Source organism: Podarcis pityusensis, assembly GCF_964106645.2.
Source record: "Podarcis pityusensis genome assembly, chromosome: 1".
Taxonomy (NCBI): Eukaryota; Metazoa; Chordata; class Lepidosauria; order Squamata; family Lacertidae; genus Podarcis; species Podarcis pityusensis.
This window is the reverse complement of record NC_138028.1, coordinates 27,401,174-27,545,352: the sequence shown is the minus strand read 5'-3', so window position 1 is coordinate 27,545,352 and position 144,179 is coordinate 27,401,174. Positions and strand designations below refer to the sequence as shown.

Genomic DNA, 144,179 nt, shown 5'->3' with positions numbered 1-144,179 from the left:
CAGCTGTCAACAGCAATAAATGAATCTCCCTAACAGATGAGATATACATAGATGCTAGACTCAGATAAATCTCCTGTCCAGCCAGTTTTGACTACTGCAGCCTAGTCTTGCAGAGATGTCACTCTTGCAATCAGGAATCACTGGCTTAGATGCTACCCTGGGAGGACAACTAGTCCAATCCTTTCTCCCACAGGTATATGAACCTAATTTATATCAGTGGAACTTAGTTTGGCCTAGATTGTACAGTCATTGTTTTAAAGGCATATCTGCACTAACTAACTATCTTAAATCTTTTGCAACCTTACAGTATACCACATGGAGCTATGCTGCTAAACAGAATATAAACTGTTTAAATAAAATAATAATAAAATAATTAATAATAATAATAATAATAATAATAATAAGGATCTCTTCGGGTACATAGGCACACCATTTAATTCTCCTTCTCTCTTTCTGCTTTATTTCAGTGTGATCATGAACACTGGACTCAGAGTTTTCCCTGACCTCACGAAGATCAACTCAGTGACAGCAGATATGAACTTTTTGCTGCAAGTATCAGAGTTTCCCTTCTCCTTTGAGCAGCAGCCAATGAAGTTTATCAGGGCAGAGAAAAGTTGTAGTCCATTGTCTGTTGTGCACTGCTAGACTTCGTGAAGGATAGAGGAGGAGAGAATCACAAGTGTTGTTTCCAGTGGCACCCTTTTTTATCTGTTGTAATTTCTTCTTCCAGCCAGAGTTCACCAGAGAGCCTCTCTGTGTGTTACGGGTGCTCTAATTTGTTGCATAAATAGTACTGAAGAGGCCGCCCTTTGAAAACTGTAGAAAATCATAATGAAACTTCAGGAGGAGATGGTCTTCTTGACTGTTAAAGCACTTTGTTCCTCAAAACAAGTACCTTTAACTGGGTGAAGAAGACAATTTGGGGGGGGGGGGGCAGCAAAGCTGCTGAAGTGCTAGTATATTATTTTCTCCATTGTTTATCCTTGTTAGGATACTGCATCAGTTGAAATTTCCAGTTATCAAGGGCTGTCTCACATGCAGTACAGTGCAGTTGTCTAAATGTCTAAAGAAAAATTAAGCATGTATGTGTGTCTATAGCTATAGCTATACACTGGTACCTCAGGTTACACATGCTTCAGGTTACATACGCTTCAGGTTACAGACTCCGCTAACCCAGAAATAGTGCTTCAGGTTAAGAACTTTGCTTCAGGATGAGAACAGAAATCGTGCTCCGGCGGTGCGGCAGCAGCAGGAGGCCCCCATTAGCTAAAGTGGTGCTTCAGGTTAAGAACAGTTTCAGGTTAAGAACGGACCTCTGGAACGAATTAAGTACTTAACCTGAGGTACCACTGTATCTATCTATAATCACAGAGTTATATTAACATATAATTGTATTTTATTGCTATACTAAGCCTTTCCCCCTTTTTTTACAGTGAAATGGCTGATAATCCATACATGATTTCGGTGCCTGCAAACGCATTCCATGGGCTATGCAACGAATCCCTTAGCCTGTATGTTGATCAGGCACAAGTTGTTTTCTCTTCCTCCTTTTCATTTCAGTAGTTGTGAAGCAGTAGGTCACCCTTAATGAGTAATGCTAAATAAGATAATAGTTGTCAGTTGATGGGCAGAGGAATCCTCAGGCGATGGGAGGGGGGGGCTGTGTTTGGGAGATGGGACACTAAGCCCTACTGAGCTTGCCCCTGCCAAGGCAGTAAGTAGGCAGTTTGGAATTTCACCCCGAGTTGTTTATTTCTTAAATGTTACCTCCCTTTGGTTTCAGTGGGAAGAAAAATAAATAGGCCAAGATATAATGGAATTTCATATAATGCCATCAAAATCAAAAATATATAGGTGTTCAGATGCTAGTTAGGGGAAAGTATACCTTGGGAGTGGGGAGCAATGGGAACAAGCATTCCAGCGCCATAAGACTAAAGTAAGTTAGGACACAGTGTGAATGCAAAAAGTAAAAAAGCCTAGTTACAGTTGCGTCACATCAGCTAATAATCTATTTTTTGTTTGTTTACAGAAAGCTATACAACAATGGGTTCACAAAGGTTGACGCCCATGCCTTTAATGGAACAAAGCTAGATTCTGTGTAAGTAATCAATAATACTTACCAATTGCATCATGCTTTCAGGTATTTAAAGGTAGGTCAGTGCCATTATCCCCGTTATTTCTGATGGGGGAAATGAAACTGAGCAAGTTTGGCTTGCCAAAGACCAGGTAGTGAGTTCATAGCAGATGTGAAATTCAAAACTGGTACATCACGATTTATTGCTCAGTCTCTTAAACACTTTACCACACCAGGTTCAATTAAGCACCTAACGACTTTAAAAAGTTTTCAGTTTGGGTGAAACAGCATCTCATAGGGCTTGTGCACATTTAAGATGGGTCTGGCTTTGAAGCCATGTTTTCTCCATTCAGATTTTACCTCATTTGTTCACTCTGAAGGCAGACAGATGCCAACAACAGGCTTACACACATGCCCAGTTGCAGCTGAAGTTGAAATTAAATTTCTTATTACCATCCATACTGGTAAATGCTCTCTTTTGTCTTTGTCTTCCAGTTTGTTTATTTGAATGTGTTAATTGTGCACAAACAGGGCATGTGTGCAGGAGTCTGCTAAGGAGTACTCACATCTTAAAAAATGAAAAATATCAGCAAGCGAATTGCACAATAGCAAACACCTGGGAATGAACTCCCAATTCAACAAAAGCTTGCATGCACTTAATTTATGTTCAGTCCTGAAACTACAGGCATTTCCCATTCTAAAACAGAAAGATGGTTGTGCAGTAATTTACAGTGAATTCAATAGGAAATAAATTAAACAAGGAGATTTGGAGAAATTGTTTTTCATTTTTCCAGATTGTTTGGATTTTTTTAATTGCAAATTTATTAGGGGAAAACACACAGCACAAAAAATGAAGAGGGAAAGAGAACAAAACAAATAAATTTGTCAGCTCAACATTGTGTGTTTAGAAACAAAAGGACTGCAGTTGTGCAGTTGAACAAACTGACAATGCCTGGAAGGCCACAGTTCCCTCATCCCACTATACGGCATTGCAAAAAAAAAAAGAGGGGAAAAAGAGTTCTTTGTTCCCAAAAACACTTTCTCAAAAAGTCTTTAAACTATAAGGGCTGTTTAGAAAGTATGAGTTAAAAGCTACAAAATTTGATTGTTTCTTAATCAAATTACCATTGTCGAGTGAAATAAAAATAAAAATATAGATGCACATGAGGGTACCATGGTGGTGGTGATGATGAAAATAGCTCCCATTTCAAGCTTTTTCAGGGCCTTAGAAAATCCTCTGGCTGCAATGGAACTAAACCTCTTGGAACCTCCATTTCATACTATTTGAAACAAAACAGCCACACCTCATCAGAAAATCTGACTTTGTGCTCACCATGAGTAACTTGTGTTTTTGAAAAGGAACTCATGTTTTTACAAGCTGGTCATTTTCAGGCACCTGTAGAAACAAAGTATAAATCTCCTTTAACAGAATATTCAAGGCTAGCTTTAATCTAAGTGCTAACCTAAACACTCAGGCTAATTGTGCCGTAGTCTTAGCAGATCATGCCAAATGAATAAGCAAAAAATCACTGCTTGCTGTGCAGTTGATTCTATTCTATTATTTGTAGGTGTGGACACTTACATTTGCTTACTTCTTCATATGCACACACATACAAAACTGCGGCCAGTCAGTGTAGACAACATTAGACTAGATGGTCTGACTCATTATAAGGCAGCTTTCCTGCATTCCTAACCCTTTGCAGCACCGAACTACATGACAAATGTCCCACCTGGTTTAGCCTACGTAACTTTTCCTGGTTTGTCACCTGAATTGGCTTGCAAGCATTTTTGTAGTATCATTTTCATCCCTACTGTGGACCATACTTTATTTTATTCTTTTTAAAAAGAGCTCCCATTTGGAGCAGTTGAACTGTATGGTGCTTTAAAATATAACATAAACGTCAACTATAAATTGGTGTTGTAAAATTGAGCCCCACAAGTATCTTTCTCTTACCTTAAAATAAACTCTTGTATCACAGACTGGTGTGTCATCATGAGTGACAACTGCCTGGAAAAGGAGACAATTCACATACGTTGGAATCTAAAATGACCGTACAGGATTACCCCCCATCTTTCCTTTCAGAAATAATAAACTTCACTGGCACTTGATGCTCCTTAGCTTCAGTCAAACATATAAATGACAGTACTAATATAATTTTTTGGGGGGGTGGGTTTTTGTGGGGAGAGAGCAAGTGTTGCTTCTAGCCAAAAGCCACAAGGCATGCTTTTCAAGTTCTTTTTTTGGTGTCTCTTGATGTGCTAGAAATGTTTAAAAATATGGTAATGCTAGGTAATTCCAGCACGAATTCTGATTAGCTTCCTTGGCTCAGGAACTCGCAACTAAAACAAGCTGCTTTAGCATTTTAGTAATGGATTCTAAAATAATGAAGACATGCCCTGACAGCGAAATTTATTTTTGAAAGTGTAATTCTAGCAGCTTGGTTGGTTTGGTTGTTGCTTACACAAAGTGCTTTTAAAGTGAAGTGGAAAGAAGGAAGCTAAAGAGCTGAGGACTCTAAATTAGGTATAGCTTGGGGTGTAAGTGAGACACAGGTATGTGACTTGGACTTTTACATTGACAAACCAGTCTGAAAGCTTTCCCCATTCATCTGTTTGGCTGCATATATATTTAAAGCACGTCTCCCACCCCACATTCTGGGAACTGTAGCTTACCTTTATTGAGGCGCAATTCCCAGCACTCTTAACAAACTATAGTTCCTAGGATTGTTGGGGAAGGGGGGAATGTGTTTGAAATGTATAGTACCTATAGACAAATGCCTCTACTGAATACACATGCACTGTGCTCCTAAATTCATTGCGCCTCCCTCTCCTAAAAGAGATTTTGCCATCTGGTCCTCCTCTCCAGCCAGATGTTCATATATTACATACAGTTTTTTGTTATCATGGGAATGTTGCCTTAGCAAAAAGCTTTCTTCCTTTACCCCTGTTCCATTCTGCCATTGCTTCATAGTCTTAAACTGTGTTTCATTCTTGTTTGGAAGCCGAATTGGTCTGCACTCTGCTCTGGCTTCGACTTGTCTTCTCGTACAGCAAGAATTAGGAAAAATTCTGATGCTTCTTTGGTCTAGCCCAGGTCTGCTTTCGTTTTCGCAGTGTTCCAGCTCCGGTCTAAGACAACTGACCAAGTTTCAGGCTTTCTCAAGGCTTGGATTTTCAACATCTGATCATTGGCTCCTACCTGAGAGAGGCTGGAATGCCGATTTTGGATGGCCCTGTTATTTTGACTCATGCTACAGCAACCTGATGGGCGCCTGCTACCGTTTTATGCCCTTCCAGATAAGAAATAGGAGAAGAAAGACGGACTTGTTGCATTCCAAACACAACAGATTGAACATAGTTCCAGGTTCAGAAGGACCACTTGTGGAGCTCCAAAAAAGGAGCGGGGAGAAATTGCATTTCAATACTTGTGGATATGACCACAGAGCCACAAGTGTCTGGGGTTTTTTTTCGGTGAGGGGGGTTGGTCATTAGGTTATTGGTTTTGTGTAGCTTGATGGCCCAGATAGAGATTGCTGGAGAGACAGGCAGGGATTAATGGAGAGGTGGTTCAAGGATAAAGCTGTATGTGCCCCATGATTTGCCTTGTACCTTCTCCTAAGCTCTCCTGCTGCCTTAAATAATTAATAAGCCTCATGAAGGTTCAACTGGCAGTATAGTTGGCTTCTGTAAATGGGATTGGAATGGGGCACCATCTTGTCCTTCATCCCAGTCCTCAAAATGCCTCGAGTCAGCTTTTTAAGGAAATTCAAAATATCTGAACAGCCACATCAAATAAATAGTTGACACAGAAACTAAGCTCTTTTTGGCCTTTTTGAGCACTGATATGACCCCAGTGATGCCGGTCACCATTTACATATATCACTGAAGAAAAAGGTGTTGAGAAAAGAATAACAGAATGTTCTTTCTGTCATAGAGTTAGGCGGGGTTGGTTGACTGCCATCCATCTGTCTCGGGAGACAGTGGAGGAATGAGCCTTTGGGGATGAAGTCAAACTCTTGGAGGGTTGCAGAGCCTGCTGTGGCTGTAGATATGTTTTGTTGCAGATAGGACAGATGAAGGCGTCCAGCTGTGCTGCTACAGGTGCACCATGTGTTGGCTTTTTGCAGTATGGTAGCGCTGCAGAGAGCTTGCTGGGGAGACCATGCATTAAAAAGGGACTCAAAAATAGCTTAAACAAGGTTTTAATTACAAAAACAAAAACTCCTTATACACTAAATACATCAACAACAAACCAGACCCAACCACCAACCCATCCCCCAGGGTAATGGGAGAGCTAGGTGCTGCTCCTTATATACTACACCCAATTGCTGACACAGCTTAATCAATACAACTCAGCAGCACCTGCTATCTTCCACAGCTGTAAAGCTGGGTCTCGTTATTTTGCTCTGGCCCTTGCTCTGGCCCCTTAAAGACATACACATCGGGTGGAACAATGATGAACCTTTACATTTAAAGAAACCATTCAACACCATGGTGTTGCTTCTTTCTGCGCTCCTCTCAGTGGTCATTCTTCCTCTGGTCACTGCTGTGGATACACAACTGTGGATACACAACCTGTCTGTCTGTTTGTCTCCAGGCACTGTGGTTATCCGTAGGGGATTCCTGAACCGCAGGGTTGATGTTGCCAGCCTTCATGTCACCTTTGTAACGCAGAGGTGGTCTGCCAACAAAACCATTGTGAAAGATGTGGGCAGCTCCTAAGTAACAATGCTTCTCCAAAACCAATTCAGTTTGAACTTCTAACCCTCATATAAAAAGGCTTTTATCATAGAAGGCTTTTTTAAGCCAGTCAATCCCCGTAGAATAATAACATTAATAAATTCCTCGGATCAAAGAAACGAAACAAGGTCAGAGCCTTTTCAGAATATGTGTAAGATTTAGAAAGGCAGATAGACAGGATATTCTGTCTACCATTCAGATCTTTCCCACCCCCCACCCCCGATTTATTTTTGTACCTCCTTATGTGATGCTTGTGCTATAGGTAACTAGACAAAAGAGGCCAAGCTTGTGCGCACATGCACATATGCTTGCTTGCGCAGACAGAAGACTGTCTGCGCAGATCATCTTCCAAATCTTTACTCATAAATGTCCCTCCCTGCTGTAAATAGAAAGGCAAACTCCCCCCACAGGGAGCCCAGACAAGGGCCAAACTAGACAGTCCCTTAAACGTCTGTATGCCTTTTAGCATGTTTTGTCTTACTTTCTTTATTAATCACCTTTAACATTTATTAAAATAAGTTCTCTAGATGTTGTACCAACAAAAACATAACAATAAAATGAGTTAGCAAGAAAAATCCTTTTGGATACTATTAAAAGAAAAGGTTTAAGCAACTGAAATCCATTAACATCAGGAAATCCTACATTCTGGCTCTTAGATGTTGAAGTTGGCAGCTGTCATTGCAGCCCCTCCTTGCTAAGGCATCGTTATGAATGTGCCATTGGTTTGAAAGTCTGTATTGCCTTCTTGGTAGAACCAGATAGCTACGTTTCAGTTTTCCAACGAAGTCCTAAATATCAGAGAAAAAACTTGTAAAAACAACAACAACAGTTATTCATCTTCCATTGATTTTTAGTATTCAAGGCAGAAGAGTCTTCTCATACTTCATTCTAGCACACCAAACTTACCATCCATACGTCAGTTGTCTAATGTTTTTTGTTTAATGTTTTTAATTTGCAAGGACTGTTTGTTCGTTTGCGTGTGTGTGTGTGTGTGTGTGTGTGTTTTTAAAAACCAGCACCATGTTTAATCTTTCTAAGGCGCTTACTATCTTCAGGCACACTCCAGTTTTTGTATTGTTGGAAATTTTAAAATCCATAAAGCCACAGAAAAAAGCAATGCCACTGCAACTTTATATATGAAGAACTTTGGGTGCTTCCAGATAGAGTCCAGATTTTCTTAACATCTTGTTGCCCTTGTCTACATTGACTCCCCCCCCCCCATTCTCATCTCTTTCCTTAATCACAATAAAAAGCACCGCCACCCCCACCGTTCTATTAAAAATGCGAACATTTCTTGCACATTGTATACACGTTATGATGCACGTTATTATATTATATGCAGTTTTCCTAAGCGCTCAATACAAGTGGAACTAATTTTTATGGTTGATCAGGGATCTCATAATCCTGTTCACTGGTGTCCATTGCCATGCCATTTCTACATATCAAAAAGAGAGCCACAAGTTTCTCACCTTGACTGACAGATTATACATTCAATATTGCTGGAGATTATACATTCATTTTATTTCTGCAGCAGTGGGAGGACTGGGGCATCTGGATGCTTTGCTTGCTCCCCTGGGTTGCTGTTTCTTGAGATAGCTCAGGTCACTGGTTCATTGAATATTAGAATCAATGCCTATTGAAGACATTGCTCTTTTAATATGATTTTTCTAGTCTGAATATTTTCTGGATTTTTTTAAATAAGGTTTTTATTGTTTTTACACTTGTTTCCCACCCTGGGCTGCTTCGGGAGGAAGAGAAATGAGCATTCTGTCTGTATCAGAATTTTAGCTTGCTGGATGGAACGATCTCCCCTCCCCTCCTTCTGACCACTGTTCTGGGAGTTATCCTGACACACACACCCCAACCAATTTGGGGGGGCAAAGCGGGGTAGCTGCAGGTGAGGCTCCTTAGGGGAATCCTGTCCATAGGCTTCAGTGGATGTTCTGTTAGAAGCCCCTTGATGAAGAAAGTGGGCCTGATATTCAGCAACAGCTGACCTAGCTTCCCAGTCTGACTTTTTTACTATTCCCATACAATTAACTCTGTTAAAATATAAGCTATCAGCTAATTATTGGTGCTATCTTTCCCCCTTGCAGGTATCTGAATAAGAACAAATATCTGAGAGTTATTGATGAAGATGCTTTTTTGGGTGTGCAGAGCGGTCCAAGCCTACTGTGAGTAAGAGCAAGGAGAGATACCTTGAAATTATAGTATTGTTATTTAATGGTACTCTAAGCATCCTCTGATGGTTGTTTCACATAATGTGTCTTTTGTGTCAAGGGCACTTCACAGCCAAAGGAACAAGCACAGCAGATAGATAACTCTTGATTGTCAAAGATAACACTCAACAATCGCTTCTACAGCTTTGGATACTCTTGCGCAACAATCTATTCCCAGGTCCGCACTCAATGGTGCAGTTGCTGCACCAGGGGACCGCTTCTGCTCCACCAATTTATGGACTTGCTCCAACGAGCTTCGCGCATGCAAGCAGAGGCTACGCCGGCATAAGAGTTTCTTCTGCTCATCCCTTTTCAATCCCCTCCTGGTTCTGGGAGACAGTAGTGCAGGAGAAGGTGGGGAAGTATCTGGCCCTTCACTTGCCTGACTTGCCTCTTTTCCTCTTATTCCAACTCATCCTGTGCTCCACCCTCCATCTTTGACACTTCCCCTGCCTACGATTCTTGCCTCCTGGCTGGTACAGTTCCCCACAAATCACTGGTCTCATCTCCCATGTCAGACTTCATCCCTCCTTCCCCTGGTGCGCACTCGTCAGCTTCCCAACAGTCCCTGACATTTCGCTATTGATGATAGTGCCAAACTCATGAGCCAGCCTGTCTGTTCTAATCTGAGGCTGTACTTTGTGCCCTACTGACACTGAAAGTTGATTTAGCTGGAATATGGTACAGAACATAGCCTTTTTGGTTTTGACCCTGCTTTGTATAACTGCTTGCCTCGAAGCCTGGTTATTTTTTTTATTATTTTATTATTATTATTATTATTATTATGCATATACTGCCCTATACCCATAGATATCGGCTGTTCACAACATAAAAGCACAATATAAAAAACACATAATAAAAACAAGAACAGAGGCTACCCGATCATCCACCTTTCCACAACACATCCCTCTGTTGGCTTTTTGATGCTCCGTTAAGACTTTTCTTTTCACCAAACTTTTGTTCTGATAGCGTTGTATTCAGGTAAGCTCTACCTGTAGTGTTTTATATCCCGCCCCCCCAAAAAAGAGGGGCTTGACCCCTTACATGTATTCCCAGTTAGTTCTTGGTATGAGCTTTCGTGTGCAAGCACACTTCTTCAGATACACATGGACTTCCATTTCATGCGGCTCAATGTGGTGCCTTCCATGGTTCCAGTTACCGATAGGTAGCCGTGTTGGTCTGCCATAGTCAAAATAAAAAAAATCCTTCCAGTAGCACCTTTAAGACCAACCAAGTTAGTTCTTGGTATGAGCTTTCGTGTGCAAGCACACTTCTTCAGATACACAGTATTCCCAGTGTATTCCCAGTGTTCACACTCAAATAATCAGTGGGTTTCCATCATCCCTAACCATTTGCCAACCTGAGTAGGGTTGATGGGAGTTGGAGTCCAAAAAGCACACCCCTGTTACAGAAGATGTGAAACCAGTGTTTGCCTTGATAAGGGCAGACTTGCACACTTTGAGAGCTGCCTTCCAAACAGTTGTCCCAGAGGCTGTGTGTTAACGCAAGTTCATGGGAACTCAGGAAGTTGCCTTTTACCAAGTCAGACTGGTATCCCACCAAGGTAAGTATTGTCCGGCTGGCAGTAGCTGTCCAGGATTTCAAACAGGGGACATTCCCAGCCCTACCAGGAGGTGCTGGGAATTTAACCTGGGATCTCCTGCATGCAAAACAGTTGCTCTGCTAGTGACCTGTGGGCCTTACGCCACCCCTCTTTCTGTAGCTGAGGCAAGTGCCATTGATTACGTTGCTGTGTTTTTCAGTCACTGTGCTCCATCCTCAGAAATAAGCAAGAAACACAGCAGAAGGGACATAGTCAACAGTTCTCTTCCAGCCTCAGAGGAATGATTACGCAGTTGCTGCTCTTCGCATAATGAGATCTTGGCTAGGATTCAGAGGCCCAATTGGCATAATCTACCAACTGTGTCAGCCAGCACAGCTGCCTAAGTTCCAAACAAAAGAGCTCAAGTTCTGGACAAGTTGAGCAAAAACAAAATGAGGTTCATGATTTGATCACCTTTTGTAGCATGCACTGTTCCAAATTCAACCGAAATATTAACTCTTTGGGCACAAGGGAAACATTTCATCCAATGTTAAAAATAAACGGAGAGAGTTTGGAGTTAGCGATTTGCCAACTCCTGAGCCTTCCCTTCCCTGAGGAGGCTTCGCTTTCATCCTGAGGTTGGCTGTGAGAAATATGGAAAAACAAGGTATAATGAGTATTACAGACCTATTCTGACCCACGGACCCTTTCTGCTAATCAGATCATGACATATTTAATAGGATTAAAGGCATTTATTTTAAACAGTCTTACTCTATCTTTGCTGTATATCTTGCTGTGTTAAAATCACTTTACTGTCTATTTTGCTGTATTCAAACCTCCTGGTTTAAGATCAGACCTAAATCTGTCTCAGGTCAGCTCATGTTCCACAAAGCTGGGAAAACACAATCTAAGGCCTTAGCGGACAGGCTCTGTGATAAGCAATGATGTTGTGCAGTGTCACAAATTGTGTTTGTTTACCACTTGTTCTCCATGCTTCCATACTTTGGCTTGGCCTTTTGGACCCAAATCCAAATGGGGAGGAGAGAGGGTAGAATTTTGATCTCACTGCCCGCCACACTGCCATTTGCGCTCTCCCTTGCTATGGTGGCAAAGGAACAGGCCTCTTTTGCTGCCAAAATAATTTTTCCCCAGGAAACTGGACGGTGAGAGGACCCTGAGTCAACCACCAGGCATCTTGTTGGGTTCGCCAAGCCGAAAGTTAGCTGTAGACACTTTCCACTCAGTCGATTCCAATGGCCTCTCCTCTGTGTTCCCAGGCCTTGTGCCTATGCACTTCCCTCTGCTGCTAAGGATATGTCTGGGCCAGTTTTAGGGATTTGGGGAAGAAGGCGCAGAGTGAGTTATTCTGACCCCCTGCTATTTTCACAAATCTGAGGTCTCGACTTTCAGTGGGAATACGCCTTCCCCCATTTTAGTCCTGAGCATGTTTGCACAAGGTCTGGCTTAACATAAGAAGTGATCAGTGGTGGCTGTTAGAATTGGTAAGGTGGAAGGCAGGGAGACCAGCAAACTGAGGTTGGTGGGACCATGCCCTATTTGCCCAAATGAACCAGCCTCCACTGGGAGAGATAGAGGAAGTCTGCATTGCTCTTCAGTGTCATTCATAAACTGACCAGCGCTCAATACAAGATGTGTTTGCCATGCAGCACTTTCCAGATCCAATCCCTGATCTGGAAAACAACTTTAGGTAACAGGGTGGGAAAGTATAAGGCATTTTAACATGTTGGGATGTTATCTTCTTCATTGGCATTGATTAAATACATGCTGCTTAGTGGTTAATTTACAGTTATGTGTTCATTATCTACGTATTTTATGGCGCTTTTTTTTTAAGGTCAGCGCAGTGCTGGTGCTGGTGATTGTTTTGCAGGTGGCTGGTGTTCCTAAAGCAGCTTTCAAAGCTGCGCACCATGCCGACTCTTTTCCAAAGCAGCAACATGTAATTGTTTTCAGGTGTTGTTGGCCGAAATAGAGAATGCTGGAATGAATTCGTTTCTAGCATCCAATACATTGAGATCATAGATGGGCATTTATGAAAATATATTCATACCAAAATGGTTTCTTGACAATCTGCTTTGTGTTACTAAGTTGCTTCAGCACCAACTAGATTGGCTTTTGCAAGGAAAACACAGAGTACCAAACTTCAAAATATGAAAGCTGGCAAAACTTTAAATGTGCAGTCCATTTGAAATCCTTTTTTTTCCATGCTTGGCATTGAGAACGAAAGCAAACAGCCGTTTGTGGTCATGGTTATTATACTTTATTATGTTTTCTTCATATAAGTGATAGGGGGCTGCAGCATTGACAAAGCGTTCCTACCAGAGGGTTGGGGGACCTCTGACATTGGAGGGTCTGAGATAAGCTTAAGTCCTTCTTTGGGGCATCTCATGGGCATCTGACTGGTCACTGCGAGTCTAGGATGCTGGACTAGGTGGGCTTTAGGCCTGATCTAGCAGGCTCCTTTATGTACTTACCGTGTTTTTCCATGTATAAGGTACACCCCATGTATAAGAGGACCCCTAGTTTTTTGAAGCCAAAATTAAGAAATCAATATTTTAAACATCAAACAGAACAACTTTGAGCTTTCTGGGGGGTGGGGAGGAGGTCACACGAGCTTTTTTGATGAAAGTTGTTGAACTTTGTTAGGGTTAAAGGTAAAGGTACCCCTGCCCGTACGGGCCAGTCTTGACAGACTCTAGGGTTGTGCGCTCATCTCACTCTAGAGGCCAGGAGCCAGCGCTGTCCGCAGACACTTCCGGGTCACGTGGCCAGCGTGACAAGCTGCATCTGGCGAGCCAGCGCAGCACACGGAACGCCGTTTACCTTCCCGCTATAAAGCGGTACCTATTTATCTACTTGCACTTAAGGGTGCTTTCGAACTGCTAGGTGGGCAGGAGCTGGGACCGAATGCCGGGAGCTCACCCCGCCCCGGGGATTCGAACTGCCGACCATGCGATCGGCAAGTCCTAGGCGCTGCGGTTTTACCCACAGTGCCACCCGCGTCCCCTTGTTAGGGTTGCCATATTTCAAGAGCCCAAGCCCACGCCTAGGCTGCCAGAGCCCAGACTCGGACCCGAGCCTGAGCCTGAACCCCTGTGCATTCACCATCTGTGTTTAAGTCGACCCTCAATTTTTTACTTTAAAAAATTAGCAAAAAAACCATTGTCTTCTACACAGAAAAATATAGTCTATCACATGGGTAGGCAAACTAAGGCCCAGGGGCCGGATCTGGCCCAATCGCCTTCGGACGGTCCAGGAATCAGTGTGTTTTTACATAAGTAGAATGTGTCCTTTTATTTAAAATGCATCTCTGGGTTATTTGTGGGGCATAGGAATTCGTTCATATTTTTTTTCAAAATATAGTCCGGCCCTCCACAAGATCCGAGGGACTGGCCCACTGCTGAAAAAGTATGCTGACCCCTGGTCTATCCAAAGTCCTGCCTGGCATCAGGAAACAGCGTAGCAAGGTGGGAGGAATGCAATTTCTGTCCTCATTTTTTCCCCTTTCTGGATTTTTTAATTTATGTATGTATGTATATTTCTCCACAACTAATGAGTTCCTGCAGCTGCTCAGAGTGGCTGGGGCAACCGAGTCAGATGGGCAGGGTACAATTGTTGTTGTTGTTGTTGTTGTTGTAGCAGAAGCCCTGGAATGATCACCTTAGCATGAATTCCTCCCGCAGTATTAACCCTATACATGAATTTTTACAAAACCTTCAGGCTGAATCTTCAAAGAGGCATTCCCTCTTTCTCAAACACAATGTAAGCACTGCATCGTTGTAAGGTCTATTAATTTATTGTTATTTGATAAAAGTTCCTGAAATACACTAGATGCTATACAAAAGTAATACAAAGTTAAAATGAGCATTCCCTGCCCAAAGTCTGAGCTCACAATCTAAAACACACACACACACACACACACAAATGGAATAAGTGAAGAAACTGCATTGGGTGCTTCCCAATGGGGACCTTATATCACAAAGGCTTAGATCCAAATTTTCTGTGTGTGCTTTTGGCAATATTAACACACATTTCTGTTTTTCCATCCACACCACTGGATGGAGTTTGATAGGGTGCAAAATAAAAAAATAAACAGACAAACTAGGAAGTGCAAAAGAGCGCAGACATGTGTTTTACTTACTGCATGTGCATCAAAATGTCAGCAACAGTATATTACTGATATTTTATTTGGAGTGTTACATTTATACTATGTTGTAGTGGATTGTAGTTTTTATATATTTCGCTGCTTGTGTCTTCTAAGATTGCCCTAATAAAATGTTTACCTTTAAATATAGTATAACTCCCCCATGGATGGAGTTCTACCCCACTGGAGAAAGGTCAGAACCATTGCTCCCAACTCTCTGGGGTAGCTTTTATAGGGTGCAGGAACAGAAATGGGGACTCAACCAAAGTCACCTCCCTCATGATCTTTTATGGGATTGACTTCCTTCCATAAACAGGAGGGCATTTTTGAATCCAAGTCAGACACTGTATGTAGCAAAATTGAGCGTAGTATGTTAGGGAATAGTGAAAGGACAAAAACAAAATAATAAAAATTACATCACCAAGTTATGTAGGGCATCAGTTGCTTAAATAAGTAGATTCAATAACACAGTAGAAGAGTTCAGAGATTATTTAATAAGGCACATTGTTTTTATACTGGCTGAACTTCAGAATTTGTGAAAATTGTTACGGCCAAGGTTGTGCAGAAAAATAAAAATAATGTAAACCAGATGAAAACTCTGCAGCAAAAAAGGGGGAATTGAATTCTAATCTGTTTTATTAAACCTAAGTCTTTATAAATTTGATTTTGAGTTTGATATTTGTTTCTCCTTAATTATATAGTCACATGTCATTGTTCCTTTTAAACTTACAATCAGTTTTATTTACTTTGACTTTCTTCACATCCAGCAATCCTGCTTGGGGTTTCTTGGTTTTCCCCCATGAAGATTATCTTTTTGGGCTGTGATCCTTTACACACTTGTGAATAAGTCCCATTGAACTCACTGGGGCTTACTTCTGAGTAAACATGTATAGGATTTCACTGTCAATGTACTCTAAATCTATACAGATAAGATAGATAGAGAGAGAGAGAGAGAATATATTTTTGTTTAGCAGTAAGAGCTCTAATTAAATCACCCATCAGTAATCGTGGTTCATATAATTCAAATGCTGTTATCTTCTAGAGCATTATGACTGCCAGAACTTACTATATCAAACAGATATTAACCAAATGAAACTTTGAGGGGGCACAACCAAGCGCCCCAACGCAGGTGGGCAAGGAGTGAGTGCATATGCAGGGGCAGATCTACTATGAAATTAATGAAGTTTAAGTTTCATGGCCCCCAATCCAGGAGGAGACCCAGAAGCAACTTTAGTTCACACATTGCTTGAAAATTTTGAGTCTCGTAGACCCACTTTCAGTGGCATAACTCAAATTGATTAATTATTTGTTGTATACATTTCAACAATCCCAAAATTTGACAGTCAGTAGCACAGATGTATAAGAGACATATATAAGAGACATCACCTTGCCAACAAAGGTCTGGTTAAAGCTATGGTTTTCCCAGTAGTGATGTATGGAAGTGAGAGCTGGACCATAAAGAAGGCTGATCGCTGAAGAATTGATGTTTTTGAATTATGGTGCTGGAGGAGACTCTTGAGAGTCCCATGGACTGCAAGAAGATCAAACCTATCCATTCTGAAGGAAATCAGCCCTGAGTGCTCACTGGAAGGACAGATCCTGAAGCTGAGGCTCCAATACTTTGGCCACCTCATGAGAAGAGAAGACTCCCTGGAAAAGACCCTGATGCTGGGAAAGATGGAGGGCACAAGGAGAAGGGGACGACAGAGGATGAGATGGTTGGATAGTGTTCTCGAAGCTACCAGCATGAGTTTGACCAAACTGCGGGAGGCAGTGGAAGATAGAAGTGCCTGGTGTGTTCTGGTCCATGGGGTCACAAAGAATCAGACACAACTAAACGACTAAACAACAACAACACCAAGCACAGATGTTATAAAGATATGCTGATCTGTCATGGAACAACCCCACTGAAGAAGATAACAGTGGCTACCCAGCTCCCATTGTGGGCTGCGAAGGGACCCCCATGACTGTTCAAACTTCAAGGCCCCCAAAATGTAGGTCCGGGGCTGACCCAATGTTTCCAAAAGAAATGCCTGCATGCGGGGGGGGGGGGGGAGCGTGTATATAATGAAAGCTAAAACGCTAGAAGTTGCACCCCCTCACATTCCACCACCATGAAATCATGGAACTGAAAAGGAATTTCTGAAGTCCCATATTGAATTCTGCTTGACACCTGGCGTCCCTAGAGCCAGCCTTGCAGCCTTTGTAAAAGATACTTGAGAAAGCATCCTTTTTAATATTACATCACCTGGTTTGCTCATCTGATTAATCCTAGCAGGGTTATTCTTTTACTGGCTCTTGTATGAAAGCACCTTAAGAAAAGTGACTTGAGAACTTTGGGTCCTTCTGAACCCTGAAGAATCTTGCAGTGGTATTAGTTGAGTTCTGTTACAGAGCTTCCAAGAGGCACTCCACACTGGATTTAGCAGGATATTAATGTCATATTTTGAGGGACACGGGTGGCGCTGTGGGTAAAACCTCACCGCCTAGGACTTGCCGATCGCATGGTCGGCGGTTCGAATCCCCGCGGCGGGGTGCGCTCCCATCGTTTGGTCCCAGCGCCTGCCAACCTAGCAGTTCGAAAGCACCTCCGGGTGCAAGTAGATAAATAGGGACCGCTTACCAGCGGGAAGGTAAACGGCGTTCCGTGTGCTGCGCTGGCTCGCCAGATGCACCTTGTCACGCTGGCCACGTGACCTGGAAGTGTCTGCGGACAGCGCTGGCTCCCGGCCTCTAGAGTGAGATGAGCGCACAACCCTAGAGTCTGTCAAGACTGGCCCGTACGGGCAGGGGTACCTTTACCTTTTACCTAATGTCATATTATCTAGTAGCTTTTAGTATGTTGCCATAATAAAATGGAGCATTTACTCCATAGCTGGCTCACACACCAATATAAGTAATGCCTGTAGAGAGGAACTGTGCCATTCAGGTGAGTTACACAGTTGCTTTCCACACTGGCAAGTCCCCAAAAGTGATGGAGATGGCATGAGAAAGAACCTCATCATCTACCTGACAGAGGCCACATTCAGTTAAAGCACTGCGATACCACTTCAGACAGTCCATGGCTCCCCACAAGAATTCTCGGAGCTTTAGTTTCCCTCCCAGAGTGCAAGGCTTCTAAGGCACATCTTAAGGCCAAGGCAGGCTGATATGGGAGCAGGTGGTTCTTTATCCAATATCATTTAGGGCTTTTAAAGTCCAAACTTTCACTTGCAACTGAAGCAGGAGACAAATGGGTAAGTAGTGAAGGTGGAACAAGATCAGAGTTACACATTCCCCTGTCAGAGGCTGTCTTCTTTCCTTTCTTCTTTGGCGATCAATTGTAGCTGAGTAAGATTATCTTCCATGAACACAGTCTTGGCAGTGAGTCCGTAAGTGACTGTGGAGGCCAATTCTGGATCCACACATTCTTCCATAGTGGGGACATAGGTTTCCAGGAGGGATTTGATCATGGTGAGGGTTTGCCAAATGTGTCTTCCTTTTAGCTCGCTCGGCCTGAAGCGAGATGAGCACCGCACCCCATTGTAGCCTTTGACTGGACTTAACCGTTCAGGGGTCCTTTACCTTTGCCAGAGGCAGTATGCCTCTGCATACCAGTTGCTGGAAATCTCGTGTGAGGAGAGTGCCGTTGTGCTCAGGTCCTACATTCGAGCTTCCCATAGGTATCTGGTTGGCAACGTGGTGCTGGACCAAATGAGCCATTGGCCTGAACTAGTAGGTTCTTTTTAACTTTCGTACGGATGCCATAGACATTATCAGTCCTTCAGGTGTGACCTCCTCTGTGCAGGAAATAAATATTACCTGTGCTTTGTGCTGTGGCTAGCATATTTCTGATCCTAAATCACTAATTAACCTGGGTATCCAGAGGGCTACAGAAGCCCTGGTTTAGCAAGCACTAATCATAGATGAAGGAAAAGCTTGAGAGCCATATGTTTTCATCATTCTTCACCCAAGTGCAATCAGGGGCAGACTTTGGAAATCTTTCGGAATATGGCACCCCTGTGCAAGGCCAAAATTTGGTGCCCCCAAATGGATCTTTTCAATTTTGTGCCCCTTTAACTCACCACACTGTGCAGGAGAACCGCCTGAACTGCCCTAAATCCAGGACTGGCGCAATATCATTGTGAAGAATATGAAAGGACTGGAGGTAAATTGGGTCATGCCCTATGATATTACCCATTCTGTGAATGCTCAGAGATCCAAGACAAGAATGTAGTTTCTCTATAGTGGAGCTTTTAGAAACATCTCACAGCAACATCGCAAATAAGTGGTGCTAGACTGCTAACTTACTCAGAGATGTGACCTTTTTGTCTAAGTAACCTGTGGAGAAGTTGAGTCCAGTTTCTTCTATGGACACTTGTGTGAAGTGCTGGCAAATTGGAATGACAAGCACCATTCTTGAACTGCATTTGTGGTCATTGCATTATTGGGAGTTGCATACATCTCTTGTGGTGGCTAATGGCTTGGCCTCTGTATTCCCCCACCCTTAGATGCTCTTTGTAAGTGATTTTACACCAAGTTGGTTATGGTACTTTAATGCACAATTTTTCAAGACATGTTTTTTCAAGACATACTTTAGTTCATTGGCAAGAAAACCTTTCAGCATTAAATCAAGAAGCACTTTGAAGGAAATTTTATTTTGGTATAATGTTCCTCAGACCACCCCAAAGGTTAGATCCCCACCCCCGTAACCAGGTCACAAAAGGGACATGGAACCTTCTTCTTTTTTCAGTGAGCACTCAACACGGTATACATTTGGACTACCTTTTAAGTCTCTTGGTGAGCTATTGATTTTTAACTGTATATCTTTCCCCATGCAAATTGTGTGTGTCTTTATGGGTATTTCAAAAACAAATGAAATAAACTGGTTCATTAAAGCCAACAAATTAAGCCTGATGAGGGACGGTTGAAGGAGCTGGGTATGTTTAATCTGGGAAAGAGGAGTCTGAGAATAGATATGATAGCCCTCTTCAAATATCTAAAGGGTTCTTACGTGGAAGATGGCGCAAGCTCACTTCCTTCTGAAAATTCCCAGAGGGATTTTCCCAAATAAATGGCTTCAAGTTACAAGTAAGGAGATTCCGACTAAACATCCGGAATGACTTTCTGAAACTAAGAGCTGTTTGTCAGTGGAATGGACTTCCTTCATTGGAAGTTTTTAAGCAGAAGTTGGGTGGCCATCTGTCATGGATGCTTTAGTTGAGAGTCCTGCATTGCAGGGGGTTGGACTAGAGGACACTTGGGACACCGTCCAACTCTGCAGTTCTATGATTCTATAAAACTGGAATTCTACTGAGCAAAGCATTGAAAGTGCTTCATGTACAATGCTGCAGAAAGAGAAAAGAGGGGATGAGTTAATAAATTACTGACGGTAAATTTGCTTTTTATGTAAACTGTATTACTTTTATTATTGTTAGCCGCTCTGAGCCCGGTTTCGGCTGGGGAGGGTGGGATATAAATAAAATTTTATTATTATTATTTATTATTTTTATTATTTTTAGAGAGTCCAGGTTTCCAAAAAAAAAAAAAAAAAAACTTTCAGTGAAAACTTTGACAAATATTTCTTCTCTATCCCCCCTCACCCACACCCAAGTAGCATTTTTCTAATTAGCATACTGAGGTAAGAGATCCAATGGTCATTTTTGTTGCTAGGAGAACATATAACGCTTACTTATACTAAGGTAAAGGTAAAGGACCCCTGGACGGTTAGGTCCAGTCAAAGGGGACTCTGGGGTTGCGGCGCTCATCTCGCTTTCAGGCCGAGGGAGCCGACGTTTGTCCACAGACAGCTTTCTGGATCATGCGACCAGCATGACTAAACTGCTTCTGGCGCAACGGGACACAGTGATGGAAGCCAGAGTGCACGGAAACGCCGTTTACCTTCCCACTCCAGCGGTACCTATTTATCTATTTGCACTGGTATGCTTTCAAACTGCTAGGTTGGCAGGAGCTGGGACAGAGCAATGGGAGTTCACCCTGTTGCAGGGATTCAAACCACCAACCTTTGGATCAGCAAGCAGTGCCACCCACATCCCCTTACTTATACTAAGCCCTTTTAGCTCAGTATTGTCTACACTGACTGGCAGCAGCTTTCCAGGATTTCAGACCAGAATTCTCTCCCAGCCCTACTTTGAGATGGCCGGGATTTGAACCTGGGACTTTCTGCATGCAAAGCAGATGCTCTTCCCTGAGCTATGACCCCTCCTCAAGAATGCTTAGATTTCAAAACTCAGGCAGACATCAGAGGGGAAATTATATTGGGTAGCAGCAGGGATACAGACTGTGCTAATTACATTAAATTCACAAAGCAGTGTGAATTTGGCCTTCATAAGCTAACCAGCACCTGCAATGAGTTAAAATAAAACCCTTTCTGTTGACACAAGTCCCAAGTACAGGAGTTGAACTTAACGATGCTGCAATTCTGTAGCTTTAGCTTAGAGTCTCCCCTTGAAGGTCCTTTGTTCAAGAATGACCACTTTACGGTCAGCAACAGAGTGGGAAATTCTCTTTCAGACTGGGGTCCTGAGGCAAATGCTTGACCAATGTGAGAAGCAGCTACTGACAGTTTGAATGAATGAAGGCCCCATCTGCACAATACATTTAAAAGAGTATCATCCCAACTTAAACCAGTCATGGCTTCCCCTCCAAGAATCTGGGAGACCATAGTTCTTTAAGAGTGCTAAGAGTTGCTGGGAGACTATATTTCCCAGAGTAGTTTCACAGTCAAACCCTCTTCCCTGAAAACTCTGGGAATTGTAGCTCTCCAGGGAGAGAATGGGCCTTCTGCTATCTCTCAGCGCCCTTAACAAGCCACAGTTCCCAGGATGTCTATGGGGAAGTCATGCCTAAAGTTGCTTGATGCTGCTTTAAATATCTAGTGTAGATGGAGCCAGAGAGAGAGGTGACATTGGGGGGCAGTCATTAGGAGTTTTGCAGCACATTGTCATCAATATGTTGATTGTGTTATAAGAATTTTAAGGTCTCAAATATAAATTAAATGTTCATAAATGTACAAGGTAAACACATACATAAGTATACAAACCATGTGTCTGAAATAGTACAGGAGAGCAATCCTGAAGCCATTTTGACTCTCTCAAATTCTCCTCAGATATTTCTCTGCAAGGAGAGAGGAAATGGGAAAGCCTCCCCATTGTCTTCTTTGCTTACAAATCCTGTCTTAAGGGCTTATTTGTGTATGAATAGGGTGAGCCTGTGACCTGGATTCAGGAACTAAAGTATTAACCATCACAAGAATGGCCAGGCTGCCCAGGTAATGCAATCAGTGACCATTATTAGGTATCCTGGCAGACAGGCTTTCTGCTGTAGACCACCTCCTGTGATGTATGTATGATGTTTTAGTGGGGTGGTCTTGGGCTGCAGGGTGGGCAATTTCAAAAGTCTATATAATGTGCACCATTGTTCAGGGTTCTCCTCCCTCCTGCACGTGGTGAGTGGGGACCCTGTTGCAACAGTTTGATAAAAATCAGGCTTACTAGCCGCTTTGCTTCTCAGTATACCCTGGTTGGCCTCTGTTACTTTCTCCTACCAATAGGAAACCCACTTAAGGACTCTATATGGGCTCTTGGATACCCCATAAGGGAAAAGGAGCAGTTTTTCCTTAAAACGGTTGCACATAAATCTGTTTGTCTATAACATCTGAATCGGGAGAGGCTGTCCAAGCCCTGGATGAGGGCCTGAATGCAGTGGCGGACAGGATGAGGGCCAATAAACTGAGTCTGAATGGTGGGAAGATGGAGGTTTTATGGGTAGGTGATGGACCCCATCCGGAAAATAGAACAATTGCTTGTTTTGGATGGAGTTGCATTCCCACTCAAAGATCCGGTACATAGATCAGGTACATAGATCTGTGTTTCATTTTGACTGTGGTTTTTTCTTTTTCTTTTTTAATAAATATTTATTAAAGTTTTCACAATATTACATAATGAAAAAGGAAAAAGAAAAAAAGAAAAAATACAAAATAAAAAACAGTTAAAAACAATTCCATCTTTTTGTCACTTATCTTTCATTTGCTTGTTTCCCGGACCTCCTCATACCTCCCTTTTTTGTATTCCAGTTCAATTTATTAGTTCAGCAATTCCTTTCCCTCCTTATTTTATCCTGATCCTTAATCTTAATATATTATAGCATTAAATTTTTACCTGTTAAAATTGACTGTGGTTTTTTCTGCCATCCATGAGTTATGAAGCACTTAAAGAAAATATGATCTAATCTATTACCCCTCATTTTTCTCTATGCATATCCTCAGCGATGTCTCCCAGACAGGTATCACCACTCTTCCAGCAAGAGGACTGGAAAACCTTAAAGAACTGATGGCTAAAAATACCTGGGCCCTAAAGAAATTCCCCCCTATACAGACTTTTCCTTATCTTGCTAATGCTGAGCTGTCATACCAAAGTCACTGCTGTGCTTTCAAGAACTGGAAGAAAGCCAAGGGGTAAGTCTTAACAATTTGAATTAAATTATAAAACCATCTGGGGCAACGGTGTCTCCTTTCTCATGAACATGCCCGGCCACTGAGATAATTTTCCAAGGTCCATCTTCAGCTGTGCCCCACTTTCATAAGGCAGGTGACTTCTAGAGAAAGGGCCTTTTCTGGGGTGGCACCCAAATTCTGGAATTCCTTCTCCAAGGACTCTGCACTCTGCTGATCATCATTTAGGTGCCAGGCCAAATCCATTCTATTCACCCTAGCTTTTAATTATTAATACTATTATTAATTAAATTTCTATACTGCCCTTCATCCAAAGATCACAGGGCAGTTTACAATATAAAAACACAAAAATTACATACTGTAATAACAAACAAAAACAATAACCCTCTCACACACAGTTTAAAAGGCCAAAGATCAGAGCTGTCCAAACTTTTTTCAAGGAGGGCCAGATTTGATGAAGTGAACATGTGTGAGGGCCGACCAAAGAGTTATTGAGCTTTTTTTTAGGATTGAAGATGCTGAGATTTTTTTAGGATTTTACCCCAGGACATATACTGCCACAGGGGCCGAATTAGGCCCCCGAAATGGACTTTGGACATGGACTTGGGAGAAGAGGAGTATTTTTACCTGGTGCCGAAAGATATGCAATGAAGGCACCAGGCGAGTCTCCCTGAGGAGAGACGATTCCACAAGTGGGGAGCCACCACAGAAAAACCATCAGTATTCCTTTATTGCTTTTGTTTTGTTTTGTTGGGTTTTATCCTGAATTCTGGCTCTATTTCAAAATTATTAGAACTAGGATTTCCACCCATGCATCCACCTACTGATTTGTAATGTCTAATATAAGCAGCCTTGTAGACTTCTCATTGTAGGAAGACACTGTGGAAATTCCTTTTAATAAATGTAATTGAATAATAGTATAGCACCACTGCAGGAAAATTAAATAATACATAATAGCATGTTTAATGTGAAATGCTATTCAATTATGTATGTGTCATATTTAGAGAAGGTCTCAGGTAGTAGTTTGGGTCCAAAATCCCTTGAATAATATATTTCTTATGCCTAGAATACAATGAATAGCTTCCCATCACATCAGTTGCTGGGCTCAACATGAACTAAATACCTTAGTGACAATTCTTCTTCTCCTCTGTCCTTTTAGACTGCTGGAGTCACTGTTCTGCAACCATACTAATACTCACAACATCCGCAAGAGAAGATCTGCCACTGCCTTCAGGGGCCCCTTTTACCAAGACTACGCAGAAGATTATTCAGACCTCACCGAGGCTGTGTATGACGAGAACTCCAAATTCAGTAGAGATGTTCGTGGGAATTCTCATTACTTTGTCTTTCTTGAAGAGCACGACAACAAAGAGGTTGGGTTTGGCCAGGAGCTCAAGAACCCTCAAGAGGAGAGCATGCCAACATTTGACAGCCATTATGACTACATTATCTGTGCAGGCACAGACGACATCAGCTGCACGCCAGGACCTGACGAGTTCAACCCTTGCGAAGACATCATGGGCTACAAGTTTCTAAGGGTCGTGGTGTGGTTTGTGAACCTGCTAGCCATTGTGGGCAATGTTTTTGTTCTCTTCATTCTCCTCACCAGCCATTACAAGTTGACCGTCCCACGATTCCTGATGTGCAACTTGGCCTTTGCTGATTTCTGTATGGGATTATACCTTCTCCTGATTGCTTCGGTGGATCTTTACACTCGATCAGAATACTACAACCATGCTATCGACTGGCAGACTGGGCCCGGCTGCAGTACAGCGGGCTTCTTCACTGTCTTTGCTAGTGAGTTGTCTGTCTTCACCTTGACCGCAATCACCCTGGAACGCTGGTATGCCATCACCTTTGCAATGCGCTTGGACAAGAAAATCCGTCTCTTGCATGCTTCTGTTATCATGTTGGGGGGCTGGCTGGTGTGTTTCCTTCTTGCCCTTCTACCACTGGTTGGAGTCAGCAGCTACGGCAAAGTCAGTATCTGCCTTCCCATGGATACCGAAACGCCCTTGGGTCAAGCCTACGTCGTCATTGTTTTGATGCTGAACATCATTGCTTTCATCGTCATTTGTGCCTGCTACATAAAGATCTATATCACTGTGCGGAATCCCCAGTACAAATCAGGAGACAAGGACACCATCATTGCCAAAAGGATGGCCGTGCTGATTTTTACTGACTTCTTATGTGTGGCACCAATCTCATTCTATGCTTTATCTGCTATTATGAACAAACCTCTAATAACAGTCAGCAACTCGAAAATCCTGCTGGTCCTGTTCTATCCACTGAACTCTTGTGCCAACCCGTTCCTGTATGCTATCTTTACCAAAGCTTTCCGAAGGGATGTCTTCATCTTGCTCAGCAAGTTTGGATTATGTGAGCACCAGGCTCAAGTCTACAGGGGTCAAACAGTCTCCCCCAAGAACAGCAGCGGCTCTTGCAGCCAGAAGGGCAACAGGGGGATGGGCCAGAATCTCACAAACCTTCCTCATGGCTCACCTGAAGACTACCATCCTGCAATACTGCTGCAGTCTCGGGGAACCCTTGCTTAATCTGGATCACCTAATCGTCAGATCAGTAATAGTAAATTTCTTAACCCTGCGCTACATTCAGTACCATTTACTGTCCAATTATGCAGCTGCTTGACTGCTGTAAAATAATAATAATTTATTTATATCTCATTCTTCGACCTAAAGTACCCAGAGTGGCACGCAACATTTTCATAAAAACCATATAATCAATAAGAATGCAAGTGCCATTTCTAACAGCAGGAACAAGTTAAAAGCAGCACTTAACACAAAATGCAAACCTAGCGGCAGCAAGAGCAAAATATGTTACACATCAAAACGAGAGACAATAACATTAGGCGTCAAAAAATTAGGGGTTAAAACCTCATTTAAATTAATACCGTTCATGCTTGGCAGACAATACACAGAAAGGGAACCCAATGGATTTTGATTAGGAAGGCATTCCAGAGTGGACACACTCTCACAGAGAAGGGCTTGTCCCTTGTGCTCACTCCTAGGAACATAGGAAGCTGCCTTGTACTGAATTATTGGTCCATCTAGCCCATGGGTAGGCAAACTAAGGCCCGGGGGCTGGAACCCAATAGCCTTCTAAATCCGGCCCGCGGACGGTCCAGGAATCAGCATGTTTTTACATGAGTAGAATGTGTCCTTTTATTTAAAATGCAGCTCTGGGTTATATGTGGGGCAAAGGAATTCGTTCATTTTCCCCCCTTCAAAATACAGTCCAGCCCCCCACAAGGTCTGAGGGACAGTGGACCGGCCCCCTGCTGAAAAAGTTTGCTGATCCCTGATCTAACCCAATATTCCCATCACTAACTGGCAGCATCTCTCCAGAGTGCAAGGCAGGGTTCCATGCCAGGGACTGAACTAGAACTTTGTGCAAGCAAAGCATGTGCTCCAGCTCTGAGCTATATTCCTAAAATAGCACCAAGGTCCTTGAAGCTGATCTTCATTCCTAGACAAGCCCATAGGGGAGCAGGTGATCCTTAAACTAAGCCGGTCTTGAACCATTTATGTCTTCAAGGACTAAAACCAATGCTTTGAATTGAGCCTGGAGGGACATAGACAACCAACGGAGCTGCCCTAAGATAGGTGTTCTATTTGCTGGCCTGCAAGCACCAGAACAAAACATCTGGCTGCTACATTCTGGGACCAGTTGAAGCTTCTGAACTGTCATCAAATGCAGCCCCACATAGAGTTCATTGTAATCCTAGGCTCTTCTGGCAGAAAGGGCACTTAAACTATCAAGCACCTGTAGCATAGATGACTGAAGCCAAATCCGCTTCTCCAGATAAGATTGCTTATCCAGTGAAGCTGACAAAAGGCACTGCAAGAAACTGCTTCCACCTGAGCATCCAGGGAAATCAATGAATCAACCAGTGCCCCCAAAGCTTGTTCCTTCAAGGGAAGTCCAGCCCCACCTAAGACAGGATGAACAACTTCACCTAGATCGCCAGTGTCCACAACAAATAGTTGCCTCCATCTTGTCTAGATTAAATTACATCCTTTTAACTCCTTCTGTACGCACTTGTGAACTGCCTGGTTTATCACTTCTGCTGCTTCCCTGGAACTGGAAAATGGGGAATGAGCTGGATGTCATCTGCATACTGGTGGCAACTCAGAGGCCTGAGTCTTCAGATGACCTTACCCAGTAGTTTCATGTAAATATTAAAAAACACAGGAGACAAGATGGAGCCTTGTTGTTGCCCGCAGGCCAAAGCCCTGTTGGGATACTGCCAGGGAGACAAAGGCCATCATGCCCCCACGCCGTCTCCGGACGATCCATCGATCTCCCGTAGAAACGCAGTATCAGTCAATTAGCGACACAAGCCTCAGAAACAGTATTCCACATTCCAAGGACTGGTGCATGTCCTTTGCAGAGTTCGCACAACGAAAGATGCACTCAGGAGAGCATTATTTACAACTTTATTCAGCGTTGGTCAGAACAAAGGAAAAGACAAGACTGCCTGCCTGCGTGTCCAGGCACAGAGAGAGAAACAACAGCTATATACAAAACAGAAACATCCTGTGAACAGGAAATACGCAGGCTGTGACACAACAACCTGCTCCCTTCTTAAGGTGGAACGGAAATATCCTAACAAGCCCATCAGCTTAGAACAGCAGTCTCCCAGCATTACCTTTTGGGTTCAGCCTTCCAGGCAGGAATAAAACCACTGAGGAGAGCAGTATCACATAAGCCCATCCCAAACAGATGGCCCAGAAGAATCCCGTGATAGACAATACCAAAAGTGGCTGAGATATCCAGAAGAAACAGCAACATAGCACTCTTTGTGTCCATCTCCTTATGCAGCTCATCCACAAGTACAGCAGTGGGGAAATTCTGGGCCTGGCAGCCCAGATCTTTATCTGTCCCCACCCCTGTAGGTCAACTTTGACAAGTGGGTGGCACATTCCACCTGCCAATCACCTGGCAACATTACGATGTCAAAGGCTCAACAGATGGTTTGTCCTGCGCACCTGTCAAAGTCCCTTTCCCAAGCACCCGATATCTGGCTGGGTTTTTAGGCATGTGGGAGCCAAAGTAAAGGGGCTTTGCAAGCAGAGGCTGGCAGAGCTGCTTTCTGCAGGGATTGGCTGCACAATAGATTCCCCCACAGAGAACTCAGACACCCAGCCAATGCAGTTTTGTCTCTACCTGCCCCACGCTTGATGTCACATGTGATGCCCAGCATGGGGCAGGGACTGTGGACAGCATCATGGGTCAAATTTGCCATGCAGACTGAAGGATCCACACCCCTGCACTGTGGCTACCAAGTTGGATTTCATTCCAAAACAAGGTCTAAAACCAGACTGGAATGGATCCATATAATCTGTTTCTTTCAAAAAACCCTGGAGCTGAGATACAATCATGTGCATTAATACCTTAGATTACGGTATGGAAAACTGCAGGTAGTGTGATCCTCATAAATATTGCCAGGCTCAAGAGTGGATTTCTTTAGTAAGGGTTCCACCACAGCCACTTTCATCACTACTCCCTCTCTGAGGAATGCACGTACTACACAGATTAAACATGATCCATGTGCTTATGGCCTTGCTGCACACTAAGGCATGGACATTGGTGTGTGTGTGTGTGTGTGTGTGTGTGTAGTCCTTTGCATCCAACAACTGCTTATGACTATGATGCAGACAGCTACAAGAACAGAAGCAAACTGCTCGCACAAACAGCCATCCCTTCACTCTTGCTGTGTGACCTAGATCACATTTCTGCTTTCTCACCCCTTCCTTCTGATCATCCATGTCACAGGGCTAAAGATTTTCTGGTAAATACAAAGTAGAACCTGCACAGGAAAGGCTACTTGCACATTTTAAAATCTGATGTAAGGTTTGAAACCTATTTAAAAACAAAATCAAATACGAAGATTTATAATGGAAATAGTCCAAACATGGAATGGAATATGCCTGTCAATTTATTTAAAGAATGCCATCGAGTTAAAATCAACCAATTAAGAAGTGTCAGGGCTTTCTGGCCTGCCTTACATTACTGATGAAGTTGTACAAGAATTAGCACCTAAACAGAGTCACCATGGGGACATAATGGGATTCTAATGCTCAGTACATGTGATGGTCCAAGCGAATGATGCTCTAGGAAGTAAGCATAGCTACATTGGAAGATTTCTTCAGCCTCCGGATAACATATACTCAGCATTTGCTAACATCCAATCAAAGGAGGCAACAGCTAGCACAAAAGACAGTCCTACACCAATCAGCCAAGCTCTAGTGGCAGCCCTGAAAACTCTTCAATAAAAGTTCCACCATCTTGAATTAGAGACGTCACAGGCTGACGGTGACCTAAACTGCCTGTCCAGAGAAGCTGCCCAGTATAAAAAGGCTTTTCAGCACGACTCAAATGAGAAGGATGTAACTCACCAGGAAACGATGCAAGAAATGAAAATTGTAAGCATGCAGTTAGGGGCAGCACAGTCTTGCTACTGTTTGCTGGAGGAGCAACTTGATTACGTGAGAAAAATGACAGTCAGTGCAGAGTTGGAAAAGAAACTGGTTCTAGAACAGCAGACCCAGATTCCAAAGGAAAAAGGCCAGAATCAGTGCAAAAAATGGACAAGCTTGAAATTCTAGAAAAAGAATGCTGGAGACTTACTAGCACTCAGAAGACTGCACAAGTAAGTAAATACAAGAAGATCAGTAGTTGGATTTCCTAATAACATTTAACATTTGCAAGACTGAAGTGAAGCGAAGCTCCAGTTGTGGATCTTGATGCTCTAATGGCAAAGGGACATAGCAGCAGAAGTGAGTGCTGCTGTTACCTATACATGTATGCCTCTTGTCCCTGATGCCTTCTCCATATTCCTTAGCTCCACCGAAGACACTGTGTACTTTCATTCAAGGAGTGGCAAGTCTGTTCAGCCTGGCTCATCTCCATGCCAAGGCAAAAGTGTGGCGGGTCCTTATCCGAGAGATGTTGTTTGCGGATGATGCAACCTTCACAGCACACTTTGAGGAAGCTCTACAGAAATTCATCAACTGTTGGGCTTGACCATCAGCCTGACAAAGACCAACAGCCAGTGCTCCACGCATAATCACTGGTGACCACACGCTTGATGATTTTGTCTACCTGGGTTCAACCAAAACCAGCAACATCTGCACTGATGCTGAGCTGGACAAGTGTATTGGCAAGGCAGTCATGGCAATGGCTCACTTTCCAAAAAGGTATGGGAGAATGTGATGCTAACAACCAATACCAAGATGAAGGACTACCAGGCTTGCATGTTGAGCATGCTGTTTTATGGAAGTGAGCTGTGAGCAACTTAAGACCTCTCAGCCTTCCATACATGCTGTGTCAGGAAGATTTTGGGCATCACATGGCAGGACAGAATCTCAAACAAAGATGTGCTCTTCAAGCTCACATTCCCAGCATGTTCTCACTTCTGCCTCAATAACATCTGTTTTGGCTTGGTCATGTCCACAGAACAGAAGACGTCACAGTCCCCAAAGATGTACACTATGGGGAGCTGGCTTCAGGCACCAGACCTGTTGGCAGGCCAACTCTGTGTTACAAAGATGTCTGCAAACAAGACATGAAGACTGGCAACATTAACCCCGTCATATGCAGTGCCTGGAGACAGTCCGGTTGTTTATCCACAGCAGTGACCAGAGGAGGAATGACTGCTGGGAGGACTGCAGGGAGAAGAAATGCCATGGTGCATCTGCAGCAGCACAACCGGGCACCTTCATCTGCCCCAGCTGCAACAAAACATGTCTCTCCCACATCAGTCTCTACAGCCACAACGGACACTGTAACTCTCCAACAGGTTGACTTCACCTCTCCATTGTTTCCCAGGACCAATGGATGCCAACAGCAACAACATTTGGTGGGCAGGGCTACTTGTTTCTGTTGTATTTCTGTATTTTGGATCTACTAGTGATTAATATGGTCCCCGTATGCTTTGTTCTGCTTTAAAACGTGGGTTTTTAATTGTGATTTTTGCATTTATTTCTTTTGATGATGCTGATGATGATGTGAACCATTCAGAGATTTTGAAGTGGATATAAGTTACCTAAATAAAATAAAATTAAAAAAATTCTAAAACGCTTGTTAATACTCAAGTGCTCAAGATTGGGCTAAATTTTATGTTCTCATGTGTCCTTTTGGGGGGAAAACAATGGGGGGGACATTTTTTTAGAAAAAGAATTAGACTGAACCATGAATCTCCCTGTCAAAAGAGCAGGCAGTCATAAAAGAGAGCATGGCTGAATAGGAAAGAAAGAAATGGAAAAGGGAACAATGCTCTTCACTTTAGTTCTTATAAAATGAGAGTATGCATTTGAGGAGGAGGAGGAGAAACCAGTCATCTTATAGAAAGCATTTTGATTTTGCCTGTTTCATTGAAAAGGTTTAAGACGTTGTTATGGGAAGTCAGTGAAATTAAAAAGCTATTGAATGAAAATAAAGTACTATTCCCCTGCTTTGGGACTCAAGCTTTCTATTTATGGAGGTGAGACTACCTGCAATTTATCACCCCTGTACCAGCAATGTACGGTATATCTACCCTTGGAAGCAGACTTCCATTTGCACAGCAGATAAAGTGTTGAAGTGCCAGAAACATACTTTTGTCCTGTATAAAGTAGGATTGTAACCGTTGCCTTACAATGTTTTATATATATATATTTTTTTGCCTTACATTTTCTATTTGTGCGCATTGTAATTCAGTGGGTAGTATATGCAAAGTTTAGGGTGGCTGGTTTGGTGTGGGAGACCAGTCTTTTCAATAGCAAATAATAACTATTTCTATCTACAGACTGACTAAATATCTAAATGTGTAGGTTTAACTGCTGCCTTGTTTAAAAATCACTAATGTATATTCAGGCATATTTTCTGGCTTTGTCGTCTTGGTTTTTAATGTTAGGAAGAAATACTCATTTTCTGTAGTACTCAGACGGTACCTACATCTCTGCAGTTGTTCATTTCATGGACCTTATTGTCCGTATATGTTTTTTGGCATAAAGAGCTGCACTGTCTCTCTTCTCTTACTTGACTTTTTGAACCTCTCTCTCTCTCTCTTTTATTCCAACCATGAGAAGTAGCCCTTCAAGTGCTTTCTTACATGGTCTTGGGTAGTGGCAGATGTGCTTCTTTCAGGTTTGCTCTTCTCAGCACTCACCTGTTTACTTGCTTCCACTGTTCTCAGCACAAGAGTTACTAGCATGAACCTTCTCCCTCCCAAGCATTTTATTTTATTCATTGTATTTAAATTCATACACCTCTTTTTCTACTGCAAGAGCACAAAGCATCTTAGAAGCCCTTCTCAAGACAGCTAGCAACACAATAGCACGAGGCATGCTATAGTGAATTGAAACTAATTGGTGAATCAGAGCATATTGACACATCACAATCTGCACCAAGCAGGGAAAAACAAATTCAGGAAGGCTTGGGTTAGAGAGGTAAACCAGTTGTGTGATGTCATCATTGGAAGAGCCCCAAAGAATCAGATTCTGAAAGAATTATACAGCCCATTTCTGAGTAATGGGTGGAGACTTTCACTGCAAATACAGTGGTACCTTGGGTTACAGTAGCTTCAGGTTACAGATGCTTCAGGTTACAGACTCCACTAACCCAGAAATAGTACCTCGGGTTAAGAACTTTGCTTCAGGATGAGAACAGAAATTGCATGGTGGCGGCGCAGCGGCAGCGGGAGGCCCCATTAGCTAAAGTGGTACCTCAGGTTAAGAACAGTTTCAGGTTAAGAACAGACCTCCAGAATGAATTAAGTTCTTAACCTGAGGTACCACTGTAGTGGTAGCACCTGGAGCAACGTCTCACTAATTCACCTTGATGCAATCTAAAGGGGTTCTTCATTAGCAGGGGTGGAGATCATAGCTGCCAACGTTTCCCCTTTTTTAAGGGAAATTCCCTTATTCCGAATAGGATTTTCCCTTTAAAAAAGGGAAATGTTGACAGCTATGGTGGAGATCCTGTAGCTCTGTAGATTTTGCTGGGACTCCAAAGCCCATCACCCCCACCCCACCTCAAAGCCAGCATGGCCAGTGGTCAGGGATGATGGGCATTGTAGTCCAATAACAGCTGTAGGATCACAGGTTTCCCATCCCTGCTTCAACAGTGGCCTCATCTCCTCTGAAGCAAAGCTGCTCTCCTGGGAGCAACACACCACACCTGGTCCTTGCCACACCTCATGGTCCAGCAACTCTCTCCAGCCACAAGAACGCAGTGAGCCATAGGATGGTCTCTCAGTAACCTCTCAAAACAGCAACATGTCTGAAGGCTAGCAGAGGAGATAGGAGAGACTTCATTTAAAAAAAAAACATGGGAGATACCCCTCTTTGGGCTAAAGCTCTACACATAAAGAAGAGGGGGAAAGCATGCCACAAAGTGATATAAGCATTGTGAACAATGCCAGATTAGTAAACCAGATTGCACTTGCAATCTTTGATAGGCCTGTATTGTTGCTGATAAAGAACTTGAAGATCGGGTCCATTATCTGCCAACAGAACGGGGCAATATTTGGTGAAGTCCCCTCACCAGTTCTACCAATTATGAATTTTGGACACAACAGTGAATCTAGCTTTAAAGAAAAAGCACTTTGCTACCCACAGGCAACAGGTAGAAATTTAGGAGGCCATTTTATCTTGGATGTTAAATATGAACTGTGATTAATGTCTTAGTTTGTGCTGTAATAGCAGAGAAGTGTAGCTTCTCTGATTTTATACACCTGTGATGTTGGTGTGGTTTAGTCTGATTTTATACACCTGTGATGTTGGTGTGGTTTAGTCTGATTTTATACACCTGTGATGTTGGTGTGGTTTAGTCAAATGTGATGATTGATCCTAATTATCTGCAATGTATTTAAAATGTTTTGCCTCATTTGTTGCATACTTGCTGTGCCTGTGATCTTATATTCTTGTTGTATCCTGTTGAGTGTATAGGTAAGACACAACATGAGATGGCTTATGCGCATAGATTATTTATCTTTTCATCTATTGTGACTGGAATGTTGCTTTGTATTATTCAGTATTATGGACTGATGAAGCTGTTGCGAAACCTGCTTAACATCTGGAGTACAGGTCTTCTGATCTATTGTACTACTTTCACCATGGGACGGTGAGGAGGTGCCCGTCTGCGACTACTACTTACGTATGACCCCTGCCTCTACATATGCCCATGTGAATAACCCTTTCTTGCAACCGTTCCCACTTACAGGACTTTGCACTTCCAGTAGATAACTAACTGTAGAGCGATTTACTTGTTTCAACTGTGTATGACACTATTACTATATACATTATTGGCAGAGTTGTGCCACTGGTTCCAGGCTTTGATATGCACGTTGCACTTTAATTTGCTGAACTAAGTAAAATTGTCCTTTATATTTGGTGTTTTGATCTAATTTCTTTATGGCATTTACATCCCCCCGCCCAGTAGTTGATATGAGCATGATTGTTAAAAGAACAATAATTAACTTAGCATTTTGTACATCCTGCCTTTCCCCCACCATGAAACTAAAAACAGCGTACACAGACTCCCCTGGGCTGAACCTTCTAAAAATATTTTGCAATGCATCTGGAATTTTTGCTACACAATCTAGTGCGATTTGGAATACAGTTGCCCAATACAGGTAAACATTCACCTCAGCATTGGAGTTTTCTTTCTAGGGATGAAGATGAATGCTGAACAATATCCATAATAATTGTTCCTTACCAGTTTCCCAATGGAGTCCAGGATTCAGCTGTTCTGGTGCCATTCACATTTAAGGAGTTACTACCTGGTAGTGGTGCAGCTATTTCATTATTTTTTGATGCTGGGTTTTGTGCCAGAAAGAGATGTGGGGCAATATCATGGAGTGGTCATCATCAATGGCCTGGAACAGCAAACAGTCAAGTGGTTTCACTCAGGGTCACAGGGTTTCTAAATTACACAGATCAGTGTCGGTTTTAAATATTTTCAGAATAGAAGCTGCCATTTGTCCCCAGCCATGCAGTGAAAACTGGGGGGTGTCGGGGTGTGTGTGTGTCACATAGTTCTTGTGCTGCAGTGGAGAGGGATGATTGGGGAACAGCGTGTTCAAACTCTAAGGACACTTAACATACAAAAGGCCCCACTCTAAGGCCAAGGATCTAGCTAGACCAGCCTTCTTTTCCCAGTAACAGCCATCCAAGGTGTGCCTGGGAAACTTGTAAGTGGGGCATGTGAAGGCAGCCTGTGGCTTGTCTCCAGGATCAGGCATTCAGCGGGACAGTGCTCAGTTAATCAGGTCCATAGCAATTCTGCCTTGCACAGTTTGTGCATCTCCTTCCACAGAAATACATTTTAGAGTCAGCTCCTCCGTTTTAGGCTAAATATTTTCTTTGTGCGTGGACATGCTTGTTTGTGAATCTTTACGTTTTCTGAATAATTAAATGTGTATTCTAAGGCCCGCCCTCCCTCTTTAAAGGCAAGGTGGGGGTAAGGTCAGTCCTGGGCACCAAATGTGGCCCTCCAGACCTTTTTCATTCGGCCCTTAGGGAAGTCCCACCAGTCCACATCTTCTCCTCACCAGCCTCACCATCCATGTCCTGCCTGAGTGCTTTCGCCTGGCTGGAATGTGACAGAGGCTCTTGCTTGCTTGGAGGTAAGAGAAGAGAGCTGCGGAGGTATAGAAAACTCTGGGGTTTTTTGCAGGGAGGGAGGGAAGGAAGGAGGGTTACTGGTTTGGTTTGTTCTTGCTCTTATCTTGCATTTTTAGGCTGTGAACCACTCTAAGATCTACAGATGAAGGGTGGTATACATATTTAATGAATAACAACATCCTACTGTAGCTTGATAAAAATCACATCCATCGATCCACTCTCTTTTACATCTGCCAAGCATGGGCATTTGACTCTCTAGAAGGTTCTCTACAGTGGAAGGAATTCCTTAGGCTGAAAAGGTTTTCCCTTCCCTGCATTTAGGATACTGGGGGATTTAGAACTCTGGGAACCCCAGATTTTGGCTAGAGTAGGCCAAAGATTTGGGTGTGCAACAGTGAAAACACTGCTTTATACTAAAAAAAATTTCTTTTTAAAGTATCTGAACACTTTCCAATTTTCTTAGAAGAACCCATTACCAGAGCAGGTAGCTGTCTTATCTTGCTTGCAACTAATTAAAATGTTAAATTAAATGGTCACTTTATTCAACCATGCTTCAGCTAAGTAACTGGTGCTGTGAAAGGTAATTTTGCATATATTTAAACTCCAGTTGAATTTACTGTATTTTTAATCTCATCATCATTTAAATTGAACCAACCACATCACACCAGTCCATGGAATCATAGAATTATAGAGTTGGAATAATTATTATTCCAATAAAATATTAAAATACAATAGTTTGTTAAACATTAAAAGCTTCCCTAAACAGGGCTGCCTTCAGATGTCTTCTAAAAGTCTGGTACAGTGGTACCTCAGGTTAAGAACTTACTGGTAATTCATTCTGGAGGTCCGTTCTTAACCTGAAACTGTTCTTAACCTGACGTACCACTTTAGCTAATGGGGCCTCCCGCTGCCGCCATGCCGCCACCATGTGATTTCTATTCTCATCCTGAAGCAAAGTTCTTAACCCAATGTACTATTTCTGGGTTAGTGGAGTCTGTAACCTGAAGCGTCTGTAACCCGAGGTACCACTGTAGTTGAGGGCGTTCCACAGGGTGGGTGCCACCACCAAAATGCCCTCTGCCTGGTTCCCTGTAACTTGGCGTCTCGCAGTGAGGGAACTGCCAGAAGACCCTCGGCACTGGACCTCAGCGTCCGGGCAGAACGATGGGGGTGGAGACGCTCCTTTAGGTATACTGGAAGGGACCACAAGGGTCATATAATCCAACCCTGTGTAATGCAGGAACTTCTCTCTCTCTCTCTCTCTCTCTCTCTCTCTCTCTCTGTGTGTGTGTGTGTATGACAACTGAGGATCACATTTTATGCATCCGTTGATGTAGACTCTAGTCCACACAAAAGCTTACGCCTTAATTAAATGTATGAGTCTTCACGTGTGCTACAGTGCTTCTTGATCTTTTCATATTCAACAGTAACTTCCAGCATCTCTTGCTTGAATGCTCATGTCACTTGCTTGAATGCTCATGTCACTCGAAGACAGAAATGTTGTGGGCAGAAATGTGAAATCACTGCTTTAAAAACTTGTGCTTAAATAGCTTTCACTGTTTCACCCTATTGAAGTTGAGAGGAACTTTGGCAAACGTTTGCCACCAGTCGCAACTGTAAAAAGTAGCAGACTTCTTCAAATGCCAGTGTGTCAAACACTCAGCAGATGTTGAGAGTCTCCTCCTCACTTTGCCTTTCTAAATGCTTCTGGGACTTGTTTTCTGCACTTTGGCTGCCATCTAGGGGAGAACGATGCAAAACGAAGAGATTATATTTAATGTTATCTAGAAAATCATTGGTTATATATGCCCATGGTGATATATGCTAAAATGCGGCTACTAAACTGGAGTGTACTCCATGTACTTATCATCACCAACAGCAGCACAACACTGATGCTGACCTAGAGTCCTGCTGCCTGTTTAATCTGCTTCTGAAGATGATGGCTAAAGGGCACCATATTGAGTCACTATTATATATCTGGTAATGTCTTCTATTACTTGGTCTTCTCCTCTGATTCAGAGAGAGGTGGCAAGCTTTCCACCACATTGGGAGTTCTCTCCTTCTGTACAGATAGAAAGTTGCAGACAAAACTATGGAGTTTCCCAAGCAGAGATAGGGTAACATGCACTTTGGACAACCTAGAAGGCTTAAGGCAATGTTTTCAACCTTGGTCTCCAGAGGTTATTGGCATACTCCTAGGGATAGAATTTTCTGAACGCCTTCTTGTGTTTATCCACACAGGTATTTTTTTTTGTTTTTTTGTTTTTTTTTTTCTTCCAATTCCTGTCTCATTCTTCAACCTTGATGAGGTCTCTCTGCCCCACCACCCACCATTTTGGTAAAAATACAGTTCCTGCATATTACGTGCATCATACAATACTGATTTATAGAGGAATGATTCCACCACATGCTTATGAAAGGGATACAGGCACTTCATGACAGTGCACTGTCTTAAGAGGTCCCAGGAACCTGTCATTCTTGCAAGATGTTCTCCTTAAACTCTTCTGGTAAATGGAAAACTCTTTTGGGGGGCCTTACACTTGGGAAAGTACTTGGTGTGGCATTGCCTACTCCCTGGGGTTGCCCCTCAGCCTGTTAGTCAATTTCCCAGGGTAGACCCATCTTTCCCCAGGAGCTGTTTAATATCTGAGCCCAGAGAGTCTGGGGAAATTGTCTCCCACTTCCCCATCCTCCTCGTCCAGGAAACGCTCTTTCCTCCGTGTCTGAACAGATGGATCTTGCGGTCTACTGGGATCAGGGATATCCTGGGCACATGGGTGCTCCCTTCAGGGGCATTTCAACCCTTTCCAATCCTACCTGCCTCCAAATGTCCAGATGCCTCCAAGGCTAAAGAAAATGGACACCAGGAGAAAAGGAGAGATCTATGGAGGCAGGAGAAAACGTGGCAAGCAGAGGGAGTGGAAAGAGAAGTTAGGAAAGAACAAAGGAATATCCCTTCCAAAATGACATCCCCAGCTTTTCTCTTTTCCCATGCCTGGAGCTGCCAGAAAGAGCAAACTGCAGCGGAGCTGGAAGAAAGTTGAACTGACTAGGGCAGGGGTCTGCAACCCGCGGCTCCGGAGCCGCATGTGGCTCTTTTACACCTTTGCCGCGGCTCTGGGGCGGATACTAGTGAGGGGAGGAGGCGCATTGTGCGCCCCGACACTCCCCACTGTGGCGGGCGCTGTCCTGGCTGTGACGTCGCATGGGGGTGGTGCGTGCGTTATTTTTATGACGACGAGTTTTGCGGCTCCCAGTTTTTTTTCCTTCGGAAACGGGTCCAAGTGGCTCTTTTTGTCTTAAAGGTTGCAGACCCCTGGACTAGGGGTTGCCCTGCGCATCAGCTGTACCCTCTCAAAAGTTTTGACTTCCTGCCAGTGGACAGGTGGGTGGTGACAACCCACACACAATATCCCCCTTCCTCCACTACAGGAGTGCAGGTGGAAGTCCTTGCAAGGGCTTCTGCTGATGGAACACATTAGGTAAGTCATGCCCAGCGGCAAAGGTCTACAGCTGCACACAAGGCTGTTTAATAAACAAATCCATCATCCCAAAATATAGAACTAGTACCATCTAGGGTCTTACCTTATCCACTCTTGAAAAGGACAACTATGGAAGAGCTGAGCAGGAAACAAACCTGGTTTCGAATCTTCACTCCAGAACCCAAATTTCTTACGAACAAACTGGAAATCTTTTCAGCCCTTCCAAAACACTGAAGTATCTTGGCAAGAATTTGTTTTGCTATAAATTGTTCAGGGGGGGGTGCTTATCCCATTTGAAAAACCCTGTTGCCTTTTCTAAAGGAGTGGTGGGAAACCAGTAGCCCTATAGCATTCATCCCTGAAGTGATTCATGACACTCCAGAAACAATTTCCAAAGTGCACATGTACTTTTATAAAAGACTTTTTTGAATATGGAAGCAGTGGTAGAAGATATGGTTAATTTTACTCACATGGGCATCTGATGCATAAGCAGCAACTTGCAGATCAGAGGCTGTACATACAGGGACTTTTCTGTGGTGGCTCCATTTTTGTGGAATGCTCTCCCCACGGAGCCTTGCCTGGCACCTTCTTTACATACCTTCAGGTACTAGGCAAAATCAGTCTGCTAACAGGCCTTTGGCTAAAGCCCTTTAAACTGTGGGGGGCTTTATTACTTTTGCTTGCTATTATGTTATGTATTTTTCTTTTTATATTGTAAACCACCCTGTGATCCTCGGATGAAGGGTGGTATAGAAATTTAATTAAAAAAATAAGAATGGTTTTTTGTCTAGAAACTAGTCTTACTACCTGTATCTAGTGTGTTTTCCTCACGAGATCAACAGCATTTGACACATGCTTGTTAAAGCCTTCTTACAGAATTTTTTCAACTTCGTAGTAATTTTAAAATTGCAAACACTGAAAAACCCACACTAACATACATCAACATACATCTCAAAAATTACCAAAGGCTCTCTGCATTACTGATTTCAATGTCCGTAAAGCATAACAGTCAAAACTACATCCTGTATAAACTATTCTGAACAGGAACAGTTTCTAGTCTTAGAAACTTAGAATACAAGGGAGAAGTGGAAAATAAAAATTCAGGGAAGGAGGGGAAGGGAAGTCCATATATATGCTTTTGTTGTTGCTAGTTGTTGGTAGTTTATTTTTTAATTTTCCTTGTGCTTTTTTACATGTTCCTTTTGAATCACTTGTAAGGATGCAAATAAAAATCCAGTCTGCTTATACAGCTCAATAAGAACTTTGCAAAAGTCAAGCTGCGGTCTGTTTTCTGCATCTGACCCAGTGCTGAGCTTTTCACAGCTTCAGAACTTGCTTAATCCTGTCATCTGCATAATCATGTCATAACAAAGTGAATACAACTAGATTACACATAAAAGTATTTTAATACACAAAATAGTAAATAAAAGTGGCAAGCTTATTTTAAATAACATCTTTAATTAAAGTTTTTGCAAAGGCAAAATATTAAACTTAAAATAGGTCTTAGTACATCAAAATACTAAGTTTTCTAATTGTATTCCAAGCATGGCCTTTGAAACACATCCTGTACATCCCAGGAAGAGCATCCTTGATCTTCAATTGTACAGATTGAATTTTACAAACATAATAAATATATTTACCCCCTTACACATAACAGTATATGTACAACAGCAGTTGACAATAGTAGCTCAGAACAGCAACTAAGGATATTTTCCACTTCCCTAAATTATTTGGTACTCTAGGCACACAGGAGCAAGTTAATGCATGATGTTATCACATGTGGCTAGCCTGCTTTTATCCTTCCACTAAAAAAACAAAACCCTTTTGTTCTTTGTTAACATCCAAATCAAGGATTCAAAAAATAAGCAAGTAGTTTTGTCACAGGGGAAAATGCCAAATTTCTGAACATTCCTGACCTACTTTAAAAACGGAGAAAACAACCAACCAATATTCTAATATCTTCCAAAAATGGAAACTTAACTCTTAAATTACAACTGATATAGCTCATTTCAGCTCAAGGTCTGCTATCTTGAATACAATGAACCAAACTAATTATAATTTGTCAGGTTTGGGATTGTTCCCCGCCTCCATAAAACAATGCCAAAAGAGACTTTTTTTTTAAAGCAGAAGAGCAGGGATTTGTGAACTAGTGAAAAGTTATTTCTTTCCTCTCTCTTGCACTGGAACTACAGAGTTTTCACTCAGCAGTAATAACATGGGGACATTGTTGCTGTTTGATGTGAACAGACCAAAAATGAAAACCCAAAGTGCTAACACTATTTTTAATATGACATTTCTACAAATCTGGATATATCACACGTGTTGCATGTTCTTTGCTTTTTCTAGCAACTGTTCTTCAATTACAAGTTTCATCCCCTTGAAAAAGACAGCTAGCACAATATTTGTATTTGTGAAATCATGATCCATTTCCAGGGAGATGACCAATGACAAAAAACAGGTTATGATATAGGTTGGAGAAAGGGAGATGGAAACTCTGGTTGCCACTAGGCAGCTGGAGCGGGGAGGGGTACACACCTTACACATTAAATTTAAATAATCCAATATAAAGTTATTTGTGACAGTATCTAAAACCTCCTTAAAAGTCCATCTTTAATGTAGACGTTTCAAATGATTGCACATACTAGAAAGCTGGTAAGATTAGACTTGGTGTTTGTTACAATTGAAACTCTGTAGGACATCTACAACCAAAGGAAACCAACAGTCCTACATATCAATCAATGCAAAGCAGGAATACCTGAAGATTGCAAAGGCACAAGACTCTCACCTTTGTGTAATCACTCTGTAAATCTCCCATTGCCCTGATCAAAACATTTAGAAGTTGCTTTCTCTATATCCCTGCCAAGGTGCTCCTGTTCTCTGTGCAAATCTAAACACAAGGCCTTCTTGCAAACCGTTAATTGCTTCAGAAGCAAAGATACTGAATAGAAACAAATTCCAAGTCTAAAGGGGGGGGGGGGAATCAAGTGACAAAAAGCTTAAAGACTAACCATGGGGACCCCTTGCCCTCCCAAAAGGAATGATGATTTTCAATGGAAACCTAACAAAAAGGTCTGCTCAGTTACATTGTTAAAACCATGATTAAAATTCAAGTACAACAATAAGTGTAAGCAAACTAAATTCTTACAGCAAGCTGCTACAATAAAATGAAATTAAAAACACACTTTTTGATTTTAAAAAGGAACACTTGATGGAGCAAGTAAGAGCACAAGTTGTGACTGGCTTTCAGAAGAACTTCACAGGTACTTGTTAACACCCTCACCAATCAAAGCATACCCACAATTAACTTGCAAGACACTATGCCTGCTTCCATATAGGCCTATCTGTAGGTCACTTTTAAAGCTGTGGTATCCTTTAAAATAAATAAAAGACTAAAGACAAGCAGCTGTTCAGTGCCCATGATGTGCACAATGCAAAGTCATCTGTACAGTATCTGGGTTCCAGTAATGAATAGTAAATGGTAGCCTATTGCAGCCTATTTGTTTCACAGTGCAATATTTATGATTGGTCTGAAGCTTGTATTAAATCATACTTAAAAACTAGGATATACTGTGAGTGGGCCATAAGATACAAAAGGATGCAAGGAAAATGGCAATTGATCTCAATATAGTCACAATCTTGGCATGTTAAGTAGTGGCATATATTATTTTAAACCTACATTGTTTTACACAGTGGGAATAAAGTACTTACACGCACCTTCAAGTTCAGAGCTAAAACTGCACCCATTGATGCAGGTTTAATAGGCAATATATATTGTATCAGAAAGTGGGAGGAAATGTTTACATTTAAAAACTCTTGATGCTTTATGAATGTCACTATACAACAGTACTGACAAATTTGGCTAAACTTTAGCAACATCCTGGGTGCAGAAAGACCTAACTGCTTATTGCATGGATTTTCGGTAAGCAGGGAACAACTGACGCATCTGAATCAAAATGCAAAGAAGACAGTTGTGAAGAGAAGAGGAAGGAACTAATACATAGTGCTGATTAAACACAGTGGCCATTTTAATAGAAAAACATTTTTTATAAGTTTCCTTTTTCATACAAACACAAGCACTGAAAGAGGGGCAAGGGGGTAATCTGCTCTTCACTGTTTTTCAGGTGACTAGCATCCTCCAGATCTTATCACAGGAAATCTGGAAGTGCATGTCTTCCATTATCTGGCCTGAACTTCAACCCCACCATATTGCAAAGAGGCCCTGCATTTCTGAAAGTCTAATTTCCAAAAGACCACTGCCACAATCACAGAAAAAAATAGCCTCAACAGCAACTTTCTGCTATTTATTGAGGAACTGATTAATTGAGCAATTACTACTTGTTCAATTATCAGAGCTAGGGTGATTTTGTTCACTATATTTTTCAGTATTACTGAAATGAAAGTGGAAGCTCTTTCAATGCTGTAGATAGACCTTTTCCCAAAGTACATACTCACTTGCAACCTGATTTCATAACCAGCAGTGCACACTCACTTGGCAATGGGAATACACATTAAGTTTAGGTTAACCAGTGAAATCATATTTTTAAAGACTGATTTCTGACAAGCAATAATTCAGCACATAGCAGACTAGATTTGCTCAATCTTTAAAGACCTTTCGAAAGAGCAGGAAGACCGAGACATTAAAAGCTTCCATCTGTAGACCCTTTAAAATACAACATCGCATTAAATGAAAGATTCAGAATTATTAAATTTAAAATACAAATGAGGATTTTGGTACCAGGATCAAAATTTATATAAAAGGCCTAAAACTGTAGATAAAATTATTATGCATGACCCAGCACGAGGGCTTTAAAAATAGTTTTACTCATACAAGGTAATTATTAGAACTCAATGCTTCAGTCCTTACTGTTTGGTTAGAAACCTCCACGCAACCTTAAGCAAGATTCTCACCAACCCCTCCTAGAAAGAATGGGTCAGCACAATTTATACACAAGACACACTAAGCTTTTCCCATAGTATTGTTACCAAAAAAGAAGAGTTCCTTCAAATCAGTGTATGGGGAGATTAAGCCTCACATGCTAGTTACCTTTATCTATAGGAAGAAGTGGTTAATTAAGGTATTAATACAAAACCAGCTTTCAGGCATAGCTAGCTGCACCAATGCCTCAGCTTTCCCATTTGAAGTAGTGTCAACGTTGCCATGCTATTTCTTTGTTCTAGCAGTCTCGGTTCTACTGTTCTTTTCCGATGCGCAGATATAGATTTCTGTTGAAGTGTTATGTCCAAGAATCAAAATCTCCTGCTTTTGCTTTGAGTTTGTTATGTGTAAGGAACTTCACCATTCTGCATCTCCAATAGCTTTGGAAAATACATAATCTCTTCCATTAAGATTCATGATTCCATCCTTGAGGTGAAACTTCCACTTGTTCTTACTTCTATGAATCTGTTGAAGGAGGGAAGCCAAAGTTGAAGAGAAACACCCCAAGCTTAAAATACAACATTTGTTAACAAAAACCTCCCACCCAAATCTGCTCTGGAGGGATGGATAAACTACCCAAAAGAGCATGGGAAGGGTAGCTGGAGGTAGAAGGGATCTCACAAAAAAATACCTCTTCCCCTTCCACAGGAGCTTCTAGACAGATATTATGTCCACTTTGAGGGAAGCTCAAACCAGGTTCCTTCTGGCTCTCAATCTCTGGTCTTTCATGTACAAGAAACCCCCTAAAATAAGGGGTTTATGCTGCTCACAGGTTTGTGAACTGCTTTATACACATTCCCTCCACTAACCCTAGTAGGAAGGGTTTCATCAGAGTGATGCTCTGAAACCACTCTAGGAAGCAGCCATGCTTCCTGGAGTAACTTCAAATCAACATGACACTGTATTGTATGACATTGCCCTAAAGCCCTTCTAAGATGCGCAGTCAGAGGGAATAGGCACAGAGGGGCTCACACACTGCTGTATGCAGCGTAAGATCCCTTTTTTTAACCAAGGGAAGAGAACCTGGGCGCAACAAAAGCAGCTCTTTGTGCCTCACTGTTTGGGCTCTTTGGACTCTCATAGGCCATGCCCCCTCCCCAAACCACACTCCACATCAGCCCTGCACCCTACTTGAATGGATGGAATGCATCTCTGAACTGTGATCAACACCACTTATTTGGATAGAGGATGCAGACCGAGGTGTCCATATGTGTGTATACAAGTGACTGAATGTGTGAGAACACCTCTGACTTTTGCTGGCTGGTATGTAGACCACTGCAAAGAGATAAGCATCATATCCATTGCGCCACACTCACATTTTCCTTGTGTCCCATTTGCTGAAGCCATACAGCCTGTAGAAGGTTGCCAATAAGGCAATGCAGCCCTCAGGCTGAAAAAGATTCCCTATCTCCATATTATGCATACTTCTAATAAACTTTTACAAGCTCATGTAAAATTAACTGGAGACATGTTTTAAAGTTTAAAATAAATGATTCTAACTGCTTAAATTTACTAAGAATTGCAGCTCTAAATTGTCAGCAAACTGTACTAGGAAAGTGAGGTTTTTACCACAAACATAAAAAATATACGTATTCACTCAAGTATATGGTTTTTGCAGGAGGCAATGCAGGTTTTAGAAATCATATTTGTCAGATTTACCTTGTCATACTGGCACACAACAACATTCTCAGTATCAAATAATTCCTGCCCTTCTTCATCACTCACATCATCTTCGCTATTCAGAGGCTCCTAGAAAATATTTGAGTATTCAGATGACCCAATTCATTAAACATTACACATTTATATAGAAGTCCTACACAATGAAGACACCAGTTTTAAAATATACATATGTGCATATTACCTAGTCATGCATATTCTTTAACTGACAAAAGCTCACCACTTTGAGCTCCCACCCCCAACCTTTCAAACCCATTTATCTAATAAGAGCAGATTTTTTTCCTATCCTACAACCAACTCAGCTAGAATTAACACATTAATGTTATCTATATGTGCTGTGAAAGTCTAATCGAAGCAGACACCTCAAAATTTACCTCCTCAACTTGGCCATCTTCGCCTCCATCCTTTTCTTTGTCCTCCTCTTCATCATCATCATAATCTTCCTCCTCTTCCTCCTCCTCTTCAGATGATGTGTCACCCGCTCCATCTACCTGTAGCACCAAAGGTGCCTGTGGCTGTGCTGTTTGCTGCTGAGGTTGCTGCTGACCTGCTGCAGGAATCTGTGCTTGTGTTGCTGTGGGTGCAGCCACTGTTGTAGGTATTACCTGGGTTTTGTTTCCTGTAAATAAGATCTGCTGGGGTTGGATAATCACTCCCGTTTGCTGTGAGATACCTCCAGGAATAGGAGCCAAAACCTAGGCAAAAATAATTAAAACAAAAGCTATTGTATCACAGCTATAATTCCTACTTAAGTCTCAGTTTTTGTTTCTGTAATAAAACAAGCAAGACAATCTACTTCTGTTTCTTGCAAACCTTGCATATGAATATTTATGTTCAATAATTATTGAGGAAATAATTATTAAGAACTTGGCATTTATTAAAATATAGCCTAATTTGATTAACAGCTAGCATTAGACACTGCCTAGTCCTTTTTAGCTGCTGCCACCTCATAAAGCAAAAGAATGGAGACAAACTTGAGTCCTCCTTCCATTCCACTATCTTCCTCCAGTGCAATAGAGGGAGGACTCAAGTTTGTCTCCACTGTTTTGCTTCATAAGGTAGCAGCAGCTAAAAAAGGACTAAGAAGTATCTACTGCACCTTCATAAGTAGCAATGCATTCTCTAGTCAGGACACCTCATATTTGTTTAGACTGTTCAAATCCACGTTAGCCTCTTTCCTCAAACACAGACCAGATGGGTAAGGCAATAAGGGATTGTACTGAAGCCGTTTCCAAAAAGAGCTGCCCCTAATCCTGCTTGATTTCATTATGCTGATGTGTTATAGAAGAAAGCAATGTGCTAGCTTTATTATGAATACATAAAACTAGTTCAGTAACTAAACACCATTCATTTCTTCATCTACAAGGTGTCAGCAGTGTTTAATCTTTTAAGTGAGTCATTGTTTAACTTTACTGAAATCAATTATGCCACAGTCACAATAAAAACAATGTTTGCTCTGTCCCTAATTATATAAATACTTCTTCTCACACCCATCTCCTTTCCATTAACTCTCCCATTTTTGTGCTAACATGATACCTGCAAAGTGACCTGGAAGATTCCACTTAGTTAACCAAACAATCTTACTTGCTGAATAACAGGAGACTGTACCCCACCAGGTTGCATCTGTGGTATAACCTGTTGCTGTAGAACCACTTGCTGCTGTGGTTGAATGATGTATTGAGCTCCATTGGCAGTTCTAACCACCTGTAGGATTTGGCCTGTAACAAAATGAGTCCATTTGAATATCTCACTTAACTTGTGGAACTTTCTCTTGACCCAAGAGCCAATCATGCAATGAACTGACACACACACACACACACATGAACTGAAGCATTTTTAGAAAGGAAACCAATAATGTTACACTGGGAAAATTCTTAACTCAATGACATGTCTATTGATACCCTACAAGTTTACTGTTTAGCCATGTTAGTTTTGCATCATGTGAGCTGCCTTGCTGAATCAGACCAAGAAGTTCATCTAACCTTACATTTTGTCTGCATTATTAATTAACTAGAGGACTCTTGGAGGCTCAACAGCATAGTGTGGTGCATTTGTGGCTGTTCCTACACAATTGCCCCCGCACTGGCTTGGCACTGAGCACCGAGAGATCTCATTTACCGTTTGGGCAAGCAGAACATGCATCTCTCCTCCTCCTCCTGCAGTTGCCATGCTAACGTGAATATGCAGCTTAACAAGTTGCTAACCTGCCCTCCCACATGTCTGGTCTATAGTCTTCATGCCCCACGTTCTGATAATGAAGATTGCAGGATTGCCTCCCAAGAAACAGAACAAGTGGTGGTGACATTAGCATGGTGGGTAGTCAGGAGAAGACCATGAGGCAAGTGGTTCCCTTTCCTTCCCCTCCATGTGCTTTGATTTTATGCTTCTTATTCTCCACTTCCAAAATATATAATTTGATAAATGTTTATGTTTGATATTCTAAAGTATAACACTATAGAAATGCATATTGACACATACAGAAACAAACAAACAAACCTGAATTTGTGAGTATCTGCTGAACAGGAGTAACCCCAGCTGGCAAAGCCAAGGTAGCTGCAGTGGCTGCAGCACTCTGAAATATAAGAAACTAGTTTAGCAGCAAAAATAAATTATATAATGAAAACTCAGATTTAAGACGAAACAGCACATGGATTTCAATAGCCGATTACGTGTCTCTATATTAGAATAACAACAGCTTTCTTCTTCCATCCACATTTTTAACTGCTTTGAGCACTTCTTAATTTATTAAATTTCTATACAACCCTTCATCTGAGAATCACAAGGCAGTTTACAATACTCTTACACTTCTTGTAAGAGTATGGCTTTTAAGTCAGTTATAGTACTGTTTATTTTATAAATATAAATATTAAACAATTAATTCCCTTTTCTTCCAGTTCACTCAACAGGTCTACCCAGAGTGGATCCAGAGTTGCCATGGACTAGAGGAGGAAACTGGGGGTGCAATTTTAGCTCATTATTTCTGCCGTCTCCTAAAAAGCTGCTCTGGAGAATTGAGGGACTCTGGGATAGTGTAGGAGGCAGCACAGGAAGCTGCTGGGGCACTAGGCAAAAAACGCCTCCCTCAACTTCCACCAGGAGGAACCTCCACTGACTCACATCCCTTCCACAGGGAGGAGGAGCCCTGCTGTTCATGAAAAAGGACACAATGGATTTAACCTGTAAAATTCTATAAAAATATTTTCTTGTGAAATAATAATTGACAATCTATTCAGAATTCTGGAAAACCATGAGACTGAAAAACAGGGACATGAGCTTGTGTTCTGACATACTTCTGAGCCACACCATGGGTTAGCTCCTGAAAGCAGGAGTGGTGGTGGAGTGAAGAGCCCATTATTTCTGCCCTGTGCACCTTCACATTGTGTATTCACCAGTTTATGTTTATCTATGACTTAAAGTGATTATGTAAACCAGGTCCATATTTAGACCTTATATTAAGATTTTTTTCTTGATAAGTGGTACACAATTTATAACCTATATAATACATTTAGCTACTACCATAAGTGTTCTGCTTTTTTAAAAAAGACTAAACATTCAAAACGGTCACTGAAAAAGAGGCATAAGCTTATAAAATTTAATGTTATTTTGTACAGTGCAGGTTTAGTTTTTCTTTATGCACACTATAATTTGGCTTGGTCACAAACAATCTTTCCTAATTGGGTCCCGGCATGCTTGGCTTAAAGGTAAACTGCTTAATCTTACCATGCCTGATGCATTCATGTGCTGTATCAGCTTGGAATCTGGCATAATAACTTGTTGTTGAGGTGCTACAACACATGAGAAAAAGGTAATCAATGCTTGAATCACCACAGAATACTTTGCCATAGATTATTAACACTATAATCATAGAATAGTGTGTGAGGACTTATATAGCATTCTAGTCCAACCCACTAATCAATGCATGAAATCCAGAACTGAAGCATCCAACCAACATCTGCTCAAAGACTTCCAATAATTCTCGGTTTACCATCAATAAGTTATCCTAACAATAAACCACAATCTTTCCTATTGTGATTGAATCCCATTAGATCTAATCCTGTCTTCTGGAGAGGTTGAGAACAAGTCTTTGTCCTCTTCTATGAGACAGACCATCAGGTATTTGAAGAATGCAATCATGTCTCCATTCAGTCTTCTCTTTTCCAGGCTAAACATATCTAGTTCCATCAATCTTTCCTCAAAGGTGTCATTTTCCATCATGACCATCTTAGTTGCCCTCCTCTAAGCCCATTCTTATTTGCCTATATCCTTTTTAAAGTATTGTGTCCAAAAGTGGACACAATATCCCAGATGAGATTTCACTAGCACAGAATAAAGTGGAACTATTATTTCCTGTGACTTGGAAACTATATTTCTATAAGCTTTTCTGCAGCTGTATCCCTGTTTCATGTTCAGCTTGTGATTGACTACAATTTTGGAAAGCTTTCACATGTACTTACAGCACAATAAAGTGGAACAAGTCTTGTGACTTGGGATCTCCAATTCTGTACCTATGCATTTTTACACACCACACACCCCGGAAATACAGAATTTTGCATTTTGTTAATTTCAGCCCATGTTTCCTTTCCCTCAAGATAATTTTGAATCTTATTTTAGTCTTCTGAGATGTTAGCTAGCCACAGCAGGTTTGGGTCATCTGCAAATTTCTTAAGAATTCCCTCTACCTCTTCTTGTAAATCACTGATGAAAATATTGAAGCACATTAGACCCTGGACAGAGCCCTGTACCACACAAAACTTTCTTCCAGTTTTATAAGGAGACATTTATGAGCATTCTCAAAGCATGGTTTTCCAATCAGGTATTTCACCTGAAATCACACTAATCTAGTTTGCATTTAACCAATGTTAACCAAAATATTCGTCATCAAATGTTTTTTCTAAAAGCCAGATAAATTACACTCACAGCAATCCCATAATCCACTAAACTAGTAACCCAGTTAAAGGAATATTAACCAACAATGTTTCTTCTTCAAATGAGGTTTTCCATATCACAATCTATTTATATTGTGGACACCAACACCAGATACATACCTCAGTAGAAACAATTCCTAACAAACTTAGAAGTCTTGAAAAGGTGTATGGCAATTATCACACTCACTGCAGAAGGTTCAGTTTTACCTCTGTGCTTGCTAAGAGAGGTGAGTTTTTAGTTTAAGTTCATATCCTTTACTATTATATGGAAGAGATCATATCCACTACAATATTCCAAACATTTTAAGCCAAGGACCTAAAATCCTAACAGAGAAAGGAAGAACAGTGATAAGCAGGGTGTGATGAGCCTGACCTATGCTGAACATGAGCACTACTGTTTGGCCAACTTGGTATGAGGGAAGCCATCTTAAAAGTCCAAGACTCCATTTTGTATAATAGCTTAGCAGTTTGTGTTTTCTTTCTTTAATTATATCTGTTACACAGATTGAATGGTTTGCCACTCCTGCCTCATGATAAGGACACCCCAGGAAGCAAGTTTTATTTCTGGTTTATACTCACAGCCTGTTAGGATATTTCCGTTCCACCTTAAAAGGGAGCAGGCTTTGTGAGTCAGAGTCTGCATATTTCCTGTTTCCACAGGATGTTTCTGTTGTGTTGTTTGTTTCTCTCTCTCTGTGTCAGAGACACTGAAGCAGGCAGTCATGTTTTTCTTTGTTCTGACCAACGCTGAATAAAACTTGTAAATAATGCTCTCCTGAGTGCGACTTCTGCTGTGCATTATCTGCTGATAGAGAGTGTGCATTGGCTCTAGATGTTAGGCTATTTCTGGAGCTCATGTCGCTAATTGCTGATACTGCGTGTCTACGGGAGATCGATGGACGTCCAGAGGCGGCTTGGGGGCCATGATGGACTGTGTTTCCCTGGCAGTATCCCAACACAGCCTACCCTTTACCAAATGACCCAAGAGGGTTATAAAAATATTACAATTAAAAAGCAGGTGCAAATTACATTAGAATCATAATGTAAGGAAGTTGTGTATTCTGCTTAGTCTGCCTGTTTGGTTTAAGATTCTCAATTTAACTGAGTACTAAATTAGATGTGATACCTCCTGGTTTGTTTTACTAATCTGAAAAACATCAGGGCGTTTGAGGAGTGTTGAACGTTTTCCTCCATCTAAAATGCACCCCCTCTACCTGAAGGTGCAATTACTTCTGTAAAAGGGGAGGGGAGAAAGATACAGAAACTTCTGTTTTTGTCTAATGCAGATGGGGTTTAGATTTAGCCAATCTTCAAACCTGCCCAGTGTGCCAAAGCAGTAAATCAGAATGCTGATAACCGTATCTGGTTTGGTCACAATAAAATATTTGTTTGCATCTCCAGCTCTAATTGGTCCAGTTTGCTGGTGGTTTATTCTGAAACAGAAGCCTTACATTTGAAAAAGGCTGAAAAGTCACTTGAAACAAAGATTCTAACTGATGCTGGCATGGAGACACATAGGCTGATGAGAGCTTCTTCAGAGCATGGGAGGCCATTTGGGACTTTAGGAAGTACACATTTTATTTAACAAACCCTGCTTAATGAAGCCATAGAAGCCAAAAAATGATGAAAGAAACATTCTTAAGTAGTTTTTATATATTGGGTGGTATTTAACTATGCTCTATTCAAAGTAGATCCATTGAAATGAATGATCACAACCAAGTTAGGTCCATTGATATAAATGGGCCCCATTAACATCAATGGGTCTACTCTGAGTAAAATTTGCTCTGTTTGTTCTCTGTAAGCAAATGTTTAACTGAACAAGTCTTTTGCTTAAGGGATTTAACTAGCTCCCATATTTTGAGAGCATACCTAGATTGCTTGATGGCCTTATGTCCAATTCAACCTGGAGGAAGCAGGTAGCTCATTCCCCGGCCTATACCACATGATTGCCTCAAGTCAACCAAGTGGCTTACTCTAAGGGCCAGATTCAACGAAGCTAGCACACTAAAAAAAACCAAACCCAGTGCAATGGGGCTTTCCTCCCTCGCCTCCCCCAAATCTGCTCTGGCAAGCAGAAATTCTTGCACTGATAGGAATGATCAGAAGTGCATGAATTCCCCCATAAGACTTCAGAGTTGCCCATCTCCACTAAAAAATATTGTAATTGCTGGTGGCAGCAATTAAGAAATAGCTCTTGCTAGCAGATCAATTGCTGGATGGGCATGTACTGAGTATTTTATGGGATGTGGGCGGTGCTGTGGTCTAAACCACCAAGCCTCCTGGGCTTGCCAATCGTAAGGTTGGCAGTTCAAATCTGCGCAACAGGGAGAGCTCCGGTTGTTTTGTACCAACTCCTGCCACCCTAGCAGTTAGAAAGCATACCAGTGCGAGCAAATAAATAATTACTGCTGCGGCAGGAAGGTAATGGTGTTTCCATACTGTCTGGCACTTGTCTCAGTGGTCTGTACGCCAAAAGTGATTTAGTCATGGTAGCCACATGATGCAGAAAAGCTGTCTGTGGACAAATGCCGGCTCCCTCAGCCCGAAAGCGGAGGTGAGAGCAGCACCCCACAGTCGAACTCCACTGGACTTAACGATCCAGGGGTCCTTTACCTTTACTGAATATTTTATTTTGTGGAAGTAAAATAAAATGTAGGAAAGATGTACCCAGGGTTTGGAGACCTGGGGGCATTTCTAGAGAGTGTAAAGCATAAGACATTCATTGTTACTTAGGCATTGCACAGAATCTAAACATTAGTCCTTGAGATAGCACTTATGTACCACCTGCACACATTTTAGCAGCAGTATGGATATGTCATATTAGACAGCTGCCATTTGGAGATAATCATCCTAAAAATCAGTAAGATGAAACAATTGTTACGTTCGTCCAGACTAAGGAAATACAGTATTGTTTTAATAATTTAAAAAAATCTGAATTGCCTTACTGGTGTACACGTTTGATCTTTGTAGAAATTCATACTATGAGATAGCGCATGCTAAGCCCAGTCATGTCCTAAATTATTGTGGCACTTGTGGACACCACAGGGCACTGAGACAAACACCTCCAGCCCATACCGAGGTCCACTGCCTTCCCAGTTTTTTGTTTGGGGAGTAGTAGTGCCTGCATGTTTGGGGTTTACTTGGCAAATGTACATGTTTTGTATTATTTGGGGAAGATTCACCAATTTTTCTTTTGTGAAATGAATTTTTGGTGCTCCCTTAAATGTACTCTCCTAAATGTTTTCTAAGACTCAAAAAGTTTGGAGGTCTGTCCTAAAAACAACCACCTGCAAACACTAGAACACCTCCTCATACTATGCACCTCACACTTGCAGTCTTCACTTACAGCAGTTCTATTTTTCTAGAAAAAGAGGTCTGGAACTCACAATGAACACCTCCCTCGTTCTCTTAGAATGGCAAAGGCACCCACCTGAGAGGTGCTGGAACTGAGTTCCGGTGAGTTCCGGCTGAAAAAAGCCCCGACATCCAGTAATATTTGAAATTATAGTAAGTAAGTTGAAGGACATTTTATGAGCAACTGACACTTTAAGATGGGGAAATATCAGTCAATTAAGGTCAAATGAATCTGCTTTATACCAAGTCAGACCACTGGCCAACTTAGTGTCTACACTGACTGGCAGTAACTCTCCAGCATTTCAGACAGAGGACGTTCCCAGCCCTACCTGGGGATTGAACTTAGGACCTTCTGCATTCAAAGCAGGTGCTTTGCCACTGAGATATGGCTAGTTGTGATACACTGAAGACAACATGTAAATTGAAAAGAAGGAATTGAGAACTTGTACTCCTGTTAATTTTTCTTTGTATGAAACATTGCTGTAACTTTACAAAGCCTCAGATCCAGAAAGGAACTCGGTTCTTACCTTGCTGTGTTGCAGGAATAAGGACTTGCTGTGTCTGGGACTGCTGCTGAACTGTTGGCTGTGGCTGTGGGTGATGGTGATGATGAGCATGCTGTTGCTGTTGTTGCTGCTGTTGTTGTTGCTGCTGCTGCTGTTGTTGCTGCTGCTGAACTTGCAGCAAAAGCTGCTGTTCCTCTGAATGAAATCCATCTACAGCCTTGGACTGCAGCAGCTTGTTTTCCCACAGCTGTGTTTGTTAAGCAAGATTCACTTAAGGACACTTATCTTTTTACATATATCAGCTATATACTCTCTACATTATTATTACTGATTCAATGTACTCTCTCTTATCTATTCATTTTGAAGGGAGGTGACCCGAAATCCTCTGGAAAATAAAAGGAACCTATATAGTGCTTATTAATTTGGCTCCATTCTGTATTTGAGTCTCCTTTCACTCCTATCCATATTGATAGCAACATCCAGACATGCAGTTTCTAAGGGACATCAGCAACATAGTAAAAAAGACATCTATTCTGATGTCATAAACAGCCATTAGAAAATATTCTGCACCAAGCTAATAAAGCTAAGATACAAAGCTTGCTCTTTACTGGAATGAAATATTTTGTTTCCTGGATGAATATTACTGAATGGAATTCCTGAGATATTCTAAAACTTTTTTAAAATTTCATTTCACACATTACATTGTTCATTTACTGAAAATTTAAACTGCAAGAAAATTTCTCTCAGTACAATGGAGGGAAGACAATTTTGATAATGAAAAATGTTCAAGGTATACTATTAATATTTGCAAAGTCATTAAGCAGCAGTCACATTAAAACCATTATACTCTTAGATCTTCTTCAAAGAAAGGTGACGTAATTATGAAAACCACTATAAAACACTTATATTTAACAGCAGCATTTAAAGCTTTGAAGAGTTGATGTAGAGCAATGGCTACAACTTCCCAGTTCAAATGTTAATCCAGCCTTGAATTTACTAGGTGGCCTTAGTTAAGTTCTCCACCTGCAATTCAGGAGTAGCAATGTCTTCCATTATGGGGGTGCTCTAAGGAAGAATCTCTGCAAATGTATGCAGCATACTTGGAGTGACATGCTATATAAATATTTACAGCATACAGCCCTTCAAGCTGTGAGTTTTATGCATTGACTGCTACAAGCTTGCAAACAGCAAGTAATTTGTAGTGAACATAACTTACTGTTTTCAGTTCAACAAGAACCTGTTCATCAACACCCTCATCCAGAAAGACCTCTCGGACATCATTAATGACATCTTCAATCACAGACCTATATAGTTTAGGCTGCAAAAAGTCACAGATAAGACCAGCTTATTAAATGAGATCTATGCTAGCAATATTTCAAAACACTTCTAGATATATTTTTAAATTACTGAACTACTGTTTCACAGATAATCCTTGTGGATACTTCTTTAATTGTCTCAAAAAATTATATTTTTTTAAAAAGTTATTAAACCATCACATCTGTATAACATTCCAGAGAATCTTAGCACTTCTAGCAATAAGACAATTAATGCAGGGCTGGGAAACCTTTGGCCCTCCAGATTATGTTGGACTACAATTCCAGTAATCCCCAGCCAGCATGGCAAATGATTAGAGATGGTGTGAATTGTAGCCCAACCATTGTAACCCTGATCTAGTATGTAGTAACCTTGATTCACAAAATGTGAATCAAACCAAAGTACTCTGCTCCAATTCAGTCCAGTTCAACTGATGTCAAGTGGGACTAAAGCTTCAATTCACACCATGTGTACTAAAAAGTGGCAGGTTTTACAGTACAAATCATATGTATGTCTACTTAGATATAAACACCACTGTGCTCACTCGGATTTAATCCAAGGTACATACATAGAATCACAACAATGAAACAGTTTAGCAGCACTGAATTCAACGGGGCTATAAGGCTGAACACTCAACTGCTGATATTTAACTAAACTAAGAACTGGAGAAGAACCATTTTTCTCATTGTACCCTGTGCATAGAGGGTAATTCATCTATCCTTTGACATATGTAAACATATGTACACTCAAGTATTTTTAATATTGCTTTACTATGCAAGACCACAATTCTTGACACACTTCTATTAAGCCCCATTGAGCTCAGACTTCGTTCTTTATAAACATATACAAGATCAGGCAAGAGCTTGTAAATGCTTTAAAAAGCAGAACTGTTCTATTTCACCGAATATACATTAAAAAAAAAACAGCTAGAAGGACAGAAATGCACCAGCCGCTTTGCCATCAAACAGTCACAGCAAATTGAATTTGAAAGCTGAGAGCGGCAGCTTCTGAACGAGAGAGCGCGAGCTCCTTTCAGCTTGCGCTGTGCAGGCACCTCCCAGCCTGCTTTCCGCAGCTCTCCCCCTATTTAAAGGCTGATGTGGTGTTTAAATGGAGAGGCGGTGACGTGGGGCTGGAAAGCACCTTCCCATCCTGGCAGAGTCTATATTAGAGAGCGGCAATGGCTCTATATAAACAGGGCAGCCACAGGGAGGAGGAACACAAGGAGCAGGGAGAGAGAAAAGCGAGGGGAAGCCATGATGGATCTGAGAGCACAAAATAAGAGCGGCCAAATCTGCAACGGAGCCGCCTGGACCCTGGTTTGTCAGCAGTGGTTTATTGGGATGGGGGGGAGTGTTATTCCCCCCCCTTAGTGAATTCAGTTTGTTCTTTTTAAAAAAATGTGAAACGGGGAAATAACGATAAGAGGGGCAGGGTTATTTTGTTGTTGTTTTTCCCTTCGTGTGACTGCTTATTGCAAACCGATGTGGAAAGCGAGAGACTCGGGGAAACTGTGTCGTCTAGTATTAAACCGAGACGGGGAAGCGTAGAAAAGGGAGGCGGGAAAGGAGGAATAGAGGCTTAATCGTTGTATTTGTTACAGCAATGATAAATAAAAACCTTTTCTGGGGAAACCTCGCACGGGCTTAAAAGAGTGCTTTCTTTTTCGCGCACGTCAAAGATATTTCCGAGAAAAGATGGGGGTTGGTGGGAAGAGGAGGAAAGGAGGAAGAGAGACTTCGGTTTTGTTTTTTTTCCTTCTGCCGGGTTAGGAATTAAAAAGTGCTTTTCAACCTTTGGTCACCGACACACACATACATTTAAATTTTTCAAAAAAAATGAGCACCCACCCCAACCTCCTCGCTCAGAAAGGGGGGAGAGAGAAAGGCACCCACCACCCGGGCGGGAGAGAAAGAGGCGCCAGGGGAACCCGCCGCTTCTGTCTGTCTGTCTCTCTCTCCCACGCCCTCCGCGGAGGGGGGAGAGCCGCTGAGCGGGAGGCTGCCTCGAGACGCCCGCGGCGCCTCTTCCGCGGTGACCCCCGAAGCAGCGCGCGAGGGAGACGGCGGCTGCTCCGAGGGAGACAGAGCGAGCGAGCGCGCCTCCCTCCTCTGTGGCTCCGGGCGGAGGCCGAGCGAGGGTCCGCTCCTGGCTCTCTCTCTCTCTCTCCCGCCGCCCTCCGCCCATACTACGACTACGACCATCACCACCGCAACAACCGCCTCCCTCTTCTCCACACAAGCCCAGCGGCCCTCCCGCCTCCCCGCCTCGAGGCTCCCCCTTGCGTCCTTACCACGGGGTTTGTATTAGCCGAGCTCGCCATGTCCCGCGCCAACCCCCCGGGCAGGACACCGCACACCCCCAACGAGGCAGCGGCTGAGGCAAGAGCAGGCAGGCGGGCGGGCGGCGGCTGAGGCACCTTCAAGCACTTCTCTCCCTCCCCCCACCCCCCTCGCCTCTCTCTTAAGGGAAGACCGCGAGCTGAGGTAAACTGCTGGCTCCTCTTCTCCTCCCCCCTTACTTCGCGCGCTCTCCGTCTTCCCCTCCCTCCCCCCGGTCTCGCCTCAGGGGCTTCCCCTCGCCCTCCGTTCTCTTTCTCTCCCCCTCTCTCCCTCGCCCGCCGCTGACGGGGAAAGCGCGTTCCGAAGCCGCCCTCCCCCCGCGGCCCGGCCTTACACGGCGGCCCTTGGGCTGCAGCCGCCAGCCGCCTGCTCTGCTCGCTTCGCCCCTTTATATAGCGAGTGCCGAGCAGCTGCGCGAGCGGCCAGAGAAAGGGGGAGGCCGGGGAAGGGAAGGGAGGGGGAGGACGGCGACGTCCCGCGAGAAGGAGCGAGACGTTCCCTATCGCCGTAATCCTCCTCTTCACGACTTCCGCTTTTTGACGCCATGACACCTATACCGAGGCGGAAGTCCGAAGTGGGAGCCGAACCGCCATGGCGGCTTCCTTGGCTATTCCGCTGCTCGCAACGCGCGGCTGTTTCTGCCCGAAATTTGAGCCGCCTTTATGCCCGACGTGTAAAGAATAGGCTTAGCCGTAGAGACGCCGAAGTCTGAAACGGCGCGCTCACGGGCGACGATGGCTTTCGATGTTTTACCTGAAGTTTAGCGACTCTACCTGTTTCTATCTCTATGGGTTGAGCAGACAAGTAACCCATCTGGTGCGTTACCAGTTTCCATGTGTGAGGCGGGAAAACGTAATATAAAATATGCGGCCTCTCTAGGCACACATCTCTATAGTATCGTGTCCCTTTTGGGGCGGGAGGTGGGGGAGGCGTTGCCTGTCCTGTTCTATTAGGCACCGGAAGCGCCGGTGTAAGCTTCGTGGAGCCTGTTATCCTTGCCCCCGCCACTCACAAGATGATGGAGGTTTATATGGCGGGGAGCTGACCTGTTTCTCATCAGCTGTTCTGTGTGAATCTGAAGTTTGAGCATTATCTGGGGTTTAGATGTGCTCAGCAAGCCAGTATTTTAGTGGCCGGACTGGTAAAACGCGCACTGCAAGTTAGCAGGAACTTCCCCGGTATTGGAAAGACAGTAATCCCCATTTGTCATTCAAAGCGGCGAGCGAATTCATAATTTATTTGTCACGTCTATAGCCCACGTTTCCTCCAAAGGGTACAAGGTTGCCCACACGATTCTCTTCTCCTTCCAGTTTTTATCCTCACAACAACGCTCTTGAGGTAGGTCAGGCTGAGAGACTGTGACTGCCTAGGGAGCTTCATAGAATAATTGTTGAGCTGGAAGGGGATCCTGAGGATCATCTAGTCCAACCCCCTGCAATGCAGGATTATGCAGCTGTCCCATCAAACCTGCAAACTTGGCATTAACAGCACCACACTAACCAACTGAGCTATCTAGTGGGCTTAGCAGGGATTTGGACTAGCACTACCCACTACGCCACACTGGCTCTAGGCTGCAGCCCTAACCCCACTTACCTGGGGATAAGCCCCATTGAATTAAGTAGGGCTTACTTCTGAGTAGACATGGTTAGGATTGCACAGCTGAACTTAAGAACTGGTTAGAAAATGCCATGTCTCTATAGCAGCAAGGAGACAGCCCAATCCTATACACACATATATACAAATATAAGCCTCGTTGAGTTCAACAGGGTTTACACCCAGGAGACTGGGTATAGGATTGCAGCCTTGTTGCAAGCCGTTTCATTTTGTAGTCACTTAATGGGAATTTATTTTATTTATAAGATTTATAAACCACTTGATCAAAGATTGATCTAAGTGGCATATCAATAAAATTGTAGATAAAACAGGTAGATTCCACAGAATTATTAAAATACAAATATACATAAAATAATTCTCATTAAAACACAGACAAAATAAGGAAGACTTTTAAAACAAACGTAGGTAGCTAAATTATATTTCTTGGTAGGTTTGCAGAAATAAAAAGTTAATCAGCAGGTAGTTAAAACATAGCAAGTGGGCCTGTGTCAATAGGCACTGAAGTCAGTGTGAGGAAGTAATACAGTGAAAAATAAATGCCTTGCTAAGGGATTAATTCATTGAACAACTAAAATGATTATCAATATTTCTCTGCTTTTATCCACAATGAAGCCAATCTGCTTTGTCAATTAGACTCATTAAATTCAATGTGATTTACTCCCAGGTAAGTGTGCGTTGTGAAACTTCCAACCTGAAACTGAGGCATTTTAATGACGATACTGCCTGTAATTCACCCCCATTGTGCTGTTTTAACACTTGTGTGGCATTTCTAGTTATTTGTAGTTAATAATTTCCTGGAGTCTGGCCAGTTTCAACACATTCAACACATTCTATCATGAATGCAGCCCAGATGGCTGATACTCTCATTATTATGAAGGCTATGAGCAAGGGGCTATAGCTGTAGAGGGGTGGGGACAAATGTGGGGTTTTTTCCTGGCAAGCAGCCCATAGCAAAAGCCCAATAAGAAAAGCCTGATGGATCAAGTCAATGGCCCATCTAGTCCAGAATCCTGTTCTCACATATTCCTATGGGGAGTCTGAAAACAGGACCCGAGATCAACAGGACTCTCCCTACTTGTGATTCTCAGCGACTAGCATTCAGAGGTAGAACATAGCCAGGTGCTGTGGCTCGTAGCCACTGACAGATTTATGCTGCATGAATTTTGTCTAATCCTCTTTTTCAATCCTTCCAAGATGGTGGCCATCGCTGCCTCTTAGGGGAGCAAATTCTATAGTAACAATGCACTGGGTGAAGAAGTACTTTCTTTTATCTGTCCCAAGTGTCCCAACCTTTAGCTTCTTTGGATGTCTACAAGTTCCAGTGTTGTAAGAAGGGACGAAAAATTTTTCTCTGTCTGCTTCCTCAATGCCATGCATATTATACACTTCTATCATGTCACCTCTTACCTTTTCTTTAAACTGAAAAGCCCCAAATGTAACATTTTCTCATAGGGGAGTTGCACCATCCCCTTGATCATTTTGGTTGCCCTTTTTTAAATGTATTCCAGCTCTACAATAATTCTTTTTGAGGTTAGGTGACTCAAACTCTAAATGGTATTTATGAACAAGTTAAAAAGTACAGGTCCCAATGCAAACTCTTGGGGGACTCAATTTTCTGTCCATTCCTAGTCTGCTTCCAGTTTTTTTAACCAGTTGCCAGTCCATAAGAGGACCTCTCTTATTCCACGAGTGCTAAGCTTATACACTAAGCTTACCTCTGTGTTGAGGTACTTGTCAAAAGCTTTTTGAAAGTATAAGTACACAATTTCAGCTGGATTGCCTCTATAATTCTATATCCTTGTTGACACACTCAACTCTTAATAGGTTAGTGAGACATCACTTACCCATTCGGAAGTCATGCTGGTTCCACTTTATCAAGACTTGTTCTCCTGTATCCTTGGTGATTTTATTCTTGATAATGCTTTCCACCCATTTCCCCTCATTTCCAGGATGCCTTTTTAAAAATTGGTGTTTTGGCATCAAGGCTAATTTCAAGGTCAAGTTACATATTTTCTTAGCTAGTCAACAATTTCACGTTTCAGTTCTTTAAGAACTTTTGCGTGGATGCTGTCTGGACCTGGCAAGTTTATGAGAATAGCTGAATTTGTACCATGTGATATTTATACACAGCTGCAAATGGTTCTCGTAAATGCAAAGCAAGTTTCAAGTCACGGCTTTCTGAAAGGTTGCTGGCACAAACACTTCAGTTGATTGTGCTGTGTGCCTATATATATTTCTAAAGTACTGTTTCTGGAGTTTCACAAATTATGTGCAGGTTTTGCAGATACTTCTGGTTTCACGTTTGCTGAAGCATGCAGATACACACAGAAAGCTAACCACCGGCTGACAGTATGCGATATGCTTTAGTTGTGCTCATACACGCTTACAATCAATTTGCAAACTTTCCCTTTAGCCTCATGCATCACCTTAAAGGATTCCCACAGAAATTCCCACCTTTTTGAATACAAGGGGCAATAAATAGGCTGAATGAAGACACTAGATGCTGAGCCATTGGCTTTTCGGGTCTATTTGTCCTCTGAGTGAAAAAAGCTAAACCAGGACTGCACCACTCAGAACATTATCAGGGCCAGTTTTACATTTTAATTAACTTCAATTAACATTTTTTGAAGAGGAAGCCTAGAGGAAGGCTCTAAAATAGGCCAGTGAATACTGAGCAAACTCAATGGGTGTGGAATGGTGGTTGACTGTTAAGTGTAAAAATAATTATGTATAACCAGGAAAGGGGAAATGGAACTGAGTATCCTGAACAGGAACATTTCACGCTGCAATGTTCTGTTGCAGGTTCACTTGTTCCAAATTCCATTTTGCCGCACATAGAATCATAGAATAGTAGAGTTGGAAGGGACCACGAGGGTCATCTAGTCCAACTCCCTGCAATGCAGGAATCTTTTGCCCAACATGGGGCTTAAACCCACAACTCTGAGATTAAGAGTCTTATTCTCTACCAACTGAGCTATCCCAAACATGATGAGAAGAGTACACTACTTGGAAGTCTTCCATCACCTTAACAGTTTTATTTTTAGCTCTCTAACCCAAATCAGTATTTGGGTAGTGTCAGCAGAAGAAATAGACAAACAGTTTCAGATGGCCCTGATCTTAATGATATCTCGGGGCTGCCCCTCCCCTTGCTGTTTGTTTCTCTGTCCACAGGCCCATGGGTTGTATTCACCTAACTTTCCATTAAAATGAGTGGATCTAAATTTGTCATGGCCATGAATTTCAATGGGTCTATTCTGAGAATGGGTTTGTATTCGCCTATCTCCATTATACCCATTATGTTACATCCGTAGCATTTCCTCTGCAAAATTATATGTCTATAACCCCATCCTTCATATGTCTTCCACTTTCTAAGGAACTGCCACTAGAGTCCCTGTTGTATCCTGGAGGAAAGGTTATGAACACCTGTTATTTTCTAGAGTTGAATGCTCTCATGATCTTGGGGTATATGTGTAAATAGATAAATAAAATTACCCATCCATTCATCCATAGTTTTCAGGTGAAACAGTTCCTAGAGTGGTTTGCTTAAGATTTTTAAAAATATGTGTTCCCTTCATTTAATCCAAAAGATATGCCACAAATGGGAGGGGAGGGATGAGGCAGGAACAATAAAACATGGAAACCTGGGATTCAGTCCTTATGATGTAAATCTAACCGTCTGGAATCAAAACTGTTCAAAGAGAGAGGAGTCAAATGGATCTGGTTTTTCAGCAGTGCCAAAGAAATGGCCTAGCTCCCTTTCCTTCTGCTGCAGCCTGATGGAATGACTGCTGCCAGCTGACCCCTGTCATTCAAGTGATTACCTCCATGTATATCTTTACTGGGTGGTTCCGGTAACAAAAGTAAGCCCAAATCAGCTATCCTGACTACGAATAGATCCCTGGACTTATATCTTGTAGCAAACTCTGATCGTTGGCAATAATAATAATAATAATAATAATAATAATAATAATAATTGTACCCTGCCCATCTGACTGGGTTGCCCCAGGCACTCTGTGTGGCTTCCAGCATATATAAAAACATAGTGAAACATTAAACCTTAAAAAAAGCTTCCCTATACAGGGCTGCCTTCAGCAACTGTTCCTCATCTGTTCTTCTGTCATCACTCAAGCCCCAGGCAGCATGTAACCATCTGCATATGTAAGCTGGGCTTGCACTGGCTTGGTGGAACATTTTATTTGGCTAGCTGCCAGAGAGAAATACCAGGAGGTTATCACCTCCCAAGAAAAGGTTCTGAAAGTGCAAGTCATAGTGAAGGAAGCCTCTTAGGAACATAGGGAGGTGCCTTACCCTGAATTAGACCACAGGTCCATCTAAGCCTAGTATTGTTGACACTGACTGGCAGCAGCTCTCCAAGGTTCTTGTTACTGTTGGTGTATCTCATGGTTGGGAAATCTGTGGCCTGTCAAATAGTGACCATAATTAGAGAATTGCTGATAATAAAATCTCCCTTTTTGCCTTTCTTTGGCATAGAGTGGAACTCATGGACCCTTCATGCAGCCCATCCCTTATCGGTGGTTTCTTCCTAGTCTGTAATGGTAGCATTAGGAGAGGGGGCGGCAGGCTTACCTCGCCTGGGCCGGTTCACTCCAGCAGAGATCCCTCCGTGGGCCAGACTGCATGTGTCAATGCGTGCACCCGCAATTTCCGGTGTCTGAATTTGCGTAGACGCAATTTCCAGTTTAGCGCAGTGGGCGGGGACTCGGTGGTCGGCTCGGTACGGGGAAAGCTCATGGGGCTGTTAAATGACCCCCTGGACTGCATGGTAGGTGTGGAGTCCTTTCAATCTAAATGTTGCTCTCCTTCCCAGCAGTGGTGGAGCTGGCTGCATGGGCGCCTGGAACGGAGGCCATGCCATGCACCGGGGGGGGGCGGTGCGATCCTCCGCGTGTGGCTGCAGCGGTGGTGGTGTGATCCTCCGTACGAGTCCCCTGCGGTGTGCCTCTGTCACCCCCCTCAGAGATTGCACGTGGGGCGGACCGCCCCCACCACACACCCCTTCCTACGCCCCTGCTTCCCAGCTGGCCAGCCTGAGGGTGTGCCTGAACAACTGGCTTTGTGATGTTTTATTTCATGTAATTAATTTTTATTTCCTTTTTTCTGTTTCCAGTGGAAATAAATAAGCATCAATGCAATTGATTGACTGCCTTTCTGTTTTGTGGAGTATGCTGCTGATGTAAGAAGTGTCAAATATGTAACATTTTAAACTGCAGCACAAAATATATAGAAACTTGTACAGTCTAATGTTGCTAGTTGTTACTGTTACTGTTATTGTTGTTATTATTATTATTAAATTTATATCCCGTACTTCCTCTCCAAGGAGCTGAGGGCTGCAAACTCCCAAAAGCCAAAACAATATAATTGGAAGCCACTACATACCTTCAAAGCTAATAACGTTGCCAGGAACAGTATCTTTCAGCCATCAAATGTCTGAGCATGGGCATAGTCGGGGGGGCAGCCTCCTCCCCCCCCCGATCAAGTAAAGCAATAGAAATACTTAACTAACTATAATGAATTAGACAAATATACTGCACCAAGAAGGGCATTCTGCAAATGGAACTGCCACTAATAAGGCCCTGTCACAGGGCCTTCACAACAACAGAGCCTCCCTTGGTCTGTGGATCATAGGTTTATGGAACTGAATTTATCTCTTCCTTTCAATGTTGTCAAAAACATTTTAAGTGCTGGTGCTCTAAATACTGTAGTCCTGCTATTGTATTCATGGATGTTTCATTTGTTTCTGAACTGTGACAGAAGTACCTGACCTGTATGGTTAACATTTGAACCTCAGCTTTTTCCTAGAAAAAAACACTACATAAGTTCCAAAAAGAGAACTGCGTGCTACACTGCAAAGTAGCATCTAATCTGGTTCTTAGATATTGGCTTCTTGAAAAATGTGGTGCAACTTTCAACATTGAGAAACGACATGGTTGTTGTCGCAATACATACTGGATTTCTTTATGCAATAATAGTGATGGGTGGAGGGTTTATACATACAGTGGAGGTTCCCTTTAGTTTAGATCCCAATGTACATTTGGTAGATCCTCTGACTGATTATCAATCTGCTGTTCCTGAATGTGGTATTCATTGAATTTTGTGGATATCTGGATTATTTGACAGTGTATGAAACTAACTAGAAATTTTCATAGGGACATTTTGTGACCGTATAATGTAGGTACTTTTTTTTATATAAAAAAAGCCCTTGCACATCAGATCATTTTATATTAAAAACATTGTTCCAGTTTTGTACCTCACATTAATGAGTACCGTTGGTTATTGTCTCTGTTTTTCATCCATGAGTTTTCCAGTAATAGCATCAGACCACAAGGTGGCGAAAATGTCCCTCACAAATAAAAATAAATGGGGCTTTTAAAATTCACATTGCAGCATCTGTTCATTTTGGAATGAGCCAAAAAAATGCTCAAGTGAAGTGATTATTACATTTACATTTCAAACTTCTTATGATTTTTGTGAACAGAAATGTTCTAGCAACAGTGAATCTGTAGTTCTCCACCCACTAGCCCCCCCCCCCAATTATACACCAGCAGGGATGGCTTGTGGGGGGGGGGGAGATTTTAACTCTTGCTCCCCTATGGAAGTGTATTATTGGGGCACCATTAATTCTTGGGCCCCTCTTCTTTTTAAGAAAAGAACCATGTGGAGTTGCAGGGTGAATGTAAGAACCTTATACAGACCATTGGGTCAGTGTTATCTACATTGATTGGCGGTGCCAAATGTGCTCACCAATACTAGAGCATATTGTAGTATTTTAATTTTTTTTCATCTCACAAGTAGAAGTGAAATTGGCAAGCATATTTGCTTTGTATACATGATGTAATAAATCCTGTCTGTAGGCACCAGGCAAAAACATCCCTCTTCTCCCAGGCCTTTGGCTAATTGAGCAATCTCTGGTCTTTTAAACTGTGAGGACATTATTGTTTTTATTTATTACTATGTTATGCATTTTTCTGTTTTTATATTGTTAATTGTCCTGTGATCCTCAGATGAAGGAGGAGACATCTGGTTGGAAGATGGACCATTGGTCCAGTGATCTAGCAAAACTCTTAGGTCTTATGAGATCCAAAACAGATCTACCAAAAATGGAAAAGAAATGCCTGCAATGTTGATCCATTGGTGTATTTTAGTACAGAGCAGATGTGAGGAACCTTTGGCTCTCCTGGGATCAGGTATTAAACAGGGTTGTTATTACCCCAACTCTATTTATTATTTTCATTGCCATGATCCTACACATTGTTGAAGGGAAACTCCTCACCAGAGTAGAAATCATATATTGAACAGATGGAAAGCTCTTTAATCTGAGTAGGCTGAAGGAAAGAGTAAGGTTACCGTAACTTCCGTCACAGAGCTTCACTATGCTGATGACAATGTAGTGTGTGCACGCTCAGAGGATGACCTCCAAACCATCCTAAATACCTTCGCAGAAGCTTACAAAAAGCTTGGCCTATCGCTCAACATCCAAAACACCAAAGTGCTGCACCAACAAGCACAAAACGACCCCTCTGCAGCACCACAAATCCAATTAAATGGTGTAACATTGGAAAATGTCAATCACTTCTCCTACCTGGGCAGTTATCTTTCCATAAGGGCTGACATTGATGCCAAAATCCAGTATTGCCTGAGCTCTGCGAGTGCAGCTTTCTCCCAATTGAAGTGCAAAGTGTTTGAGGACCATGACATTCACAGGGAAACCAAAATGTTTGTTTACAAAGCTATTGTAATAGCAGCCTTACTATATGCTTGTGAAGCATGAACCACCTATAAACACAATCTCTAATATCTCAAAAGATTCCATCAACGGTGTCTCTGAAAAATTGTACATATCACTTGGGAAGACAGGCAAACTAATGCCAGTGTACTAGAAGAAGCAAAGATCACCAGCGTCAAAGCAATGATTCTTCAACATCAACTTCGTTGGACTGGTCATGTGCAGATGCCTGATTATCGTCTTCCAAAGCATCTACTCTATTTCCAACTTAAAAATGGAAGGTGTAATGCTGGTGGTCAACAAAAGACATTAAAAGACTCTCTTAAGGAAAATCTTTTAAAAATGTAGTATAAACACTGACAATTGGGAAACACTGGTCTGCAAGTGCTCCAATTGGAGTACAGCCTTTACCAAAGGTGTCATTGGCTTTGAAGATGCTTGAACTCAGGACAAAACATGCTTTGGAAGGAACGTGTGGCAGACCCTCACCATGATCAACTCCCACCCGGGAACCTACGGTATATCCCCACTGTGGAAGAACGTGTGGATCCAGAATTAGCCTCCACAGTCACGGACTCGCTGTTAAGACCGTGTCCATGGAAGACAAATCTTACTCGACTACAAGTGATCACCAAAGAAGAAGACTTGGTATAAGAAAGACTCCTCAGGCACCCACTGTCTTTGGGGTCTCATTTTAGGTACAAAGTCATCTGATACATGTGCTAATAAAGGGATGTGCTTTTCCATGCAGGATGGCTAACCTGCTGTTCTGGATGAGGAAGGAGCCACCTTAGCTGCTCTTGCATAAGATTGTAGAGCAAAACTTTGAGAGCAACTAATGTGCAGCCTTGTTTTAAGCATGGACTTGTTTGTAGTTCAGTGTGGGCAGGGTAACCTTTAATCTGAATTGCCACATCCATATATGCAGTAGTTGTATACAAATACAGCCTACACCCAGCCCACAGACACCCGGTTAGTTGTATCACATTAGAGTTATTGCAGCATGCTGCCTGTTTTCATTTTTTATTTGACCATGTCCAGCATAATGATTATACCAGGCCTTGTTTAAGTGAGGTATCATTGCTCAAGCATGCTTGCAAACCCTACCCTGTAATATCATATGTGTGGGGCAGACTGCTCAAGGGTTGGGAAAATGCACTCTGCATACACTCCAAAGCATTTTCCTTTAGATGCAGAGGCTGAAATTGAGAACATGGTGACTTACAAGATAAGTCCTACTGAATTACCCCCAGCTATGTGCAATTAGGATTACAGTCTTAGAATGTCAGCTTTGAGCCAGAAAGGCACAGATCCAAATCTTAACTCACCTATGAATTCAATAAACAGCACTCTCACCCTCAGCCCCCTTCCCTATTCACACTATATATGACGTATAATACTATAAATGACAGTATTAGTAATATATTCATAGGCCACAGGGATGGGCTTTGGTTCGAAAGAAGTTTTAATGCTTATGCACTATGAATGTTGATCTGTAGGTAGAATGCCAACACAAATAAATTGACTTCAATAAAGGTAGCATTTCGTTTGCTTTTATTCAACAGTTCCTCCCACAATGAAACTCAAAAGAACATTTCTCAGAGAAGTGTTTTTTTTTGGGGGGGGGACAACAAAATGTCTAAAGTATCAACCAGTGTGTAGACTCTCTCATAGTACAACATCAAAAGGTAGAAACCTGTTACAAAATATGTAAAAAAACCCAACCCACTCAATCACAATAGTGCAAGAGGTCATGAACAATCCGTCTGGATGGAGGCAGCAAAGAGCAGACTGAAAGCAACACGACGCCCTTTTTTTAGCAAAGAGACACAGTTTCTTTCCACAATAAATTAGCAGGGTATTCTATCAGTCCCTGCCCAGCTGACAATACCGCAGAAGAAGGACTAAAGCCAAATGGTATTATATGCTATGTAACTTTTTGGAACAGTGGGCAGGATATTGGCAAGTCAATTGAAGGCAAATCTACCAAACGCAGATATAATCAGCCAGCTGTCATGCTTACTTGTGAGGTCATAAACATCAATGATGTGTCCCAGCCTCTTCTGCTCAGGACTATAGCCTTGTCTCCTGTACATTCTCCATTCAAGAAGGTGCTTCTGGGTCTTATACTACCCAGCTTTGAATTTACACCTGCTAACCATCACAAATGGCCTTGTAAGCCTAAGGGCTGTAGTGCATTCTACATAATGACATCTCCTGAATGGAACTGGATGCATGGGACATGTTGAATTCAAAGCTTTAGGGTGTGAATGGAAATCTGGGCACAATTCAGAAGATACTGATTGTTATCTTTAGAAAACTAATACATTGGGACTCCAAACATCTAAGAGATATCTTCACCCTTATCCATCCTGCTCTGCCCAGTTGCTTTCTCTAAGATCAGCTGACTTTGTTCTTACAGCTCTAAGATCAGCTGTACATGTTCTTATATGTACCTGATGCATTTGTAGCATATTTAGGAACATAAGAGCCTGCTGATCTTAGCCCAGCATCCTCTTCTAACAGTGGCCACCCAGATGCCTGAGCAAAACCCATGCAGGACACGCAGAGAAGTATTTTCAGAGACTGCTATGAAACAGCAAGGTCCAAGCTTTAGCATCCTCTGGAGGATTAGCTTTTAAGTGGGTCTAGTTCACATATGTTCATTTGATTACTTTATACCTGATGACTGCCACCTGCATATGGAAGTGGACTCCACTGCAAAGCTTTTGCTCAAATCTAGTTAGGTGCTATATAGATGAGGATTCTCATCCACCACCAGGTGCTATAGATGTGATTCCTCTCCATGATTGAGCTGTGCATAACACGTTCCTCTTCGACAAACAGTAATCTTACCTATCACCTGTTGGGAAGGAAAAGGAAGAAGGCTGGATAGTACCTCTCTGTTTCTACCTCCCCTCCAAAGGGACGATAGGCATTTTAAAAACAGCTCCACATGTATAGAGCTGGGTCTTGGCTATTAACTTACAGGTGATGTGAAATGAAAATTCTCTCTGTGATGCCCATTAGAACACAAAAGACATCCTTTCATTAGTCTCATCCAGTAATGAAAATGCATGTATAAACCAGACTTAGGGCATAAGTGAAGGGAAGCATGGTAGTGTTTCTTTGGATTTGTATATTTTCAGGGTTTGGGGTTTTCCATCATGTTGTTTTGAATGTTCTTAGAATTCACTTCTGCACAGGGGTGAAACTTAAAGGATTGGTGAGGACCAGAGTGATGTCTGGTGATTGACAGCTGGACAACAGTACCCACCTGCCAAAGTAGCCTGCTGGGGTGGGGGAAAACTCAGGATTCCCCACCTCTAATCTAGATAAAATTAGTTGTTTGTACTACAGCATCACATGTCCATGCCAATACACTATCCTCCATTTTGCCCATTGTGAAGCATGTTGACAAGGTTTGACCTTGAGCTCTTCTGGAATTATTTGGTTGTTGGTGTTTTAAGGTACATGTGCACAGGTACAGAGATACCTGTTCACATTTTCACAATGTAAAAAGGTGGTGGTGGAGTGATTGAGAGGGATAAAACTCTCCCACATGGCATATATTCTGTTAAGCTCCACCCACAGGTGGAATAGCAATGAATATTGTGGGTGAAAAAAGAGGGATGGTTGTATATTTGTGTACCAGTTGTCGCACACACAACAAATGGATCTGAATGACCCAACTGCATGATAATGCCTCTGTGCTGAAGTCCCATGCTGCTTTTCAATTCCATTTACCACCTGACCCTTGAACATTCTGCTCAGGTATATCCAGACATTTTCAAGATTATCTTTACAGTCATGTGGGGTGGAAACTTGGACTTTGTTAATTTTTGCACTTGTGTGAGACTATTGTAGACATAGAATTCAAAGAGTACTGACAACACTGACTGCTATGCCATTATGCCAGTACATTATAAAGTAAGAATATCACACACAACTGTGGCACTGCAGTCTTTCTAAAATAAGATGTAGGTTTTGGGACAGAACATGAAAGCAGCATTGTCAACATCTACAAAAAAATAAACAGAGCACCTCCTTTCCCTATCCCTATCAAGAATATAAATTGTCATCTGTCAGAGAAGTAACCAGTCCACCCGACCATTCACTTGACCATTAATTTAAATGAAATTATTTCCTTCCTGTATCCTCCCAGTCAAGCCTGATCAAATATTATCTTAGTCCCCTCTACTGGCAGCTATAACTATGTCAAGTCTAAAGAATAATCCTGGCCCCGCTGTCAGTCTAAGTGAATAAAGGAAGCTTTCTGGCCACCAAAATCCAAGGAAATGTGCAATTTTTAAATGTTCTGCCTTGGAGATGATAAGAAGGGAAGGTCAATCCACTTGTCCTTCACCCAGTGGAATTCCCAGGGGTTCCGTCTACACTGGTGGAGAAGAAAAGCTGTTAAAATGTTTCACTAAGTGTCATGGACATGACAGAAAACCCAAGGGATGCTGTGGTGCATCTCTCATTCCTTCCTCCCCCTCAGTGCTTCTGCAGAGTACCTGGAAGAGCTCTTCTGAGGACTGAATTACAAGAGTTCAGGTAATGTCAAGCACACAGTAGGGGGAGAAAGACTGTCAATAAGACTAGAGATACACCTTTTGAGTTGAAAAAAAATACCATTATATCACTGTAAGAAGATTAGTGTCAGAGACGAAGGCAGGCTTGAATCAGTTGTAAGCCTATATACTATATGCTTAGTTTGCTTCTACCAAAGCCACCAGTCTGTTGTAAACAAATCCCAAAATAGGTCCCTCTCTAAGTATAGACATAGAGGACAAGGAAACCCTACGGCGCTCCAGATTCTATCCGGCTTTTCCTACAGCAGGAGCAACATGCTGTTCCTTCTTCTTCAAGGCCTGTTGATTCTTCTGTTCCAACTGCAGATGGACCTTTCCTTTCACTGCACAGCACAGCCCTTGGGGTTATCAGTGTGTTCTTCCATCACATCTGGATTCAAGTTCTTCTTCTGCTCTATCTCCACCTGATAAGGAAGAGGAAGTTGGGAGTTGTGGGAAAAGAACAGTAAAATTTCTACGTCAGCCAATGACAACCTGCTCTGAAGCAGGGATGGGGAACCTGGGCCCTCCATCAGCTATTGTTGGACTTCAGTACCCATAAGCCTCAGTCAGCATGGGCAATGGTCAGTGACAATGGAAGCTGTAGTCGAGAAACGTCTGAAGGCTGTCAAGTTCTCCATCTCTGCTCTACAGTGAAGACAGTGGACATATACTTCTACACATGAGACTCTCATCTGCAAAAGTGGGACAGATTCCAATCATAGCAACCCCATCAACCCTCATTGTTGTTGGCAAAATTGCAGTGGGTGAGGAGATTAGCATGGAATCAGTGTCATAATGTTCCATTTGATGGGAAGAACCCTCAAGCCTGCTGGATTGAAATCAGACAATGAAGGAGCTCAAGGAGGTAGGGACTTAGTACAGTAATCCCAGCTTCCTTCTGCAACACCCACATCACTGTTCTTATAGCAAAAATGGGAGGAGTATCTGATGTATTTCTCCTCTTCCTAGGTTTATGAACATATAAAGGTGTCTTCAACAGAGTTTACTCTCAGGGGAGTGCAACAGTTTCAGGCAAGAGATCTTTCTGAGCCCTACCATCAGATATCTAGAGTTGCCAAGGACTGAATCTGGGGCCTTTTCCATTCAAAACATATAATCTACCACTGAGCTACAAAGCCTACTGTAGTTCTACTTGGAAATTTATGGTAGAAGACTTATATAAGACAACATGGAGAATCTAGTCATTCACTGCAGTTCGTGGTCCCGATAGACATACTATAAAATAGTTTCATTTGCAAACTAACTAACCCCAATTCACTTAATCCCTGGAAGAAAGCTGCTCGCCCGTACCTTGTAACTGTAATGTGCTGAATAGTTGACCCACTTCCTGACATCTGTCTTGCCTTCCACAGAGATGGACCGGATGGTGGCTTTGGATGCTGAAGTGGTTGGCATGTCAAACTCCACATCCACATAGCGGACAAAGTTAGAAGGCACTTCCCGGTCTGAGCCAAGCTCCAGGTGGCAGAAGAAGCAGTGTGGGTGACCAGAAGCTACAAAAGGGCAAAAGAGCATGGAAATCAAAAACTTTTTCTTTGAAATCAAGCCTTCAGAAGGCTTAGAAGCAGAACAAAACAGGAAAGCCAGCTTAATTAATTAAATGGTTATGAGTCAGAATGCTGTTGTCATGTCATTATTGAAAAATGAGAATCAAACTACTGGGGTTTCAGTATGATGTGAGGTTTCAGTATGATGTTACAACATATTCTAGAAGAGTATTTAAGAACCTCTTGTAAAAGTAACTGAATGACTCTTCCATGCTTTACATCAGTCTGTTGATAAAACTGTTACAATAGATACTGGAAGGCATCTGGACAAACTGATAACTAATATTAGCTGATGGAATCATTTGGATCATACTAAGACATACGATATTATACCGTTTAAAGCTCTAAATCAGTAATGGGCACGCCCACGCCCCTCTAATAAAAGAAAGACCCCACATGTTTAAAGACAAGTGTGAGCCTTCTAACTGTCCTATCCATATAACACTATTAAAGCTCGAAGTCCTATTGAAATCAAAGGGGCTTAGGCAAGATTTCAAAGAGAATTAAAACATGTATTTGGGGATGGGCTAGTTCCCACTGGCAGTATTTATTGAGTCAAGTGCTGTGTTTTCATGTTTTGGAAATCTAGGGAACAGGAGCTCTTTGGCACACACTTCACCATATGTAGGGATAGAGGGGGGAAACCCCACTTGTTCACCAAAAAACACCACCAGGAGACAGATTTTCAGTGGAAGTGGCAGAAGGGAGCCTGCTAATTTTTTCTCCCATTTGCTCTTCCGCTGTAACTCAATTCCCAGTTGCTGTTCTCCTGTGAAGCTCCAAATAAATGCCTGCCTTTGTAAATCACCCCTTTCATTGATACTTTTCAGGAAATAGTCAATTAGAAGATTCTTAGATGTGTAATTTATTGAACAGAAAGTTGGACTCAGTGTTTGCCAGCCATAAAGTAAAGTTGATATGCAAATATAGAAGAGCCTTATGTGATTTGCCAAAGGTCCCTGAAAATGTTATTAGAAATCAGAATTGGGAAGCAACTTTGGCTGTTTACATCAGAGTTGAATAATTATTTTCTAGACCGCAGAGGATTTACATGAAAAGCGATGACAAACCTAGACTGCATCTTACAAAGCAGAGACATCACCTTGCCGAGAAAGGTCTGTATAGTTAAAGCTATGTTTTTCCCAGTAGTGATGTATGGAAGTGAGAGCTGGACCATAAAGAAGGCTGATTGCCGAAGAATTGATGCTTTTGAATTATGGTCTGGAGGAGACTCTTGAGAGTCCCATGGACTGCAAGAAGATCAAACCTATCCATTCTTAAGGAAATCAGCCCTGAGTGCTCACTGGAAGGACAGATCGTGAAGCTGAGACTCCAATACTTTGGCCACCTCATAAGAAGAGAAGACTCCCTGGAAAAGACCCTGATGTTGGGAAAGATTGAGGGCACAAGGAGAAGGGGATGACAGAGGACAAGATGGCTGGACAGTGTTCTCGAAGCTACCAACATGAGTTTGACCAAACTGCGGGAGGCAGTAGAAGACAGGAGTGCCTGGTGTGTTCTGGTCCATGGGGTCACGAAGAGTCGGATGCGACTAAATGACTAAAGAACAACTACAACTACAGAGAGCCCCATATACCCTTTAGAAAAGGCAATAAAGGCAAAGAAAAAACCCACATTGGGAAGTCACTGATTCAGTACAGCTGGTGCAGCATTGTAGGTAAGTTTGTGGGTTGTAACTCTGGAAACCCACAGTTCAAATCTTGCTGCACCCTTGAATTTACTAGGTGACCATAACAAGCCACACTAGGCTTAGGTCCCCAAATGCCTGCTTTAATGCCAGTGATCTAATGTCAGATTCCTGTTGCATCCAATATACAGGAAGTAGTCAGCACGTAAGTTGTGTGGATAACATATTCCAGTGCTGACTTTTGAATGATTCTCATGGATGCAAAGCATGTTTTTGTCTGTGACACCAACATTTTGACAAGTGTGTTCTGGAACCATTTTCAGACTAACATTATTTTGTGAGTAGGATTCAGTCACATGGCAGCAAATTCAGGTTGCGTGATTGCAGTGAATTAGGTCATCTTGCACTGCAAGAAACCTGATTTGCAGTAAGGAAAGTGACAGGAAAACAAACTGGAAAAGGTGGAATAACAGTTGCTTGATGTAACACTATATGACCTCCCCATAAATCAAATTGAATGCTCAGTTACGGTAATAGTGGATGTCATATAACCTCCCCAGACCTTGTGCAAGCGAAAACCTTGGCAGAGTCACAAAGAGTACGTCTGGGTAGAGCTGTTCATGTTCCCTCTTTGCCATTTAGTATTAGTAACAGGAGCACAGGAAGATGTTTCTTTAGAATCAGGAACTGGGTAGTATGGGAGAAGCATGTATGCCTCTGTATCTGGACTGTAATTGCTAATACCTCCTATCTATAGTGTGGGCAGGTGAAGGATCAGTGCAGGTTGAGACATGCATGAACATGGGCAGCACAGATTAGAATGTGACCTAAACCTATAATCCTAAATATGTTTACTCAGATGTAGGTCCTATTGAAATGTTGAATCTTCCTCTGTCAAATATATATTGTTTAAACTGGAATATATTTATTTTTATGTGTGCTATATAAACAGTGTGAGCTTCATAGGAAAATGTGCTTTAGCATTTTCAGATTCAGATATTTAACATAATGCACTAGGGAGAAAGGGGCGTTCAGTATTGATGAACATTGATTAGACACCAGTTTTCCAGTCTTCAGATCCAAAGCTGTGGTTTAAGTTGTGCTGTCCTTTGAAATGCATCGTATTTCTCCACAATCAAGGCAGAAACTCCTTCGATGAATCAATGTTTTCTTAACACTCTTTGTTCGGCTTGCCTGTTGACTGACTAAAAAACACACTTTCACGCTGGAGCCCTGAAGCCTGTCCAGTTGGGACTGAGACTCCTCACAGGCTGTAAACAAGGCTTGTTTTATCAGCCAGCATCAACACATTGCTTATGAATCAGGGGACTGCGTTAGAAGTTACCAAGCTGTTCCTGGAACAGTCACATAAATGCTCCTCACGGAATCCAATTCCACAGCATAGGGCTGTTGTTGTTTTTTTGGACTGGTTCTGTGACATAGATTATATAAAAACAGCTGCCCCTCAAGCACAACAACAACAGACATCTGTGCAGTGACAACACTTGCCTTGTGCTTAGCAAGGGGAAACTTTCACGCATAACTAAAGCAAGGCTTAAGTTGGGCCAATTTAATGAGATGCCAGAAAGACCCATTAGGCTAATGCTATGTACACCTGCTTGGGAATATAACGGACTTACTTCTGAGTAAACAAGCATAGGATTGCACTATTTTTTTGGGTATAGTCATCACCTTCACATTTTATAGCAAAGCGGCCCAAATTATGTATACAAAGAAAGATGTAGCTCTGCTCATTAGTAAGGTAGTAAATCTGTGTCTGGGATGAACCACTACAGACTGCAGGTGGGGACTCACATGACTGACTCCTACCAATAAACAATGCCCCCTGAATTAAATCAGATGTTAGGGAGAAGGGTTTATTATAGCATCCCCCCTGCCCATCAAGCTCTCTGTGTTTGGAGGCTTTGGAATATAGGAGTTTTATTCATGTCAGCTTCTACCTGCAGCCTAAAGTGGTTCAGCCCAGAGAGGTTTACAGCCTGTCAGAACAAGGCCCAGCAGCAGATATGAAGGGTGCACAAGGTTAGAAAAATGGGATTCTGCATAAAGCTGGGCATATGCCTTTTGGCTTAACACACTTATTCCACAGCCAAATCATAATAGTGCCAGAGCCAATGCCTGAAAGCTCTGACTCTGAGCTTTCTTTCTTCCTAGATAGGAAGTTGTGAGGAAATCCTTCTTCCCAAACATATGCAGAATGTCAGTTTTGGTCTGTTGTCCTCTCGCCCCACCCCAGTCCCATTTCAAAGTAGAGAAAAGCAAACAAACCAGCCATCGATGCAATTCTTACCTTCTCCAGGACATACCTGGATTCTAACACCTGTTGTTCAGATTCCTTTTGATCGAGGTTGTTTTTGTTAATGCTTTTATTGTCATTTTGATTATTCGATGTTTCTCCTTTTAGTCTTTTTAACCTCTGCTGAATTGGTTTTTATTGCTGTGTCTAGTATATAGTTTCTTAATTTCTCACTGGATGTTTCAGTTCATGCTTGCCAAGTTGCCTTGAAGCTTTTATTTTGAAATGTGAGGTATAAAATGTTTAAAAAATACATTTTCATATAATAGGGCTTTTGTTTTTTGCCACAGCTTGTGATAGAAGGGAGAAAGAAAGGAGTTGAAGGACAGTGAGACTAGGCTTTGAATGGTAAACGGGATGAGGAGAAAAATGAAATACTGAGAAAAGAAGAGAAGGATGGTGGGGTCCATTCTGCCTTCTCATTTTTGATATTTTTACCTAAACAAGTATCTGGGCAGTTTAACTAGACCCTGTGCATACGCTGCTAAGTTTTTCTTGCAAAGGGTTCTCAAACAAACTTCTCCAACAAAGTTTTTCCTGTATCACCTTATACATCATACATTTAAAGCACTCGTTTACCACTTTAACAGTCTTTGCTTCCCCCAAAGAATTCTGGGAACTACAGTTCCTTAAGGGTGCTGGGAATTGTTGCTCTTTGAGGAGACTCCTATAAACTCTTGGGGTAAGCAGAGCCAGATTTTGGGGGATGGTGGGAAGAAAAGCAAAACGAAAAAAAGGGGAGGCAATTAAGAACCATGAGAAGTGATATTCAATACAATCAAGTACTGCTATGTTTAATTACTACTATTACTGTTGCAAATTTTCATATCTTCAAAAAATGTAATTACTTCGCTTTATGCAGGCATTCTGTTTGCACCTTCTGACAGAACACCGTTTGATCCATTAATGTTGCACGTTACTCCAATATGACCCAGCACCCAAAATACAACTTTTCCCAGTATTATTACCCAGTTGAAGCACGAGTACCCACCAGAGTTTTTGTCGGGCAGCCGATTTATCCTCCACACGATGGAATTAAAGGCATGCTCATATTTGGCAGTTCCTAGTGTTACTCTCATTACTGGCTCAGAACCGGACACACTGGTGGATCCAAAGCTGGCGCTTTTGTTCACCTTTGCTTTCAAAGACTTTTCCCCGAGGACACTATCTCTGCGGAAGTTTTTCACCCACTCCTGTGGCACTGGGTAGCGGACCATCACATTTTCACAGGGGACCTGAGTGAGAGGGTCTCTGTTGGAGGAGAACCCCGGAGACATCATCAGCCAGCTCTGGAGCTCCACCTCAGCGCCGTTGATGCTAGCTGCAACCCTCAAGGTGAAAGGCAACGTCTTCTCGGAAAACACGCTTCTGAAGCGCATCAGTTCAAACCTGCAGGCGTCCAAGGGGTTAAACTGAATGACGCGGGCGCTGGCGAACGCCTCCTCCTCCACACAGGAGTGGAACTGGCAATCGTACAGCTTAATCCACTTGGTGGTGGTAGTGGGCATGATGTCCTGCCGCGAGACGATTTCGTTCCCTTTGACAAGGACATCGTTGAGACCCAGCCTGCATTCCGCCAGGCCAGAAAGGAAAGTGAGAACGTGCACTCGGGTCAACACATTGTGCTGCAAAATCCTATTGTCTCTTTTGGCCAAGGTGCCATAGAACTCGTCCTTTACATCCACAGTGATTTCCTCCTCTTGGTAGTTCAATCCCACTGTGCTCAGGTCTGTTGACGAGGCAGGCAAATCCATTAGTGTATCCTGGACCGCCCTGATGAAGCTGAGGAAGTCTTCATAGCTGGTGGTACCCAGCTTGATAACCTGCTCCCTCTCCGCTATGTGAGAGACAGCAGGCTTTGGCTGGTACTTCCTCTTTTCCTTGTAGGTGATGCGATCTATCCTCACACTGTGTATCCTCCCATTCTCATCATAGTTCTGGAGTTTGGGTTCTGAAATCTCATGGCTGATGTCAAGCTTGAATTCCTTGAAAGGCTTTTCCAATCCCTTCTCGTAAAAGAGCTGCAAGTACCTGCTCTCGGTCAGCTTGACGTAAATCGGCCCCCAGTGTCTAGATGACATGATGTTCTTCTTTTCTGGTATCCTCAGCATCATTGGCCAGCCATCTTTTCGCGGAGGTGGCCCCAGAAAGGACACGGTGCTGTATAGCTCAGTTGGCACTGTGGGGTCATCGTCGGGCAGAGTAGGACTGCTCAGCTGATCTGGGTCCCCGATCTGGAGTTGCTTGAGCTGCTCGACAGCATCTCTGTGCCTGAGGTGTCTACTTGGCTCATTAAAGCTGATGCAGTCAGGCTCCTGATGGAGGATAATGAGGGAGTCTCTCTGGTTTCTGCCAGAAATGGGAGAGGTTTGAGAATGCCTGTCCCGTTCTTCAAAGAAAGAGCTGAACGGGTTGATAGGAGAAGGCTGAACATCCCTCAGGGATTCGTCAAGGAAAGGGTTAGTAGCACTCCAAGGGGGTGTCCCACTAAACAAAGGCAAGCTGGTTATTGAGGAAAGGTCTAGTTTCTGAATTTTAGGGAGGTCAGCCAATGCACTTCTGGGGCGTTCCCTTTTCTTAAAGGATGAGGAGAGGGTAAGAGAGTTCACATCTGTGATCTGTGTTGTTGTGACTGCTGCTGCTGCTGCAGTTGCTACTAATGGTGGGGAATCTGTTTTTACGGGGGATAAAGTGGATGGAGAATTGCAGCTGACTTCATTGTCATCAAAAGTCACCCAGCTGGGGAAACGAGCTGTTGTTGGGGTTTCACTATGGCCATTTACAGATGTGCTATTCAGCTGCCAGCTGGTTGCCTCCATGCCTAGCTCTTCATCTTCGAGAAGGGATGAGGAATTGTCTATATGGAGAAATGAGAAGAAGTGTCAATCCTAGGATGCAAGTTCTAGGCATCATAGTACGTTTCATCATGTCTACAATGGGCGGTATGCAACTAAATAGCTGTGCTAGCACAAGGATTAGCACTAGCACAACAGTATTTCCTCCTCTACTCCACCCATGTGCATCCCACACCATCTCTAAATTTATTAAACAGCCCTGTTTAGGGAAGCTTTTAATATCTGATTAATCATTGTATTTTAATATTCTGCTGGAAGCTGCCCAGAGTGGCTGGGGAAACCCAGCCAAATGGGTGGGGTATAAATAATAAATTTATTATTATTATTATTACTACTACTACTACTACTCCGGAGAGTTGTGGAGGGCAGATTTAGGGGTCACACAGGGGGAGCATGTTCCATTGTGCTAACAGAACCTTCACTTTAGCATTATATTGCATACAGCCCAATGAATGCCATAATTACAAACAAAATGCAAGTACAATAGAAAGTTTTTTAAGGGAGGGGGACAGCATGTTAGACAAACTGCTTTTGTATCCTTTAGAAGGGAGAAACCACTTACAGAAATAAGCAACCTCCTTCGCAAGAGCTCATATGGAGCTAGACATTCTGATTCTGCTTTCTGTTCAGATTTTGTTTGTAATTACTGGTCAGATTCATGGAGCCAGAAAATGTAATTCTACTGTACAGACTTTCACAAATAATAATAAAACTGTTGTTTGCTCATTTGCATTTACAAGTGCTTTCATCAAGCACATAAATCTGTCTCTAGCCTATGCACAATCCTTGACAGCTTGTCATGTTCTGTGGAGGAGAGAATAACAACAGATGAGGAAGCCAAACTTCCATCATTAATTTATGAAACAGATTTGAGATAAAATATATTTCAATAAATGAAATACGAACTATCATAAACGCTGCTCTTGACTACTAAACACGTCGCTGTTAAACATCTCTATAAGTGGTCAGTGAAGGGTTAAATAAATTCGGAACCTAAATGGTATAATGCAGGTTTTCCTCCCCATGACTATGAAAACCACACTGAGAACCGGGATTGTGTGGTTAGTTCCTATGCGAAAAGCATCTCATCTCATATGCCCAGGCAAGCCGTGTGATTACTCTTTGCATATGCCACGCAGCTCTGACTTTTCAAGATGGCAAACATATTGCCAGGTAATGCATGAATAAGGGCCCTTGTTGTCGTGCCACCTTCAGAACTATGAACCTTGTTGAGCCAGAATAATTTAACAGTATGTCCAGAAGGTGGTGCCATAAAGCCAGACAAACCTAAGAGACCTCTTCCAAAATTATACACTTACTGCAAAACATTTACCCCACGACCACCACGACACCAATTAATTGGTAGATCTCAAAAGGGTACACAGCGAGATTTTCACAGAAGCCTACTATGTTGCATTTGCACAGTCTATATAGCTAAAAAAAGCCTAAAATATTTCCCAGAGATGCCATTCTCCACATCTTCCTCTTACTCAGGAAAATGTTTGCAGGATCCTACAGACATGCATGAAATGTCCTCAGAGAGTACATTTCCTGCTTGGCAGGGGGTTGGCCTCAATGGCCCTTGTGGTCTCTTCCAACTCTATGATTCTATGAGTACAATGGAAAGTTGAGAGAAACAGAAGATCAAAGTGCAATGTCCATATTGCAAATGAACACTCCTTCTCTGTGCTTTGCTAGTTTTTGTGCTCTGCATTGGACACCCAATGATTTGATTTGATATCAGGCCTTCCTTTTGAACCTTCCAGTTGCTGAAAATAACACAGGTCTCTGGCTCCTTGGACCTGAACTTATGCTGTATCTAATTCCTTTTGGTATTCACCTGTTGCTTGACCTCACCTCTAGATTACATTTTGAACCTGGACCTATGCTCAGCCTCCCTGAGGGTACCCACTGTAACATGACACTAGAATAGATCATCCTTTTAGTCTTCCCTGATGAGGGCTTTCAATAATTCCTATTTGTAATGTTAAAGTTCTGTAAATCAAAACTAAAACAAACAAACCATGAACTATTTTCTTAGAATATCTGCCCCCAATCCACAGCTAATAGCTACTGAAGGCATAAAATGAATACAGTGGTACCTCAGGTTACATACGCTTCAGGTTACAGACTCCGCTAACCCAGAAATAGTACCTCAGGTTAAGAACTTTGCTTCAGGATAAGAACAGAAATCATGCTCCGGCAGCGCGACAGCAGCAGGAGGCCCCATTAACTAAAGTGGTGCTTCAGGTTAAGAACAATTTCAGGTTAAGAACAGACCTCCGGAACAAATTAAGTACTTAACCCGAGGTACCACTGTACTACAGCTTTGTAGTATTTTTCAACAACAAAAAGAAGAATATAGCAGCCTTGCCAACTATATCTGTGACCTTGAACAGAACACAGTGTGGGTGGGGAAGAACACTTTGCTTGGAAAAGAGTGCATTTCCTAACTACACAAGGACTTCAGTAAATGCAGCTCATCATTCAGCAGACGCGCTTTCAACGATACTGTAGGCTGCTTGGGTAGAAACCTGACTTGGAAGGTGGTGGGGAGGGGCTGAAGAAAACTGATAAAAGAACCCAGAGCTAGTAGAAAACTTGGTTCCTCAACCTCTTTATCTACATGGTGCTGGCAAGAGAACTATTTTAATTAGCGTCTGAATGACCTCCAACTCAATATTCACAGAACTTGAGGGCAGCAAAGCTTTTGATTATTCATACAGGGTGAAGATTAGCAATAATAACTGAAGTAGCAAGCTGAAAACATGTGCAGACACTTTATTCTATTTGCGGCTGGTTTGTACTTGTAGCCTGCCCTCACACAAGGCTCCTGGGTGGTTCTGCAGGCTCTTTCCCCACTGTGTTAGCTAAAGCTCCAGCTGCACTCGTGGCCCTTCGACTTGCTGTCACAGGAGGTCTTTTATGCCTCCCATCTCAAGGGCCAAGAGAGGGGAAAGCCTCATGTGTAAACATATACAGACCTGAGGTTCCACGTAAATGTCCAATTGGGTAAGTGAGGCCCTGGAGCTCCTAACATTAAATTTTAATAATTTAGGTAAGCCACCATAGGGAACCTTTGGGTCCACACACATACACTCTCACCGAGGAAATACAACAACGCGAGAGGATAAGGGATGTGCCATATTTTAGCTTTTTTTCCATGCTCAGGTAATTTGGCTTGACAGTGAAATATTTTTGGAATTTGGTCTTGCATTCCAAGGCTCCATGGGAAGACTGTTTCATTGTTGCACGCGCCCTGCCCTGCTCAGGGAAGCAATTTATTCTCGCCACAACTGGTGAGGTAGAAATTAGGCTGAGAGAAAGCGCTTTTGCTCAAGGCCACCCATCACGTTATACAGCAGAGAGAGGGACATGCTGCGATATAAGGATGCCCCCACATGAAGCACTCAGGAACCAAGCCGTATTTTAAGTAGGGCTTAATAATAATAATAATAATAATAATAATAATAATAATATTTATACCCCACCCATCTGGCTGGGTTTCCCAGCCACTCTATTCCAGTTGCAGTCTTGCGTCATCATAAAGCAATCTTCTTACACTCAGGAATCAGCATACATAAGTGGGATTACACACAGGGGAGAAGCCCCACTGTGTGTGTGTGTGTGTGTGTGTGTGTGTGTGTGTGACAACCATACCTTTTTATACCAGCTGGCTACAGACCAATTAGGCAACTCCCCATATCTTGGTTTCCTGATGCTGACTCATCACATGATGCTGAGTCAACATTTCTACTGAACACAGAGTGTTAACTCCTTGATACCCACAACACTCCAACATGACATGCCATCGGATGCTCCCTGTCCCAGTCAAAGTACACAGTTACCTTTAAGCCACATAGGCTAGAATGCAGCTACAAGTTAAATCCCAAAGCACCAGGGAAAGAAGGGAATCTCAGATGCTGCACAATAAGAGTACTGCTAGATCAGACCAAATGTCTGCCTGGTTCAGTATTCTGTTTCCCAGTGTGAGCTACAAGGAACCCACAAGGACATAAAGGCAAGGATGAGGAACATTTCTCATTCCAAGGACCATATTCCCTTCTTCCTTCCTGGGGCCACATGACTTTGTTTGGTGGTGCCAGAGGAAAAAGTGCACAGAACAACGCATGTAATTTTTTACCTTTGTAAAAGACAAATAAAAAGCACTATCAAGAGTTCATGGACACATTCCAGCCAGACAAAAATTATCTAGAGGGGTTCAAAGCAGGACTGGTGAGGTGTGTGGCTTGGCCACATCCCCGTGGAGGGACACATTTGGCCCCTGAGTCTTCGTTTGCCATTTATGACATAAGGAAACATCCTGGATTGGGACCCTCTTGTGTCTGTGGAATAGGGGCTTTAACTCCTTGTCTCCTGATGTGATTCCAAACAGCCTCAGGCACCATGTGTCTGCTATTATGTTAAAGAAACGTTTCCTCTTGAATGAAGGGGAGACTATGCCCCCCACAATACGAAGAGGAGGTGAGGGAGGCCTGACCTGGATTGAGACTAAAGCTCCCCTACTCCCAAGGTTCCAGTCTTTACCCATCTTGTTGAGCCATAAGCTAGTGCACTAGTAAGAGACAAAAAAAAATATTGTGGCATATAAAAGACTAACAGATTCATTGGGGCAGAAGCTTCCATAAGGTAGAACCCAATTCATCACCTGACTGAGCTCTTGAGATTCAAAGTCTCCTTCCATTCAGCAGACACAAACATGCTGAAAGGACAAGCTACCAGCCTGCTAGGACTTCAGACCTGGCTCATATCCGCACACAGCTTAATATCTGCCTCCTCACATATTCCTATCTGAGATGGCTACATACAGGAGTTTCACTGCTGCCTTAAAGACCATTAACAGGCTGCTAATATCAGATAGCTGCACAGGGGAGATAACGCATCATACATGTCTCTTTAAGGTGCAACTGGAGTTTGTATATGGAGGATTCATCTGTTGTTATTTCTAGTCACTGGTTGGAGCTCATACTTTCAGGTAGTGGAATGGCAGGTACAAAGTCTTGAAAGGAAAGGAAAAAGGACAACACAGAAGATATCCACCAGGTATTAAAGGTCGGAAGCCACAGCATGTTCAGACATAGCTCTCTCTTGTTCTACTTCTGAAAACACAGAACATGTTTGCTTTAAAATAGGACAAAGGAAAGTATGGTCAATATAAGATTGATTTCTACTATCAGGGATGGATCTACATACAGGAAAAACACACGCTATAAATAAGTCAGAAATTAGATAGTTGTAACAAAAGGGGGAGGACCTATGGAAAATCACGTACAAAAGATTTCTGCTCTCTGGCGCCAACTGGTGTTGCATGTTTATAATAACACATTCAAATCATTGTTTTTTGACTAAAATAGCTGAGTCCCAGCTCTCCAGTACAACTCCAATATGTTTACACAGTGACTATTTTGTTACTATGACATTCTGGTGGCTAATATAACAGACAGGGAGTTCCAATTCAAGTCTTAGCCAGGTGATTTCTTCAGGCCAACTACAAGGAGATCAGAGACAATACAAGCTTTTGTACAGGAAAAAGCTGTAAAGAAACTTGCCTTTGCTGCACCTGTTTTGCTGATAAACTGATAGCAGGTTTGCCAGAGCAGCCAAAATCAGCAGTTCCAAAGCAAGAGAGGGTTCCTTATCAGTACTTTTGCCGTTTGGTTGGTATACCGGTTGCAGGAGCCACAGCAAGGCTAATTTCATAAATGGTGAATGACACTCAAAGCTGGGATTTAGCCATATCTAAGAATATAATATATGTGAATAGATTTATAACTATTCTTCAGAATTTCACACGACAGGAAAGATGGGGGGGGGGGGGGGGGAGAGAAACAGCAGCCATTTCTATTTTCAAAACATGCTTTCACAACATTGCCCAGACCAGTTCTCATTGGTTTTCTCTTGAACTCAAAAATAGTAACACCGGTTTCCTGCTTCTGGTGCCCAGGGTATTTCCTAAGGATCAAATGTTAATGCAGAACTGTATCTTCTATCTGCTGAATATGACAAACAAAATGCCTGCACAAGATGAGAAGGAAGTAGACAATTTACATAGTGTCGTTTTTGAAGCTTTCTGTAACAACAAATTGTCGCTGTTTTTTGTGTTGAATATATGCTATATGGTAATTTACGGACCTCATAGGTATCTACAACCATTAGCACATAGCAAAATATGTATTTTATCAAAGGATTTGTTGAACTGAACTACAATTAAGAAGAAGTATATTAATACTGTAGTGAAATACAATTAAGAATTATATTAATAGTGAAATAATTATTCAGCTCTAACTGTATGTAGGTTTTGTTTTATTTGTTTTTTATCTTATATTTTGGAACTGTACATCCAGTTTTTTTTCTTTAAATTTTTTGGGGGCCCCCAAAAGAGTGGGGCCCTAAGCTTTTTTAGCTTATACGTAAATCCGGCACTGTTTGTAAATACACACACCATTTCATTTGCATGCTGCTTTTCTATAGTTAAAACTAGGCTCAAGGAAACTTACAACACGGGGCAGGGGAGGGGGAATAATTACAAACAGAACAGAAATAATCATAAACAATATATAAAAGATCAAAAAATACACCACCAAATTGAAACAATTTCCACATAAATCATAGTAAGATCTAAAATAAAGATATAAAAAAATATAAATAACAGCGGCAACCCCCACCAAAAAATCCCCTTAAATAATACCACAGCCCAAGAGTCTAACAGCCAGACAAGTCAGTCAGGGCCCTGCCTTCCTAGGCCAGGTGGAAAAAGGCTTGCAAGAGAGGAAGCAGGTCTTCCAGGACTCACAAGCAAGATGGTCAGTGACCTGGCTGCCTGTGACAAATAGCCACTGGCCTGTCTGCATGTGGCAAGAATATCACCATTCCTTTCACTTAATATTGCAGTCTCTGTCTCTCTCTCTCTGACACACCCCTTGTAGGTGAAGACACAAGACTGAGGAGAGCTCAGTCAAGCCAAGACCAGAGTGGCTGGCTGACTCCTGGGGTGGAGAAGCACTGTGAGGAATGATGTGGTGTCCAATGGCTGCTCATCCCTTCCTAAGCAAATATGGTTGGCCTGCTATGTTTGTTATTGCTTTCAGTACACAAGCAATATGCAACTGATTATGACACCCCCTGCTTTGCACTGTATTTCCTCTGTATTGACATGAATGGGATGGAATAACACCATGTCAATGTAACTCACATAAGTTGTGCAATTTTGCCACAGTAGACAGCAAGATGAATAACGTACCTTTTGGCAGAGGATGAACTACAGCAGAGTGGGAACACTACTGTATGCAAAGAATACAGGGTGGAATGGAAAACAAAGTCTTCTTATATCCCTAGTGTAGAGCTAGAAACTGACTAGGTATAAGGCATCTTCCTCCTATGTTTCTACATATGCAAACCAACAGAGGACAGAGCGATAAGCTAGTAGTTGAGGAATATCAGTTAAAAGACTCAAAGGGAGTGAATACCCTCCTTATAAAAGAAACCATTTGAGTTCTATGATGGAAAGCCACTGTAACATAGTAGGAGCAAAGGGTGGCCATACAATATACGGCCTAATACTCCACGTCACTCTTGTGTGAATGGTTCAACGCCTTTTCTGGCCAGTGGTCAGCCTGACATTTTAAACCCATGGTCCTGATATGTGGCAAACCGCTCACAAGCCTCAGGCACAAGAACAAAAGGGATCACTGCCATGCAAGGAGCTGAAGTATAAAAGTCACCACAAAACAGAAAATTTGTTGTGTTTTTCCCCTCTACACAAGCTTTTAGCAACCTAGGTGATCCTTGCATCAACTGGTGCAAGTTGCTGGGTATGGGATTAAACAGTCTTCACAGTAAGGCTCTGTTCTGCTAAGAGGAAGGCACGTTTGTCAAACCCTCACCTTGATCAACTCCTGCCCGGAAACCTATGTCCCCACTGTGGAAGGACGTGTGGATCCAGAACTGGCCTCCACAGTCACTTACGGACTCTTTGTTAAAACCATGTTTATGGAAGACAATCTTACTCAGCTATGAGTGATCGCCAAAGAAGAAGAAGAAGAGATTAATATAGATAAGTGGAGCCAGCATTTTTATCATTTCCCACTTGTCAAGTTATTGCAAGGTTGCTGCCTAGCTGAGCTAGGCACAGCTGCCTTGAATATGAACAACAATCTTAAAATGCTAGGCAGAACAGACTAGCATATAATTTATGGCCATAAATTATGTCCATTCTTCCTTGCAGTAATAAACTTTAAAGCTATCACCATGGACATTTTGTTCAGATAGAGAGATAATTCAATTTCATTTTTGTTTGCTTTATATTGCCCATAAATTAAGAAGTAGCTGAACTAGTGGCTACACACTATAATAACCCAGAGCAGGACAAATATAACTCATTATCCCATATAATGAGAACAGTGGTGTTTACAAGCATGGTGTTGATGTATGAAAACTTTACAGCCAAATGTCAGAGAAATTACTTAGGGTTTGATGGGGTCTATAAGAAGAAAGAGTACAATGAAGACACCACAGAAGAGAATCAGAAAATGTTCCATAAATGCAGTTGTAGTAGGGGAAAATGATATTAAGTGCTTCGACTCCACATATCTGTGCAATAGAGCCCTGACCCCATGGTTGGAAAAAGCTGCTTGGGAAGCAATGATTGAGAGCAGAAATGTGAAGGAACTGGACTCTTTTCTCGTTTACTAGTTCCCTGCACCAAACTGCTTCGCCAGCAGCTTTTCCCCATGTGAAGGTTTCAAATGTGCATCTATGACAGGGGCAGGCAACCTAAGGCCCGTGGGCCAGATGCGGCCCAATCGCCTTCTCAATCCAGCCCACAGACAGTCCGGGAATCAACGTGTTTTTACATGAGTAGAATGTGTGCTTTTATTTAAAATGCATCTCTGGGTTATTTGTGGGGCATAGGAATTTGTTCACCCCCCCCCCCAAAAAAAAAATATAGTCCAGCCCAATTTGGGGCATTTCTCCACTGCTTCTCCACCCTTACCTCTTCTCTACCCAGTTTTCCTTCCTTCCTTCCTTCCTTCCTTCCTTCCTTCCTTCCTTCCTTCCTTCCTTCCTTTCTTTCTTTCTGGGACTGGATATAGCTGGGATTCCTGCATTGCAGGGGGTTGGACTAGATGACCGTTGGGTCCCTTCCAACTCTTCAGAGTCTACAATATAGTCACATTTGTAGTTCTACATACTCAGGTAGCCCTGTAATGAGCTTCTTCTCTGATCTGAACCACACCTAAGGCTAATACTCACTACAGCATAATGGTTCTACCCAAAAAAGAAGTCCTCATGGTTGCTTCTCTCTCCACTGGAAAGCAACCATCCCTGTCACATTGTGTTCTCTCCTTCTTTCCTGGGTCACAGTCCAAAAGCCAAACAACAACATCTCACCAGCAGATTTACCAATGACAGCTGTAGCGTAGACAAAATTCTGGCACAGTCTGGCAATTTTAACAAACTGACTCAGGGCAGGACTGACCTTCCAAGTCTTCTTTACAGTGGGAAAGAAGACCTGTTCAGAGACCATCTGCTTCTGCTCTGGGAAGCTTTCGCACTGCTTTGAGCCTGTGCCAGGTAACATGGGTGGAACGTCACTTAGAACAAACATACTGGAATTGCTTCCCACCATCGTAGCTTCAGGCATTTCACCAGTAGCATCTTCTTTTGGGCTCCAGCCCACATTTAACACAGAATTGGGCATGTGTATGCCATGGACTGAACTGCAGGCGCTTCCTCCTCAATTGTTATGCAGGGCTCGTGGCCAGCTCCTGCAGTTCATCCAGAAGCAGACTATTTCTCGGAGATTATAGTGATTCATTTTGAGAACAGAAGTTTTATTGATCAACCACTGATTCCAGCCCCTGCCCTCCTGACTTCTCACCCACAGTAGCCCTCAAGCTTCTGTTTTTTTTTTTAAAAGATATTTATTAAAATTTTCAAAATATTACAAAATGAAAAAAGAAAAAAGAAAAAATACAAAATAAAAGTAGTTAAAAACAACTCAATCTTTCCATTACTTATCTTTCATTGGCTTGTTTCCCGGACCTCCTCGCGCCTCCCTTTTTTGTATTCCAATTCAGTTTGTTAGTTCAGCAAATCCTTCCCCTCTTTCTTTATCCTAATCTTTAATCTTAAAATATTGTGACATTGAATTTTAACCTTTTAATAATCCATTTTTCATATTCCCTTATAATATTACAACTAAAAACCACTTAATTTCTATCCAACATCATTCTAACATTCATTAATTTTGCAATATTTCTGTAGATAGTCTTTAAACCTTTTCCAATCTTCTTCCACCGACTCAGTAGCCCTCAAGCTTCTGGAACAGTACATAAACACACACGCAGGTTCCCCTCGGACAGATGGGGAACCTGTGGCCTTGCAAATGTTGTGGGACTCCATCTCCCATCATCTCTGTTGTGCTGGTGTGGGGGGGGGCTAATGGGAATTGGGAGTACAGTGGTACCTCGGATTAAGAACTCAATTTGTTCTGGAGGTCCGTTCTTAACCTGAAACTGTTCTTAACCTGAAGCACCACTTTAGCTAATGGGGCCTCCCACTGGCACCATGCCACCGCCACGTGATTTCTGTTCTTATCCTGAAGCAAAGTTCTTAACCCAAGGTACTATTTCTGGGTTAGCGGAGTCTGTAACCTGAAGCATCTGTAACCCGAGGTACCACTGTATAACACCTGTAGGACCATAGTTTCCCCATCTCTGCCCTAGGATCTGCCTCTAAGCAGCTTTGGACCCAGTTATCTCAGAGTCTGCCTGCTTCTATATAAACCTGCCTAGCCATTCAGATCAGTTTCAAACCCCTTGCTCTCTGTCACAGGAGAGACATGGTCCTCTTGGTAGCCTTGCTAGGGGCCTGGAACTCCCTGCAGTGGAAATTTAACCAGCATGCAAAACACTGCTTTTCTAAAGCTGACAAATAAATAAATAAATAAATTTTTAAAAATTGTATGCCACCCTTCATCTCTAGATCTCAGGACGGTTCACAACATAAAATTACAATATAAAAACCACAAAAGACATGATAAAAATAAGAACCAAACCAAACCAAACCAAACCAATAATCTCCCCTCCCACAACACATTTAAAAGGGCATTGTATGTCAAATCAGCCAAAGGCCTGGTTGAAGAGGAACGTTTTCACCTGGTGCCTAAATGTGTATAATGAAGGCACTAGCCGAACCTCAAACCAAAAACAGGTGGGAGCCGTTGCAGAAAAGGCCCATTTTCATGTTGCCACCCTCTTGACCTCACATAGAGGAGGCACATGAAGAAGGGTCTGGGTAGGTTCATATGGAGAGAGGTGGTCCTTGAGGTCTTGTGGTCCTGAGCCATTTAAGGCTTTATAAGTCAAAAACAGCACTTTGAATTGGGCCGAAAACTAACTGGCAGCCAGTGCAGTCCTGCAATTGTAATTGTGGTTTTTACTGAGATTTGCTCTGCTGTTGTTTCTGTTCTGCTCCTCTTCTTTATTTTGACTGATATGAAATTGATTATAAAATTTTATTCTTTGTTTTGTTGTATTTTGCATTTTTTCCCCCTGCACCACTTTGATACTTCTTAATAGGTCTAAGCGGGACACAATTATATGAATCTGTTTCAAGCTAGATCACAGATCCATCTAGCTTGGCATTATTTAAACTGACTAGCAGTTGCTCCCCAAGATCACAGGCAGAAGACCTTCTCATCTCCTTCTTGGACTTGCCAGGGGTCGAATCTGAGATCTTTTGCAACATGTATATTTTACATCTTAGCTCTAGCCCGTTCCACCTTTCTGTTACTTCTTCCTTAACAGCAAGTGTTTCAGAATGAAGGAACCTTCCCTGGAAATGAGGACCTTTCCAAATTCCCATTCCCTCAAAACACACACACACAGTTTTTACTCACTTGTTGCATAAAATGCATCACTGTAACTTTTTTGTTGCACGGGAGCAATGTATGATTATGTAAGATTTCAACTGAAGGGACAGTTACCTTTTCTCAGAACACAAAAACGTGAACATTTTCTTGGTTGGTGGGAAAATGTATTTCCTCAGTCTCCAGAAGCCAGGCTGGGGTCTAAGAACCATTGAGATAACGGAACCAAAAAGAAGTCACTCTGGCAACTTGGGCAAGGTGCAGCAATAATGTAAGTCAAGAGGCTCTATTTTGCTTTCTCTACTGCCAGACAAAACCAAGCGCCTGGGAACCACTACTTGTAAGTTTGCATGATTATAGAGCAATTGAGCCTGGAACCAGGCTGCTTGCACGCATCCCATTATTCCCCTCCTTGGGAACCTGGGACACTTGGGAACAGAAACACTGCATCTTATTTACATTTACTGAAATCTCTGCAGCCCAGACCTCAAGGCTCCAAAAAAGAGTGAAGGACATGTGTGTTGATGATGCAACACTCATAACAAGAGAGCTATTCATCCCCTGACCTTCATCTCTGAAGGAAAGGCAACCTTCTTGCCTTAACTTGGGACCCTTCTCTGACATGGGTGCCCATCAATCAAACAAACCTCAATAATAAAGTCTCACAATGACTAAAGCAGCCACTCACAATGGCAGGAAATTAACAGAAGCCAATATCGGACTATTATCTTCCATTCGTCACTTGGGATTTTGTTGGCTTCCTTTTATTTGTGCACACACAAAGCTACACAAGTTCATCAGATTACCAGGGGTCACATCACAGAAATCCAGAAAGCGGAATTAGGCAAGAGGCCACTGTTTCCTCTCTCACAACATTCAACGCTCACCTTCTCCTATAGACAACATGAGCACATAAGGAAGGGAGGAAGTTCATGAAAAGGAAAAAGTAAGTACCAAGCCTATGATTTCAGGACAAAGCTGACCTGCAAAAGAACCACATGATTCAAGAATGAGCAATTCATAATATCCAGGAACAAGATCTGATAATTACTTTGGGACTGCATGGTGAGAAGTAGACAGGAAATCCATGCTTCCTTCTCCATTTCACACCACAAACAACGACATCTAATTTCCTTTTAGGCGTTGGAGACATGTTACTCCTCGATTTTTAATCCTGGCTACAGACCCCTGGGCTCAACAACTGCAATACAAACTGCTATGCTACCCTGTTCTGTTCTGCAACTGGGAGTGTTCAGATTATCTATGACAGGCATAGGCAAACTCGGCCCTCCAGATGTTTTGGGACTGTAACTCCCATCATCCCTAGCTAACAGGACCAGTGGTCAGGGATGATGGGAGTTGTAGTCCCAAAACATCTGGAGGGTTGAGTTTGCCTATGCCTGATCTATAATCTGGCATTCAGCCACAGCAAAAACTTACTGGTATAGTATTATAGAAAGCAGTCATTTGTTGTACCACTTTCAGCTGTGATTTGCCAAGAACACTGAAATGTTCCAATTGTTCCAATGGACATTACCTTCAACCAGCACAGGCTGAAGACAGATAGGAAAACCTGCAGCATGTGCCACTTATGTTACACCTGACAACAGTCAACCCTTCCCTACTGGTCCTTCTTAGTCTCTAATAATCCAAATAATCACGAAAATGTGGCAAAGTTTTTCCTTATTAGACCTCTTACGATTGCCTGATTGTGTGTGTGGTCTAGTATTTTAATTCTGTGTTTCTCAGCTGTATTACTGTGTATTTTTATTAAAGTTATCAAGTGTAACTGTCAGTTGTTATAAAATATTTTAATGGGCTGTTGGGTGCTAATAAAGGAAGAAGAGTTAAGTTTACATGTCTGGGTAGGCTTTCCAAAACAAAAATATTTTTAACAGGTGTCTAGAACAGTACAATAAAGGCACCTGCCTGATGTCGACAGGCAGGAAGTTTCAGAGCACGGGTGCTGCCACACTAAAATATTGTTTCCTCACAGATACAGACTAAGTTCCACATATTAAAGAAGTTGTGTGGGCACACATAGCATGAGGTGATCCTGCAAGGAAACTGGTCCCAAGTTGTTAAGAGCTTTCAATATTAAATACAACACTTTGCTCTCAGTCTAGTAACAAATCAGATCTTTGAGTAGAGGCGTAATAAGCTAACAGAAAAGTGATAACATTTCAAAATACCACCACAACAGATAATTTTTAAAAAATGTAATAAAATGTGTATGACCAATGTAATATGGTGTTGCAGAGTAAAAATGCATTGGTTAGCATCTGTCTTGTCTTGGGAGACAATGGAAGAGTGCATCTTCAGGAGTAAAGTCAAATGGTTGTGGGAGTTACAGCGCCTGCTGTGGTTGTAGAAACCAGTATGGGAGAGGAATGTTTTTGGCAGCTGAAGATGCCTGGTTGTGCTGATGCAGGTGTACCATGGCGTTTCTTCTTTCTGCAGTCTTAAAGATGTTTTGATGGAGACAGAAGAGAGTTACCAATGAGAGTTCCCAGAGAAGTGAATTCCACCAATTGTGAGGCCCCATTGAGAAGTACCTGGCCAACCTAAGCTTCTCTAGTGACAGACCAGAGAGTAGAGCCTTCAAAGATGTCAATGCCATGTCAGCAGGTTCACATGGATGTAAGCGATCATTCAGATAATCTGATTAATTAAATCTAGAAACATCTTGCTTTATCCCGGTGTTCTCAAGCAAGACAACACTCCTCTGCTGATCCGATATACACTGGGAGTGTTCCTCCACCATACCTCCTTTTTTGACAATTATACCTTCTCTTTCAAGTCTCTGCTTTGCATCTGCTCCTTTTTCTCCAGGATGAAGATGCTTCATTGAAAAGCAATTATACCGCAGACAACACAGCCATCTGCAAGGCAGGCTCTTCTGAACAACTTCACAGGATAAAAATAATAATGGTCTCAGACTGTTGCTATAGCAGCAAGGCAAACAAGATTCAGTGGAACAATTTGCCATGTTGGTTCTATGAGTCCATCAATTCCAAATCCCTACCCAGCCCTCAGTGAGTGTCTCCTAATGATGCAGAGCATTGCTGTTCACCATTGGGTGAACTGCTGCACAGTAGCAAGAGGAAGAGAGGTAATTAAAAGATTTAAAAAACAGAGAAAAGAATAGAGCCACACATAGCACCAACTAAATCACAAATAAAATGCCTTATTTGGGGGCACATCACAAACCACTGGAAATGAAGCAGAAAAGCTAAAAATGTGTTAAATTCTCTGGTAGTTTCTTAGGACCAATTATATCACAATGCAGACTGCTTCAGTGTTAGCAACAAACAACCAGGCCCAGACAGAGGGGAGACAAGAGGGAGCACATGTCTTGGGCAGCAGGATGGTGTGTGTGTGACTAAGCAGCATCCTGCCCCAGGGTACGGCTACCTTCCTCCTCTAATAAGCAGAACCCGGCTGGAACATAAGGAATCATAGAGTGTGTTCTGCAGTGAATCTCTCACACACATACCATGTTAGAATAGCAGGAATGTAAAGGAGGAGTCAGGCCTTGACAATAACAACTTCTTCTTCTTCTTTGGCGATCACTCAAGTAAGACTGTCTTCCATAAACATGGTCTTAACAGTGAGTCCGTAAGTGACTGTGGAGGCCAATTCTGGATCCACAAGTCCTTCCACAGTGGGGACATAGGTTTCTGGGCGGGAGCTGATCATGGTGAGGGTTTGCCACAGGTTCCTTCCAAAGCATGTTTCGTCCTGAGTTTGAGCATCTTCAAAGTCCTTTGGTAAAGGCTGTTCTCCAATTGGAGCGCTCACACGCCAGAGTTTCCCAATTGTCGGTGTTTATACTACATTTAAAAAATATTTCCCTTGAGAGAGTCTTTAAACCTCTTTTGTTGACCACCAGCATTACACTTTCCATTTTTAAATTTGAAATATAGTAGTTGCATTGGAAGACGATAATCAGGCATCTGAACAACATGACCAGTCCAACAAAGTTGATGTTGAAGAATCATGGCTTCGACACTGGTGATCTTTGCTTCTTCCAGTACACTGGCATTAGTTCACCTGTCTTCCTTTCCCAAGTGATATGCAGTTTTTTTGGGAGACACTGTTGATGGAATCTTTTGAGGAGTTGGAGATGGCGTTTATAAGTGGTCCATGTTTCACAAGCATACAGCAAGGTTGGTAGTACAATAGCTTTGTAAACAAGCATTTTGGTATCCCTGCGAATGTCCTGGTTCTCAAACGCTTCAGTCGGGAGTACACTGTCTGGCTATGGGCCACCCACCTCTTCAAATAACCAAAACCCAGCAGTCCTACTTATTAGAAGTGGTAAGTGGCCATAGTAAGGCCCACCTCTTTGTCTGCCCAATGAAGAGGAAGGAGAGAAGCTGTGGGACGGAGTATGAACCTGTAAGCTTCTACTGCTGCAGGGGTGGCAGCAGTAGAGGGTGGTGGAAGAAGGGGAGAAATGCAGTGGCAGCAGTCACCCAGGTAAAAGTGAGTTTTAGTGGACAAGTTAGTTCTTCAACAGTGGTACTTGTCATAATTCTAGAACAATGTTGGCCTCAAAGTCTAAAATGCCACTTGTGAAGGTTAATGAATTGACTTTCTTATAATAGCCTCATTTCTTTCTATGAAATGAATTGGAAGTGGAATAGGAAGACAAAGAAATGCACTGTTTTACATGGTCTGTGCTGCAAAAGTAATGGCTGAGCCACGAGGGAACATAATATGGATGTTTTACGTCACTAGAGGAGAAAGGGAAAAGGATGAATAAGCCCAGGTCAAAAGTGAGCAAGCCAGCTGAAATCTAGAACTGCATTCCGTGTTCTTTGAAGCCAGATTTTTAAAGTCAAGACTTCTGCACAGAAGTCAGAATGGTAGGTGATCGTAAAAGCTGGTACAAATGTGGCGCTTGATCCTAGCCTTTCAGAGCAATCCACCACTGAACACATGATTAAATATGTGTCAAGAAGATTCCGGGCATCACATGGCAGGACAGAGTCTCAAACAAAGATGTGCTCTCCCAAGCCCACATGCTCAGCATGTTCACACTTCTGTCTCAGTGATGTCTATGCTGGCTTGCTCATATCCACAGAATAGAAGATGACAGGGTCCCCAAGGACATGCTCTACGGGCCTGTTGGCAGAATAATTGTGTGTTACAAGGTTGTCCGCAAATGTGACATGAAGGCTGGCAACATTAACCCCACCGTATGGGAATCCCTTGCAGATGATTGCAATGCCTGGAAACAGACAGGCAGGTAATGTAACACCGATCCTGAAAGATCTACATTGGTTCCCTGTTTCTGAGCACAATTCAAAGTGTGGTGCTGACCTTTAAAGCCCTAAACAGCCTCAGCTCAGTATACCTGAAGGAGTGTCTCCACCCCCATTGTTCAGCCCGGACACTGAGATGCAGCTCCGAGGGCCTTCTGGCGGTTCCCTCACTGCAAGAAGTGAAGTTACAGGGAACAAGGCAGAGGGCCTTCTCGGTGTGGCGCCCGCCCTGTGGAACGCCTTCCCATCAGATGTCAACGAAATAAACAACTATCTGACTTTTAGAAGACATCTGAAGGCAGTCTTGTTTAGGGAAGTTTTTAATGTTTGAGGTTTTATTGTGTTTTTAATATTCTGTTGGAAGCCGCCCAGAGTGTCTGGGGAAACCCAGCCAGATGGGTGGGGTATAAATAATAAATTATTATTATTATATATTATTAATGTATCGACAACAGTGACCAGAGGAGGAATGACGCTGGGAGGAGTGCAGAGAGCAGAAACGCCATGGTGTACCTGTAGTAGCAAACCAGGCACTTCCATCTGTCCCATCTGCAATAAAACATGTCTCTCCCATATCGGTCTCTACAGCCACAGCAGGCGATGTAACTCTCCAATGCTTTGACTTTATTGCCAAAGGCGCACTCTTCCATTGTCTCCCGAGACAGATGTAGGCCAGCCCAGCTTTACCAACAAAATACATGGTGCATCCACAACATCACAGGGTAGGTGTTGATACATTTCCACCTGACGGAACTGCATGTATAATCATCTTTTGAATATTTTTAAATACCTGTTCCTAACTGTTTATCAATAAACTTTTATTTATGTTTTTTGTAAACCGCTTAGAGGTTTTCTGACAATTGAGTGGTAAAGACATTTTCTTAAACAATGAACAAATAAATAAATAAATGCTAACCATGGTTAGGACTGGAAGTTAAAAGGGGGAGGAATTCACGTGCAAGGAAGAACAGAACAGGGGGTGAAGCACTCAGACTTAGGCAATGTATTAGAAAACTGTTACATTTGTGCTAGACCTAAATGTCATCTATTATTTTCAATGAGTTTACAACTCTGGATCCTGTGCATCAGTACATAGGAAGTTGATATACAGTGGTGCCCCGCAAGACGGAAAACCCGCTAGACGAAAGGGTTTTCCGTTTTTGAGTTGCTTCGCAGGACGAATTTCCCTATGGGCTTGCTTCGCAAGACGAAAATGTCTTGCGAGTCTTGAGATTTTTTTTCGCTCCCCCCCCTTTTTCTAAGCCGCTAAGCCGCTAATAGCCTTTTAGCAGCTAAGCCGCTAAGCCTTTAATAGCCGCTAAACCGCTAATAGCGCTAATCCGCTAAGCCGCTAATAGGGTTGCTTCGCAAGACGAAAAAACCGCTAGACGAAGACACTCGCGGAACAGATTAATTTCGTCTTGCGAGGCACCACTGTACTGAGTCAGACTATTGGCCCATCTAGCTCATTACTGCCTACACTGCCTACACTGGCAGCTGCAATCCAGGGTTGCAGGCAGGAGTCTCCCCCAGCCTTACCTGGAGATGCTGGGGACTGAACCTGCGGCCTTCTGCATGCAAGCAGATGCTCTATCACTCAGCTGCAGCCCTTCTCCATATATTTATGCAGAAGTAAATTGTTAAGTTGTGGGTGAACATATCAGACGACACAGCGATTCTTCAAACAGCTCTTGTTTATTCACAGGCCAGAACAGAACTGAAGGGTTCAGCCAGCCTGCTTATATAGAGCTCCACTAGAACGCAACAGTAACCATTTTCTGTAACTATCCAATCACTGAACGTCACTTTCGATCCCTTATTTGCATATGTGGACCTGAACTATCTACAGTATCCCCCTGCTAGCCCAGGGTGAGAACTTCAGTACATAACATAAATCTCACTGTATTTAATGGAGCTTTCACCTTAAACCTGTTTAGGACTTGTGGCCAACTTGTTGTTGTTTCAGTTTATTTACTTTTTCCAATTCATCCTCAGAACACCTTACATTCTTGGAACATGCCATTTCTAAACGTTGCTACTATGTTATAGACAGTAGGAGGAAATAGTTTTTTCCAAATCAAAAGATAACATTCCACTTTTTGTTCAGATTCTGGAAGCTGAGCTAATTCTTCTTATAGGAATTCCAGCACTTACAAGTCAGAACAGAAAAGCTGCTAAATCAGCATTCCTGAGAATATTTCAACCTTTATGTGTCTGGCCACAACCGGACCCTGTAGGCTATGAGAAGGCTATAAAAAAGACAAGAGGGAAGAAACAAACTATTCTTGCTTCTAAAGAATTGAGTGTTAAATTTTAGAAGGGTGTGTAGCTTGGAACTAACCATGCTCACACTTTTCTTTTTTAAAGACAAAATGCAAACACGCACAAAAACCAACTGGATAAACTCTAGCAAGCCACCACCCAAAAGGGAGAAAATACTGCTTTTCCTCCTAACGAGTCTTTTAATGAAGGAAATGTATTGCATTACAGAGGTACGCCTACAAGTATTTTGTGTATTACAAAAAACGAAGGGAAAGTGCACCATTTTGTAAGTAGAAATCAAACAACAACATTACTAGATAAGCTACAGTGAATTATTCTGGATTTATATAGGTAACGGTAAAGGACCCCTGGTCCAGTCAAAGGTGACTATGGGTTGCGGCGCTCATCTCGCTTTCAGGCCAAGGGAGCCAGCGTTTGTCCACAGACAGCTTTCCGGGTCATGTGGCCAGCATGACTAAACCACTTCTGGCGCAACGGAAAACCGTGATGCAAACCAGAGCACACAGAAACGCCGTTTACCTTCCCACCGCAGCAGTACCTGTTTATCTACTTGCACTGGCATGTTTTTGGACTGCTAGGTTGGCAGTAGCTGGGACAGAGCAACGGGAGCTCACTTCATCGCAGGGATTCAAACCACCGACCTTCCAATCAGCAAACTCAAGTGGCTCAGTGGTTTAAACCACAGCGCCACCTATGTCCCTTCTGGATTTATATAGCATGCACACAATCCTTGCACCTCATACAGCTGTCCCCTCACAGTCTATGCTCAACGGGTTTTCTCACCACAAGGGCCCTTTAAGCATTCACTCAGCTGTGTGGGTGCTGCTTTTCTGCAAGCACTTCCCATGTGAATAGTATAATATGTAAATAGCCCAACCCTCTGGCAGGGTGCCTGTTTCTGTGGCTGGATCCTACATGTGCAGCCCCTGCCTATGTTGAGTCACTAAAACATTACCTCAGCTCCACAGAGTCACTGTAAGCTTTGGCTGACATGAAATTGATTCTGTTAAGTCAGTATCATTTGAGTTTCCGCCTTCTCTAAGATGCGTCAAAATCACAACTCGTCCATTTTGCCCAACCTACGTTCTGAAGTTTTTCTAGAAGGTGCTGAGCTGTGATATCACACACCACGTGACTTGGTCCATAAAGCCTGCTGTTCTTTCAATGACACTTCTCAGCCAGTTCATATAGTGAGTGACTAGGTGCAAGATTCTCAAAGCAGAACTGGAGGAACACTGTTACCCACACCATCAAGCATTAAGCTTCAGAATCCTACCAAAACTGTTTTATTTGGCCCAAAATGTGAGGTTAGCAGGTTATGCATCACCTAGGTCAGGAGTAGTCAATGCAGTGCCCCTCCAGCTGTTCAAAAGTATGTGGTGAAAACACAGTATGAACCAAACCTAAGAATATGCCTTATGAATAGATTTTGATTTTCCCAGATAGTCTGGAATAGGGGTGGCCAATGTGGTTCCCTCCAAATGCTGCTGAACTCTAATTTCCATCAGCCACCATGGTCAATGATCAGGAATGATGGGAGTTGTAGTCTAGCAACATCTGGAGGGCACACGTTGGCTATCGTGACCTAGGTTCTCCTTCTTAATTGCCAAGCCCCTTTACTTCGTTCCCAAGATTGAGACAAGGAGGTTCTCTGGCCAATCAGTTCCCACCATTCTACAGTTCCTTCCAGCCATCAATTGTTCTGTTTGTAAGAATCAGTACCCCCTGCAAATACAAAACATTCTATGCCTCTTCACTGTTTTCATGAAACTTCTGGATTACACCTGCTTCTGATATAAGCATCCATCTTACAAAGATGCCTTACACCATTTTTGCAGCCCATCCCCACCAAAAAAACACCCCCTACCTAGCAAGCAACCACCTGAATGAACAACTAAATGTATGAGTCAAGACAGGTCCAAGCTGCCATTCACCTCACCCTCTATGAATCCCTTCCTCGTTTAGGGCAAAAAATGCTTCCATTTGTCCCTGGCATTTGTGCATCTATTCTGTTGCTCATTGGTTTTCTTAAAAGTTATAAACTCTCTCCCAAAAATAATCAGCTGATTTACAGCAATGCACAACTACTGAACTAATATAGCCTCACACCTGAAAGCTTGACAATACAGCGTTCGGGGTTGTCTGCATGCATTAATATCTATACCTCAACAAACTAAATAAATCAGTATTATCCATCAATGTCAGAGGATGAGCTATGAGGATTCAAAATAAAGCTTGAATTAGAGAACATATAAAAGGGCTTTGAGTAAGACTATTGTCTTCGGAAAACCACAACAGCTCCAAGTCCCCCCCGCTCTGCACGCATGACAATGATGTTAGTGAAGGGGTTGAGGATAACATCTGAGAATGTACTGTCCAGCACTAAACAGCTGATTCTGCATTTTGCCTAACTAGCCAATATCAACGAAAGAAAGCAGTAGTCCTAAATAGAGACTAACATCTTAAATATGCTAAACATTTATTCCAACTGTTAAATTTTGACGCACCACCTTGTAATTTTTTTTAACATCAGAGTTACTCTTAGGAGGGGGGTGTTCCAGTGTAAGCAATGGCCGATAGAAGCACCAAATCTTCGTGGTATTGTTCCCAAGAGTCGCTCCCACCATTTAACAAAATCCAAATTTGTCACTCTGAGCTCCTTGGAGGAAGGGTGGAAGAGAAATATAAGAATCAAAATGGTGATTGAGTTTATATCCCTGTTTCCTCATAGGGCAGACTCAGGCACGCAGAGCCAAACTGATTCTCAGCATATGCACAGAATTCCTTCAAGGGGAAAAAAAGTGTGTCAACCCTTCTATCATGCTATGATTTCATATATTGGGAGTGACTTGTGGAAACGCTTCCCTGCGGGGATTAACTTCCACAGAAACGATGAGACAATACTGAAGCTTGCCTGAAAGCTGGGCTTATTAGTATGGAACCCTTGCTTTATTAGGTGAGATGGCTGGCTTGGGTGGTCAAGCAAGGACAATGGTGCAGTTAGGTAATTTTGGGCTCTGAACTTAACTGTCTTATGTCCCATCCTCTTTAGCTGGCCATGTGCATTACTTAAAAATTAGGTAAACAAGCCCTACCATGTCTGATGGCCCTTCTGGATGTTCTGCTGAGTGGGGCTCCGGGCATCTGCCCTGAGAGCACCACTGATTTGTGGTGACTTAAATGCACCTCTGTACATGCTCTGAAGTATATTAGTAATTTACATGGTCCTGGGCAGAGCCCTAGCACTAATAACAGGACTGGATGCTGTCCAGACTCCAATTGAAAACAAAAACAAATTAAAGCCACTAGCAATTACTACAGATTCACATTGTGCATTCCCACCCAACATTTCACTTTTAAAAAAGGAGCAGAGTTTAGTTTATGTAACACCCCTATTTTCAAATATCTACTCCAGCCACAGGAGCTGGAGGCTCATTTTCACCAGCTGTATATTGTATTTATTTACTCTGCAACAACCTTCCACTGGCTTTAAGGTGACTCTCTTTTAGAAACATTCTGACCTATTAAAAAGACAAAAAGGAAGGAATTATTTAAGGATGAGATCACATAATTTGATGGAGCTCAACTTATTAAATATGTGGCATTACAAGTTTGAGAAAGCAATATGGTAAAGAGTAGGTGACAGAATGGAGAAATAAACGGTACCCTTGCCGTTCGCTTTGAAAATTCACAAAAATGTGGTGTAAACCTGGCACCGTGTTTTAGGGAATTTTCAAAACACTTTTGCACTGTAAAAAGAAGCGTTATCATTTAGTGCACTAAAATCTTAACCCCACGGAGTGTCCACAAATGCTTTGCCAGAATTTCCACGCTCTTCATGGTAATCAGGTTGGCGATCGAAGCCTTGTTTAAAAATAAGAACAGGCAAGGCCTTTCTTGTTTTTCAAGGAAACTAGTATCAACCTAACAACATGAGCTTGACTTCAAGGGACCTTTCCTTTCCTTTCCTTGCTTGGGGCATCACTTGCAAAGTTCGGGTCACTTATGTATTCCATGATTCATTACTCCACAAACCAAGGCAATGAGTGTTCAACAAATATTAAAAGTCAGAAGTTACATCTCCAGATAATGCAGTCAGGGGATCTAACCAATTCATACATTCACTTATTTACAAAACCTAAGACCCCAACAAAGTTTTCAGAGTTTTTACAATTATTAATAACAAGTATGTCTATATAAGTGTCTCTGTGTATCTATTCATACTTATAATTTGAAGGCAACCTTGCATAAGCTAGAATCTACATTGACTTTTGTTTTGAATTACTCTCCCTGCATTCTTTTTCACACACAAGGAGTTATATTTTATGCTAGCAGAGAAAAGTCTCACTGAATTCAAACAGCCTTTCTTCCAGGTATTGCATAGCATAGCATTGCACCCTCAGGAAACCTCTAACAGAAAGGTGTTCTCACAAGTCATACCCAAAGCACCTTTTAGTCTGGAATGCACCACTTTGGAATATTAAGGTAGTACAGAATGTGGACGGAGCCCTTTTTAAAATAAATAAATAACCCTTTCTAGTCAATGGGGCCATCAGCATTTGACTACAGCTGCAGAGAAATGCAAAAACTGATTTAACATGTGAAAATCGCATTTGATTTCCCCATGAACAAACACATAGACAAATGCCATTATAGCAGGAATTATCTTACTGTAAGAAGAGGCCAGCTTTTCTCCCCTCCCCCTTTCTTTTTGCTTGCTTCTTTAAAGGTGAGAAGGAACCAAGAAACAAACCCTGGACCATTCCATTCAACATGGTCTTGTGTGCTAAGAGCATCAGGATTTCTCTGGGGAAAACCCAGACCAAACCACTACACCTTGAGCTCCTTTTGTAAAAGCCGCCGCATTTACAGGCTAACTTTCTCAAATGCTAGATCCATGAAGAGTAGCTTTGTAAAAAACGGCGTCGATGTGCAAAGGGCAACCCGCTCGCATCTTTCTGGGTTCCCGGCTCAAATGTCCAGTTAAAAGCAAACAGCCCAGACCCCATTTCAACGCTCTCGGGTTACAGAGTCAGTTAAGTCTTTCAGCACTACAGCTTCAAGTGTATTGCAGGCAACGGGTCAACAGACTCAAAAGTTTTCTTTCTCTCCCCCCCCCCACATCTGCTTCTTGTTTTGCCGCTTCCCATCTTGCTAGCCTTCTCTGCCTCCTCCCCCCCCCCCCCCCGTTTAAAATCAAAGCAAGCCAGGCGACCTTGCGGCTCTTACCCCAGGGAGATGGCGCTGTGTGTCAGTTTAGCCTTTAGAACGACAGCCAAGCCAGCCGGGGCTCCCTTTTGCTTGCGTAGTGAGGCTGCCTTGTGGGAATGGTGTGGGGAGGTATGCATTATACATGCTTGAGCAGGATCCGTGGCTGTTTGCCTGCCTGTCAGTCAGCCCTGCTCAGTTAGTGTGGGCAGGGCAGAAGGGGGTGGGGAGGGAGGGAGGGAAAGTGCAGCAGGTTACTCTCAAATCAAACAAGGCACACCCGTGGAGGATAGAAGGAAATGGGCAGCAAAAGAACCACCTCCAAATCCTTGGAGCTTGGATAACCTTTTGTGTTGTGGGCATGCATGTGTGCAGCAATTTCTGAAAGGGGCAGAAAGAGGGGGAAGGGAAGGCAGTTTGCCCCCCAACCCCACTTTTAAGCTTGTGATAGAAAAGCTTGTGCTTTAATATGAAACATGACAGGCTATGGTTGCCCTGTGGTGTGTGAGAGAGATGCACTCTGCATATACAGTGGTACCTCAGGTTAAGTACTTAATTCGTTCCGGAGGTCCGTACTTAACCTGAAACTGTTCTCAACCTGAAGCACCACTTTAGCTAATGGGGCCTCCTGCTGCTGCCGCGCCGCCGGAGCCCAATTTCTGTTCTCATCCTGAAGCAAAGTTCTTAACCTGAAGCACTATTTCTGGGTTAGCGGAGTCTGTAACCTGAAGCGTATGTAACCTGAAGCGTATGCAATCTGAGGTACCACTGTACTCAAAAACACCCTCAAATCGTATCATTCCATTGCCACAAATGACAGTTTATGAGGAACTAGGCATTTCTTTCATTTCAGTTTTTAAAGTTTTAACCCCCTTAAAAATTTATCTGTCTTGGGTAACATTAAATTCAGACTTTGTCTTCTGGGCATGTTGGACTGATTATAAATCCTGTTTGGTCCTTTAGCTCGTCTTCTATTCTGCCACTGGCAGGTGGCATTTTTGATAAATGATATTTGAGGAAGGATAACAATTACTTCCAGCTAAAACACAGCCCACTAATCATTCGGAGAAACATCTTAAAGCAGCTTTGTTTACAGTGCCATCAGCACCAATCACTCCTTTCCCCCAGCTGACAACTTCAATTAAAATCAGGAATTAAGATCTACGCTGTGTGTCTGCCTATGACAAATGAATATATTAGGAGAGAGACAGAGGGCGACTCTCCCAAAGTTTGCTTTTCAGTCTTAAACCTTTGCTAGAAGAGAACCACCTGCTGACTTTTAACTATAGACCCAGAAGGGGATCCCAGCGCTCTCATGCTGTATTCCTCTCAAGACTTAAGACTTAGCACTACTGATATTCTGACAGCCCATACATAAGATTCCGAAAGCATCATTTGGGAAAACACTGCACGTGTATATTCACAGTATCTATCCCTTTCTGCCAATGATAAGGAAGAACAAGTACTTGTTGCCTGCAGCAGGTCCCAGATCTAATCCCTAGGAGCTCAGAACTGTCTACACTGACAGCCAGCAGGGGCAAGTGCTCGGATCCTGTTTGTGGGTTCCACAAGGACATCTGGTTGGCCGCTGTGAGTACAGGATGATGGACTAGAATGGCCATTGGCCTGCTCCAGAAGGGTCTTCTTTAGGTTGCTATGTTCTAATAATCTGGAAGTACTTGACACGGAGCTGACATCAGAGACTCGGGTGCTTCACTGGCTTGGAATGCTGTTTTCCAGCTATGACAAGTTTGTCTGCTATGGCTGCCGTAGACAGAGATAACCTGGTCACTGTGACCTGTGCTCTGGCTACCTCCCACTTGGATTAATGCAATACATTCAACATGAACCTGCCTTAAAACTGACCTGGAAACTACGATTAGTGCCAAGTGTGCCTGTCAGAGTATTATCTGGAGCGGCCATCAGGGATCACATAATACTGAAAGATCTTCAATGGGTGTCTATAAGCTTCTGGGCTGAATTTAAAGTACTGCCACCTAAACAACTTGGGACTCAAGCATCTCGGAGCAACGCTCGTCCCTGTATTAGCATGCTGGAGTTCCTGGATCCAGGGATGAAGCCCTTCTCATGGTCCCACATTTGAAAACTTTGGCTTAATGCAAGCCAGCACTTCTGCGCCAAAGCAAGCACATGAGGGAAGGGGGTGGATGGAAGAGAGGCACAAAGTTGTGGGCGAACGTCTGAAGGTGGCTAATATTTGACTGTGGTGCAATAAGAGGCGGTGTCAGCTGTACAGTGTGCTGACCATACTTAGAAGAACCAAAAGACAGACTGAATGCAAGGCAGCTTCAGCCCATGTTGTGGAATATGTAAGTTTGGTAACACCACCTTGTGGCCACAAGAGGGTAGTGTGACTCATAATATACCAGAAAAAGGGTCAACTATGGACATCTGTGTAGGGGTGCCATTCAGAGCAGTGGTGTGCTGCGTCCTCTACCTTGCGTTCTTCAGACCACATGACCTATATTGGGCCACTTCATAGGTTTGACATGCAGAGCAGCTTTTACTATAAGCATTGCATGGGTCTACATACCATGGTTCTTCTAAAACGTTGATAATATGGCTATTATGGGGTATTAAAAGAACCCCCTCGATAGCTAGCCCCCTTAATACACCCTCCAGTTTTGCAATTCAAAACATATTTCATGTTCTGAATATGTTACCTATTGCTTATCCTTCCCAAGGGAAGCCCAAAGTGGCTAACAAAACAGATTGGTTGCAGAACATCAATGTATATCCATGTCAAAACTTTTGCTCCCCCGAAAATCTCTTTGCCCCCACTTCTAACCAGTCTTAAGCCGCAGCCCTGCAAAAACGCAATAAGCTTGATTTCCTTAAACACTTAGAAGAGCATGGCTTGCTTCCAATATCTGCTCTTCTGTTCAGAACTGCAATCTGTGGATGGGCCATCATATTGCAAGAATTGCCTTCGTTGTGGGTAAACGGTTTATATTTTACACACGGAAGAACTCACTACATTTGGCAACCAAAGTGTGCAAACAGGGTATGGGGGAAGAAAATGATTTAGGGGCAATATTACATGTTCTCCTGGTCTTTTGTGGTTTTTAGGTACAAGAGCTAACATGGTGCTCAATCAATCAAGTGAACTTTGAATTCTATGACAGCTAGGCCCCCCTCATTAAAAAAAGAGAAGAAAAGGAAGAATGTGTTGGGGTTCTTCCCTAGCCCCAAATATATTGTGCATTACTACTAATTGCTCTCAGAGCAGCAGCAAGGCAACAAAAGATTTTCAGAGTGTGAGCATTACGGCTGATTCATCGAGGTCAGAATCTGAAAGAAGGCTGGGGCCAAATAAATCCCCCATCACAGCAACACCAACAGTTTAATGAAGATGTGCTCAGTCACCCTTATTAACAGAGATTACGAGGCAGAAGGGCTGCTCTACTGCTTTTTCAGTGAAGGCACAATGGAGGCTAATTTCAAAGCAATGCTTTGCTCAACTCCCTTTAAAATTCATAACCATGCCACAGAGTTCATCCCTCGGTTAAGAGACGGAGAGTCAAGAAAAACTGAATAAAGGGAACCGTTTGCATTTTTAAGAAGTGTTTGCTCACCTGCAGCTGTATTTAATAACAGGGAATTACATTGTGTAAAGCTGTGGACAAGGATGGCATTTGCTTTGGCTAATGGGTTGCCACAGAAATGCCTCTTACCACGCCAGTGGAGAATAAGCACTCCTCTTTCCAAAGTTTTACATATCTGAGCAAGAAAAGAGCTTAAAAAGCATTATAACTGGGTTGTGATACTTTTATAATAAACCAACTAATTACGAATGAGGAAGGAATAACTTGAAAGAAATGAAGGAAAAGGTTCCACCACTGCTGTTAGCTCAGCTACTTTCAGTTTCCAGAAAAATAAACTCTGTACCCATAAGACAAACTCTTATCTCCCACAATTCTTATCTTGCTAGCACAAGGCTCTATAAGAGAGTGCCTGTCAGTTCTTAATGTTGTAACAAAAATAACTAGGGTTCTTCCAGCTTCTCATAGGAGTTTCTAACCAATTAAATATGCATAAATCTACAGGCAAGGACTGTTTTGTTTTCAGATGAAGCATACACGTGGCAGAGCATTTAAAAGAGACATTTCGCCCTCTCTCACATCCAGGACAGAATACTCCTTTTAGAGTTGCTCTTGCCACCATAAGCTTTTATAAATTAGATACATGTATCCTTACTATCTCTTTGATTGGGGGCACCTATTCAGTCTTCCAAAAGGCTAACCCAGGCTTCCTCAACCTTGGCCCTCCAGACGTTTTTGGCCTACAACTCCCATGATCCCTAGCTAGCAGGACCAGTGGTCAGGGATGATAGGAAACAAAACATCTGGAGGGCTGAGATCGAGGAAGCCTGGGCTAACCAAACTGATTAATGAAGTAAGCATTGCAGCTTTGCAAAGATATTCAGTGGCCCTATCATAACTATCAAGGTCTTTTTCACTTGCACGGCTAATATCATGTCAGCGATCACCTTCCAAGGAAATTCTTCTGCCATTTGCATTGTCCATACACAATTTTATGACCAAAAAATAAATAAATAGAAATGTACTGAAATGAGCAATGGGGGCAGGTTCAATTTCCTGTATGACTGACTTCAAATTATTCACAACCTTCCCACCCACCAAAACATCTCTTTGTTAGAATTAGTTAACAAATTTGGCATTATATATCTTAGCTTAAATGTGAGTTCTGGATCATTCACTCACTACAGGGTGCAATTCCCCTCATTTGGCATTATAGCTGTTGTTTACGATTCATGCTCCAATGCTGAAGAAAAGAATGATTGTTTAGGACAAGTATAAACCCAAGGGTACAACCTCTATACCCATTCATCCCCCCACACCACAAATATATTCACACACCCATACTACACAACATCATCACCCGCCATCACAACACTTGCACCACCCACACAAAATTGCAATTCTAGAAAAGATAGGATTTGCAGAGCCTTGCAAAAAAGTGTGTGTGTGTGTGTGTGTGTGTGTGTGTGTTTTGGGGGGGTAGTCACTGCCAGTCCCATGCTGCTATCCGCTGGGATGGGGCAAGCAGAAGAAGCAACAGGAAGACTGTAGCCGCTACATGGTCCCAGTTGGCATGGGGAAAGGGGAGTTCAGGGAGAAAGCAAGAGCACTGAGGCATGGGCAGGTGTCAGGCATATTGCAAGTTCACTCATTGCTTCTCCCTAAGGCTAAAGACTGACGCAAAGGCATTAGGACTAACAGAAGAGATTGTGGCATGGAAGGCATTGCTTTACACTGTTCACAGTATCTGCCTGTGAAACACACCAAGCTGCTTTTACATACTTCAGAAAAGTGGGGTGGGGCAGAGAAAAGAAAAGGGAAGGGGAGACTAAGCAATAGCTCCTACTGAAGAAAATGCCTATTTGTTTCATCCTCTGAAAAGGCTAATAGCTGAAAAGGTTTGCAGGGAATCCTGCAGATCTCCAAGGATACCCCATAGTTCACACTGATATTACGTTGCTTGAGGCAACCGAGCCTCTGCAAACAAATCAGCCCGGGAGCAGGAGAAGAAATGAGTTCATGAAAGCAAAGCCTCCAGAGCCCCTAAGTTCTTTTGTGCAAAGCTTCCCAACCAGATCCTAATACTGCACGATTAGAGAACACCCTGCCACAAAGGAGCCTCTGCAAAGCACTATGGGGGAATCTAACTGCCCCACTTTCAGAGCCAAGTCTTTTTGCAGTACAGGAAAGGTCTGTTTTGCAGAGCTTCGGAATCAGTGACAATGGCCATCACCTTGCTTTTGCCCACCTCATTCTAACACCCAGTCCTTAGTCCTTATACAGATAGTATTTACTTTCTCACTCAGAGGCATACAGGTGCAATTCCACTAGCTAGAATCTGTATATAAAACACAAGGCATGTGTTTTTAATCTGTATATAAAACACAAGGCGTGTAATCTGCTTGAACATGGATGTAGAAGTCCACACTCTGCACAGGTGTCTTGCACACTGCAGAGAGTTACAGGTGAATAATAATAATAATAAATTTTATTTATATCCCACCCTCCCCAGCCAAAGCTGGGCTCAGAGCGGCTAACAACAGTAAAAGGGAGACACTAACACAGTTTGCGCTCCAAATTTGCTGCTGTTAACAGCACTTGTATGTACTTGTTGACTATCCCCCCCCCCCTGCCTTTAATGGGAGTTAGCTGCACCTTAAGGATGGAGATGAGACTGGGGAAACGGTGAACAAGTAAAAGGTTATAACATCCCTCCTCTCCTGTGAGTTTTTTCAAAGAAGGAAAATCCAATCATGGATATGCAGTTTGACCTTTTCTGAGTGACGGAGGTATACCAGAGGATATATTCATGTTGTTGTTGTTTTTTAAAAAGAAGACTGTGAGCACTTACCAGTCTATAGCTCACAAGTAAGGACATGCAGCAGTGAATGTTGAACTTTGGGGGGGGAGGAAGAATTGGAGCTCAGTGGAAGAGCACATGCAGAAGGCCACAGATTCTACCCCTGCCATCTCCAGTTAGACCTGGGAAAGACCATCTTCAATCCTATAGGGCTGCTAACATTGGAGACAATACTGAGGCAGGTGGATCATTGGCCTGAAACAGTTTAAAGTGGCCTCCTACAGCCCCAGGACTCAATACATTTATCAGGGATTGTCAACATTCACATGGAACTATTCACATGCAAGTAATTTCAAAGTGATGTATGGAAGTTAGTGATGTATGGAAGTGAGAGCTGGACCATAAAGAAGGCTGATCACCGAAGAATTGATGCTTTTGAATTATGGTGCTGGAGGAGACTCTTGAGAGTCCCATGAACTGCAAGAAGATCAAACCTATCAATTCTTAAGGAAATCAGCCCTGAGTGCTCACTGGAAGGACAGATCCTAAAGCCGATACTTTGGCCACCTCATGAGAAGAGAAGACTCCCTGGAAAAGAACCTGATGTTGGGAAAGATGGAGGGCACAAGGAGAAGGGGACGACAGATGAGATGGTTGGATAGTGTTCTCGACGCTACAGCATGAGTTTGACCAAACTGCGGGAGGCAGTGGAAGACAGGAGTGCCTGGCGTGCTCTGGTCCATGGGGTCATGAAGAGTCGGACACGACTAAACGACTAAACAATAACAAATTTCAAAGCTCCTTATGATCATTGCCCTTCCATGAGTCCTGGGAGCGAGGCCCCTTCTCATAAGTAACTTGCTGAAATGGGATTTCAACTAAGCCAAAAACGCAATTTGCGATCCACTTCAGTACCTTCAGTGGCTCTTCCATACTAAACATGATGCAGTGTAATTTCAACCTTAAAATGAAACAGAATAAAATAAATATCCTGCAGTCCTAAGCACACTTATATTACTATTCAAAAAAAGGTTCACTGAATTCAACAGGTCACACTTATGAGGAAACATGCTTTCAATTCTGCATTAAATCTGAAGTGTGATCAATTATTTCCATGATAGCATCAGGAAGGTTCTACTCTCTCCCGTTTCCAAAATCGCTGAAGGCAGCCCAGGGGTTAAATTGTCTGCATTCACACCATTCATGCAGATCTATGAAATTACATCTTTGCTCCAAAACCTGCTTCAGGGCACTTCAGGAAATTACAGTAGTGCTCTTTTTAATTTCCATTACCATTTCTGCGCCTCTGCGATAACTATCTGTAAGCCTCAAGGCTGGAGCCAGTAGGTGTCTGTACAGGCGCCTACCTACATACTCGAGTGCAGCCTGGAACTCAGATTTCAAGCCAACTGGTGATTTCAGCCAAAGAAGCCAGAATCCCAGTGGCAAAATACAATGCTTTGTTCTCCTCCAGAGTGTGTGAGCTTGTTAATGAGAAGGGGAAGTAGGGAATTATTGCACTATATAGGATCTATAAAAGCATAACAATATAGATGAGTCACTAACTGTATTAAACACAAGTCGCCAAGAACAAGTCAAAATGCACCTTGCACTAAAGGAATAACCCTATTGATCGTGGTATTGTGAACAGGCATGCCATAACCTTGTGTGCCAGTGTAAAGATGGGATACATGCTCGTACATAACCCAAAGTCAGGTCCACCAGAGAAACTCTTGATCAGAGCAGCAGATCCTCTTTAGTAACGCTGCATTTCTTTCATAGTAGGCAAAAGCTCAAACTTTGCTGCCATTTGTGTATGTAATGCAGAGATCACCCAATCTGCAGTAAACACGCACAGGAATTTCTTTGAAGTTTAACTCTTAATAGCTAACCCACTCTTAACTCCAATCCGCTATCAAGTTTTATAAAAAACCCCACAAAAAAACAGTGTTGGAGTTTGAGGTAATAACTGCCCAAAGGATTTAAAATAAAAGTCATAGGGAACCAAATTATTGCCACTGAACTAGAACTCATATCTCTCCACTGGGAGCAGCAGATTCAGCCATTCCATGAGCATAAGATGATTGGGAAAGAGTGAGGAGTCTCCTACTTTTCTTCTTTCCAATTCCAACAGGCTCTGACTGTGAAGCCTTCCAACTGGCTAGGAGTTCCATACGAACTCTTCTGGGTCGTAACAGCCCTGTTTCCCTACTTTCGTGGATCTACAGCAAAAAGGGCATTTCCTCCCATCCTTAATTTCTGTTCTCTCTTGTCTCCTTTTTCTCATGACAGAAGCAAACTCCTAGGGAAACTGGAGCATAGGAAGATGCCCTATAATGAATCAAACCATTGATATGTCCAGTAGTTGGCCCCAGAGTGAAAAACAAACTGTTCTTCTTATATTTGCAAGGAGGTTATGCATGAACAACATTAGAGAAAGACCACCTACAGGAATGGACAATTAAAAAATGGGTTAAAATCCAGCAAAACAGGGAGCTTAAAAGATCTAAAAGTGTGAACACTGCATGGTCCCCTGGCTGTTTTTTAACAAGAAAGAAAAGAGGTAATTTGATTTCAATAATAAGATCAGAAACTTTGGGTTTGACATATAAATACAAAGATTTATATATTAGGGCTTTCTCGTCTCCAAACAGGTAAGTTAGAATGACTCATATTTGATACAAACTATCATACAGAGCAAGAATTAAATTGGACATCCCTAATGCATTATTATACCCATCATTAATGGCCAGCTTGGATTCAGGGCATCTAAAATGATGCGCCACACACACTGATACTCAATCTTAGTGACATTTTTCCCCCAAGTGGAAAAAACATTGCAACAGACCCTGTCTGAGCATCTAGGAAGAAATCATACAAGAGGAGAAGCCAACATTTGAGCCTACAAGATTTCCCCCTGACTTTCCCTTCTCCTTTTACACTAAATCTGCTTCCAATTAGCCCCCTGTGCTTAAGAACAGCTAGGCCTAAAACCGATCCTCTAAACCTCTCATCATCGCTAAACCACATTCTTGTGCTTCTTACCGGTACAATCTCCTCATCCTTTCCCATGCTTTTGAGGCAACCACATTATATTACAAAGAAGCAGAATCTCTTATTTCAGCATGAGAACCCTCCCTCCCCCCCACCCAATGTGTGGTCCTGCCCATTCCTAAGGATAGAGCAGGATCAAGCACTGCTTGATTATGATGGGAAATGCCACCTTTGTGTTTATAGTTGGCAACGCACCCACTCCCATAACTCGAGCATATGAAACGAGTTACAAGTAAGAGCTGTTAGTGCTACTGCTAAAACCTCACCAATTTGATCTCCAGCCACTTGAAAGATCACATCAAGAGAGTGCAAGATTCTCAGTCGTGTATTTAATTCACCATGAGAAATCAGCTCACTGTGATGCCCTAAAACTCTTCAAACATACATTTCTGCCCTGCATAGTGCAGAGCTTTGCCCAGTCCTGGCTTACTCTTAGTCATTTTTGAGCCACTGAAGCCATATACCCTTTAGAAGTCAGGCTACTTTTTCAGTGGCTGTTGCTCACATTTTCCAATTCCTTGTTAGTAATGCTAAAAGGAAGTTCCTGGGGATTTAAATCAGCTTTCCAGGGTGCTCGGTATCTTGCAGTTGTGGACCTGAACACTTCGGTGCTGTGTTGCTCTTTCCCCCTCAATCAGAAGCAGAAGACCAAGAATTTCCATACAAAGTCTGACACAACTGTGCCCTACTTCAAACTGAACTCCCGCCCATTGCAAAGATATTTGACTTTCCACATTGCATGGCAGAGCCGAGACCCAAAGTCAGCATGATAAATCCTGTAAAGACACTTTTATCTATTTGCAAATCCTTCCCACAATATTCAGATAGCACTGGTTGCTTGGTATGTGACTGTGTAAATTTTACCTAGGAAAGGTGAAGGTCTAAACCTAGGACAGCTATCCTTGAAGCTTGTCAAAAGTTCACCTCACTGCCCTGAAGTAGGCCACATATGAATTAGCCACAGACCACGTCCAGCTTTTAATTTGATCAAACACAGGCTTCATGTGCTTTAGTGTAAATATTTGTGCTTTCTACCTCTGGGCATATCAGGGGCACAGCTTAACATTCCAGCAGGCAGAATCTACTTCTGATTATTTTTTATCACACAGGTCTGCCAATTTGTTTCTCTCTCTTGACCAAAACAGATGTAGCTTTAAAGTAGCTGTGGAGGACTCAGATTTTAATCAGAACAGCAGCAATGGGTGGAGGGGTGTTTAATTAACCCTATCACGCCCCAGCTACTATTTATCCTACAGGAGCAAAATCTATGGAGGAAGCAGGTAATCTATCTGTATTCCACCCCACCCCCCAGGTAAGGCTCATATCAGCTGGGGGGGGGAGGGATTTAGATTACAAAAATGGCACAGACAGAAAGGGTTATACAACTCCCCCCTCAGATCTGCTGCTTTGACCAAAAGTCTGCCCCCCACAACAGCTGAGCAAAAGTTGTTTTTTAAAAAAAGTCAAAAGATCTCATCACATATCTCCATAGGTTGTCTTGATTCTCTCTCTGCTTTTTCCTTTGTCTTAGGGCCAAAGAACAGTACATGAAAAGTTATGCAATGCCTTTAGCCGTGGGGTACATGATTTCCCCCTCCCATAATAAGCAGCCATCTTGGGAGGGGGGAAAGGTTAAAGTCCCCCCAGGGCCACAGTCCTCATCTGGCCTAGGAAAGGGCAGAGCAGGAATATCAGGGCTAAAGACATAAACGTTATCAGATCTTCTTCAGCTCTTAAAAAAAGATTCTTGCCCCCCGGGGGGGGGGGAGCTAGAAGTTTCTCCTTGTCAGTGAAGGAAAGGTGAATGTGCTGAAGGAACTAGAATATTTTAACTACAGATTAAATTGATTTGTAAAACATTTTCATAAGTCTCACGAGTGGTCTTCTTTGACAACTGGCACAGCTGGGGTGGCCCTGAGGCAAAATGGGAAGGTGCCACCTCACTGCCTCCCATTTGCCAAATCCTTGCTTACCAGGGTCATGCAGTGGTGGCTTCCGGAGACATCTCACTGGAAGCCACCACTGCTTCTCTCAGCTTCTCCTGTGGTGGTGGGGTGGGCGGGGCTCACACAGGGGCACTGCCCCGTGGGATTCTGCCACCCAAGGTGGCTGCCTCAGTCCATCTCATCCCTTACTAGGGCCAAAAGACTGATACTGATGCACCGGAAATATAAGTGAACGGCTCCATTTAATCAGTGGACTGAAGATATGACTGCACTTGCAACTTATGAACCAATTGCTTAGAGATGTAGACTTTGCATGGACAAGTATAAAGACATTTGGAACACTTTTACACAAAATATAGTAGGTTAAAAATAAGCATATATGCATCTGGATAATAATAAAACCTGCACATCAGAGAAGTATAAACAGGATTGTAATTGTTAACTCATATAATGATATAGTATACCTTTTATTTATTTCACTTTTTATTCTTGTTTTATGTTTGTTTGGTTAAACTGTTCTTTAAAAGACTTAATAAAATGGGTAGGCCAGTCATGGGTTCAGCAAGAGCACCAAGAATAAGGTAACTTATAGTTGACCGAGCCATCTTCTGAAGCTCGTATCATGATACTGCATTTGTAATAGGCTGATCCAGGATTCATTGCAAATTTAGATTCCAATGTTAACAGTTTATTTAGGGAAATGTGACCAATGAAAGGGGAAGGAAGCACAAAGCTGGCTTACCGGTTGAGTCTGCTGCAGATGCTCTGCCACTGGTCAGGTCTTCAGTGTTTATGGACTGCAGGTCAGTATAGGAAGGTGTGAAACTGGGGCTGCTGGTGTTCTCAGAAGTAGTTGTCCAACTGTTGTCTGACGTGAGAGGCCTTCTCTCAGAAGATCCCGAAGAGGGACATGTCCAGCAGAATGTTTTTGGAGAGAAGGCTTTAAAAAAGAAAGAAAGAAAGAAATTTGTGGAACTAGGCAGCATAAAAAGGGTTCTGGAAAGGTGAGTCATGACAAAAGAGGGAATTGGATGGTGCAGAACATCTTATATCAAGTTTCCCTCAAGTGAGGAAATGCTGCCTGAGTATTCTGCAGGGTAGCTGGTTATTTGATGCTATCAGTGCTCCCCATTTGCTATAAGCCTTCTACTATAAAACCAAAACACTTGCTACCATGTTGTATACTGAGGAATGCTGTGTATGTCTGTCTATGAGTTTCTGCAACCTCTGTTAATGTCAGAACGTAAATGTCGAAGTCCAAGGCCTTGTGCTGTTTACTATGCTGCAAGACTGTTTAGCAGTAGCTGCTTGGAGACAAGTTCCGAAAGGGGAAAGAGATAATTGCTTTTAATATTTATAGACGGGCCCGGGATCAAGTAAATTCGATGGGTCTGAGGCTCTGATTGGTTGGAGGCTCTAGCCAGTGAAGAATGGGCAGTTTACCTGTCAGTCAGGAACGACAGTTGATGAGGAAGGTGTGAGGCGAAGAACAGAGAAAGTTGAGGTGAAAGTGGACAGCGAAATCCTGAATATTATGGTATATTTTTCCCCGGTGTGTTAACAATGCTTTGGTGGCTGTGACCAGAAGAAGGCAGTCAGTGGCTGAGTTAGGCTAATAGGCTGCACTGTGTAAAGATTTTAACGGAAGAGGACACATGAAGGTTTTTTAAAACAGGGGAAATGTCCAAGAAGCCAGAAGTACAACCAGAGGAGCTTTGGGGTCAGAGGCAGATTGTACCCAGTAGTTAACTGGGTTGTGAGTGAATTTGGCTGGGGAGGAATGTCAGGGAAATTGGTCTGAGGTAAATGACCCCTACAGTAAAAGCCTTTTAGAGGCAGGTCTCAGCAACAGCATCTCTTGAGTCCTTGGAAACCATCATCAAGCATGTGTAGATCTCAATGTATCAGCTTTTCCTTATGCACACAATTAGCCCTTTGATAAACAAACAGTCTTAGTTAACAGTTTGGTCCATCCCCAGTACTGGTGACAATCTCACACCTAATGCCAGGCTACCAGGAAGTTTTAAGAGTGTTTTAAGGGAATTGGTGCCAGCAGAAAAGGGTCACATTGGAGAACTCCATGGGCCAGATTCAACTAACCTAGCGGAAGTCTTGGAAGAGGACTTCTGCTAGTGTAACAGGGCTCTCCCCCCCCCCCCCATGCATTTCCCCAAAATCTGCTCTGGGGAGATCAGCCTGTGGGGAGAAGATGGGAAAGAACATTCCATCTAGCAAGCAAAAATATTTGCATTGACAGAATAGTAGTGTAGTGTTGAATTTCACCCTAAGTTACAGTGGCTGGTTCTATATAAGCAGTGCAAATACCTAAATGTGTTTACAGAAAGCAGGAACTGAGGGAACCCATTTCCTATACATGTGTATAAAAAAACCTATGAAAACCGCATACCTGCCTGCTCTGCATAGAGACTATTAATACATGGGATGCGAGGAGAACTGGGATCCTCATCTCCCCTCTGTACACACTATTTCAGAATGTCTGAACAGAGATATGTTTCCTTATAAGCCTCAAGTGCAAACAGCATCTATAATCTGAAATGTCCAAAATCACAGTTAGAAGAACGTACCATCATAGTCTTTAGAAGCAAGCTCTACTCACACCATACATTTAAAGAACTATTATACCACTTTAACAGTCATGGAGAATCCTGGAAACTGTAATTTGTTAAGGGTGTTGGGAATTACAGCTCTATGAGGTTAGCACCACGGTTCCCAGGATTCATTATTACTCTTAAAAGCAATGCTTTACATGTATGATGTGGATGAGATCTAGAATAGCTTGCTTGAGAATTCTCTCTCCAAATTTGTTCCAGTTATATTACATACATCCTCAATCTTCAGCTACCTGAGCTTATAGCAAACTTTTCCTCCAGCAGCGAAGATAGTACAATTTGTTCCAATTTTAGCATGCCATCAAGCTCTCATCATTTTCAGTTATTGCTTTCCTTCTTCCTCAGCTGTACGATTCTCTTACTCAAGACTTGCCAGTTTCAGAGCGGATAGCACAATCGGCATTATGTGAAGTTTGTTCTGCTGTGAAAATGCCTCCCCAAGAATGTGAGATAAAGTCCTAGTTACTTGAGCCACTTAGAAGCAGACAAAGTCCTTGAGAGGAGTGTGATCCAGATGTCACAATAGGCCTTTTCTAGCTCTACTTTTCATACCTTGCTACATTCCAGGGTGCAGCTTTGCCCAGCAGTTTATCTGATTGAATTGTGATGTCAATATGAAAGAGAATTGAAACAGGGCCAAGTTCCTTGCTGCATTGGTAGCATAAGCAATCAGGGTACCATATGAGTTGTATGACTGACATGGCTATTTCCCATGCCATTGGTGACCCTTGCCAGGACGAGTGTCACAATACATTTGCATAATTAAACATTTTTTTGGAGGGGGGAAAATTAAGTGTTATTTCTAAAATAACACTTTTAGCAAATTCTTTCAAAGAAACCAACAACAAAGCTTTAAAAATTCAACAATTAGCATTTAAAAAAAGAATTAAAATCACAGAACAGGGGGTTTTAAATAAAAATAATAGCACAGTGGTGGAACACTTCCCCTGCAGAAGGCCCCTGGATCAAAGCCTGACATCACCTAAAAAAGGATCAGGTAGCAGGTGTTGAGCCACTGCCAGTCAGAGAAGACAACAGTAAGTTAGATGGACAAATAATCTGACTCAGTATATTTCCTGTGTTGCTAAAATCATCAGTAAAAATCATCAGAATCATATCATCCCTTAAAAATTCAGGATAATAATAATATATATATCAGGATAATATAATATATCTACCCAGTACTCTAAAGTTAGCAAAGTATGTACCAGTCAAGTATCTCTGGAGGAGCAAAATCTCACAACAAGGGTATCACTACTGAAAATGCCCTTTCTCCAGTTGCCAACATCTCAACTTTGAAGGGAGTAACAACACAGTCTCTGAAACAGTTAAAAAGGTAGGTTTATATGGAGTAGCAGATAGTATTTTAGACACTCTGTGCATGTGGTGTGTGTGTATGTGATTCACTTGCGATGTTGACAATAAACAAGCCAAAATATCTGTGGAATGCGTGGGGGCAAGGCCTAGGGGATGGCTTCTTAATTATTTTAGCAAGGGACTAACTACCCGGCAGAACAAAGCCGTAAGAGGTCTGGTATGTAGAAGCCTCAATAAAATATCACAGAAGCCCCCAAACTGTGTCAGGTTGGGTATTATTCTTGAGGTCAACGATCTAAGCGCACGCAAGCTGCATCAATGCAGTCTCTTGCTACTCCATCACAGGATCATTCCAGCTTGGTGTTATTCACAAGAAGTGGCTCTCGAGGGTTTCAAACAAGAGCCTCTCTCAGCCCTACCTGAAAATGCCAGGGACTGAACCTGGAATCATTTGCAAGCATTACTGTAATAGACTTTGGTTTAGTGTGACATCCCAACCTGTATGTGCATTCTCTGGTGAAGTGCTAGGCCAGGGTGCATCTTCAAACTGGACCCATGTGCTGAATGATGAAGACAGATCAGGCTTTGGAGACGGGTGGTTTTCAAGCAAACATACGGACACAGAGTCTGCAGCAGTTTTGTCCATTCCATCTCCCAGCTCTGCATGTGCAAGTGTCTGAAATTCTCCATCCAGGTTTTGGATGCCTTCAGAAGAAGTATCAGAGGAGGACAGAAACCTTTCAAGAGGTTCTCCAGCTTGGCCTGCAAGAAGAATCACAATATAATGTAGAAGTAACAAGGAATTTTTAAACATCCTTTTTCATCATTTGTAAATGTTCAATGTGTATAGGGCAATGTTACAGCTTTATGCTTCTGAGTGAAACTACCTGTTATAAGAAATATGGCAGCCCATGTTGAGTCATTCTCCTTTCCACCATTAAAGAGACTTTGTAATGCAATACTGTGTCCCAGTGTCATTATGCTGAGCAAGTATCCATCCCTGCCTGAAACAATGTGAAGGTGGGGTGGGCAAATACACAGCTTAAATGCAGTTTCCACTACTCATTCTGGGGCTGGTTGGTCTTGGGAGTGAGGGACTTGTAGACCAGCAATATCTGGAGGGCTGCAGACTCCTCATCCCTGAACTAGATGTTACATAGGAGAAGGAGAAGTTCGGCACAAGGCTGCTTCCCCTCCCTAGGTCAAATTTCTTATAACACATTGAGGTGGTATATAAAAACTGAACATAGCTACCCACATGTAATCGAATCCTTTAGCTACTTTCATCTAGCCTGTCTTTCCAAGGAGCTTAGGGTGACCCCATTTTAACTCCATAACTATGCTTTAAGGTAGGATAGGTTGATAGAGATTTTACTCAAGTTCTCCCTGTGAGTTGAAGAAGGAATTCAACCTAGTTCTGAGTCCGAAACACTCTATCCCAGAGTTGGGAGACCTGTGGCCTTCCAGATATTGCTGGACTACAGCTCCCATCATTCTTGACTATCAGCCAAACTGGCTGGGGCTGATGGGAACTGGAGTCCAGCAACGTCTATAGGACCACAGGCTCTTCATCCCTGCTCTATCCATTACTTCACACTGGATTTGCACTATACTGACTCATGCTAGTAAAAGTCACAACTACTGCTGAAGCAGGGCTGGCCTGCCCATGAGGTAGACTGAAGCTGCTGCCTTGGGTCACAGAATCCCATGGGGAGGGTACTGTTGCTGGTGGGGCTGTGCCACAGTGACTTCCAGCCAGATCTTGCAAAATCTCATGGAACTCTGGCAAGATCTCACAGTGCTTTTGTGAGCTCTCACAATATCTCACCAGAAGCTGCTGCGAGATCCCAGTAAGCAAGGCTTTGGCAGGGTGGTGGAACAGCTTCCCGTTTTACCTCAGGCAGTGAAATGGGACGGTCCACCCCTGAGCACAAGCAATTCCTATTCATGCAAGGAGCTCCTCCATTTTAGTAGGCCCATGTGCGACAAGCAACTGGGAAAACACAAAACCCCATGGGAGGAAGACCCATCCATTTGTGTCTATCCTGAATGAATGGAGAAGAGGCTGCACTTGATAAAAACAAAAAACAAAAACCGCTTATGTTTAAGTACAACCCACAGAGGACTTTGGATTGGAGTAAAAGAGTTGCCTTGTTTCCTTTGACTAACTTATTTATATCAAGATACAGCAACAGCCTATTTCATCAGAGGGAAGGAATTTGCCTACCCTGGGAGGCAACCGGTAGCAGCAGCCCATCGTTGAAGGAGACCCACTCGGATTGCTGGGAAGCAATGACGTTGGCTAGTGATGTCATGCTCGTTGCAAGTCGCTACTCATCTTCACATCACCGGCAGACAGTAGACAGCAGACAGCCCTCTTTGTTGCAAAGTTGTCATTTTTAAAAAATTCATTTCATTCCTGACACAGCAGCTGTAAGGAGGGGGGGGGGGATTAGAAATCCACAGTTTGATTGTACAAGGGTATAAATGGCTACTAGTAAAGATTAGTGTCTCTGAATACCATTTGCTGTGGAAAACATACAGGAAAGTGCTACTGAACTACAGCTGAAGAGAGCAAATTTCAGGCTTGTGAGCTCCTGACAAATGGGTAGAAGGGGTAGGATTTGGGAGTTGGGTATAATCTTAGCTTTCATTTTTAAAAAAGGAAGCGGACATTTCTGAGGGACAGGGAAGGATATTGGGGTATGCTTGCTTAAGAACTTTTCTATTATTTCATTCATTCCCCGAGTCTGCAGCCTTTGCAGAATAAAACACAGCTGGCTGGTTTGGGCATGTTTTATTCCAAAGTAACTTCCTTGAAATAAAGATGTTATGCCAATCTTATTGGAGATTCAGTAACTTCTTGTGAAATTCCTAGAGATGTTTTGGCTGGGCAGGGATAAAAACCAACTATTACTAGCCTTGCCTCAAATGGCAAAATGGATTGGGCTGGCCCTGTGCGATTCTGAAGGCGGTCTACTGTTGCTTGCATATGGAATTTGTGTAAGTAAGTGTAAGTGTAAATCAGGCAACCTATTTTTTCTGGAATTGGGACTTTGGCTCTTTTGACCAGGTAACATTTAAACTGAGGGAGATTAAGGCTACTAAGTAAATTCAAAAGTTTCCCCAAATATAGTGCTCTCTGAATGTTTTGGGGCTGCAACTCCCATCAGTCCTGACCACTGGCAATGCTGCCTGAGGATGATGGGAGTTGGAGTCTATAGCATCTGGAGGGCACCAAGCTGGGGAATATTGTCCTAGACTAAAGAGATTTAAGTGGAGATTAAAATAGTTGGATTATGCCACAAACTTTTCTCTCTATTTGCTCCGGGTATCAAAGTGTTCAAAAGGGAATGTTTACCTCTATTTATTTTGCTGAAGTTGAGAGTTTCCACTTGGAAAAATCTAGATCTTGAAATTCCAGTTCCAATAACTACTTGGACTTAAATAAAGCTGGTCTTCAAAGAAGACCCTTATGGAACAACAAATCATCTTCAAGTACCATCCTGATCTTATGGCAAGCACACAATACCAAATAAGCGATCTAAGTTTCTTGCTACAAGAGCAAACCCAGCTCCTTCCTAACAACCTCCATAACCAGATTCCAATACCAAATGCATGTTTTTTTATAGCACAATTTAAGCATGAAGCCCCCTTTGTAACCAGAGGTTTCCACTGATAAACTGAATTTGAAACCACAGCCCTGTTTGTGTATGCTGCCCAGCTATCCAGTGTTAAAGAGTTTAAAAGTGCAGAGTAGAAAGCACTGAGAGAGTTTTGCAAAACCAACTAGCAAATGGGGTCAGCATTAAACCAATGAATTGCTGTACGTTCCTTGGAGAGGTAGGTAATTGTTCTCTGAACTACATAAAATAAATACCATAACTCTGCAGTATCACTTCTTAAAATAATCTGGTAACTAACATGTCACAGGGAAAGGGGCAGTGTTAGGTTTCCTAGCGAGCCCAAGCCCCGTTTTTCAGGAGGCCCCTACTTTTAATAATCTTTCTATTTCTACCGAGAACTTTTTGTGTGTGTACTCAATACTTTAAGGCAGTGTAACGTTCTGATGGGAAAAGAGAGTGAAGAGTGATTTACTGAAAACTTCACAACTGCGAAGAAAACTTGCCAGCTTGTTCCCTGCCAGGGACAAGGAAGCTGGATAAGGATGGATAATGTGGGAGTGGGAGGAGGTGGACTCTAGCCAGGTGGACTTAATTTGAGTCAAGAGTTAATCAGAGCTCAGCCCCAGAAGCCGTGGCTCACACTTGTGGTTTAAACAGGCAGGCTAGTTACAGAAAACTCTTTTCAAGACATTTAAGGTCACAGGCAGCGTGTGCTCTTTTTGGGTTTGCCCCTGAGAGAGGGAGGGTTAGACTGACCTCAATATTTTGCTGTTTTTCCCACCTGACCAATTGAACCATTCTTTTGGCTTGCTGAAACATCTGTAATGTGAGTAATTTTTTAACAGAGCATTTCCCTCTCCCAATGCAGCCTAGCTGAGAAAGTCCTGAACGAAATTTGAAGAGAGCAGGACATGAACAGGCAAAAGGCTTTATCAAGAGTTTCACACGCTCAGGGAGCTGAGGAGAATGCTCTCTTTTCTTTCAGTGTCCAAGAAAAACCTGTGAAAGGAGAGAGGATGAAGCAGGCCCATTGCGGAGGTAGATTTGTTTCTCCTCACTGTGACCGTGTTTACCTGTCACCACTCCCTTTCCAATTCCATAAAAAAAGCATGCCAAATATATCCCCTCCCACAACCAAATGAAAATTCATCAAGACTGAGAGTTTAAACATGGAAAACAAAACTCTTGGTCTTTTAACGGCTGAATTCTGACAGTATTCCTCCTTGCTTTTGGGCTGAAGTGAGCAACAGGTGTGACTGAGTGCCACGATTCATCTTCATGTTAGGCCATGCCTGAAAGAAGGGTTGGGTATTTCATCTGCAAAATGAAAACAGCTCTTTGTGCCCAAAATAGTCTTAATGGAGGAGTATCCAACCACAGAAGCAACTCATAATATATGAGCAAGACCCTAATGACCCTATGAGTCACTGAACGCCCATACAGTAGCTCTGAGGGTTTGGATGGCAGAGTCCCAGCAAAGAAGAAGGGCATAACTTTTCCTCTTTTTGCAAACCCTGGGATCTAACTAAAGAGACTAGCAGGCAAGCCACTGCAATGCTAATTAAGGCCAGTGTCAAAAGTCAGCATGGTTCATGCATCCTGCTGATGGCCACACCCCAGCAGGAGAGGGGGTTTGTCCAAGGGGTGTCCTAAACCATCACTCCTTCACAGACAGACCCAAGTCATTTAGGTGCCCAAGGCAGACAGTTCAAATTATGCTCTCTCCCACAACAATCAGCAAGCTGCTCTTGTCGTCAGGCAGCTGTCAAAGTCCCAGCATCTCAGTAAGGTCAACCACTAATACTTACCCTGGGTTTGGAAGCTGCCATTTATTTTCCCGATATGCTGCACAGTGATGCTACATCAGGGGCATTGTGGGAAATGAGAAGTGCTTTTGCCCCTACCCCCAAGGGGCTAATACTTGTGGGCTCTTTGCCCCCTCAAACCTGGAGCTGTCTCTGCCCTCAATAGTGGTAAAAGTAATATTATTTTACCACTCTGGAGTAATCATTTGCTGGAGGCCCTACATGCAGCAAATTTTAGATAAACCGCAAGGTCAGCAGGCTGTCAATTGAGTTTATCGCCATTTCACATGTGCTTGAGATTTCGGTCACCGAGTGATGTGCATTTTCAGATTCTTAGCTAAACTACCCCTTCATTTCAACTCCGAAGAGTAATAGGAACATAGGAAGTTGCACTATATTGAGTCAGATCATTGCTCCACCTAGCTCAGTGTTGTCTACACTGACTCGCAGCCGCTCTCCAGGGTTCAGACGGGATTCCCTCCCCTGCAGCCCTACCTGGAATTCAGAGAGGCAATGAAAAAAATGCATAGTGGTGGCAGGAAGAGGTAAAGAGATAAGAGCACATTTCTGTACCCACTTCACTGTACTGTCTTAGTCTCTCCTTCAAGCAAAGCCCTGCCCCCAAGTCTGTAAAATTCCAAAACAACAAATATTTTATAACGTGGAAAAGACAGCAACCCATCGGACAAAGCAAGTGAAGTAGCAACGTGAAATTTCTGGTGCAATTATCAGGAGAGATTTGGGATGAGGAGCCAGCACACAGTTGACACCTAGTCCTACCTCTTGCTTTCATCAGATTCTAGGAAGACCAGAAATCCTAAACTAATGTTTGATATCAATAAAGGACTAGATGTGCACTTAAATGAAATTTAATCCATTTAAGATGCAAATGCTGTTGGTTCAGCGAATCATCTGATCCAGGGTTAGGTGTCGCACTTCCCCTTAAGTCTCACAGGTTGTTAGCGCTTGTTGATGTGGCACACCTACATGGTTGAGTATCAGTGCCTTTTACCAGCTTTGGCTGTTGCACCCTTTTCTCAAAAAAGGGATTTGGCCACAGTCATCAAGCTCTACAGAGCTGGAAAAGTATAACAAAAGGTCCACAATATCATTGCCAAACTCTTGATCTCTGCTGTCTATTTCGTTGTTTCTTCAGCTTGTAAGCCGCCATGTTTTACAGCAATATAGAAAGAAGGTATACAAATTAAAAGTGAAATGAAATGAGAAAGGTCTGAGACTGGGCGATCAGAGTGTAATTTCACCCTATTTTGTCTTGCTCATTTCTGGGCTTTTAAAGGTGCTACTATTTTCCTGCAAAGCCTCAAATGGCTTGGGACTGTGCATGCCCCTATCTGAAATACTGCACTGATCTGAGGTTTGGTGGGTGTGCATGAAAAACACGAGTACCTGCAGGTGTGGTGGCCCTGTCAGCATAAGACTTTTGGCATCTGGTGCCTCTTTGAAGAGCAGGAAGCTGAAACAATCTTTTTTGGCCACAAAAGCTTATGCCCCCCTATATTTATGGGTCTTCAAGGTGCCATAAGAGTCTCAGCTGTTTCCATTGCATTGGTTGACCGCCAACATAAAGTGACAACTTACAGCACTAACTGATGTGGATCTGCTGAGAATTCAACCCCACTGTGTTTAGAATTATGGCTCTGTTGAGATTTAACCAGGTCCTGTAGCACAATAAGAATCAAAACGTATTACTTCACAACAAGCAGTGTTCTCCAGTGAAAAAGCCCCATTAGAGATATGGCAGGAAACTATTGCTTTGACCATTAAAAAGAAAATCCAGTTATGGAAATAATCAGCTTGAAACATTACTTATTGAGTCTCGGTGTTTTAACATTGATGCTGTATTACAGCACATCTTCCCATTACATAAAGGCCCTGAAAATTAAGACGGTTTTTGTAGCAAATGAACAGCTGGTTCGTCAAAGCTCAAATAGGATTACTGCTGTATGGCATATATCAATGGCATGGAGAGGATTGTAGACCCACGTATAAACCTTGCTTGTTAAAATGCTCTAAACCAGCCTTCCCAAACCTGCAGATAACTTTGGACTAAAACTCCCATTATCCCTGGCCAGGGCAGATGGAGGGCAACAAGCTGGGGATGGCTACTCTAAACCAAGGGCAAGATCAAACAGGCATAGCTGTCAACATTTTCCTTTTTTTAAGGGAAATTCCCTTATTCCGAATAGGATTCCTCACAAGAAAAGGGAAATGTTGACAGCTATGCAAACAGGGCCAGGGCACATAGGTTATGCACATGGTAGAATACAGGAATAGGCCACTCTACCACATGAAATAAGAACTGAGATATATTCCTATTTCCCTTACACACTTGGCAGATCCAGCTCTGCTTTGGGGAAAACTGTGTTCTCTTTCCTACTGCCCTGCTCAACGAGATAACACACTGGACTGTGATATTCCTCATTCCTGAAGATCGTTTGAAGGCTTGAAGCAATACTTCATCAATACTGCCCCCCGTCACAGGTCACACAGTATTTTCTCCTGTTGTTGCAAGAGCAGCAACACCACTCCCTGCCAGTGTTGGGATATTCCATTCCACCTTAAGAACAGACGTGTGGAATTGTTGTATGTCACATGTCTGTTTACACTCCAGCACAGCTTGCTGGGAACTTCTGTTTGTGTACAGCTTTTGCTTTTGCTGCCTTGCTTTGGACATGAAGGAGATCAGACATGTTTCCTTTTGTCCTGATGTATGCTGAATAAACTGCTTGTAAATATGCTCACACAACTTCTCCTACCACTTCTGTTGCGTAGCGTTTACTCTGCTGTGTAGCATGCCCTAGCTTCTGAAGCTTGGGTTGCAGATGCTGCACCAAGGACTGGAGATCGCCCAGCACACTGGCCGGTGGGCTGGAAGCAGCTGGGGACCTGCCAACTGCCCCCGTTTCCTTGGTTGCACGCCAACAGCCAGATCCCCTGAAGGCATTTTAGTAGTGGGCAGCAATGCTGGCCTATATATCCATGAAAACCAGGGCTTTCTTTCAGCTGGAACTTGCCGGAACTCAATTCTGTCATCTCTCAGGTGGGTGCCATTACTGTTCTAAGAAAACAAGGGAGGTGTTCATGGCATCTCTTTTTCTGGAAAATAGCACTGACAAAATCTCTAGATTTTATAAATTTATAGATCCATGGGTAGAAGCAAATTAAGATAGTGGGAAGCCATTGTGGATGGAAGCTTCACTCCCATTCAAAAATGGCTGCTAATCTACTGCTAAGATGGTAGTCCTGGGGCCCATTGGGATGGACTGGTGAGAGGTCCTTCTCAGCCTCTGCCACTGCCCAACGTGACCAGTCACTGGCACTTGGTCTGATATTGCAAATACCAGTGCTACACAGTGATATCTCCAGATGATGAAGTCAGATACCAATATACATTCCTGCACTGGTGTTATTAATTTGCAACAATTAGTAAGCTTGGAGGGATAATGGACATGATGGATTAAAAATGCATAGAAAATGGTAGGTGTGGTTATTCTAGAGGCATATCCTTCCTCACTAATGGTCGGTCTCAGTCTCCCTCTCCCTGCTCTTCCCTGGCAGTGCTTGTGGGCATTTTCTTATTTCATTTACAATTCATGCAAAATTACTTTCTTCACACTAGGACTGAGCAGAAAAGACTGCAAGCAGAAAAAGTCAGTTCGAGTAGTAAACACGAAAGAATGTGATGCTTCCCACACGGAACATTTTGACAAAGCAAATGGAAGGGAGCCTCTGTAAATTTGGTGGTTATAAAATATGTATGTGCAAAACTGCATTTCTCAAAGTCTTCTGCAGCCAGGGAGAAAACCTCACCTGTGGCAGGTGGGTGGGAGCCTTTGTACTAGACAGTCTGTCAAGGGGGGGGGGACTAGTTCACTGTTACATAACCAATTCATTTCTCACAGTCCTTGATCTAAAATTCTCTCTTTGTTGGGTAAAAATTGGGAACAACAACATAAATATATGCAGCAAGTCAAAGCTCTCAGGTGGCAACAGATGACCGTACCTACTCTTAGAATCACAGAATTGTAGAAGGGACCCGAACGGTCATCTAGTCCAAACCCCTGCAATGCAGGAATCTCAGCTAAAGCATCCATGACAGATGGCCATTCAACCTCTGCTTAAAAACCTCCAAGGAAGGAGAGTCTACAACCTCCCAAGGGAGTCTGTTCCACTGTCAAACAGCTCATACTGTCAGAAAGTTCTTCCTGATGTTTTGTCAGTTTCTCCTGTCTTGTAACTTAAATCCATTGGTTCAGGTCCTATCCTCCAGAGAGGGAGAAAACAAGCTTGCTACATCTTCCATGTGAAAGCCCTTTAAATAGCTCCTCTCAGCCGCTTCTCCAGTCTAAGCATACCCAACTCCCTCAACTGTTCCTCACAAGGCTTGGTTTCCAGACCCTTGATCATATTGGTTGCCCTCCTCTGCACATGTTCCAGCTTGTCAATATCCTTCTTAAATTGTGGCACCCAGAACTGGACAGTGTTCCAGGTGTGGTCTGACCAAAGCAGAATATAATGGTACTATGACTTCCTTTGATCTGGACACAAATCTTCTGTTGTTGCAGTCTAGAATAGCATTAGCTTTTTGTGCTGATGCATCACACTGATGACACATGTTCGGCTTGTGGTCTACTAAGACTCCTAGAACCTTTTCACATGTACTACTGGCAATCCAGGTGTCTCAACTTATATTTGTGCATCTGGTTCTTCCTGCCTAAGTGCAGAACCTTTGTCCCTACTGAAATTCATTTTGTTAGTTTGGGCCCAGTTCTCCAATCCATTAAGGTCATCTTGAATCCCAATTCTGTCTTCTGTGGGATTAGCTACCCCTCCCAGTTTGGTGCCATCTGCAAATCTGATGAGCACCCCCTCAATTCTTTCCTCCAAGTTGTTTGGAACATTGAACAACAACAGGTCAAGAAAAGAACGCTGCAACACCCCATTTGTCAGGGGTTTTTTGCACTCTTGAGGTGCGGTGTAACATCCCTACCCAATCATTAACAAATGGTTTAAATCCCCAAGCTGTTCCAGTAGGACGAAGGGCTGAATTTCTGAAAGTGACACAATATTGCTATTTTGAGGGCTTTCAAAAGGTTAATCTCTTTGCAACAGAACCACTACATTGACGAAAGATATATACGAATCTTGCACAACTGAAGGTGATGCGCCTACAGAACTAACCAAATCCCCACATGTATCCTTCAAAGTACTATTTTGTGGCCAAGGGATCCTTTTTGAAAGTGATTTTTTTAAAAGTTTACACATGTGCAAAGCACCTATTGGCCCAAGAATGATGCCATCTGGGGTGGTGGGGGAATGTTGCATGGAGAGTCTTTGTGAGATGTTTTGTCTAGCAATAACAGAGGGTAAGCCCAGGCTGCTCCCTTTTGGTGGAGAAGTGGGCAGCTGTGAGAGGGCTGGTGAAGACAGCTAAGAGGCAGGGCTGTGAAGTTGTTTTCCTTCCCTTGAGAATGCTAAGGCGATGCCTCGTGAAGAGCAGCCTTCTCCTACCCTACTGAAAACATTTTTGTCTGAAGAGCTGCTCTCCTGTGTGAACTGCAGACCCTGACTGAAGGAGCTGTCAGCATTTTGGAGGAGACCCCTCTTTCCTGTGCTCCCCTAAAACCGCCATTGCCAGGGATAGATGGCTGACTGATATTCAGAGGTTAACAAGACAGACCTATGATGCAAGCAAGATATGCAGTAATTTTATTTTCCTTATTTAACCAGACACCAGACCTGTTACAAAGATTTCTCCAAACGTGACATGAAGGCCGGTAACATCAACCCCGCCATACGGAAATCCCTGTCTGGAGGCAGTCAGGTCATATAGCAATGACCAGAGGAGGAATGACTGCTGGGAGGAGCACAGAGGGAAGCACAACCATACACCTTCACCTGCCCCAGCTGCAACAAAACATGGCTCTCCCATATCGGCCTCTACAGCCACAGGAGGCCCTGTAACCTTCCAACAGGTTGACTTCACCCACAATGGTCACTCCTCCATTGTCTCCTGAGACAGATGGATGCCAACCTATTATTTTCCACTTGGGACGAATTCCAGAAGGGGAGTGGACATTCCAACTTTGCATGGACAGGTCCTGAAGAACTAGAGAGATGCATTTTCCCCATATGTCTCAATCTGGGGGAATGTTTAGGAGTCTTGAGCTACCATCAGTAGGACCTGGGCTTGCTCAAAATCCTTTGCTGCCTCAGGCGAAGGATGACATGGTGCCACCCGTACTTCAACCCCAACTTCACACATAGAAGCTGACCTGACAGGCAGTTGAATCTTATTTCAACACCGGTAATAGGGTAATATCCTTCCCTAGACCAGAGGGCAGCACGGCATGCACAGCTTACTCCTACCAACACCTTGCCATGGCTCCTGCCTTACCTGCCAAAACCATAGGGCCAGGGCCAGTTACAGAACCTCCAGACAATGGTAGTGCTTGTATTGTTTATTTTTAATTCATTTCAGCCACTTGGGAGGGGGGACAATAATTAGCTGAAAAGCAGGATAAAAATATAACAAACAAACAAACAAACAAACAAACAAACTGATGGCTATATGGAGACTCCATGTTGAAAGAACATGGAGCTGAATACCAGGTGTTCAAAGGCACTGGTAGAGGGAGCTGTTGCCTTCCAGCTCTGGTTGTTGGCTTCCCAGAGACATCTGGCTGGCCCTTGTGGATCGTCAAGACCCCAAGTTACTGCAGAGGAGCTTTGAGGGACTGGATTCTGGAGTTTTTGTCTGACCCAGGATGGCTCTTTTTACATTCGTACATTTAAAGCATGGCCTTGAACCAATGTTTGCTCCCAGTTGGAGGCTTAATACTGAGCTATCACAAGTGCTGTCAAGGTCGTGCTTTGGGGCAGAAGTCCAAGGCCTTACTCAGAAGAATGAGCAAGAGGGGCTCCCACGTTTTTCAGGGCTAGCTTACCACATTTTGAAGTGAAGTATTCAAATCTAAATGCACCATCACCTAAAGAACACCCCTGTCCCTAGACCATTACTGTAAGTTCATAGTCTAAGGCTCCATCTGCACTGTAAATGAAAGCAGCACCATACAGACATGGCTTCTACCAAAGAATCATGGGAACTGTAATTAATTAAGGGTGAAGAGAGCTATTGGGAGACCCCCTATTTTTCTCACAGCAGGAGTTTGAGCGTTTTTCTCTCAGAAAGATACTTATCTGTTACTTTTTCTATACCAGGCTTTCATTCATCTTTGGAATGCACCTGTTTAATTTAGTTCAGAAGTTAATGTGAGAAATACTATTCACATTACTGTGAGAACTTTCTAGCCACAGGGCTGGCTCTTGCAAGACATTCAAGTACCAGAGATGGGAAATCCACACAGCACCCCACTTTCCCACTGACATGAGGCTCACAGCTCCCTGGAAATTCCTTTGGGCAAAACTCATGAACAAGACGTGTACAAAAGACTGATGACCTATTGATGGATTGTGCTCCAAAGGTAAGATCTGCCTGTTCTTCTTAATGGCTCCTCAACTTCAATCCAGACAACAACAGTTTTACCACACACACACAATCCCATCTCTACCTTCTTAGTTTGCCTAAATGGGATATTTCTGATTCCCAGCACGAAATAGAACCAAGGCAATTTCTTGCATTATATAACTGCCGTTTCCTTTTCGCTAAACTCCAGGAACACCACCTAAAAACTCTGGTATGTGAAAGTATAGAAGTCAATAATGGATGCATTGAGAAGAGAAGGGGAGGAACTCCCAACACATTATCGACTTGCATTTTTCTGAAGCCCTGCGGGTGCTAATGTCTGGGAAGATAATGCATTCCGGAAAGAGACAAGAGACACTAAAGGGTTGCTAGGACCAACGAGAGAAATAACCGCTTTCCCTTTAAGCAGGTGCTCGAGCAGATTCGAGTACAGAGTGAAGAGAGAGGGGAGTGCCTGAAAGGGGCACCATCAATCGCGAGCAACAGAGCGCAGCTAAAGTGGGAACATTTGGGTGAGGAAACAGGGGGAAGATCACCCCTCCAAAAGCACCCGATCTCCAGACTGAGCGCCGTCCCCTAGGAGAGTTTAAAAGCAACAGACAGACAAACCCAACAGCGTCCCTGTGTCACAGGCTATATAATACAAAGAGCGATTCCCACCGCCGATCGTGGGCGATCACGGATCTCCCTGGCTACCGGGTCTTCCCCGGTGCCGATTTCTAGCAAATGATTTACAAAAGGGGGGTAAAAAAAAGCCAAGCGTAAAAAAACATCCTCTATAAACGCAGTGTCCCTTCCTTCACCTCCACCGCGCCCTACCCAGCGGCGTTCGCCGAGCTACTTTCGAGGCAGGCGAAGTATCTCGGTCTTCTTTGTTTGGCTGCGAGGGATTTGCACGCTCCAAGCGTGGTGCTCTCAGGTCCCCGCCAAGCAGCCGGTGCAGTTTCGCAGGCTGAAAGTGCTCCGCGGAGCCCAGGCGAAACCCGGGCGGAGATCTGGACGCGGCGACGCGCACATGTTCCCACGGCGGGGCGAGGCTGCGATCACACCGGCTATATCTGCGGCCGTCGCTGCCTCCTTGGCCTGACCCTGCCCTCCACCTGCCTCGTTTGGTTTGCGGGAGAAGATCAGAAAATACAAACGTGGTGTGCAGCAAGAGATCGGGTTACCTTGGAAGCGCCACGCAGTCTTTCTCTCTCTCTCCCTCCAGCAAAAAGGTGTGTGTGCTGAAAGGGAGAAAGGCTGTGGTGGGGAGATGGGGGAAATTTAAATCCCGGCAGGAAAGTTCAGCGGCAGGCGATCCAAGCGGAGGAAGCCAAGCTCTGCCATCCCCCCTTGGAGCGAGAGGGCTGCACTCCTGGCGCTCTCCTCCCTTCCCTTCGAGGGAAGGAACCCGCGCAGGGGAGAGCCTCCATTGGGCAGGATCCGAAGCCGGGGAGAGCAAAAGATGATCGGGATTGGCTGGCGGGGAAGGAGGGTGTGGCAAGGCTGTCCCAGGGTGTTTCCTCGCTCACTCGACCCGCCCAGTGCAGCCTCGGAGATGTCGAAGGGTTGACCGTCTATTTTTATTCTCATCGAAGGCTTTAACAGTAAAATGCAAAACAACCGCGCGCAATCCTCCCCCGGCGTCGTCATCGGTGGTATATTATAAATGCACATAACATTTCACAGAGTGACATAAAAAACCCAATGGGATTAGAAATAGAGATATGTGTTCCGAAGATGTTATTATTAAATAGAACGAAATAATAAGAAACCTTCGTTAGATGCCCGACCGCATGCTGGAGGTGTCACACCGAAGCACACCAGCCAAGCAAATCAATTGCCCTCTGCCACAAAAAAGCTAACAGCAAACAGCGCTGTACAAGGAAACCAGCCAGCAGAACGGAAGACCATATGAAAAGCCCGTTTTCACCCTCCCAGAACAATTTTTTAAACGAAGTTTGGTGCGACTCATTCAAGGATAAGAGTGTTTCTCTTCAGGCAAGCATCGTTACAGCTAAGATGTTTTAATGTCAGCTTTGTTTTAATTCGACTGACCCTGTCCATGATTGATGCTGTATTCTAATTTCTGGAGTGTTTCTGATTCTTGTCGTTTCGTCAGTGGTAATCAGCCTTTGAGAACGGCTGTTGAAAAGTGGGTTATACTTTTTGTCGAATGAATAAATGGACAAAGAAGTAAAACTGATTATGACATAGCATGCACATGATTGTATGTAACAGCTACATGAAAGCCAATTTCGCACTGAAAACGTTTGTTAAGAACTGCAATGACTTCCAAACATCTGGATACAGGGAAAAACAAATGTTCACACAATTTTCTGGCAACAACAGTGTTTCCTACAGTTATTTATTGTATTTCTTACTCTCCCTTCACCAGAAGGTCCCATGGCAGGTTACAGTATATACAACCACAATTAAGATCCTAAAAACAACCCCACCCACAACCCCCGTAATATAATCCATACAGCATATTACAAGGAGGAGAGTATAAAAAATATTCTTCAATTCTCAGTGGCCTCTCTGCCCTTCTAGTACAAAGACAGTACGGTACTACTAAGATCTAACAAGGCTGGTTTAAGTTGTGTTAAGAGTGCCACATACAGTACAATAAAGTGCTTTGGTGGAATATGAAACATAGATGATAACACAAATACCATAATGGGGTAATGATGGCACCACACATTCTTTTTCCTTCTTGTGTTGTTCCACACAGGAGAAGTGTCAAGTGTGAAGTGGTCCACATACATTTTTTAAGTCACTTTCAGTTTCTATTTTAACTTAGAACAACAAGATGTTAATTGGAGTTGCATCACACATGACAAAATACATTGGGGCAGACCTGGTATACACCCTCATTTAGCTATGCCAGAATAGGATTCGTAAAGAAATCATTATCCCTGCAGTTGACTTTAGAGGTGGAAGGCAGTTGAAAACCAAGAAAAAAAATGTCCTGTACAATCCACAGCTCATCTTACAGTAAGAAGTTTGGAATCCAGTTACTGAAGTCAAGGCTGTAGTTTCAACTGTTTAGGTTGTCATGTGTGAGCAAGGATTTTGCCCCCACTCTATTAAGCGTTTAGTATTCCTCCTTCATCAGAAATGTTCCCATTATAGCTAGTAATCAATGTTCCGCTTTATATGCCAACCACATAATGCACACAGACTTACTGACTTTTCTTGGTCACCACAAGATCGAGTATTCTCTACCATGCACAATGTTATTTGCTCAGAGACTAGAATAATTCAACATTGCCTATGAGCTCAACCATTCAAGCACTTTCTTGCCCTTTAAATCAGCATTCTAGGAGGAAAGAGAATGATTTTTTTATTTCTATTTCAGCAATGCCAACATCTTGTAAGATTCCCTTCTGTTCATTACAAGCAGCTGGTGTTGCTGTGAAAACAAAATACATTAATGTGAAAATGCAGGCAATTTATTCTCAGAATTTCCACCTCCTTATTGTGCAACATTTTTTAAAAAATTACATGATACCTCACCCTACAGTAAGAGGTACACAGTAAATTGCATGTTTTTATCCTTTGACCACATATGATTACACAGTAGCCCATAAGATTAGGAAGTCTCCTGTTTTGCCAGTGGGTAAAAGGTGTGGGACATGGGTGGTGCTCTGGTCTAAACCACTGAGCTTATTGGGCTTGCTGATTGGAAGGTCGGCAGTTCGAATCCGCATGACGGGGTGAGCTCCCATTTTTCTGTCCCAGGACCTGTCAACCTAGAAGTTTGAAAGCATACCAGCGTGTGTAGATAAATAGGTACCGCTGCAGCGGGAAGGTAAACAGCATTTCTGTGCGCTCTGACTTTCGTCGTAGTGTTCTGTTGCACCAGAAGTGGTTTAGTCATGCTGGCCACATGACCTGGTAAAGCTGTCTGTGGACAAACGCTGGCTCCCTCAGCCTGAAAAGCAGAGATGAGTTCTTTGGCTTCAACCAGGGCCTTTTGACAGCAGCATTCTCAAGCATTGAGGGGTTGCTCCACCTCCTCTGTTGGATCCAAGAATTCTTCCACTAACCTCCCAAAAGAGGAAATCCTCAGGACTGGCTCCAGGAGTTCCTGCCCGCTCCTCTAGGTCCTTGACCTGTGGCATGTCTGGATCATTCTCTGAGGACTCCGTGTTTAGAGCCGGGTCATGGCTAAGCATAACGCATACCATACACAACATTTTATTTAGCACTTGTAACTGGGCTACTTGCACTAGGTGAGAGGGCAGGAGAAGTTGATGTCTTAATGCCTAGTGAGCTAGAAAGGTGCCATTGCTCTGAGGAACAGCATGTTTTTGCATGTTTAACATTTCAGCAATTCAGATGGCAATTCACATCAAGTAGCAGAAGCTGTGGAAAACTGTATCTGCAAACCCTCCTGCTTCATTTAACCACAGTTCCCTGAGATTGGACATAATGGAAACTGTGGTTAGTTCAGTAGTTAAGAGGGAAGGTAGTAGGTGTTCAGAACTTTGGAGATTCTCTAAAGGAAGCCCTATGCACAATGCATTGGCAGTGGTCTAATGTGACTGCTACTACAGCACAGATAACAGTGTCTAGGAGAAGCACAGTTGGTGCACCAGTCTGAATCTGTGAGAGCCAATTCATGCCACTTTGGCATGGATCTAGCACTACCTCAACCCAGGGCTGACCCAATACATGTTGGCATGTACTCCCCCCGCCAGAGAAGGAGTGAGTGAAGATCTACATCAGGAACAAGGGTGGGAGGAGATCAGCAGTGCCTCCTATTTGCCATGAGGCCACTATAGAGGGGACAGATCTGGCCTCCAAGGAGCACACCGTAGCTGTTGCTGCTGCTATGGCAGCAGCAGCAGGCAATGCATTCTTGGAGGCCAGATTTGCTGTCCCAGTGGATCCTGTTGCCTGAGGCAGCTGCTTCACCTCATGGGTGGGCCGGTGCTTTCCCATACCTAACTGTGAACCTGATCTTTTAGGGCGAGTGTATCATCTACAATATGCTGAACATTAACTTCCAGATCAGCTGGAATCTTACCAGCAGTACCTCCGTCTTTAGTTTATTGGCCTTCATCCAATAATTAAGCAACTTAAAACATTGCTTTTGCATATCCATTGCTTCCCCTGAACCTGATGAAAATAATAAATAGAGCTGGGTTACAAAATGCGCTTGATTCAAGCAGAGACATTAACGACAATGAAGCCAATGGGTCTAGCATGTGACCTTGCTACACAGAGTCTGCATACTGGATATAATACTCCCCAGAATAGTCATAACAGGTCTTTTATGTTGTGAACCACCCTATTATCTTTGGATGAAGGGCAGTATACACATTTAATCACCATCAACAGGCAAGTGTTTGTGGGAAAAGATCCTTGTAGGCCAAAAGTTCAAAAATCACTGAATTAAATAGTTATTGCCATTGTGAATTATTAGTGTAGGTTGAAAACTGTTAGTCCACAACTAAGGCCAGTTTGCCAGTTACCCAGCACCTGGAGACAATCAGCCACGTCGTGTATCCACAGCAGTGACCAGAGGAGGAATGATGCCTTCACCTGCCCCACCTGCAACAAAATGTGTCTCTCCCATATTGGTCTCTACAGCCACAGCAGGCGCTGCAATTCTCCAACGGTTTGACTTCACCTCCCAATAGAGCACCCTTCCATTTTCTCCCAAGACAGACAGAGGCCAGCCCAGGTTCACCTGAAATATAGACTTCCCATCACTGCTAAATACTTCTTGTTTGCATTCCTGCGTTCTCAGCCCAGCTTGAGGTAGAGCACAATTAAGCTGGAAATTATATGTTGTCTCCAACACTTCTCAGCCACCACACACAATTAGAGCATTAGCTAACCGTCTGTTTGGGTTTGTTCATGCTGGAGATGGAACAGGCAGCAATACTTTGAGATTAACCTCCTGCTAATTTGGGGGGTGGGCTGGAGGAGAGAATCCACATAAGCATTATTACTACTTTTAGGAGTATTTTTTGAGTACTGGACAACTAAGAACCTCAATGGGGAATCTTTAGCAAAAGCGGGTGGGGAAGGCAGACAGCTGTAGAGTGAGGTCATATTATGTCATTCTTTTCAGCATTCTTATATCCCACTCCCTTCTGTGCATTTTTCTCTCCAGGCAGGAGCAAAGTCGACACATATTCATGATAAAAAATAAAGTAAGACTGGTTGGCACAATCCAGTTGAAGCTGAGCACCTTTCAGTCACGTTCTTTTCTCTGGAAGAGGCTTAAAGCAGATGCTTAAATCTCCCATTTCAAAGAAAAGCACCCAGAAAATGCCTAGCATTAGCTGATTTGTGCCTATAGATTGTTTTGCACAGTCCTAACACATCCCAAATCACTTTTAAGAATTCAGTTCCTCAAAAGATATTAGTCACAAATACAATCTAACAACACTGGAAACCTAAGCCAGTCCAATAAACAGAACCAAAACAAACAGGAACACAAACTCACCCAAAGCCAATTTATTTTGAGTGGAAAGCGCCAAAGAAAACAAGACAGACAGAATTTATGGTCAGCAAATCTCAGCAATGCAAGATTATTATTTTTTTAAAACCACAAAACATTAGCATTGCCACTATCTGGCTTATGTATTTAGTCAATTGATAAACAATATACATTGAGAATGTGTTAGTTTGAGCAGTTGGCTAACAGCCCTCCTTCAGGTGTGCTGGGGCTGGAAAATGTGCAGCCGCATTTCTCAAACTGTGCTCCAGAGACCACCAGGACACTTCAGCACTGCATCCCACCTGCCTTGTCATGCCGTGGCTTTCTTGTTGAGCGGTGGGTCGCAGCATTTCCCTGCATGTACAGTGCACAGGAATATGTAGGAGATGAATTGGTAAGAGAGTAAAGCTGCAGCATGCAGTGTGTCAGGGTGGGAATTAGGGATGCGGGAGAAACTGTATTCAGTTCACATTTAAAGGTGAATTTACCTAATCCACACTTTGCAAAACAAGATGCGAACCTTCAGCCTCTGAAATTCACACTTCTCCGATTTCTGCAGTGTAGTTCTCCAGACAAATAATGGGTACAAAAATGTAAAAGAATGAAATTTATTGTCTCCACCTTTCCATTCCTCTCTCTCTTCTCTCACAATCTCTATATTGCCTATAACAGCAATGTCATACTTTGGGTATAGCTAATTTGTCTGAACAGTTCTAGGATTTGAAAACTGAGTCTCTGTATGTTCTATTGAGAGAGGGATTTAAAAAAAATAAAATGCAAATGCTATGGTAAAATGTGCATTGAATACATACATAGAATCATAGAACATGGTAAAAAACGTATTCAGGGAATTTGCAGGAAAACTGCGTATCAAAGTGCATACATTAGGATAAATGAACACTAAAAGGCTACTGAATTTCAATGAGGTTTGTTTTTTTTAAAAAAGAAATGTTTTTCTACAAGCTGATGTAGAAATGTAGAGAAGTGAAATTAAGAATGTGAAGAAACTGAAAGAAAACTGAGTTTGACATACCCGCCTATCTGAGAAGCAGAGGAAACGGATGCGGCAACAAGTGTCAGGGAAGGAAGACAGCAAACAGGAAGGAGGGAGACAGAATGACTGACTGAGGGAGAAGTTGTCCTGTGATCTGCTGCTGATCCTTTTGACCCTTCCACTTCACGCAGACTCACACCCCACATCCTAATTCTCCCCCCACTCTCCATCTCCTGCCAAACCCAGAAGCTTCTCCACCCTCCCTTTAAGGGCAAGGGCTAGAGGCAGCATTGAAGGAAGCTAGAGAGCCAAAAAGCTTACTATTTTTAAAGAGTAATCTAATAAACTGGGAAAAGAAAACGAAACTGGGGACAAGAGATAGAGCTTTCATAGGAAGATGTGAATGTGAAAGAAGTAGGTTGAAAGGAATGAAAGACACCGGCAGCTTGGGGGGAAATAAGTGAAAGCTAAGTGTGAAAAGAACGAGATAAAATTACAGATCAGTTAAAAACAAAAACAAAAAACGCCAACCACTTTGAGAGGAGTATGTGTATATTGGGTGAGGGTGGTGGTGGTGGAAGGTAGATAAAATAAAAAATAAAATGCCCTCCCCACTAAGAACTTCTGGGTCAGCAATTCTGCATAAAATGGGGAGGCTGAGTCACAAAATGTCTCATGCAGTCTGTACTTTTCTTCAAGAAAGATGAACTGTGGGCAAAGAATTTAGCAATTTAGAAAAGGGATTACTTAGCAATGGGGCCGGGGGGGGGGGAGTCTTTAATTGCCAGCTCATTCTGCCAACCCCTTTCTGCTGCCATTTTGTTATTGGCACCACCATTTTGTGATGGGTGGGCTTCAGTCTCATTTTAGCCAACTCAAGTGGATCCTGGGAGCAGAAAACTAGAGAACCCCTGGCTTTAAGCATAATAAAGTGGGGGGGGGGGAGGGAGGTGTTGCAGGGATGTGCATGCTACTGTTGCCCTCCAAAAGAGGCAGGCAACTGTGTGAATTAGTAAGCCATGAGTATGTGGAGAGTCCCCACATGTTTTGGAAAGCACCGTTCTAAAACATGCAAGGAGCCTCTTCACACAGTTGCTCTCAAACTTATGGAGGGCTACAAAAATGAGAAGGGTGGAGCTAACATGTTCATTCATGTGCCTCTTTCCCTGTGTTTGCTATACACAGTTCCAGAATTCCTTAACAGAATTAAGGTGAGCTAACAGGCTTCATATTTAACAGTGCAAAAAGGCAGGTTAAGCTTCATTTCCAGTCCAGGGCATCAATGGGGGAGTAGTTAAGGAGAACAAGTCATCAACACATCAAAGGAAGATCCTTGGAGTTTGGACAAACGGGGGGTTGCCAGAGCCAGTGTGGTTAAGAGCGGTAGATTCGTAATCTGGTGAACCGGGTTCGCATCTCCGCTCCTCCCCATGCAGCTGCTGGGTGACCCTGGGCCAGCCACACTTCCTTGAAGTCTCTCAGCCCCACTCACCTCACAGAGTGTTTGTTGTGGGGGAGGAAGGGAAAGGAGAATGTTAGCCGCTTTGAGACTCCTCCGGGTAGTGATAAAGCGGGATATCAAATCCAAACTCTTCTTCTTCTTCTTCTTCTTCTTCTTCTTCTTCTTCTTCTTCTTCTTCTTCTTCTTCAGCCATCGTGATGTCACACAGAAAAAAAATATTTTAAAAGCAAATGTTTGGAGGATGTGGGGCAAGTGGAACTTCTTAGCAGGCTGGCCGAGACAGAAGGGAAGGTGTTTTCTGCAAGTGCTGCTGGGAAGGAGAAGCCCCTCTTGAGATGTAAATGCTGTCAACTCTCCACAAACCCCAGGTGTAAATATTTGTGAATAAAAATATTTCATGAAGACCCTAGCCTCCGTTGTGCATTACCTCCCAAAGAAACACAAACCCTGGTTAAGTGCCAAGACTCCGGCAATTTCCCCACTTGGCAGAGACTGGAGTGGCCTGAAACATTATGTCTTGAAATGAGCAAGTAGTATTGTAATTATGCTCTGCTATGAATTCCTCTTATTGTATTTCTCAGGGTGGATGAATCTTCCCATTTTGGTTTCTCTCAGGTTCCTCACTTTTCCAATCTTCAGTTCTCAACATTTCTAATCTTCTGTTCTCAACAGTTTGTGGTTTTTTTAAAAAGTCCACCAGCATTTTAGTGTTAATTTCTTTTAATATACACACTTTTGCAAAGGAATTTCTCCCAGTATAATGCATGTTGATATGCTATTTTTGTACACATTACCCGGCTGGGGAACTGCATTGCCAAATTCAGAGATGTGTAAATTTTGATGCATGGCTGTTTTTTTGCGTCTCAACATTGTTTTGGAAAGTAGGTTCATATTTAAACGTGTACTAAATTGAAATCCTCCCCTGTCCCTAGTTATAAGCCACTTTAGGTATAACTATGTAGAAAAGTGGTGATCATTACCATCACCATCTTAAAAACAACAACAATCCCGGAACAGTTCATTATTACTAGCTAAGCTTCCCCCAAATAAATTGATCTTAAGATGTGAATGAAGGAATTCTACACCAAATGCAGCATGGCATTTTGTAGAAGATATTTGCTCTCTTTTCAAGTGTCAATTATGCCTGATTTGACATGCCAAAATAAATGAAAATTGCTGGCCACAAAACCAGCGGTAGGGGTTCATAACAGTCACACAGCTTTTATATAATAATAGAGCACTTGTAATAGCAATTTTCCTGTGCTCAGACGGTTTCAAGTACATCACCTTTATAGCTCTTTCAACTTTGTAAGGTAAGTCATTACATTATTCCAGATTGGAGGTGATGGAGACTGAGACAGTGGCTTACCTGAGCTCAGTGAATTCACAGGCGATTTGCTCCTGTGCTTGACTGCTATCCTACTCCCTCTCAAAGCCAATCCTAAATATTCTAGGCATTTGCAGGAATCATATTACATTCTTTCTGGCAAGATTTAACAAACCCCCTTTCTGCAATGTAATTCTAAAGGTACAAACAAGGCTATACAACAGTGCTTATTTTATTGGGTGGGATTGGGGGTGGGGAGATTGTAATAGGTATTGAATCATGGCATCTAGTTCCCATGGTGATTGGCAGATGAACAGCAACATGTACAGAGAGATGCATATAGAAGTGTGTGTGGTGATGTTTCTCCCAATCTT

General features: G+C 42.7%; 3 protein-coding genes and 1 long non-coding RNA gene across 6 annotated transcripts in view; 1 reads left to right on the top strand and 3 right to left on the bottom strand.

Moving 5' to 3' along the window:
• The window catches only part of TSHR (thyroid stimulating hormone receptor), a 67,311-nt gene extending 39,735 nt beyond the window's left edge, over positions 1 to 27,576 (top strand). The window contains exons 6-11 of the mRNA XM_080974353.1: positions 468 to 560; positions 1,434 to 1,511; positions 2,030 to 2,098; positions 8,911 to 8,988; positions 23,005 to 23,193; positions 24,350 to 27,576. Coding sequence (XP_080830479.1) covers positions 468 to 560; positions 1,434 to 1,511; positions 2,030 to 2,098; positions 8,911 to 8,988; positions 23,005 to 23,193; positions 24,350 to 25,745 — 1,903 coding nt within the window. The 3' untranslated portion in view covers positions 25,746 to 27,576. The remainder of the gene's footprint in view (positions 1 to 467; positions 561 to 1,433; positions 1,512 to 2,029; positions 2,099 to 8,910; positions 8,989 to 23,004; positions 23,194 to 24,349) is intronic.
• On the bottom strand, positions 468 to 6,741 carry LOC308459311. The gene is made up of 5 exons (XR_013977989.1): positions 6,650 to 6,741; positions 4,029 to 4,082; positions 3,408 to 3,470; positions 1,432 to 1,597; positions 468 to 546 (listed from the first exon to the last, which is right to left on the bottom strand). It is a non-coding gene; the product is annotated as an uncharacterized lncRNA (long non-coding RNA).
• A 13,163-nt stretch (positions 27,577 to 40,739) lies between the features above and the next one.
• GTF2A1 (general transcription factor IIA subunit 1) lies at positions 40,740 to 62,073 on the bottom strand. Of its 2 annotated transcripts, none has more exons than XM_080974341.1 (9): positions 61,814 to 62,073; positions 55,916 to 56,017; positions 54,721 to 54,946; positions 49,635 to 49,699; positions 48,411 to 48,486; positions 47,499 to 47,632; positions 46,289 to 46,609; positions 45,897 to 45,986; positions 40,740 to 44,702 (listed from the first exon to the last, which is right to left on the bottom strand). In XM_080974341.1, the coding sequence occupies exons 1-9, from the start codon at positions 61,826 to 61,828 to the stop codon at positions 44,595 to 44,597; spliced, it is 1,137 nt and encodes a 378-aa protein (XP_080830467.1). In that variant the 5' UTR covers positions 61,829 to 62,073; the 3' UTR covers positions 40,740 to 44,594. The 2 variants fall into 2 exon arrangements, with proteins under 2 accessions (XP_080830467.1, XP_080830466.1); XM_080974340.1 differs by lacking the exon at positions 61,814 to 62,073 and adding an exon at positions 58,307 to 58,638.
• Positions 62,074 to 69,250: 7,177 nt separating this feature from the next.
• Positions 69,251 to 134,948, bottom strand: STON2 (stonin 2). 2 transcript variants are annotated; one of them, XM_080974188.1, is made up of 7 exons: positions 134,750 to 134,948; positions 122,870 to 123,073; positions 121,141 to 121,404; positions 117,438 to 117,635; positions 78,815 to 80,680; positions 73,602 to 73,804; positions 69,251 to 72,712 (listed from the first exon to the last, which is right to left on the bottom strand). In XM_080974188.1, the coding sequence occupies exons 2-7, from the start codon at positions 122,955 to 122,957 to the stop codon at positions 72,629 to 72,631; spliced, it is 2,703 nt and encodes a 900-aa protein (XP_080830314.1). In that variant the 5' UTR covers positions 122,958 to 123,073; positions 134,750 to 134,948; the 3' UTR covers positions 69,251 to 72,628. The 2 variants fall into 2 exon arrangements, with proteins under 2 accessions (XP_080830314.1, XP_080830315.1); XM_080974189.1 differs by lacking the exons at positions 117,438 to 117,635; positions 121,141 to 121,404; positions 122,870 to 123,073; positions 134,750 to 134,948 and adding an exon at positions 87,493 to 87,601.
• Positions 134,949 to 144,179: the final 9,231 nt, after the last annotated feature.

What these genes read in the sequence shown, in the direction of transcription:
- GTF2A1 (XM_080974340.1), bottom strand. Translation starts at nt 58,336, where the DNA reads ATGGCGAGCTCGGCTAATACAAACCCCGTG. An exon ending in CGGCTAATACAAACCCCGTG is followed by an intron (nt 56,018 to 58,306) that starts GTAAGGACGCAA and finishes GACTTTTTGCAG; the next exon opens with CCTAAACTATATAGGTCTGT. An exon ending in TTCTTGTTGAACTGAAAACA is followed by an intron (nt 54,947 to 55,915) that starts GTAAGTTATGTT and finishes TAACAAACACAG; the next exon opens with CTGTGGGAAAACAAGCTGCT.
- STON2 (XM_080974188.1), bottom strand. Translation starts at nt 122,957, where the DNA reads ATGACATCACTAGCCAACGTCATTGCTTCCCAGCAATCCGAGTGGGTC. An exon ending in GCTACCGGTTGCCTCCCAGG is followed by an intron (nt 121,405 to 122,869) that starts GTAGGCAAATTC and finishes TTCTTCTTGCAG; the next exon opens with GCCAAGCTGGAGAACCTCTT. An exon ending in CAGCACATTACAGTTACAAG is followed by an intron (nt 72,713 to 73,601) that starts GTACGGGCGAGC and finishes CTTCCTTATCAG; the next exon opens with GTGGAGATAGAGCAGAAGAA.